Raw genomic sequence first — 144,179 nt, forward strand, 5'->3', positions numbered from 1 at the left:
CTTGGTGCCACATACTTGCCAGATCTGTCACCATTTTCTCTTCTGCAAGATAAGCTTACAGTTTAGAAGACCTCTAGCTGGTGCCACTATACTTCAAAATCTTATCTCTGGAGGTATGTATGAAGAACCACACTGTATTTCATTATTGATAGATCAGTCATTGAAATATGCAAGAAAACGCAATGCTGGGGTTTGTATCAAATAGAAGCTAATACTGAACTTAATACTGAATTTAAGTCTTTAGCAATACATGTTAATAATGAATAAGGATTTTAAAATTTAGTTTAAATTTAGATTGACCAGTTGCTGGTCAATCAATTTCAACAGCCATTTTAAAAAAGGCAATCTTCTTTTGAAGTTCACAATCCCAATCTAATCAATTAAAATAATGTGGGTAGGAAAAAGAAAACAATACTATCATAGAGGAAATCCACTACAAGTTTCTATTGTCATACTATAATACTATTTTTAATGTACACCTTTGGATAAGCAAACATAATGTTGTAGAGATATACTATGACTTAGTTTTTAATTCCTGCACCATTTAAGTCTTATGGATGTGTAGGGCAGATATTTAGCTTTTCAAAACTATTGATTTATCCAAAAGTTAAGCTTAATGGCTATTGTATATAAGCCCTGGTAAAAGGGATTCTCCTCTAAGACAAGATATAAAGCTACTGTTGTTCTGTGGAAATTTTCATTACTTCTCACCATAAGACCCATTGTCTCCTTACTTTCTCCAAGCCCAGCAGCCTGAGGACACTGAACCAACGGCCCCTAATTTATCCAGCTCTTCCCTCTGCAACTTACATCCTAGTTCAGCCTTACAAATAGATTAACAGCTACCCCCTGCAGTGCCGTCAGTGCCAATTCTTGGACTGGGCTGTGCTGGTGCAGACCCCCTGGGCCACATTGTGATGTCAGAACCAGCCAACATTGTGTTCTTGTTCTGGCTAAAAGTGCAGTCAGTTGGGACAATCTGGTACTTTCTTGTCCTGGTCACAGTACAGTAAGTTGTGACAATTAGGCATTCCCTAACCACACCTGAAACTCCTGCTGCCTGGATTGCAGCCTGCCTTGGAAGGTACCAGAATTATCTGACAAGAATTGTGGCCAGAATGGAAATATACCGACCAAAGTCAATCATCTCACAATCCTATAAATAGCAATTCTAAGTGAGACCCTTTGAGGTCTCCGGGATCACAGCAGGCTGTGACCCAGTATCTCCCTGAGGTGGGATGCCTCTCAGGGTAGATTTTGCGAGGATTTCCAAGATTGTCCACTGATAGATGCTGACAAAGAAGAAGGAGTCAAAGACCATCTGCTGACAAATGCTGATGAAGGAGAATAGCGAGTAATTCACTACAATCAGATTTCACGAAGTTGCAAAGATTATTTGGTACCAATAATTTACTACAATCGGCAAAGAGAAAAATCTTGACCATAGGTTAACCTCTGTGCGTGTGTGTGTGCGCGCGCGCACGTGATTCAATTTAGGAAACTTTGTAGTGTTGATTATAGCAAATTTTATTAAATCACTCTGATAATTGGCTAATGATTAAGTACTGTTAAAAATCATATGACCTAATCTTGTGATTTACCATAATAGTACTAATAAATCTTGAATTGCTGCTACCTCAAAGTTGTGTAGGATCCATAATCACTCATTCCCTGACAAATTGGCGTAGTAACTCAACGGGAGGTTTTCCTTACCCTTTATATTAATTCCATTAGACATAAACCATTGACCAAGTCTGGGACTAAGTCTGGATACAGCCACACCTAGACTCCTCTCTGAGGAGTTTAGAAAGCAAGGGGGTCCACTCTGAACCTGGTGACTCAACGGGAGGGTCTCCCTTACCCTTTTGCGTCTCCAGTCTCTGTGTGATCTCAATTTTCCTTTGTATGTTTCTTCCATGCAGTAATTAATAAAGTGAACCTTGCCATCGAACCTTGTTAAGTCGCACTTTTACAACATCATTGTGGGAGAATTTGTGGGAGAAATTGTGGGAGGACGAAGGAAACTGCACAAGGCACAACTGTTGTTGTAAGTTTACTAACTGCACAAAGGCACAATTATTATGAGCTTGCTGAAGAATGCACAAAAAGTAGAACAAGGTCAGGCATACGTGACTGATAACAGGAGGGCGATGTGACTGAAGACAGAGTGCAAGACAGCATGCAGGTGGAGGAAACTATTCGCGTGATTAGAAGACTTTATCCAATTAGACTCTTGTTTAAGCGCATGAACAGCACATGTTAACCAATCAACAAATGGCTTATGCATGAGTAGATACTAGAAACATATATAACCGAGTGTTGCGCAGTTAATAAACAGAGAAATCGTTTGATCCACAGTATCTGTGTTGGTCCGTTTTCTCCCCAGGGCGAGTCCCTGGCGATGTGTCGTTTTCCCTAGATTGTTGCAGCAGAGAAAGTGCGACAATCACATTAAAATCACTTTTGCTAATACCTTCAATGATTATTCTTTAAGTGATCTAAATCACTCATTCGTGACAGGGCTTTTTAGGAGATGTTACAGGATTAGCCTAATCGCCAAGACCTTTCAGGTGACCTCAAAGCCAGGAACGCCTTTACTGGGAGTCACCTATGTCCACTCCTACAGTTCTCATCAGACACAACCCATATCATCATGTCCTTCAAGCCACATCTCAGCAACCCATAACCTATACATCTCTTCAAGAACATCAACCGTACAGGCAAGATATCCAATCCTCTTATTTATTGGACCACTTACACTACCAGAGGAAAATACCATGCACAACAGAGAAATCCCACAAAATACTAGGGAAAGCAATATGGCAAATGTGACAAGTGGAACTAGAGCATGCCTTATTCTTGCCATTAGAAGAGGGCTTATCAAAGTATGTAGCTACTGCACATGCACTCTCTCTCATGTGTACATGTACACACACACACAGTCTCTTTTTTCTTAGGAAAACCTACCTTTGCCTTCTTGCCTCAAAACTGCTGGCTGAACGCTGAATCCAGTATTGCCACACGACATAAATCTGCTTGCATATCACCTATACCTGAGCTCAGAACAAGAAAAAAGCAGCTCCATGTGACGTACGAGCCAGCTTTACATGCATTTATCTGACAATATTTTGTTTCTAGCAGGTACAAAATCCAGCCGTGCTAGTCAGCTGCTTGGGATGTCCCTTCTCCCATCACCCGCAAATCAGCACAGCTCAGCATGGTTGGCAAGTCTATTTTTTGAACAGGCAGAAGTCCTGACCAAAGTCAATCTGTACAAAGACGGTGCTACTCCTTTTTACTGAAGCCACTCCAGTAAGATCAGTGATATCCTTTGTAAGATTAAGGTAAGTGCAGACAGAAGTCTTCCTGGCTTTCTTTAAGACAGCAGAGCACTCAAATATAGAGCATCTTGATTTACCGGCAGATTAGTTTTTGAACTGACAGCGCTGACACTGCCAAAAAAAAAAAAAAAAAATTAAAAAATTATCTTTAACAGGAGCAACGAGAATGTGGCAGAGAATCATCTCTTAAAGAATAAAACAAAGGCCAGACTAAGTGTATGCAATCTCTCATAGAGCTGTCAACTTTTTTCTTTCTGCTTCATGATTTAGAACAGCATAAATTGTGTCAGATTTTTCTGACTCCCCTTATCTTCTCTAGTACTGAAAAGGCCATATATGTCTGTCATACAGCAGCTTTCCCTCCCACAAAATGTCCAGAAACCAGCCTGAATATACAGTTTAAAGCAGGAGAACAGTGGCCAGGCTGTCAGTGCCCAGCTTTGTTAACAATATTCCAGTGAAACACTTCTACCACAGCTCCCACAGTGCAGAGGAAGGGATGGGGACTTTTCTGGACTGTTAAGAGTATGAGAACTTTCTCCTGTATTTGCTTTTCTGTCATTAAGTCTCTGTGGGCAGCCACCTAAACTTATTTCAAGATGGGCCAAGACATAGAGTCTTCATAAAGAGTCTTGGGCAGATATCAAATGACCACAGAGGCCTTGGAATATTGCTTTTTAGGAGCGGTGTATGGAGGAAAATCTCTTCGCTTGTGGATTTTTTGAGAATAGCAAAGATGTCTTACACTCAGTATGCTTTTGACTTCTGGTAGGAATTAAAATGCACTGAATTTGACGACAGGAGTTAGCTACTTGCTATAAACTAAAAAAAAAAAACCAAACACCTTAGCTCCTAAAATCATCTGATGATGGTAGAGGTATCTCCTTCATTTGTTCACAATATATTGTTCATTATTGACTATTACATTTTGCTGGAGGGGTGCAGCTGGCAGAGGTAAAAATGCCCGTTTGCTTTGTGCCAGGTACTACAATTTGGGTCAGATTGATACCTCTGGGGAAAGGTGGAAGGAGCAGGAATCTCCTCTTCTGAGAGTTGGACAGTCTGTTCAACTGCTGAAAGGTTGAAGAGTGCAGGTGAAATAGGAGGGAGTATGAGAAACAGGATACAGATAGACTGCAGCATAAAAAGAAACAGGAAGATATCCAGCCCTCAGATGTGAGAGAAAATCTGACTTTTCTGAGGACCGAGCATGGTCAGTGTCAAAATCACTGCAACCCAAAAAGGCATTGAAAGTTGCTGGATGAAGAACAAGACTGAAGCAAAAGATTTGTCTTTCAGTGACACACTAAGCAAAGCAGAGATTTGTTTTCAAACCATTTATTTTTATCCAATCTCAACCAGGAGACCTCAGTGGTTTTGTGGTTTTATATCAAAAAAACTTACTGTTCTAATTTGTCCCCAAATAACACCAGACTCAGTATACAGTTTGTAAGCTGCTCTGACTTTTCTGTAAGCACATTTTAAAAGAAAGATGCGGCAAGATACACTTCAAAGCTCTGGCTAACACAAGTTTTCCCGTATACTTCCTCAAAGGAAAATGGCAGCCAGTCCCTAGGTGCTGCTCTGGGAAAATGATGAAGGCCCAACTGCTCCACTGGCAGTCTTGTACAGCAAAAGGAGGGAGGGCTTGCCTGTGGGCCAACCCTGAGACACAGATGCCCATCTGCCTTGTGCCAGCTGCCACCTATGTTAGTATACCAAGACCTGCTAGATCAGTGGAGGAGGCTGGGAGCCCCAGGTTAGGTCCAGCTCCAACTAGAGTTGCCATCCATTTTATAAAAAGTGGTCACAGATAATAGCAAGAGACAATAACGGTGTTATTTAAAAAGGATGGCAAGTGCGCTGAAGGCTTGACCAGGACATCTGGCTACCAAACTTTTACAGGATCTGTGTTAGGCTGTGCGTGAGGTTGGGGGTGTTAGTGAGACAGCAGTACTCAAGCACACCTTGGGCTAAAAGGGGCCTTGTTGGCAGTGCTACAAATGTTTGCAAAGATTTGTGGGTTAACTTTTAAAAGTGTCAGAAAGGAGAATGTGAACCTGACAGAGTGACAAGAGAAGCACGATTCAGGTGCTGAATTATGGGTGTCTATTGCCATTTTTAAAAACCCAGTATGCCCTGCCAGACCTCCTGTAAGTCTGTTTTATATCTGCCAGCCCTCTGCAGATGTCTCACATACCCAAGGCCATAAAATAAGGTCATCAGGTGCTTATGTGTAAGCATGTGAGTCCCACTCTCAGTGTTTCACAGCCATTTCTGAGAGAGCAATTGATTATTCTTGGGCTTTGACTAAGAAAAATGTTCATTTAAGATAACTACAGCTAAATACGAAAACAAGTGTAATTCTGCCAGTCTGGATTATCCCACATGGGGGGCAGCAGGGCAGGATGGGATGGAAAAAAAAATTCAGTAATGGCCTTCTGATCTGAGTTTCTACAGCTCTTACATCAAAAGATGGGAAATGAACCACCAAAATGGAGATCTGGCTTTCTAACACTGTAATTCCAGAGACAGACAAGAAGCTTCACGATTGTGAACAAGCTCCAAGTTCTTCTCATTTCCCATTCTGACTCTCTGATAGCTGAGATGAGCATAAAACCAAACGTACAAACCCGTGAGACTGACTCTCAGATACGACAGCTGGTGGTAGACAGCAACTGGGCCAGCGCAGACAGGAAATTGTTACCAGAGAGGCAGACAGGATGGCAGACATTGCAGGCTCCATCCTAAACTTCTTTTTCTTTGGGGCATGTGGCAGATTTGGAGCTGCTCTGTAGTTATTTAGGAATACTGTGCACTAACTTAGTCATTAGAATGTTTTTTCTACAACTATGGTGGTTTAATTCAGTCACAATCTGTCTGGAAAAGCAGGCAGGAAGGAAAAGCATGGCAAAATATGTGCCACTTCTTCAGGAGTTAAAAGCCAGTGCCAAAAGAGGTAGTTTTGGTTTCTTTTCCAACCAACCTATAAAACCAGTTCTGACCTGGACAGGCAAAGCATGCAAATGCTGAAGAACGTAAGAATGAAGATGAACACTAACAAAAAAAAGCCTCATGCTCCAAAACTGTGTTTTATTTACTAACAGGAAAAAGTCATTAGTGAGTAATATTATTTATGCAAAGTCAATGTTATCTAACTCCCTCCTTCCACTGCCGCTGTCTTACTACAAGATACTTCATGTTAAAAGTGCCTTCTTCAAACACAGTACGCCACAAAGCGCAGATTCCCAAAAAGAAGAACTGCAAGTAACTAAAATCAGTCAGAAAGACAAGATAGCAGATCTGACAAACTACAAAAACTGAAATTCCACTTGGAGGTATAAAATAGTCACACCTTCCCACTGAAAATAAGACACATGCAAATGGCTTTCAGCCAGTTCTTATCTGCAATTAAACATAGATATCATGTGACTACAACACTATGCACCTTTCAAATTCCCTAAATGCACACAATGAAACAGATGGTTAGGAATAGTAGAGAGGCTGCAGCTTCTACTGTGGTGACATCAACCTCGGCCCAACACTCAGACAAACCCTACTGAAAAAAACAGACCTTTGCTGCAGATTAACACTGTGGTCCCTCCCCATCACTTTTCCAGAGTCCACCTTTCTCTCCCATGGTGGGAGTGTTTTATGGAGGAGAAAAACTCAGCAGAGCATGAAATAGTAGAGTTATGAATACTAATGCAGGAAGCAGTGTTCTCCAAGACTCTAGACTGGAGCCAGCAGTATTATCAGTATTCACTCTGAGGTAACAATAACCTGATTTTGTCTTTTGAAAATCCAAGGCTGTGTCTCATTTCTTCGTTCACTGCGAAATTTATCCGAATGAATTTGCAAGAGTCATTCAGTTCACAAGATCTAGGTGTAATTTCTTCTTTTAGAGAGGAGGTTACAACAAAAATGAAGTACAGAAAGCAGTCAGTCTACTCTCCCTGTGATAAGCCTTCTCTGAAATGGTAAACAGACTTTTCTTCTCAGTCCTCATGAAGCTGTAATGTTGTATGAAGCCCTACTGAAACTTCTCCTTACTTCCTTAGGTTGATCAAAATGCAGCTCTTGGAAGCCTCTTCCTAAAGCCCCAGATAAGAAATTTACTTCCTCCAGACATGTAATTGAGGGCTACAATATATACTGAACAGATCACACTTTAACCAAACTCTCAAAGATGCTAATGGAAGTCATTCAGTTAGTGCAGAATGATACTAAAGAGCAGGTAAAACTGAACATAAAACATCATTAACAGGCTACAGTAAGACATTATCTTTAGAGTGATGGGAAGCATTGTTAAAAAAGGCGCACCCTGTCTGGCGGCAGTCACACACAGTAATTTATCAAAGGTTAAAGACAAATACAGGTGGCAAAAAATGCAATTATCTGGAACTTCCTGAGCACCAGGGACAAGGTTTTCAGAATAGCATGTATGATGTCATACTCTCACACCCAAAAATAAGAATCCTTTGTTAAAAATTCTGGTCATCCAAAAGATTGTACTAACGGGTAAAGAAACCAACACTGGTGTTTCCTAGTGCTCTTTGAGAAAGATGTCAGTTAACTCATTTATGCTTAAGTTGAGGCAGGCCGTTTAGGAAGTTTTAACAATTACAAGGCAAGATAGGTAATTCACTTGCTGGAATCATGAACACTTTTGTTTTTACCAGCAGTTAATTTAACACAGGTACATTTTTTTGTGACAAGAATATGCATCATACTATACATTAATCTAAGTCTACCATTTCATTCATATTAAATTTATAAATTTATGCTACAGCAGATTTTAATGGATTTTCTGCCATTACACAAAATAATCCCTTAGATTTTTAGCTTAAAATCAACTTCTGCTCTTCCAGGAGTTACTCTGGTATAAGCCTTACTTTCTGATATGCTTTGCAGCACCACAGCTGGAAAGATGTTATCACACATGTTGCTCTTTTTTACTGGTTAAGTGTCTCCAGCAGTTTATACAACACGTGTTCTGAGAGAGCAGTCACAGATCTCCATCATTTAACTACAAATATTCTTTTATTGTATTCACTTATGTCTCGAGACAGGATACAGTGGTTTTTGTAATTGCTGAATTCTTCTACATGTGTTTACCTAGCTCCTCAACAATACAGCCCATAATACCTTCCTCACAGGTGAGATAGAAAGATGTCAAAATATGAAGTCCGTACCACCTGAGTAAACAAAGAACAGTAAGGAGGCCTCTCACATTCATTCTCCTCCAACAAAGAAGCTGCAGCTTTTGAACTTTGCCAATTCCCTTGACTAGCCCAAGAACCTGACCCTTCCCCCAGTCCCAAACTCTTAGCACCACTGGCCATCAGTGAGTAGATGGCTGTGGGTTTTAGGCTGATGGACAGAACAAATGGCTTGGAGTTCATCTGAAACAGGGAAAAAAATGGGGAGCTAATTTTGATAAGAGAATGAGTTTAAAGGTCTTGGGAGCAGGGAAAGAATGTAAGCAAGGAGACAGGAATGAGACAAGGAAACGATTATGAATGTGCTGAAAAAGAAAATACAAAGCTCCTCAGGAAGGGGAAGGTTATACAAGAGTGAGGACAGGGGTAGGAGGAGGAAGCAAGGCAACACACCGGCAAAAACCACTGGAAAAGATATCTGAGGAAGCACAGCAAAGGGAAATTAGGGTAAGTCTACAGCTTTCCTACTTACATGAGCATTTTATTCCCTCTACTATTAATTTTTTGATATCTTCCTCATTGGCTGTAACAGAATTCTCCAAGTTCTTTAAGCCTCCCAATATGACATACAGTAGGTAAGAGAGAGGATCCCTCAACAAGTGACAGGATCAACATCATAGCTACTATCCTAGTAACTTACAATTAGATTTAATCAACAGCCTGAAAAAAGGCCATCAGAACTGTTTTCCAGTCTTCCTCTTGTCTTGTCCTGCCCTAGAAAGGCAGAACCTAGTAACAGCAGCAGCAGACCAGTAATGTGTGGGCTGCTGAGTAAATGACCAGAGATTGAGAAAAAGCAGATAATCTTCAATTTATCAGTTCACTGGTCCCTAGGTGTCAACACTCCTGATATGTTCATTAAGTCAACAAGCAGTCCTGCAATCTATTAGCCACATCTCTTCAAATTTATAGTGCTGAAATGTGTAATTAATTGTGTGTTGTTGTTACATTATTTGTTCTGCAGTCACAAAGGCTAATCCATTTCTGTGTGCTAGCTAGTTAGCTAGCCTGGGAATCTTTGTATATGTTGATCATTTAATGCTAAACAAGTAAGTTATTGACATTTAGAGTCATCACAAAAGACTCTTGTAACTCAAAAAATCTGTTCCTGTAAGTACTTTAAAAACAGCTGACCTTAATGCAAGTGATTGCATGAATCCAAAAGAAAACACAGCAAGAGAAGGCTAGCTGGAAATTTCAACAATCTTTTAATCCTCTCACAATTCTTTATATTACCATAACTCTTCAGGAAATACACCATCAAAATTAGGCAATTGCAAACAGATGTGTGGTATATTTTAAAACCTTGTCAATATCCTGGTTACTGAGCTAGAATCCCAAACAGCACAAAAAACATGAACTCAGGGGGTCATGATGCTCCCTGATTTACTCAGTTCAAGTAATAGGAACCATATACTATCACTTTTATTATCCATGATATCACTTATGCATCAAGATGGCACTCATCCTACTTTTGTAAACAGTTTTTGTCTTCTCTTGGGATAAGAAGAATAACTTATTCTTGACAATGGAATCAGTATGTGATCATCTAACCACTTCAAGAAACCCTTCATACCAATCAGCAATTGATAGTATAAATGCAACACCATAGTATGAATGTAACTTTGAAATCAGTTAAGGCTTGCAATACAGTTTTGAATACAACAGAGATGTCTACACTTCAAGGTTGAATACATACCACTAAGCTGAATATACAACCAATATGAATTGCATCACCAAGGAAACTATGCACTCTTGACGTGTGAAACATGTCCAAACATTTACTTTATCTTATAAGCATACATATGTAGATTTCAAGTACAAGTAAATCTGCATTTTGTATTGCTGCTATTTTTCAGCTGGGGAAAATAAGTAAGTATAAACCAGGACAAATATGAGAATAAAGAGGAAAAAAAATAGGAGATAATATTGGGTTTGGATTATAGAAGTACAAACAATTTCACCGATATTAACACCTTATTAAAACAACAAAGTGAAAGCATAACTGAGAGCCTGAACCTAAAAACAGTCAAAATGGGATTCACCTCATTACCTGGATCCATCAAAACGTTAGGCAAATAAACTCTCCTTTATAGTTAGGCATCTATTCCAAGCCAGCCATTCCAAAGGCAAACTCATTCTGCCTATTGAGGGCACCTACTTCATGATGGCATGGTCACCCATTTCCCCCTGACTTCAGAGGGAGGCAACAAACTTTCAGATGGCTAAAACCACACGACAGAAATCTGAGGTTTTCTGTTACTATGACAGCTTATCACTACCCTAATTTCCCTAGATGGCTGCAAAGATACAGCAAAAACCTACATCCAGTCTGAGGTATCTGAGGTGGCTAGATTCTGAAATCTGACTTTTTGAACACCAGACCCAACCTTTCTTGAAAAATCTCATATTAAAAAAAATATGGAAAACACATTTTTATTAATATTGCTCTTTACAGAGCTCTAGAATATGAAACGCTGACCACTTTTTGTAACAAAAGATGAGTAGCATTTAATTACTTGATTTTTGTATGTTTTATTCTGGCTTAACATTAAAAATATTTTTAATCTTTTTCATCTAATATAAAAATAAAGAACAAAAAGGTATATGAGGGTCTGAAAAAAAAACCTCTGCACATAGTCTAGGATGATAATCAAATTTGTTTGGTTTGTTGTTCAGGCACATAATTTTAGAAAGGGATATTCATGGAAAAAATCAACTGGGAGAAGAACATAACTAAAAATGTTCTGAGAAAAATGTAGTTTGTGAAGAAGATGTTTTATGTCTTCTTTACAAGGCAAATGAACCAAACCACAAGAAAGACAGAATTTTTATATTACATTAAATTTTATATTAAGCTGCATGAGAAATATTTCTGTTAAATGAGGCTTAAAAAAAAAAAAAAAAAAAAGAAAAAGAAAAAAAGAGATCCTCCTCATACTTCATTGCCATTCCATCAAAAGCTGATGCATAATTAGGGGAAAAGGCACAACAAGCCACAAATTTCAAAATTAAGGCAAAAGAAGAAAATAATGCAATGAAAAAAAATCTCTAAATGTACGTGAATGTTAGATCATTCCTTCAGCTAGCTCAAATTGGTATTTACTCAAGTTTGCACAGACTCCTTTTTCTCTGCAAACAAAACAAGTGTTTGAGGCACCTTTCTCTCCTTTTTATTTCCTCTATCACTTGAATTAGATCGTAATAGGTAACTTTTTTAAAAATCTAGATTCTCTTCTAGGTTTCTAATTAAATACATGTTTTGGAAGACAAATTATAATGTTTTAGCAAGAAACGTTTTGAATATAACCAGGTAAACCCAGCAACTATAGGAAAAGCCATTCAATCCAACTTTAGTGATAACCTCTGGGTAAAATTGCAGAGGTCTGCTCAGCAAGAAGCACTGTTCTAAGACTGCCAGATCAAGCAAGTACTGAAAACTACATTTATGGCAGAAATTGTGGTGGCATGCTGCATCTACTCTAAAAAACCCGTAGAGCACTAAGAAGATGGTCTCTCATAGGTATGTAAGGACACGTCACATACCTGCCATCATGGTGAAATCTGGGCATAGCTTGCTTGTGTTCCAGACTGCAATCTGAGTCAGGCACTTGACCAGTCCTAATGCAAGGCCTAAGAAATAGAAGCAAAAAGAAAAAATTCCATCAACATCCACGCTTGCAATGTTTGAACACAAATATGCCTTCCATGTCATGCTATCAATCACCTTGCTCTTGTGTGCCATTTATCATTTAGTTTGTTCCATGACAGAAAGGGCAAAAAACATGCAGACCTCATTTAGGCTAATCCAGTTCAACAGTGAGATCTGAAGAGAAGAATTAAGTCTGCATATGATTGAAACATACTGTCATAAGCATTTTGCCAAACACTATCTATCATCCTGGCACTGTACATTGCCACATATTTTTGTGTACTACTTGATAAAGAATTTCTAGCCAATATACCCATCTGTCATGTAAGTGAAAATAATCCCATACAAATAAAACAAGGAAAATATGCTTGCAAAGCTATAATAAATTTGGTTTCCTTAAACTATGAACATTTGAAGTTTTATGAATGCCTAACCTAAAAATAACTTCTTGTTATGCCTTATCAATTAAGAGTAAATATTTAATGAGCATTGGTTGTAGAAAATCATATCTTAAATCTACTTGAAGACTACAGCAAATTATACAAAGTTTAAGGTATTTTAAAACAAAGATATGTTGAAAGTAGTTATTTAAAAAGAAAAACAGCTCTAAAGCAGCAAACTCAAAACTTGAAACAGTCTGGTATGCATTATAATTCAATCTTGGTCTAGAAGATCAAAAGGCTATTGCCACAAAATTTATCTGTGGCAATAAATCTTCAGAACCGAAGTTAGAGTTGTTCACAGTCAATGGAGCAGAACAAAAGACAACATTTAGGGACTGGCCAATCTGCTCATGACAGTGACAGAACCAATTTGCTATAGACAGCTTCCTTCCTCTGCTACTGAACATATTGGCAACTGTTTATTTTTAACTTGGACCTCATACCTCTGGAAATTTAAAGAGTACTCCACCAATATTTGAAAATAATGGAAGACTACTCAAATTCAGTTTATAGGGTGAACACATAAGATGTCTATGTTCATTCAAAGTTTTGATATTTTACTGAATTCAAGCTCTAAAAAAAAAATGTTTTAGTTACAGAAGACATGCTTGAGTTGTCAAAAAGCACTTAGTTGTAGCCTATGAAAAGTACTGTAAGCCCAAATAAAGTTACTTTTTCGTCCAAGGGACAATGAACTTGTACTCAATTTAGAGGTGAAAAATAACACTGAAGGAGTATTTTTATATTTGGTAAAGCTATGTATCTTGTAAAATTAAATATCTAAATCCAATTCTTAAATATTGATCTTATATAATAAGAGCTTAACAGTTTATACTAAAATGATACTACATCTGAATGAAACCCTCGGTAAACATTTATACTATTATAAGTCATAAAATATACATGCCCTATATTAACTTTGTACAAACTACTGAAATATTTACAGGATAATGGGTTCTTTTCAGTATAAATCACTAAAATCCAGCAGACGTTACTTGATCTCTTTTGGATGCTATACCATACAGAACATGAGTTGTGGAATACATTTTTACCATCCTAAAAATCTCTAAGAATCTCTCATTGTCACTTGTAGTCATTCTCCAGCACAAAGTTAATTAGGAAGTGCTAGCTTACATTTCACTTCTTTTTAATTAAGAACATAAATGTTATTTCCTAGGCAGGTCAACATAAAAGAATTAAAAACCTGAAGTTATTAGCTATTGTAGTTTAACCTGCCAACGAAAATTACTTTGTAATTGCAAAAAAACCCTTCTGATACCCATTTGATACTCCTTGACAAAGACAGACATCTATACATCATGAATAAACCATGGGAATGCTAACGGAACTAGGATCCACATGTCTCCAGGGTATCTGCAGAAATCCATTCTGAGTTGCTACCGCTACACAAACTGTATAAAATTGAATGAAAAACTTTCATGGAGTTGGTAGCTGAATCCTTGCTGTCATCGGATACCTCTTTGAAACTAATCACCTCAATTGGCATCTTCATGAAGAATCTCAGAAGAGGATCTGAACTACATATGTGTGGGAATTAACTGCCAATGCCCTCTATTTCCTACAGGTTACCATCTCGAAGAAGGAAAACTTAAACTAAAAAAAATAATAATGATAAATAAATAATGTATTTTCTGAATGCACTAGGCTCTTCTTTATCTGAACTGCAAGTGTTAGAGACACTTAATCTCCCAAAAGAAAATATTCTCATTTCTCTTATTCATGTTTTTATTAAAAATAAAGTGCCAAGAAATTGTTGAAAAAAAAAAAATTATATTCTCTAGGAGAAATCCTGCTCCATGCAGAGGACTGGTGAAAGATGTTCAATACTAGTTACAATCCTTTTGATAGAATATTCAAAAATGTCCTGAGAGTCAGTAAGAGAAGTACTTACAGCCTTCAACCCATTTGGAAGTAAAAGTCTGGACATTTCTGAAGAAAGAAACTATATGAAGGGCCCTATAGAAAGGCAAGGAAGTCCTCTTCATGCATTTTGAGTTTCACCTTCTACAATTAGACACACTACACTGAAAAAATCATTACAGGTTCAACTTGCTGCTATGGAAACTGTACTGGGTAGCTATTCCCCTTTGGCAATGGAGATGCTCTGATTACAACAGTTGAAGGAAAAGTTAAATTCTATTTGTTTTCACCTGATCTAATGAAAATTCTTACTTTGGCATTCAAAATAATCCATCACTGTCCACTTCAAAAATGAGTTGGAAGAGGCCTCTGTAAAATATGCCACTATTTCTTCACATTATATTTTTGGTGTGAAAAGGACAGAATGAAGTAAGTTACTTCAATTAAAAAATGAAATATAGAAAAGTGAAAAAGCAATAGAGAAAAGAGAATCAACATTAACAAAAACATAGTACTGAAAGATAGTGCCTAAACTTAATAAAAGGCAATTTACACAGCCTGTTTGATTACTGAGATTGAGGCACTGGTAACAGTTTATTATTTTAAATCAATCTGTATATAAAAACGCATGTTCAACAACACAAACTGGATACATAGTTAAAATACAAAAACATAAATCCTGGTTGGTCCTACATTTGCTTTACCATATACAACCATTAATGAGCCCATACTAAAAAAACATTTCCTGAAATACAACCATACTTGCCTAAAAGCAGCCATTAAATACTCACCGTTGCTATTGTTCTAAGAATACTCCCTGGCCATTCTCCAGTAGGACTAGTTACCTGTGTAGCTGTTTATCTTTCCTCAGCACACTGAAGAGTAGTGCACAACACACAACAGAATACTGTTGCTACATGCTAACTTTAAAAAAAAAAAAAAAAAAAAAAGGGAAAGAAAAAAAAGAACTCAATATAAATGGAAACTACTTTTATTTGCAATGGTCACAAAGTTTTACTTTAAAAAGGAAGACTCCTAGTTATGTGCATGTACAAGTCTCTCTGCTTCTAGTATAGTGGGTAAATTGTTCAGACTCCAGTTCCCTATACAGAAATACGACCTCTGTAATTGCTGTCAAGGTCAATCAGAACAGGGTAAGTGCTTAAGTGCTGGACATATAATTTACATCAGCCTGGAGCAATTTTAACATGAATTTTCAACTTTATCAACCTGTTCATTTAATGTTTATTCAAACACTACGGTTTTGAAAAAAACAGTAATTTTGAAAAAATAAAGTTATCACGTAAGTCTATTTGACAACAATTTCTGCTTTCAAATAGGCGCACTGCCTTCTATGCAACCATCTATAGCAAGATTTAGAGGAACTGTGGATTTGAAGAACTAAAAGTCAAATGGCATCACTTTCCCTTTCGAAATATCAACAACCCCAAGATGCTCCAGGTTGAAAAAGACAAAAAAGCAGAACCATAAATGGTAATTTTATTTCCTCACAATTTGAGGATATATTTTTTGTGCAATTAGTTAACTGTTGTTAGCATTTATTCAATTTAACTGAAACATCTCAATTCCAATACACAGTCTGCAAAGTTCAGTCTCTGGGCTACATCTGTTAACAAAATGCTGCTAAGAGAAAGCAGATTTGTTTAGGTTAGACGGGAATGTGTTCCCAACAGATTCCAGTAATAAGGTTGCATTGGTAGTGAAACGATAGATATCTGCAATGATGAATTTTGACCCAAATGTAGGCTTTATTTACCATTCCTATTTAACACCTCCTTAAACCCACTTGGTGCAGTTCTAAGATGAAAGCAACCTGGGATGCTCACAGAGCAAAACTGATGGACAGTTCATTAACCAAACCAGAAAACACTATTCTTCATGATATTAATTAAAAAACAAAACAAAACAAAAGCCAAACAAAAAAACCAAAAACAAAACAAAAAAAACCCAACAAAACAAAAAAACCACCAAGGAAAAACACATAAAAACCAAATTCACCTTCTTTCTTTCTTTTCCTTCACATCTGTAGTTAAGAAAACACAAAACTCTGGGACTATGCTAAGCTTATCATAAATGCAGGAAAACAAAAAGGAAGGTACTGAATGTGCCCTTTTACAGCTTTGACCTAGGAAAACAAATCAGCCCAATATTCTGAGGATATTTATTTTGCCATAGGAAAGTGCGCATATTCTCTGCACACCAAAGATGACACTATCTTCTTTGGAAAAAGATGCCTTGTCAAGCTCTCAAAGAAATCTCTCGAATTCAACTCATATACTTGGCTACCTGCTAGGAACAAGATTTAGTCCTCCTAAGTCACTGAAATAACACAAGATTATGTGCCTGACAAGATCACATTTTATACTACTTTTCTGTAATTCCTAAACTGACAGTTTTGAATCGGTTAGTACCACAGTTAGAAATACTTGGAAAAGCAGTGCAATTACCAAGGCGCATTAGAAGTTGACATAAAAATTCTGACCAAAAGTGCTGCAATTCTAACAGACATGGGTAGAGGAAGGCAAAGGCTATATAAATTGCTAAACAATTATTAAGCAGATGCCATGTCGTACTGTGTATTTGCATGTGCTGTAAGAAAAGTCCAGAACAACTGCCAATTCAAGAGTGAATGTTTTCTTGTTAAGGCATATCACAGAATCTTTGAGTTGGGAGGGACCTCTTGAGTTCACCTAGTCCATCCCATCCTGCTCAAGCAGGGTCATCTAGAGGAGGCTATCCTGGACTGCGTTAAGTCAGGTTTTGACTCTCTTGACAACCTCTCTGGGCAGCGTGTTCTAGTATTTGACCACCTTCACAAGAACAAAATTTTTTTCTTGTGTTCAAATGGAATTTCATGCATTTTATTTTGTGCTCATTGCCTCCTATACTGTCACTGGACACTACCAAGAAGAGTCTGGCTCCCTCATCTTCATCCCGTCCTGTAAGGTATCTATATGCTTTGATAAGATCAGACCCCCCCGCCAGCCCCAAAGCTTCTCCAGGCTAAATAGTCCCAGCTCTCAACCTCTCTTCATAGTAAAGATACTCCAGTGCCTTAGTCATCTTCATGGCTCCTTACTGGACTCACACCAGTATGTCCAAGCCTCTCTTGTACTTGGGAGCCCAGGATGGGACCCAGCACACTAGATGTGGTCTCACCAGGGCTAAGTAGAGAGGAAAGATCCCTCTCAACCTGCTGGCCACGCTCTTCCTAATGCAGCCCAAGTCACTGTTGGCCTTCTTTACTGAGAGGGTGTGTTCCTGGCTCATGGTCAGCTTGGTGTCCACCAGGAGCCCAAGGTCCTTCTCTGCAGAGCTGCTTTCCAGCTGGTCAGCCCCCAGTATATACTGGTGCATGGGAGCATTCCTCCCCAGGTTCAGAATTTTTTATTTCCCCTTGCTGAAAGTCTTGAAGTTCCTCTATGCTCATTTCTCCAGCATGTCCAGGTCCCTCTGAATGGTGGCACAACCATCTGGTGTATCAGCCACTCCTCACAGTTTGTATCATCTGCAAACTTGATGAGGGTGTATTGTCCCACCATCTAAGTCATCAATGAAGATGTTAAATGGTACTGGCCCCAGTATTGATCCCTGAAGTATACCACTAGTGACTTGCCTCTAGCTGGACTTCATGCCACTCATCACAACTCTCTGGGCCCAGCCATTCAGCCAGTTTTCAATCCACCTCACTGTCCCCTTATCTAATCCATACTTCCTCTACTTGTCTATTAGGATATTACGAGAAATAGCATCAAAAGCCTTACTGAAGTCAAGGTAAACAGCATCCATTGCTCTCCTCTCACCCATCAAACTAGTCACCTCATTACAGAAGGCTATCAGGTTGGTTAAGCATGATTTCCCATTCATAAAACCATGATGAATACTTCCAATAACCTTCTTGCCTTTCACATTTCTGGAAATCATTTCCAGAATTAGTTGTTCCAATACCTTCTTACGTCCTGCGGTGAGGCTGACCAGCCCGTAGTTCCTCTTCTTGAAGACAGGGGTTACATTTGCTTTATTAGTCTTCAGAAACCTACCCTGATTACCACAACCTTTCAAAGATAATCAAGAGTTGCCTTGCAATGACATCAGCCAGACCCCACAGCACTCATGGGTGCAATCCATTAGGCCCCATGGACTTAGAGATGTCCAGTTTGTTCAAGTACTCCCTAACCTGATCCTCCTTCACCAAGAGTGAGTCTTTGTTGCTTCATACTTCTCTTTGGGTCTCAGAGACCTGCGATTCCTGAAAACTTGTTTCTGTATTAAGGGTTATCTTAACATATTGACCAGAACCAAAGCATTTCTAGATCAAATCCTACTCCCAACTCTTCCCCACAAAACCCTGCACATGAACAGTAGTATTTTCTTCCAGTCCTCCTCTACGTGTACCTATCTTAAGTTAGGTACTGCTATTGCAGTTCATGACAATAAGACGATATATAGTAAAGAAATACCTCTGAAATCAAAGGAAAGTTTACAGAAGTGCAATTACATTGACTGAACTATTCAAAAATTAAAAAAAAAAAACAACCCCAAAAAACCCCCAAACAATTCCACTGTAAAACACAAGGCAGAGAAACATTAGGTTACAGGAAAACTTATATTGATTTTAGATGAGCCTTAGAGTAGCTAACTATACCAGTTACTTTTAACACTGATGAAAAGAAATACTACCTTCACACATGAGAGTTTTTTTACTATTGTATAGGGTTCTTTCCCAATGTGAGATGAAGGCCACAAACAGATTCAGAGTAATTTAAAGACTAAAAATAGAAACATAAAAAAAAAATACCACTGTGGTGAGTCACATGTGAAGCTCATCAGAAAAAGCACTCTGTCAAATTGGTACAATAAAATCTGTGCCCTTGAGGTCAATCCAGTTCAATCAAGTTCATTAACATAAACGTAAGTCAAGCCTTTACATTGGTTTATTTTCATGCCATCCTCCTACCCTCCAAATCTGCTGAAGTTGCATTAAATTTCATTGTTAAAGTTCTTGCAAAAGGAGCTCTGAAATGGAGGTACATTTCTCAACCATGCGACTGCAAAACTACATGATAGATGACCTGGGTTTAAGATTGCACATGGCAACTTTTGCTATTCACGCAGAGGACAGAAAGAAGAAATACACAGCAACAGAGTGAAGGACTGAGATTCCATCAATACTGCAAATCAATGCTTTTCACAGTGCCATCTGGCAAACATCATTTAATGTAACATTAACGGGAAGTATAAACATGATATACAGACATATGCACTTCCAGATTCTGTGGTTACTAAAATAATTTCTAATGAAGGCTTGGAAAACGCCTTCAGGGATACTGCCAGGTAAGATTCTGACAGTGACTCTGCAAGATCATGATAACATGCCTAATAACCATTGAGAAACAAGAAATTCTGCTGTGCCAGACTTTGATTAAGGACCAACTTTGAAATCGGGAATCTTTGTTGTATATGCAAAAAGGCTGCAGCAAATTACATGCATGCATCATAAGTATCAGAAGTGTTCTTTCACACATGGAAAAATAGTCTGTTGAGGACAAAAGACAGTATGGATCCAAAATCTGGGTGCCAGACATGCCGTAAAACTGCACAAAAATATGGGGGGAGGGAGGGGAAACCCCAAACCAAAAAAACCCAAACCTACACAGTGACCAACTGCAACAAGCCAACAAATACCTCAATGAGAAGCAATGTTTTTCCCCAGCAACAGCTGGAAATACAAAGTCGATCCCAGGACCTACTGTAGACAGAAGTAAAGGAGACCCCAAAAATGTAACAGGTCTATTACGGAAGTGACAAGAAAATAAGCTTTACAAAAATCAGCCCATGGAATAAGATTGTTTCTCAGTATGCAGAGAACCAAACTAATAAGTGCCTTTTTTTTTTTTTTTATTAAAGGTGTTCCAGCCCTCTCTTGCCCTTCCTCCCCCAGATCCCCAAAATCAACACAATTCTTTCTAGCCCTCCAGAACATCAAGCAGTCTAGCACAACTAAATAACTGTCCCAGAAGTACATATGTAGCTATAAGATGTTTACCAACCAAAAGTGTCACTATCATTGTGATGCTGCAGTTAAGGAAATTAAGTTTCTTCAGTGTTCTTTGCTGCAAGTCTCTATATTCAAATTTTGTGACAAGTCTTTACTTCTGTGATGTTAATCTAAAAATTCAGAATTATGTCATTAATCAACATAGTATCTACAGGAAAAAAAAAAAATCTTTCTTCCATCATAAAATAAGTTATCCCGCACGTTTGCTTTCATTTTGTATTAATTGCAAAGACAAAGAATCAGATACCAGCATTTGCTTGTTTCCTTGACTTTTCATTTAATATTTTATGAGTCTTAAAGACTGCTAAGAAATACCCACCATGGTGTAAGTGGATGGTCTAAATAAACAAACCCAAATTACAAAATTAATTACAGCAGCAATTTCTCATGACAATATGAACAGATTTCCACTATTACTCTGGATTTATCTTGTATCAGAAAACACCTGCAACATATGTACATCTGTTTTGTTAGCCCTCTTTGGCAGGGGAACTCTTTAAGTTTACAGACACAGTGGAAGGATCATCTTGGAGAAGGCCAGACAGACATGGGCAGAACATAGTCACCAAGCAGAGGGCGTGCGCACGCACATGCACACGCACACCCCCCCTCAGGTACCGCTGCTTCCCTCAGGCTCGACCCTAGGTTCCCCAAAGCAGAATCTCTAATCAAGGCCTTCAAAATAAAAAACATAACTTATGCTATCTGTGATGCACAAATTTAGACAGCTCGAGCTGGGTGCCTCCAGGGAGGGACCCCAAACACTAAAATCCCTGGCCAATTATACCCTTACAGTCTAAGTTCCCACCCCTCACACCATAGTCTGGTCCAAGAGTAATATTTGGGTCTGGGGTCATCTTCTCTCCCACTGGGTCCTTTTTATTGTCTCTATGCAGGTTCTTTCTCTTTCCTTTTTTTTAGGCTAGTTGTTACTAGTCTCCTTTGCCTGGCTCAAACTGGCTCTGGGGCTTTCAGCATCTTCTTATTCCTCCAGTCAGAGAACAGGTCAACATTAAGCAAAGGATTAAGCAAGCTACGAGTTGTGCTTTATCATTAATGAGAACTTTTTAGCAGCTAAACAAAGTCCTTAAAACCCTCCAGAACATATTAACAGCCTCTATAATTTATATATATTCCTATGCTATTATAGCCTTACAATCTTATCCCATTATTGCCACGTGCTATTTACATCTTGTTCGGGTGTGGTCCGCATGCTCATGTAGCTCATCTTTGCCACCTTCCACAACAAACCTTGGAGAAGAAACAAAGAGAACAGCAAGTCTTGCAGTTCATAAGAAGCAGGAAAGTCAATGGCAGCAAAACAGAGAAAGACCAAGGTAGAAAGGAGCTCAGCTAACCTCCAATTATCTATAAAGATGCTCTTTTGCTATGTATAGTCTATGTGGGTTTAGGAAGAATTGTTAACTCCCTGCAGCATGTTTGGACATGTAATCACTTCGGGATCAAAATAATATTCCTGGCTTTCCTATGCAGTAGTAAAATACAGCATCAATATGCTTTTCAACTACTATTTACGTAATATGACTCATAAGTGCTGTTAAAAGGCCATTCTTCCATGGACATAAAGGGGGAAAAGAGTAACTCCATTCGAAAATGAAAGAGTGACAGCTATTCAAAGGGGAAAGGCCACATACAGACATCAATTCAATGGTGCTGCACCTGCCCACTTTAGACCTGAATTTGACCCAAAATACCAAACTGGAAGAGAACAAATAAGCTCTTTGAAAATACATTTATCGAAAATAGTGAATGTATTAAAGTCAGAGTAAGAATCACTACTCTCCAAATACTAAATAAGCTTCACACTTACAGTGTGTTTTTTAACTGAGGCTTACAAATCATCACAAAATAAATACACCACACATACTCCCCCATATGTACATAAATCCTCAACATCCAGTACATCTTTCACTTCATTTTTAGCCATGCAAAATGTAAAGGTTCAACAAAGTAAAATTACTTGATTATGGTTTAACCTCAAACCTGTGACAAAACCTGGATTACTGAACTCCCCATTATCATTACTTTGTTTTAATGCTGTTGCATTAAGGTAAAATATACTTGCTGCAAAAACTCAGATACAGTTCCCCCAAGCTTTGCTCAGAGATTGTGAGTTAACTGATAGAGGACACTAAGCTCAGAACCATCTAACAAAATGAACTGTAGTACTGTTATGTTCAATAGGTGTAACAATGTATGCCTTATATATTTGGAGCTACAATAGGAAGAATTCAGTATCATCATTTAACACATGCTCAAGGGGGCCCCAAGGCTCCAAGTGACTGACAGCTCCAGCTCCCCCAAGCTCAGACACTCACCCCATCTAGTGCAACCAAGATATACTTTGTGGTTCCTACAGCTTCAGTGACTCCAACGGTCAATTTAAAAGTTCATCTGCAGGCTATACAGGAGTCTCATATTATAAAACACCCTGAATTGGGATGACATCAACTACAAACAGGGAACCTTCTCTGCTCTGCACAGCATGAAGAAGAACAGACCTACTAGTTATGAAAAGGGGAGAAAACTGCACAGTCTGAAGCAGATTTCATATAATTTAATAACATAATAAACCCAAAGAATCTTATTTTTCAGATGCATTAAGGCAGTGAAAGTAATCACTGTTATACATGTAGCTTGACAACAATTAGCTTAAACATGCTTTAAAAAAATGCACAGTTGTTCAATTAAAAAACAAAAGATGGCCAATGAGATGCACACAGTGTACAAATATTAGAGAACTTTGCTTTGAGTGTCCCTGTATATATTTCAGAGAGTGTACCCATCAGTATAATCTGACATCAGCAAACAAAGATTTTTAACTTACCTTATTAAGAATCCTTTCTACCATAGAAGTCTGGCTCACATTTATATGATACTGCTCTAATTTCAAAACAACACTTCACTGCCTGAAGAGAAACGGCAATTTAGAAGCCTACTCCTCTCCTCTTCAGCAGGTTTTCATAGAGACTCATGTTCTCAGTGAGCTAGAAGTTCAACAGGATCTGAGAGCCGTTACAGTTTTTCTAATTTGCCTGCCTATCTGCCTCCATTTACTACCCTTATTGCTTCAGTCATGGTAAATTCAGGATGTAATATGCAATTTACCAACTCTTTCAACGAGTTTTAGTAAGTCTGCTTCTTAAAAAAAAAAAAAAAAAAAAAAAAAAAGCAGCAGGGGAGGGAGAGAAGAGAAGAGTGAATTTTGCTACTACAAGTCCTTTGGGTTCCACACAGATTCAGATAAGAGTGGAGATAAGTCCTACGCTTTACAGCTGCCTTTACCATTTCTTTACTGAAGCAGTAAGTGGTAACAAGCATTTATTTCACCTGTTATTTCTGTAATTTTCAAACAAAATCTGCCTTTGCCTACAAGCACAAAGCCTGCCTGTACCCATAACTCTCTTAAATGAGGATTCTGTTAAAGGAAGTGAGTTTCTCTTTGTACTGGAAGAAGAAAAGAACTTGAAGAAATGCAAAGGGAAAGGTGGCAAAGTGAGTAGATCCCTGGCAAAGAGGTATTATAGTTCTTTACCATTATAGTGGGGGGGGGGGGGGGGGGGGAAGGCTTCATTGACACAGTAGATTACTGAGGAGTACAGAGAATAATTATGCTCTGGAACTGAGAGAAAACAACATACTAGATATAGTTGCTGGGAATCTTCTAAGGAGGAAAGTCAGAGAGCACAAGGAACAAGCAATTAAGCAGCATGGCAAAAAGTAAACAAAGGCACAGAGAGAATGATCATGCAAAGCAAAGAGACACAGGAATCTCACACACAGGGAAAAGAAACAGCAAAGGATGCAGGAAAGGTATTCATGAAATCGCACCGGGTAAGCAGAGGTCCTATGCCAGATTTTGATTTAGGAAGATATATATGCCTTGATGCTGCTTGCTGCCTGATATGCAAGATTTAGAGATTATTTTTAGGAAAACTGAGACAATTCTCACCTGAATTTTTTATTTCAGAGTAACATTAAACAATCAACTGCTTCTGTCAGTCAATGACATGGCGTATCTTTTAAATAAATGCATTTTGAAAGGACGGATTTTCAACATCATTAAAATAATGTCTTGGGGGATGGGGGAAGACAGCACTTACATCGACATGATTGCAACTGAACAAAACGTGAAGCAAATAAACCATTTGGCTGCAACTACAAAAAGCAATTTAGCCAGTGGAATTCCATGCTGATTTTCTGCTTTCTTGGACAAGAGGGGCATGAAAACCTGCTACTGACATATAAAACACAAAAGAGCATCTGTCAAAATACTGCTCTCTGATCTTAAACTGGCAGGGTTGCAGAGAACAATTCTGCTTTTAACTAAAGAATGAAACAAATCACTGGTTTCATCAATTCTTAATGGACTTCAATTTCAAAATTAGCAGCAAATGTTAATACTGCTAACTTAGCAACGCCTGTGTATAAAATGGAACAAAGAAAATCAAATTGATGATCTAACAGTAATGCAACTTCTTTGGGCCAGTATTAGCATTTTTGAGTGGTCATGTGAATACCCTTCCTCTCCATGGCTCAGCTGAAAATGAGACACCTGTCATGCAATTACATTACTAAGCACAGGACATGACCAAAGGATGTAGGGCAATAGTAAGAGAGATAACATTAGTCATTTAATTTGAGTGCAACACAGAAGTGTTTGTGTGGGGCATATTAAACATACATGATCAATATTAATATAAATAATAAGACTGTTATTGAGTACTTTGGCCAATTCTGCAAAAGTAAAAATTAACATTTTAAAATTTTTTACAAAGTTACAAAATATGCAATCATTGCCAGCAGATTTTAGCATGGTTGCTGCATAAAATAAACCCAGTATTTTGTAGACTATAGCTGGTTTTAAACTTGAGTACAGTCCACAGTCCGAGCAAAATGCACACAAGCTGCAAATAAGCTAGGCCCCGAAATACATATTGATGGACTGAGTTTTTCCCATTTTGCATGAATATGGCACACCCGGAGTTAGTACCTATTATTTCTTAGAGAAATAAAATAAAATAAATGACCCCCAAAAGCCATTTCATAATAACTATTGTGTAATTTTTTCCTTAAGAAACCTTACACACTAAGTAGCAAAACATGGACTGAAAGGTTCCAGGATATTGGTAGTATGTAGGCAGAGATGAGAAACTATTCTCCACAACTCCCTTGTCTCAGAAAGGTCAGTTAGACACTTGCTAGTAGGAAATGCATCCCATAAATAGAGTGATGATTTGATTAGAGATTGCAGTTAGGTTTGTACAGAAATGGAAGGCAAAATCCCCAAAGGGTATGTTGGCAATTTTGGTCTATCAATCCAAAATGACTAAAGATCTTGTGTGCTAAAAAGGAGAGGTGACAGCTCTTTTCTCTTGTTTCATCTTGGGTTTCTGGGCTTTCAGGTTTGTTAACTATTGGTCTTGATTATGCTTATATACTGTTTGTGATGATTGGTCACCTCACATAACACCATATTTTCTATTCTCTGGTTTTATGCCAAATTTCAATGAAAAAGTAAAGCAATTTAACACACAAGTAAAGACTTCATAGTGATCCCAAAGTCTTCAGACAAAAACGTTTGTGCAAAACGCAGACCAACTCAAATAATAGTGAAATTATTCCTTCAGTTCATCAATGTTGTCATAATCACAATATTGTTTTTATAGGTATATTTAGAAAACTAATATAAATGGTCATGAACACCAAAGCAAGTTCTCAGTTTTTACTTAAGCAAACGTTGGCCGATTCTTCATGCCATACTCACCAAGTTGTAACTAGAAATACCTGTGGCAAAGGCCACACCAAACCCCCTATGGACTAAATTTTCTCTATAGGGGAATATATATAATAATACATCATGTATAATCTGTGTATATAGTGATACATGTCTGTTTATAACAAGCAATATAAAAAGGATTAAGTAGGATTTGTGATAAGGATTTGTGCATGATTTGTTCCAGTTTAGCACTTTTTAGACATTATGACATCATAGTTAATTCTAAACCTCTTGATGTATTTAACCTGATTTATAAGAGTATCACATTCCCACTTGGGTACAAGAGAAATGGAATACTAAATATCACAGCTGACACCCTTCCCAAAGGCACTATCAAATATTTCATTGAAGATCTTAAGCTGTAATAACCCAAAATCCCAGCCATTGAAAAACCTTCACACATGAACATATCCACTTACTGTTTCAACAAAATGCTTCTAATATTAGAGCTACAGCTCTCCCATACAAATCAATTCCTTGTTTCACTTTGTCATCATCTATGTAATAAGAGATATTAGAATTAAATGTAAGGAAGATTACCCATTATTAATAGATTGCATTAATTACCTTTCTAATGACGTTAATAATTCTGCAAAATAAGGAACACTCGAGACTTCAGAATGGAATCAAACTTTCATTGTGTCAATGGCAGCCAACTCATACATATTGCTACTGGAGTAGGAAACTAAACTTCAATTCCTTCAGAACGATTGGTGCAATTTCCTGTAACTATCGCAAACTGTTGCCTCTTTTATCAGTTCGCTTTACCCTGTATTTACAAGTATTCCTCTACAGAAACTTCTACCATTGACTGTAGCCTCTAAGTAAATAAGTAAAATTTTCTTCCCTCAATTTCTGCCTCAGAAGAACAGCTATTGTGGCAAATCTGCTGTCTAATCACAATAAAAATTCCAGTGAACCACTGAACTATTGTTTCAGTAGGTAGGCAGCAGAAGGGAAACTGTATCAGACAAGTTTTAAGTGAAATCTGAAATGCAAGACATTATAGAAAAAAATCATTTTAGTTTGTTCAGAATCAGCACATCCAGCCTGGAAAGAGTATGAAACACAAGGACTCTACTCACACCTAAAATACAGAAAAAAATACGCTTACTAAATTCACCGCATAAGATCTCCACAAACCAACACTATTTCAATGTTACTACAGTCCCTTTACATCCAAGAGATGAAAACAGAAATAGCTGAGTATTCAGATGTCTGCAGCTGTGAGGACTGGAATTCCAATCACTGTTAGATCTAACCAAAGCCTGATGATCTTATGCAATACTTGCTTCTTGGATTGCATCAAACATTTACTTTGTGAAAGATTTAGATGATTTTAAGTACAGATTTTATCTTTTCAGATCTGAGTCAGAATCAGCAGTACAAATGAACAGGGTGTTTGGCTGTTGCTGGATTGGTTTGGTTAAGTAATACACATCTTTAATTGAAAGCAGGGCATTTGTACTGGTGACACCAATAATGAAATACGATCTTTTTGTTGAAAGGTGTAGGACATAGCTGAAGCTATAAATCATTAGTCTTTCTGAATGCCTAACTCAAAAGCATGCTTTGCTTTCCCTCGGCTTGCCACCAAACATCCATCCTCAGTAAGGCCAAAGCACACAGTTCTTCCAACGGATACTTCTAAAATATCTTTTTCCACAGGATCTGCTGCAGTGATTTAGGGCTGTCCCTGGATCCTGTATCATTTTCTCCTTTTTCCTTAGTTCACTGATTTTATTTTTTTTCTTCTCCCTAGACTCAACACCCAACAGCACTACAATTACACAACCTCTCACTCTGCAAAATAGGATCTAATTACCTCAGTGGACATGTGAGCAGGACAATGTAAAACTTCTTTGGGGGAGGACTGTACTGTCTCTAGGAAGATGGTTGGTTAGGCCCATATAGGATGCACCTTTTGACGTGCCAGACCTACCTCGTTCTTCAAGAGACAATCTACACTCCTTAGAAGGAAGGCTCATTCAAATTCAACTGCATCATCCCTGAACAGTATACGATGCCTTCCATTCCTAGTATCATTTTAACACTTTGGGTTAAAATATGGAATTTGGGGGAGAGATGAGAGAAATGAATAGCAGGGGTTAGAACAGAATCCATTCTGTAACTACAAATAGGGTGAGGGCAAACACTGTCAGCGAGCTGTCATTAAACCCACTTTTTTTGTTGCTATTGATGGCTAGTTCTTCTAATATAAAGAATTATAAAATCAGACAGATGATGTGTGGCAGCATATAAAAAGGAAAATAATTTTAATGTTAAGAGTATCCTATCTTTTCAAGAAAGCAGAATTTGCATATTTTTTTTACTAAATATTACCCAAGGATACCCTTACAAAATCTGTAACTGTCAGGTGGTATGAATTTAAGAAATTCCAGTAAAATTTGTCCCTTTAACAACACAGGTTATGGAACCTGGCCATAGGCATGTGATCTGGAACGGAACTTGGCACAAACATATTTTAGCTAGGAGCATTTTATCTTAGAAAGATACACTCAGAAAATTTAGTTCAGCAATGTGTAGGCTACAGATCTATAAACCCAAAAAAAGCTATATTAGCACCCGAGCTGAAGACACTCCATTTCTACCTGTGTTTGCAGGTAGACATTTTTGACCAATGCATAGTAAGGCTGCAGCATGAACAAAGCCCTTTACAGACACCGAAGAATCTCCAGGAGAGACAGTACATCTACGAGAAAGATTTTTTTTGGTGTCTGATAGGGGCTGAACTCACCCATGATGAGGATAACAATGCAAGTTCTTTCCTTTATTCAGACTTCCTTTTTCCAAACTTCTATTAAAAGCTTGCCTAACTAGAGTGTATGTATAGTCCTCTAACAATTTCAGTTTATCAGTGATCGGCCACGCTTCTCTTCTGCCCCCAATACATTATTGCCCAAATCCTTCCAATAAACCCTATGCTTACCACCACCACCAATTATTTTTGTCTTGCCTGCCCACTGGGCAAGCACTGGCCTATGCTGTAGCTGTAACATTGTGATAATCAGTTGGTAAGGCTGCATATGCAGAGTGGCCGACAGTTGTACCTGTTCTGAATGGGAGACTAAACAGAGCATTTTGCATTTCTGATGCTTCAGGGCTGCACAAGCCCTTAGTTTATTGAGCAGGCCTTGTGAACAATGCAGTATCAAAATGGCCACCCCTCTGTCAAACCTGGTTAAAATTGGTAATCAGCTCAGAGGTTACTAACAGGGACATGCAAGACAGACATGGCACAGTTGAGTAATTCTCATCTCCTTAGGAAATCAGGTTAGAATATAAGTTTGGGGTACTATTTGTTTCAAAGATGTTTTTCTCTGAAATTACAAAATTAAGTTGGAAGTCTAATAAAACAGCACTGCAATTTGTAGTCTTAAAGTTTGAGTTTTAAAATAAGAGAGAGAACTACCACAAAATTTCTGTGGTGCATGGAAGATGGGATGTGTTCAAACTCTAGTTTTATGCATTTATGAAAGCAGTCAAGAATCATTGGCCAAAAATGGCTCTAAAGATTAAAGACAAGTCTCAGACAACAGAACAGCTAAAATGAACATTACAGGTGAGAATGTTGTTATACCAACCCTAATGTGGAAAATTATGCATTTCAAGCAAAATCATAAATATTAACCTGCATGAATGAAATTTAGAACTATTCCCTTTCTTAAAACAAAACAAAACAAAACAAAACAAACCCCAAAACCCCCCATTCTGAGTTACTAGTGCCATTTTCTTTGTTTCCCGTTGTGCTTCTTGGTTGACTCGCAATCCCAGATAGGGTTTGATCCAGTAAATGTTTCCAGATGTAAAGCTCATATTTAATACTCCACCTAGAAGTAAATCTTATTCCCACTAGTTACTGTTTGTATAACCCTTCTGAGTTCAGCCTTTAAAAAAAAACAAACAAAAAAAAACCCAACACAACAAAGTCCATATCCATTAGAAAGTTACTAACTTCCTTATTCCTTGTCACAGATAAAGGAACACAGGCCTAGGCCATCAATCAAGGTATGCAGATCATCCATTTTAGTAAGATAAAGTTCCCACTGACTTCCATGGAACTGGGGATCTCAGCCAGGTTATTGACAATCTGACTCAGGACCAACAGAGAAGGGGAGTGTGGGGTAGACAGTGACAATCTCCTGAATCTTTCCACTGCTTCACAGAAATAGCACAGGCTTACATATTTAGTCTATGCCATTTTGCATTACCTACCATCCTATTGTAAATATAGTAAATAGCCCACAAGACATATTAAAGGGACAGAATAAGGCTTTTACCCCATTGTTCACCCAACAGAAAAAGGACAGCACTTAGATTACCTACAGCATTCTTTCATTGGCCAACAAGTGGGGCTAGCCTTCAGTTGTGTACAATACAGTAGATTGCTTTCCATGCCATCTAGCCATCTTCTGGGCATCAGTAAAGTTATTTCTGTTTTTTCCTATTACTTCTAAATCTTCCTTGAAACTCAGGCCAGAAACTCAGTGAGATAACAGACATGGTAGTGCTAAAAGCTACTTTTAGAAAACTGCTATAATCAGGTCTACAATGCTGACGGGACTTCTGTGTCCCTTTGTGCACCAAGATAAGAAATCAAATGAAGCCTTTAAACAGTGGCAAGAAGCATGATGAGATCTCTAAGACTTAACTCTCTGCAAAGAGAATAATAAATTTCTACTATTATCCAGAAATCCAAAGTGCCTCTCAGATAATTTACCTCTCCCAGACAAGCACAAATATACACACTGAAAACTGCCTATAAAAGGATGTTCAGGGATCTCAGTAGATTCTTCTTTGCTGTCTTTCCTCTATTTCCTTGCAACAGAATAACTGACTTTTTTTGAGCTACATAATTTTGCCTCTTTTGAGGAAAAGAAATCAAGTCGTTTTTCCTAAAAATAATTTTAAAGTTGCTTTATTAATGTAAACTTAAGAAATAAGAAAGCAAAAAAGTAAAATAATAGCACATTCCAGACAGTTTATTAAATAAAATACAAAAGCACCTCTTGGGTGCTGGAAGCATTCATGCTTCAGCCTTGTGCCTTTACAGCGGCCCCGTCATGTGTTAATGATTACATATATTCATTCACTACCAAAAATAGTTTCCTCTAGAATTATGCACAAAGAACATTTGTCCACAGTGAATTTCAAGCTTGGCTAGTCTGCTTGGGTTACAGTTACTCCTAATTTTACAGTGGCAAAAATCCAGAAGTCTACTTTGTGTTAGCAGTTTATCTTTTATGTCAGAATATTTTATTCATTCATTCAAAAGTTAGGAAAGTAGCAGTACCTAAAAGCTGAAATCTTTACTTTACCCATGAACCAGTTATCACAATATACAGATCACTATACCAAAATCCTAGTTAGCTTATCTGGAAAGAGCATATCTCTCTCTCTCCCTCACCCCCCCCCTGCTTCTCCTCTCATTTTGGTCTCCTTAGGAAACCTCAAGTAGGATCTTCTTGATCACTTTCACATGCCTTAAGAAATTAGTATATGCTATCAATATAGAAATATTTGCAAGCTTAGTAAGTAACAGTTAGAAAACCAGTAGAAAGGGAAATATACAACAAAAATCATGTGTATTTTTAATACGTCCACAGTCTTAAAAAATATGAGTGCCTCAGGGGCGGGGCGGGGGGGTGTTGCTGCACATTTTTCCAAGTACAAACATATATTACATAAGGTGTAAAACATTTTACACATATTTTAAAAGTTAGCTGCATGGAAGCCTCTCGAAGATTTCTCCTGTGTTGCTTTGAAGCCCTCTATTTCCCCCCGCCCCTCTCCTTTTTTTGGATGCAGAGAAAAATTGCTCCATTCCTGCTTGGAATCCAAAGGAGAACAGGAAGTAACGTCTGAGCTCCATAGAGATTCATTTTTATTTGCTTACAGGACATGAAGGATTCAAAAACTGGCTTCATTTTTCAGTATCCTTAAAGGACCTAACTTTTTTTTTTTTCTTTTTTGGCAGGGACCATGGTTGGAACTTCCAAGTTCAGCCAAAATAGACAATAAAACAGTAAGAAGGCATAATGCCAAAAATGCAAAGGCATCAGCGTCCAGAGCATAATTCCACCCTTTTTTCTTCCCCCCCCCCCCCCCAATGATTTACACAGGAAAACGTAAAAACCAGAAAACTCTCTTTGTCCTAGAATGAACTCCTCATTTTAAAACAGCCTATGAACATCTCAGACCCACTGGAGGCGAGCTGAAGAATGATATTGCTCATTTAAGCTGACAGATTTTTTTTTAATCCATATGTTTTATTGTTATGTTCTTTTGAATATCATACTTTGTTCTGCTTCTTGGGAGAAAACATTTGTATGAAGTAACAACATGTGGTATCTCTCACACAACACAATATGAAATTTGGTTCAAGAGTAGCCTTTTTTCCTCCTCCCTCATGACACACAGTTTTAAACATTATTCTCACTGGAAGCAAGCCTGTGCTAGCCTCTAAGCCAAAAAAGTTCCAATTAATTTAAAAACCTCATTTGGTTGCAGCGAAACTGATTTTTTTAAATTTTCTTTTTTATTTGGAGAGTCTAACCTGGAAATAATGCTATGAAAATTATGTGAAATGACCAACAGATAAGTAAAGCTTCTCTGTGAAGATATGTGCAAATGTTTCCTCACATTTGCAACAGGAAGCCAGGCAGGATGGGTCTGGGGGAAGGTCTGGAAGCTGTACAGCAAAAGTAGAGGGAAAGACAAAAATAGATTTTAAAGAGGATATTGTCTTCCTTACTGCATTAATCCTTGTTTGGAATTAGAAGCAAACTATTCAGTGTTTCCTTTTCATCGTATAAAATTGAACCTATATAATTTGCAGAAAATATCCAGAAGCCACACAATGCCTTCTATTTATTAACAAAAGTCAAAGAACTACCTCTGCAGACCCATGTGTCCAACTCATAAACCAAAAAATGGCAACATAGAGGCTATCTCCTTTATGTAAGAAGTGCAAAGTGCACCTGAAAAATATTAACTTTTTCTTTCTGAAGAAAGAAAATAAAGAATAACTGTGATGCATTAAAAGCAATTAAAATGCTAACTGAAGAAAAAAGGTAGACTTTTTGTGAGGGTGCAAGTATTTTTGCAAAAGCATTTGTGAGGCCAAACACTAGAAATCTGTGTAACTGTAAGGAAAAACACAGAAAAGACCATCAAATCACTGAGGATTTAAACACATGGTTTTCAGAGGAACTGCAGTATGAACTCACTTTGAAACAGGTGGGGCAAAATGGCACACTAGTCTGAGCTAGTGAAAATACAGATCATCCAGCATGATTAGTAGGAGCCTAGTAGAAACAACAATAGCAGGGTAAAAAGAAAGAAAAAAAAAAAAAAAGAAAAAAAAGAACAAACCTGAGAAAAGTTTCATGGCATTGACATTTCAGGTTGCCAGGTTCAGAAAAGAAAGTGTAACAGGTATGGTAAATTCAAATACACAGCAGATGGCTTCTGCCCGGCCTTGTGCTGATCATGTGAATAAAACAAGGCAAAACAAAACAAAAAGCCAACCAATGAAAACAAAAACTCAAAAACACATCACATACCACGCAGACAATCAGGACAGTAGACCCTGAAAGAATGAAACAATTGGCTGCTACAGATTATTTAACAAATCCCTGTAAATTAAAAAAGATGAATGATAGATTGTCTGTTTGGATACTCAATACACAAGTATTCGCATGAGACGCATCTTGCTGGTGTCATGTCAAAAACCACATGAAGTTACAAGGACAAACATCATATAGCATTTTGGATGGGGATTTCTAAAAGAAAACAAAACAAAACAAAACAAAACAAACAAACAAACAAAAAACAACAACAACAACAAAAAAAAAACCACAATGGAAGCTGACAATGTAGCTGGTAAAAAGATATCCACTAGGATGTCTAGGTTTCCAGAGGAAAAAATTAGGCTTTTGATTATGGGTGCGCTGGACACAAAGCTCTGCTTCATCTGAATGATCATGGTATCTCCTGAAAATTCAAAGTCCCTCATGTATCCATTCTACAAAGGAAGTCCTGCTTCCTGGCTAGACTGTAACTTCCCTTAATGAACTGTAGCGGAGTTCTAGTGGTATGTTATGAAAATGCACCAAGCAGCACAATTACTGACTCTGCTGTGGCCACTGGAGTTGTGAGACGTTGTTAAATGTGTATCAACACAGTCCTTTGCAAGCAAGTGCACACATGCTCTGCCTGCTCTCGATATTGGCTGGGTGCAAGTAAAGCCTGAACACAGCTCAGGCTTGATGCTGTACTGACAAAGATGTACTGTTTTGAGGCAAATCTCAAACATTTTGCGTTCAGTTGTTTCCAGCCATAAGGCTAACCCCATTTACAAAAGACTGCATATAGGAACATTTAAAATTTTCAAGCGCTTTTTTTGTTAAATTGTTACATCCCAAACATTACTCAGAATTGAACTCCAATTTACCCCATGGCTAAATACATTACTCTTCAGCTCTAACCTGGGAATCATACACAAGAAATAACAACGGTCAGTACAATAGAAATAGCTTGACTCTTCAGGATACTATAAACCCAGTACAGTAGTAAGAATGTAGTATATAGACTATTTTAGAGTGGGAGAATATTGCTGCAATATGCCATAATAAGAAATGTCTATACCCCTAGAAATCTGTAAATGTACAGGACAGTCACATCCAAAGACACCAGAGACAGGTGCTCAGAGTGAGGTCTCTATTTGCAGTTTGGGATTGGCATTGGGAGGTGGGTGTGTGGGTGTTAATTCATTTTTGGGTTTGTTTTAAGGGGGTTTTTTTCTTTATTTTGCTGACTTCTAATGTACGTACAAACTACATTTGGAAAGAGACAATATCAGAATACATACACCACTTCTGCAATAATATAAGGTGAAAGGGCTCATCTGAGTTCTAGGAGCACCAAAGTAGAAAGAGAGCTGATGCTAGAGGTGAATAATTTTCACTCTAACAAGACTCAGCATTAGCAGAAACCCTTTGTGTGCTTATTTACTAGTACTATGTTCTTTGTTAAATACCTAAGACAAAAAAAAAAAAAAAAAATCCCATCCCTGCATACTCTTTATCAACCTCATGAACACACTGTTCAAATGACAGCAGAATGGTTAAGTGGCCTAGTGGGCCTACAACCAAGAAAGCAAGCTAAGACCGGAGGAATGGGAATGAAGCCAATTGTCTAGACAGCAAGCAAAAAAACATGCTGGCTAAATTTAATCAGCTGCCTCCTTTATTTTGTAAAGTGAATGGGTAGATTATAGCCAGGGTGACACGTAATTTGTGATTGAAATTGCTTGTTTAATTGTAATTTAAAGAGATGAACTTCATCCCAGTTCCATATCCATCATTTTCATACTTGCACATCAAACCAAGAGTCATCTTCAAAATAAACAGCAGCTGTTGAAAGCCCCCTACTTCAGCAGTGGCTCTGCACTCTCCCTCCCTATCTTTATAGATTCTTTTGCTGATCCCCTCACTCACCCCTGAAAGAGGAAAAGAAGCCCTTTTCCAGGCTACCATAAGCTCTCTGCTCTCCACAGAGGGTCTTTTAAGATTCAGACTGGCAGCTTCTTTCTTGAGAAGGGGGCAAAGTTGGCAACGGACAAATAACGTGATTTATAACATATACTGACTACAATCAGTTGCACAGACTGCAGTACAGAACAGCTGGCAGGATAGTGAAGCATAGTTCTTATTAGAGATCTGCTATTTAAACTCAGTAACTATATCCAAATTTTGATCCAAAGGCCTTAGAAGAACCATGGTGGAATTCTAAAACATTGTGGGAGGTAGGGATAAAATAATCTGCCGTTGGTGGTACAGATGTCTAAAACTCTCAACACTCAGTTTAACCCTTCTCTAAAATTTAAGGTGGAATTTGTGATTACAGACCTCATGCAATACATCACCCAGTGGGAAGGAAAACAGGAAAAAAAAAAAAAATGGGATATTAGTAATAGTTACAGCTAAAGTAGAAAACTCTCAATCCCAAAATGAAGTGTTAATGTAATTTAAGTTGCCTCTCCTACCACCACTGCTTTGTCTTTCAAGTATTAAAATTTGAGAAAAATCAAGATGAGTTGGTAAGATTATCTCCAATCATTTATTTTTCATCTAACACAGCCACTGAAAATCCCAGTGGAAATTTTAATGAACATTTGAATATTGACCAATTCTGTTGTTTAAAGCCAGCTTTTCACATACTTTGATGCTGCTGCTGCTTATGGCAGTAAAAAATATCTCTTAAGCAATTGTATACAGAATTGACAAAGTTTTGCTTAAATCTATTTAAAAAGTATTCAAATGAAACATTTAATCCTGAAATTGTCAGCCCTGTAAAAGTAATAGCACCCTTTTTAATTTTTTTTTTTTTTTTTTTTAAGAAAAGCAGAATTGCCTTTTATTACCTTCTCAGGTTGAAGTAAAATAGTGTATTATGATCCCTTTTTAAAAATAGAGAATGGTATCAACAATAAAATCCTTACCCAATGCGAGGACACAATATAAAGAGTTAACAGCATTACAGTTTTTTTTTAATCTAGAAAAATATCACTAAAATACATCTATAATTAACACACTAGTTTAAAAAAAGTGTACTCACATGTGCTGGACAATGTTTCCTGAGAAATTCTGGTGAGTTATAGCAAGCTTATTTATTCAAACAGCAACAGCTAAGTAAATATTACAGAATATGCACTGAAAACATATTCAAAGTCCACAATCACAAGCACTGGTGTTAAAAATCCTATCTCCTGCACTCAGACTCAGAGAACATATATGTATCATGAAATTCACACCACAATTCAAATAATGTCTATTTCACATAGTATCAGAAGTGACAGACCAAGAGCTATTTATAGGCTTTTGATCAGATGTCTGTAAAAAAACAAACTTAAGAAAATTGCATCTGATTCACAGATAATCTCGATCAAAGATATCATATTGAAGTGAACTGCTACGATCACAGCAGGTTCCCCTAATCACCTCACAGTATAAAATACTGAAAAATAAACACTCTTCTGCTCACCAAAGGAAAGCATGGATATAATTTATTAAATCAATACATTACCTCTTAAAAATGCCTGCTAACACATAACTACAATATGCTAATAACAACAAATAATTATATATGTGTGTGTTATTTGTATATACACACAAACTCCCCTGGTTTAATTGTTTTGATAGGTGCAAACATTGAAAGGAAAAAGAAAAAAAAAAAAAAATCAGCCAATGAACCTATATGGAATCAATAGACTACTACTAAGTTAACCTATAAAATACAATACTGCAGATGATTTTGGGTCAGTTTGCAGGCTTTCTATTATCTCCTGCATCAGGGTGGCATTGGGTTCCATGCACCTGCATAATGCAAGCCAGCACAGATGAGAGCTGCACTATAGGCAAGAAAAGCTTGAGGGGAAAAAAAAAAAAAAAAAAAAAAAAGAAAAAAAAAAAGGAATCACATGTTTGCACTAGGAAAGATGCTGTTCCTCAGTGTTCTGTACAGCTTCCGGGATTGCTTTACCTCTCAGTCTGGAACAGCTACCATAGTAGATAAAACAAACTTCACTACAGGGCATGGGTTGTCAGTGTTTTATTTAATTCCATATTCAATGCATATAGCATCTAAAATACAGTCTTCACATAGAGTGGATTTCATCCTTTGTTTACTAACTTGGAGGTATGGAGGAATAGGCCAGAAGGCACACATTGTGAACACTGAAACAGTGAAAAACAAAATGAAGAGGCAAAGCAAAAGTCTTACGTTCATGAAAGAGCAAACACCTATGCTAGCAACTTTCTAATAACCATAAATTCACGTCAATGGAACAGATGTAAAAAAGGTATCGGGAAGAGAATATAAAGAAATACAAATGACCAAGTATGGCAAACTGATATGTATTTGATTCTGGGATAAAAGTTAAATGAATAGACATGTACTGGCAAAAGGCCAGCTCCTAACAGAACACAAACCTTGTAAGATTTGAGTTCTGTTTTTAATTTTAAACCCATGAACTTTAAGTGGATTTGAAATCAGGCAAAACATGTTCATCTATTCCTATTTATAACAGGGAAGACGGACTGAAGTCTGGTAAAGCAGAGCATGCGTATCCTGCTTTAAAGACACCACAAAGGAGCAGCTCACAGCTGGCAATGCCCATCCTGGAAAACTGCAAAGTGTACAGGCCTCCTGATTGTCAAAAGCTCTCTTTTGTCTGTTTTTTGTTGTTGCTGCTGTTGTTTTCAAGTTTACAAGAAAAGGTTTCTATTCAATGAGGCAAAGGGGACGGAGGGACAGGGCGGGAGGAACCTCCTGTAGAATTTCATGCAGGCAAGCCTAGTTGGAGAGATGCACTGCACACATTGCAGCAATAGCATTACTGAAACCACTATGGTCTAAGAACATAGGATAGACAAATTTGCAGAGATGAGTAACAGCTCTTATTAGGCAAACAGAGATAACTGGGAAAGGGAAACAATGTTTCAGGCACACAAGGACTTGTATTTCAGACCTGAAGAAAAGCTGGTGTGTCTGAAATCTCACTTGCTTTTTCCAGTTTCATTATCAGGTCTACTGCAAGGTATTATTCCTCTCAACAAACTTCTTTGAACAAAAAATTTTTTTGAAATTATATGTAAAATTTCATTTATGTTCAGAAGCCTAGAGCAGGCTTCAAAATGGAATGGTAAGAACACCGTTAGCTCTGGCTCTAATGCTTGTGCCATAATTTGTTGCACGGTCTTTCGCTGAGACATCTTACCCTTTACCTAGTAAAGAGCATATGACACATTCTCTTTGGACAGAATTATTATCACCACACTTGGAATTAACTGAGAAAAGCAGATCAGAAGAAGGTATTGCTGCAGTTGGAACCTGCTACAGCCTGATGTCTCATGTCATCCATACCTGGTCTCTGGAACACTACATTCCTCTCTGGAATAGCCCGTGTTCAGTACGAGTAATGCAATAGTGCACAGTGGTTACTGCCTTAAGCAGAGAATACCAGAACTGTTAATGCAAAGAGGAGCACAAAACTCATTCTTCAGCTTTTTCTTCTTTCCAGTGAGCTCAATCAGAGCAAATTCTTTGGCAAAAAAAGTTAACAAAAAGATCCAAGAAATCAAACATAAATCTGGTAATCTGCCGAGAGGGGAAGAGCAGACGGGGAAGAGAATTGGCAGGCTTTATTATTAAATACACTTTGTGTTATCCAACAGATCCAAGATTAACATACAGAGATTGGATTCTACACAGGAAATCTATTGTACTGACTGCTCTCCAGTTATATATATTGATGATTTCAGAAAGATCGAATGCCTAACTCTGGATGCCTCAGGAATAAACATGAATAAGTTTCTATTTTCTTCTTTGAGATAGAGCTAGTCAAAACTTTTCCATGGAAGCTGTTCCTCAGCAGCGAAACAGGTTTTCAATTTTTTTGCTTTGTTTTTATGAAAAGTATCTGCTTTTGGATATTTTCCTGAGATGTAATCCAGCTAGGAAACCAGGCCCCTAGAGCAAGTAAGCTTATTTTTATAATCAAAACCTGAAGTTTTTCAGTTTTTCATTTTAAAGTTGTAATTCTGTTTGGTGGGAACCCCTTTCTAGTGAGACCTCTTTTTTCGGCATTTCCATGCAGGGAATCCCTTCAGAATTCCATAATATTGGTACATTTTAGCACTTAGATTTAGATTTTGCGTGTGTAAACCATCCTTTTTCCCAGTTTTAGTTTTCCATTAAGTAGAATTTGCAGAAAAATAATGATCACATGAGATCACAGTCTATTCTGACCTTGTTCAGAGCTAAGTATGCTTAGTACTTGTGAACTTGCAGCATGAGTCATTGGCCTTCCTGCTCAAAGGGGGCTCAATGATTGCTCAGGACACCATGGTTTCTGAATACGGGACCACCCTATCTTCCCCTCACAATCAGCTTCGTCTCACTGCATGGTCCTTCTGTGAACCAACAACAACCTGCAGAAAGAGAGCTTTCCTTGATACATTAGTTTAGTATTTTTAACTGTAAAGACAGTTAAACACCGGAATTGATTGCCTGGAAGGCCTTAGACTTTTTACCACTAGATGTTTCAAGACAAACACTTACAAACTTACTACTGAAGCTGATCCTGCTCTGGGTGACACTCAAATGACAGTTTACACAATTCCTCAGCTGTGCTTTCCATAATTCTAGAACAACTTGCTCCAACTGACTGTAACAGAGATTGGACAATGATTTCATATCCTAATGTTTAAGAGAAATGTACTAGCTTTAATTCCTTGCCAATTAAAAATAGATAATATTTAAAATAAGGAATAAATGTTAATCTGGATTAATCTCTCCAATTTTAAAATCAAGAAAATCTTAAATTAAGGTCTTTTAACCTGCAAAGCTTTTCTGTGTAATTTTTAAAAGCCTGCTTTTCACTATTTCAGCCAGAAACAAGTGCTCCTAGACAGAAACCACAGTACCAATCTACAACCAGAGCTACGTGTTTATGAAAAAAGTGATAAATCCCTGAAAAGAATTGTCTGATAACTGAAGTGCTGCCGCAAACTGCTTTGTAGCAAAATGAATAAAATAAGCAAATTGCTTTAGACTTGAGAAAATTCAATGCCTAGAAAATCTGCATCTAATAAATAAATTTCCTTTTAAACCTTTTACATAAATACAGCAAGATTCAATGCTAAATGAGAAGCAGGCCATGTTAAATTTAACAACTGACTTTTTAAAGTAATGATTTCCTATTTTTTCTACATTTTTAATGAAATAAGCAGCCCTTATATGCTAGACATTCCAGATTTAATTAATTTCAGAGATATTTAGATTAATTTTCTCCCTTGGAGAATACTTTCAAGACACTGATCAACAGATTCCTAAGATTAAGTTAAAGAACTACATTCATCATAAGCACATTGTATCTGTTATATACAATTTCTTTTTATATGAAAAATAAATACATGAAGTATAAATATTTTTCTTTTTCTTTCTCACCACCCCAAACTTACAAATCAGCAAGTCTTTCCACAGTAACAACTACAAAACAGCAACTGAAATTGTGAGACATGCCTACTATGAAATGTAGATTAGAGCATTAATTCTGCTAGTTGGTTACAGCAATATGAACTTTTAAGAAGTTTTTCACATTTAGTCAACAGTTTTGTGTGATTTTATACAGTTGCAATGCCTCAACTAGATTTTTTTTTTTAAGATGGTAATCTTGTTCAATGAGACAGCACTGATTAATTTCAAAAGGACTCCTTATATGATCAGATTTACTTGGCTGTGCTATAGAAGTCAGCACCTGGAGTTCCAAGGAGTACTATCTACTCAGTTTAACATGCGTTATATATAATTAAAAATGGATAACCACACTGGTTCCATAGCCATAAAACTTTTAAAACTGCCTTTTATGTCCCATAAAGCAGATCTGTGGGTTCCCAAACTTGCAGTTGAGTACTAAGGAGGATTCACAAGCAACTCACTCTGTTTTGTGACATAATGAGAAAGTGGCTCTCAAAGTAGTTTCAATCATCACAACCCAAAGAGTTTTAGAATAAGTGGTTCCAGCTAATGATATTCCACACTTTCTAAACCATCGTGTAAGGGAATATCTACTCTAGCCCTCTCTACCTAGTAACACCGTTAGTTTGTCTGTTATCTCAGGACTTTCATTCCACCCATATAGCCATCTTTTCTTCTTAAGAAATACACCGCTTCTTCCTATCTACAAACCATCCCCCTCCTTCAAATTCTACACCGTACAAGGTACCCCATATTTTCACCTTGTTTGTAGTCTTCTCCCTCTCTTGCACTCCTTGATGTTTTTCTTTACTGTGCCCTTTTCCTTATTGTGCTTACACACCCTTAAAGTTTGGATAAACTACAAGGAGAAAATTATCAGTGGTATAAATAAAAGTGGTAATACAAAATTTAAAAAGGCATCAGAATAGATCACAATGTAAATAAGTGCTACAGAGAAAGGTGAAAGAGAAACAGGGTTTGCCCAAACTGAAAATAGAAACAGATTGCCAAAAATGTCATAGTAAATCCACAGCTGAAGGGGGAATACAGATTACACCTTATAGCATACAAACCAAGGCTCCACTCCACCTCTCTCAGACAGCACGAGCAATTGCTGCAGGCACAGAGACCTACAGAATTCAGTTCTTCAGTTGCCTCACTCTCAGCTCTCCTTCAACACCGATCTGTACAAGTCTTCCCATGCTTAACTGCTTCAGCCTTTTTTACTAATGCACACCAATGTTTTTGCTTTTCATGGTATTTACTTAGCCATGGGACTTTTATGTTTCTTCCTAGTGGAGGAAAAAGAATGAAGCATCATCTTCACTATATACCTACTAATGGAGTTAAATGCCATCCTGCATACTGGAGGATTCCTTAATACATCACTTCTGGGTCATACAACATATATGCAACTAGAACTGTGCAGTAATTGGAGAATTAGAAGACCAAGTAGCAACTGTAACTAAATAATTTAATGTCATATTTCACGATCTCATGAAACCATCAACTGTTCTAGCAAAAAACACAAAAAGCTATTATCTTCTCTTATGTGAACACCCCAACATTATTCCTTTTTCTGTCTTCTCAACCTCCAACACTTTATGAAAAGCACTGCTCTTAGGCCAACAGCAAGACAAATTTAAATTTAAACAACGCATAGGTCAAATGAAAGAGTGAAACATTTCAGTTTTATAACAGATGATGCCATTCAAATTGGAAAAACAGCCATATTATTTTCCCTTCATTTATTTTAAGAGAAGTACAATACATTGCAAACATCACTCCTGCAGAAGCAAAAAATTAGGACTAATATACAAAGATTTGCTAGGGAAAGGGGTGGATGCAGGGGGATGACCAATACACGTAGCTCAAAAGGCAAAGCCATTAAATCCAGCTTACAAGAATCAGGTGTTTGGAATTAAAGAGAAAGTATAGGATTTCAGCATGTTTTTCACTAAAAAGAAAAAAAACTTCTCTCAACTCTCCTTCACTTTCCCAAACATTGAAAAAACATACCACAGAAGACATTTAGAAAATGTATAGCCCACTGTTAGAATTGCATTCTGTATAGCTTGTGATGAAAGCATGTGCCCTATTTATTAGGTGCCACTCAAAAGATCTCACATTCTACTGTTTTTGTACTTCAAACTTCATTATCATATGAAAGTGTACAAACAAGTTTACCCACAGATATTATACCATACAGCTATAGTACAAGTTTTGATGCAGCTTTTGGTGCCCAGGATGTGCTCCTGAAAGAAGCTATGCCACTCCCCAGGAATTTTTACGTATCTATTTCGCTAATTATTCTAACGACTTGTCGGTAGTTCTAACTTTCCTTACACACCAGCAAAATAAATAACAAAGCTATTTCAGCATCTTAAAAGTTATTTTAACACTTCTGAAAGGTTACAGAATGAGAGCAAAAAATATGGAAGCTGTACTTCTGTATTCACAATGTATTCCTAAGAAGCCAACATAACCCTCAGCTTCTTTAAACCATTTCAACACTTCAACACTTTTGTTGTTGCAAAGCGAAAAAGGAGCCTGTGGATGGAGTATATGTACCCACTTTATCTCTTTTTTTATGCTTCTTCCCAGTATCACTAGTACGGTATAGATAACTCGGTTTCTGTCCAAGTTATCTAAGCAGAGGACAGCCTTCACTCTTGGCGCATTATTCAAATGCAATGTTTTTATAACCTCCATTAGCTGTCACGCTTCTTGAAAGTGAAAAATGTTATATAAATAAGACAACTGAGTGCTGGATTACAGCAGAACTTTGTCAGTATATATTGTTAAGCAATCATTCATTGCTAGGCATGACATTCCTACTGAAAGGATATTTTAGTTTATTTTAACGGTACACAGAGAAAACTAGAGGAGTCAAAACACTGAAATTACCAAAACTGACCTCCACTGAGAAGAATGGGGCAATGACTGGCTAACAGAGCCATGATATACAATGAAAGCAACTATTTTAAGCTCATCAGGGTGAGAATTCTGAAAAGTTTAAAAGAATTTTTCATAACTTAATCCTGGAATGTAAGAACAACTTCTTCTAGTGTACTGTGTGGAAACCAAGCAGTATTTGTTACTTGTTTCTGCACATACAGTGGCTTTGCTAATAATAATGTGGCACCATTTCCACATATAGCCTTTGAATAACCAACATGTGCAGCCAAAGCATGCTTGCTGAACTAGCTCATGAAAAACATCAATACATTTCTATCCATATTTAAAATCAACTTCAAGGACAATTTTGCTGTTGCACAAGCAAAGCAGTGATAAATTAACACATCTTGGTCTCAGAAAAAAATGACAGCATTCAGGCTTAAGAACATGCATTAAAATACCATTCACTATCAAAGTATTGCAAAAGAAGGATGCTGTCTGAGTCTTGATAACAGTAAGACTCAGCAGACTAGCTATAGGTATCTAGTTTTTAAAAAGTCTTACTAAAAACATTTAAGCTAGCCAAGACAATTTTGACTCAACCAGGCTGGAGCAGCTACACCTAGAGTTATGTTAGCAGAACAGAAGGATGATAGCCTTTGGCAAAGTTAAAAACAAAACAAAATAGAACAAAACAAGGCAACTAACTGACAGTGAGTTAAGTTCGTAATCACTTAACTCCAAACAGCTGTAGCCAAGAGCATGCTTGACCATACCTTACATCACTAAGATAAACTCTATTGGGAGATCCTTCCTTTTCTCCACTACTGAAAATGTTTAGTGGAAACTCCTTAGATTTTAAAGGAAGCCCCATGAATGAAGCTTCCCCTTTACATTTGTCCCAATACAGAAACTGATATTTGGCTAGATTCTGAAGGAAGATAGCGACCAATCTGAGCAGAAAAATCAACACTTGCCCATCTGATTTTTTTCCTCATTTGTTAGAAAATACTCAGTTCCATTCTTAATGCAGATACAGATGTTTTCTTTAGGAACTAAACAAAAAGAGGTCTTTCACTAATAAAAAGAGACTAGTAAACCAGTAGCTGGATCTTTAATGCATATTCCATTGTATTATTCTACTCAGAGCCTGTGTTTTTATCACAGGCAGCATGATGGAGAGCTGCCAGCAAATACAGGTGGCATTAACAGCAGTTACATTGCTGTTTTGCTGTGATCATGAATACACGGTAGCTAGGTGAATTCTTTTTATTTACAAGCCAACCAATATTCAGTATTGAATTTTTTTCTCCTAAGCTTCTGTGTACTATGTTAAAATACCAGCAAGTGATATTAAGAAATAAAAGGAGAAACAGCTATGAGAGCAAGCAAAGTTGTTTGCATTTTGAAATTTAATTTAAAAGTTAGAACTTTCATTGTTCCTTCTTCCCTCATCACTTTAAAATATCTTGGATAAAAATTTTAAGGTTTATTTTACTGAAAGTATCAGAAAGTATTAGCAGACATTAAGAATTATTTACAAAAGAAAGCACACATCCTCCAATCTTGTTCAGCTGTACAGATCTTCTCCCTAACAACAGAAATAACTCATGCTAGCAGTCATGCACTCATCAATATACAGTCTTTTACTACTAAGCCACAAAAATGGACTTGTGAATCCATTGTTTTATGCAAGACAAACTATTATTTGGTAGAATAATGTAACAAGCCACAATGGAGGTTCTGGTAATGCTGCCCTCTGACCACAAGTTACTTTTTTTTTTTTTTTTTTTTTTTAACAGAAGTAATGACCTAGACCAGCATTTCTCATACCTGAACTGCAACTCTCAATGAAGTAACAGGAAGATTCAAAGGGTGGGAGTCATAAATAGGTAGGGGAAAACTTAATTAAAAAATTAAGCTATTAAAAAATAACAAGAAAAACAATAAAACCAAATTACCCTGATTTACAGCTGGAAGCAGCTCATTTCCTCCAGGGGAGTCAGAAGCAGCTATAATTATCAGCTGCACATATTTACATTAGCTAGGGAACTACCAGCTCCCTTAAACTGCTGGCAGCAGCTCAGTTCCTCCCAGGCAATATATAGAGTGTTTACACCTGCAGCTGATAATTACAGCTGATTTTCATGCCTTTTCCCCCCCAACACCCTGAGGAACTTAGCTGCTGCCAGCAATTAAAGTAGGACAGTAGTAAATTTTTCCTTGGGGATTGCATAAAAGCAGATGAGCCCAAACAGTGTTCACATTTGCAAGAAGTTTGGGAAACACTCATCTACGCCATCCGCTACTTCATCAGTGAAGAAAATATGTGTTAATTAATACAATAAATATGCCTGAAACTAGGACCATGCTATTTTTCAGGGTTTATAAAAAACCTCTTCTATCTAGATATAACAGAGGCGTACAGTAATTCAGGGCCAGAAATCACATAGCTATTCAAACACTACTTACAGAAGACTTCAATTTCATACTGCTTTACTTCATTCTACCTGAGCATCTGATATAGTAAAAACATTATGTCTCACTCCTCAAGCCATCAGTGTTTCCAAGAAACCATCCAATTCACAAAGGTGGTATAATATAGTCCCACTGTAGGTACATGGGGCATTCCTGGAAGATTTCCCTACAGGCACACGGGTCACAGGATTAGAAAAATCATTAAGCTTCCAAAAATGTGCTCTCCATCCACACTAAAATTTGGCTTAGCTTATTGAAATGGAAAAACGTTGTGTGCTGGCTGCTGCCTGCTTTACCACATAGAGTGGTAAATTTTCAGATGGTGCAGTTATGTAAGGGGTAATCCTTTCCATTTGTAAATGAGAATATCCCTACCTTAATATAATAAAAGTATATGCAGCAGTAAGCCACTTTTGGGTGAGTGGGCAGTTTTACACTGTCTAGCAATACTGTATGTCCTATTTTTATGCTACGAATTTATCAAGGCATCATTCTACATAAATGTAGATTCTTCCTCCTCTCTGCCCACCAGAACACTTATCATGAAGATATGCATCTTCCTCAAGACTGACATTTATTTAAAAAAAAATTAAAATATTTATTTCTGATGCAGAATATGATATTAACTATACCCTCTGATAAGCCTCAGATACACTACACAATATGCAAGATGGAAAACCCCCCTTCACAATAGGTATATATTCATCATAATTAGCTTTAGAACATCAAATCAGAACTTATTTTTTTTCTCCCCAACTGTTCTGCAAGTAATTTTCTCCCAATCCCATCTTTCTCATGCATTCTTTTCACTGAAAGAGAGAGACATTTTCCATGGGATCATGTAGTGGGCAAAGGTGTATACCACTAGCCTATGGTTGTGGACTTGTTTATTTTCTATGAACGGGGAAACACGGCATCAGTCTAACAGTTTCCAGTTCTCTGAATTTTACATTATTTATATACTGTAAAACAGAGCATTTAAAAGAAAGCATCACCCATGTACAGTCTCAGCATGAAAATTCTGAAAATCTAGTCAAAAGAATAATGGCAGGGTGGTTTTATTTTTAAAAACCACTAGTTATTTTCAGGTCATTTGATTTTACAACTTCACCTTTTGCTTTTGGAAAAGCTATAGATTTCAAAACACATACAACATCACATCTTCCAGTTTCTAGGTACTTACAATTATATTCAGCTAGGAATGTGCATCTGTGCCAGAAATAAAACTAAAAAAAAAAAAAAAAAATCTCATAATCTAAGCTTTCTCCTAATTTATTTTTAAATTTAAACTAGTTCATTCCACAATTAAAATATGCTCTTTGTTATTCTTTTTACATTATAACACACTGCATGATTACTGTACTTTCCAGTGGATAATTGCATAAACAGACCTACTGCAGAGCGGACATTGATGTAGCGGAGGCTGTAACCCCACATTCCTCACAAGCAGCCCTGTCCTCCAAGCTGTCATGGGACAGGGAGGCATTCCACGGCTACACCCCCTTAACCATTGCAGGTCTGTGAGCCCCAAGCACAACCCTCTACCTTCACTGACATGTAGTTACATTTCTTAATAGTTATTTTTGTCATTAAAAGCCTACATGGAGGCAAGGTTTCACTAAACTACCTCCCAGCAGGTAGAGAGTAAGCCTTAAAACTGTCTTGTGTCCAGTGCTTCTGAAAGGATGGCTAACATGGACTTTGTTGCAGCAGCTCTAACTTGCAGGTTACATGGGCCAGTCAACTCAAAGGCATTATAGGTCATAACATGTTTACCTGTGATGAAGTCAGAGACAACGTGCAAATTAAAATTCTAGTTAACTAGGAATATTTGATCAGGAGATTTAGAAAACATCTGCAAAGCAGTTTGAGGTTACTTCCGAGTTACATTTAAGGTCATTAAAAATTTAGCACTAAAGCAAAACCATTTTGAAGTGGTACATACATAAGATATAGATCACTACTACTACTGCAATGCACATGAACATAGGTTCACCAGCATTCTACACCACGTAAGGGATCAAATATTGAGAAGTTCATAAAGTTTTACAAACTAGTAAGTTGGCATTACTTTACATCTATTTCTTCATTACATAGGACTAAATAAATAAAGAGTGATCAGAGAGGGATAGAAACCATACAGTGTCCACACACAGGCTAGTTCAGCAACAGGTATTAACAATAGAGCTTGGGAGAGACATCATTACCGAGCCCCACAGAACTGAAGAAGTATTTTTTATTATTGAACCTATTCTGTGAGAAGGAAAAACAGATCAAAACCAGCCTTCAAAATGCACAGTGAAGTCCCATTGGAGAAAGAAAAAAAAAAGGGGAGAAATAGAAAGAATGAATGAATCAAAAAATAATTACTCCTACACTACTGGCAGCTACTTGGGAGTTACAAATATGTTCAGATTTATTAATTCAAAGGGCTGCCTGAAGAGGGAGAGATTAAGAAAAAAGTGAAAGTTAAATGTCATTGACAATTAATTCCTCTCCCTTCTCCCTCTCCACCCTACCTGACCAAGTCAAAGCTCAGAAAGAAAGTCCTACTTCTGATCAATTAGTAAATGACAACCTTAACTTACCTAAAGCAGGTCACCAGGCTATCCAGAAGAGAAAAATGACTACTGGCTGTCAACCTTGCCACTCCCTAATTTCCCTAGCAAAGGATGCCACACACATCTATTTGATCACCTGGCTCAGTCAGCCTACACTCCTACACGTACTCCCTATCACAAACAGCTCCTTCATGCCCCCTCACCACCGCACAGCCCTCTCCTACCATCCTTTCCTCTTCCACCAGCAAAGACCCTTCCTTAAGCCTTCCGCAGTCTTCTTCCCTGTCACTTCATCCCCCTTCCTGGGGAGAGAGGACACCTGAGGACACAGTCTCCCCCTCCCAGCCATGAGGGCTGTGCCACAGTCTGCTTGCTGCTCCCCGACCCCCTGCCAGCTCCCACCTGCCCCTTCCCTCCGACGGGCCTCCCGCACAGCCCGGGCTGAGCTGCAGGCACTGCCTTCAGCCCCTCTCCGGAGAAAGACAAGACACCTTCCTCTTATACCTTTATTTTTTTAGGGGGGTGGTTTGGAGAGGGGGGGGTATTTTTGTTGTTGTTTGGGTCGTTGGGTTTGGGGAGGGCTCTCCAAGATCCTTCTCACCCTGTGCCCCGCTAACAAGCCGCCTCCACAGGCAGCTCCAGCAGGACGGGACCGACCTTCCACACCTCAGCACAGCCCCTTCGGCCCCCGCCGCGCCCCGCCAGCACGGTGGGCGGGTGGGGAGCTGCCTTCGCCCCCCAACCCCTCCGCTGCCGGCAGGGAAGTGCCGCCATCCCCGACACCCGGACCCCTGAGCCACGGCTCGGGGACCCCCCCCGCCGGTCTGTCAGCGACCCGAGCAAGCACTCGCAGCCCCGCTCGTGTGTCGTCGTCCCCCGTCCCCCCCCCCCCCCCCCCCAAAAAAAAAAGGTTTTCCTCACGCTCGTTACTAATTTCTTGCACAGCCAGCCTCACCGCCCTCCTTCCCACACTTAGGAACGACGAACGTTTCGGCGGAGCTCGCCACCGCACAGGCGGACGGACGAACGGATCACGGCGTCCCGGTCACCTCACCTCCACAGCGGGGTCGGGCGGGACCGAGGGCCGGGGGCAACCGCCCTCCCGCCTCCAGTAGCCGAGGTTCTAAGACCCTGCCCGCGCCTCACTCACCTTCGGCTGGGCCGTCAGTCAGGGCAGCCGCCCGGGCGGGGGAGGTCGGACTCTCCCGCCCAGCGGCCCAGCCCCGGTCAGGGAGGCAACGAGAGGAGCGGCGCCGTGCACCTGCTGCCGGCGGGCGGGCGGGAGGCGCGCGAGCGGCCGTTGGGCTGGCGCGGCGGCGGCGTGAGGCGGTGAGGGGGGGGGGGGGGAGGTGAGCGAGAGCCGGCGGGATGAGCGCTCGGGAGACCGAAATTAAACCTGAGGGAGGTTAATTGAGCAGGTTAGCCTAATCCCGAGCGCCGCTGGAAGAAAAGTTCGCATGCCGGCGGCGCGGCTTTCCGCTGGTGGAAGCGCGGGGAGCGGGGTTCCCCTCAGCCGTCCGCGGGGGAAGGGAGGGCGGCGGCAGCGGCGCGGCTTGTGGGGAGGTAACGTACAAAGTCAGGGACCACAAAGGAACGCTCGTTTTTGTGATTCCCCCCCCCAGGGATAGTTTGGGGGGTTTCTTCTGCTGCTGCACAGCGAAGGGGTTGTGAAAGGCTCTTTATTTCCTGTTAAAGAACTAAAACTCGTCTGAAAAACACAATATTCTTACATTCATGCAGCGCCTTTATTCCGAGACCAGTTTACAAGACGTGGCCCTGACTTTGGGCTACTGAGTAATTAGTGCAATTCCCCAACAAGTCTTCAGGTATTTACAGGATCTGGGTTTATATACGACTAAGTATGTCAACTCCACAACGTAGCCGCTTTAGGATAAAGAATGGCAGCCCAACAGGGACGAGCACACCCTGCGGTAGTGGAATGGAAGGTGGTTTAACTTGGAAAGACAGGATTAAAGAGAAGAAAAAAACAAGAAAACACTTGATACCTCAATTCTGAATGCAGCATATTAAAGGATTAATCAAATTACTTTCTTCAAAGCTCCATAAAGGTGTCAAGCAATGGTATTTTCCTGTGCATTTTTTTCCTTTTGCATCCAGTCCCAAGGAGGTGAGGTGATTGCCCTTTCATTTTCAACCCAATGCATCCGTCAATAGTTTCCCACTAAATCTGCAAAAACTTAGGTCAGGGTCTTTGTGCTTGGGATGAAGCCCATATAGAAACAACTAAAAAAAAGTATTTTTCAAAAAAATCAATTTTACAATCTAAGAATAAAAGAAAAAAAGACATAAGACAGTAATAGAGTTTTTAACAGTGATTTTTAATATATGCTAAACTTCTAAGAGAATTTATCTGAAACCAGTTAGTTAAAGTGAACAAAAAAACCCCAACAACTTAAAAAGAACATGGATGTTATAGTTCATAAATTGGGGCACAGTTGTACCTTGCTCATATGGCATCCTTAAAAGACCCTGGAGTCTTCTGAACTATGATGGTCTAGGTGAAATATAGCTCTTGCCCCCTCTAATCAAACGTTTCCTATTTAATTTATTAAATATATAATTTACACAACTTCTCTCTCAATAGCTAATTTGGAGTGATCAAATGCTAGGAGTAAAACCTTTCAGTGTACAGGGAAAAGTTAATTCCCAATTCACAAGGCAAAATCATTCAAGTGGATTTAGGTGTCTACACCTGGAAAGAACTCTATAAACAAAGATTTCACTTCTGACTGGGAAATACTGATACCTATGGTTCAAAATTTTTTCATTGTATAATTCAAATCTTATAAACTTTATAAATAAATTGACAATGTTTTGTGATAAAGATACTAGTATTTACTTTTTGTTGATTAAATGCTTGTGTTCATGTTATGCGTACAGATAAAAGACAAGAATTAGTCACCACTTGTACATCAATCTGAAATCCTAAGATACTCACTGTTATATTCTAGGACTCACTTATCTTAGCACACAAGAAACTTGAAAGCGTTAGAGATGTCCAATCAGTATGTTTTTCACACTGCCTTTTTTTAACCTAGATTTCAACAGTGTTTTGCTCTACCACATGGTGCAGAAAGGCCTAATAATTTAAAAGTCATGTTTATCGTCATTTGTAAAAGTGTCTTCATTCATTTATTCAAACTAAGTTTATCTCCCCCTTTTTTTGCCTGTTGGAAGTAGTATGTACATAAAGACTCTGGAAGTCTTTTCATGATTGCAGAAATGTGACATTAATCATGTTTGAAGAAATTAATATGGTAAACAACAAAATTCTGCTAACAGCATTAAAATACTGAGGTACAATCTACTTTAGCAAGAATTGTGTAGAGCCTTTAATCTTGGTTTAGCTGAATCATTATTTATTTATACAAAGTGTGTAGCTGGAATTTCATAGTAATATATTAAGCTGTTAGCAGTTTACAGCCCTACTTGCTACTTTTTTGATACCTGTTCTGTGTTTATCCATGTATTACAGCAAATAGAAAATTATATTGTTAAAATCAAATTTCAGTTCTGTTTAGCATTTGCTCACTACTTCACTTTCTTTAGGCCTGACCTTTTCTGTATTTATATCCCATATAAAGGATTTCTTTTTAAGTTTGTGATTTTTTTCAAATGTAAGCATAGGTTCAGTATAGCTTTAGTTGAATGATACACATCAATGGCTTGCATTTTTATCTCTCAACATGACATGGTTTTAATCTGTAGTAAGGAAGAAAATGCCACCTCCAGTTTGGAGAGAATTTTTTGAGTAAACCATAACTTCATAACCAGTGCTGGAGTGTTCATGTTTCCACCGATAGTTTATATGATAGCTCAAGCGGATGTGAATTTTCAGTAGCAGTGATTCTCTTCAGTGTTAAGCTGTTTTCATTTATGCAAGTCCTTAAGAGCTGAGCCATCCTTAGGCAGCTCGGAGATTAAGATGTGGAGCTCAAGTCTGAATAGCTGTTAAAGCTGCCCTAGAGAGCCATGCTGCCATTCTGTATCATCAACCTCTCCTCCTGGTCAGAAGTCAGAGCAAACCAGGTAGGAGTTACACCACGCGGACGCAGCAGGCAGTTCTTTCAAAAAGTTCCTTTAGTAACTTCCACCCCATTTTTCCTCACTTGCTGCAGTTCACTTCCAAATCAAACCTCGTCAAGTGACTCTGCATTGTATAGAAATCACATTAATGAATAGAGAAAAACCACTGATTTTATCTAACTGTGGAAACAACCATTTACCTGGTATATCAGGCTAAGCCACCATCTCAGGAAACAGAAGAGCAGCATTTCTTAAAAAATATTTGAAATAGTTCATGACACTAACAGCTCCAAACTTTCCATTCTGAAATCACATGTAAAAAAAAAAAAAAAAATATCTTTAAACAGCATATTGTCCTTTCCCTTCTTTTTAATAAAGTTACATACGTGGCAGATAAACTGGAAAAAAACCCAAAACATGAAGACCAGAACTTAGAAAGCTACTAGAATCTTGACCATGGTGCCTGTTAAACTGGCTGCCTTTAAGCAAATCAATATTGTTTCAGTTATTTCCCAAGGTTGGAAAACCATACCATAGCTATTGTACCAAGCTACATAATCACAAACTATTGGCATCGGCTTCATTGTACTTACAAAATGGGAGCCAAGAGCAAAATTTCTTGGGAGGATCAGCTGGAAATGATGAACATAGGGGAATTTTACAAGGAGAAACATAAGAATTATGCATTGTGTCATGCCAAAACCCCATTGCCATACTTAAAGCTTGCTATTGAAAAGCAATAATTTAGGCAAGGAGAATTACGTAGGTGAATGTATTAGATTATCATTTTTCATTAATTCTTTTTCCTTCAAATTTAAAAAAAATTTGCAAAACCCAACAAGAGATTTAAAGTTAAAATAGATAATGTCAGTGATGTCTGATACCCTGCATCATAAAGAATTAACTTCTCATCACATAGGTATAGTTTTTGTTGATTAAAAGCAGATGTGTGAGAACAGACTTCAGCACCTCATGTTGGAATTAGTAGCTGGCAACCAAAGAATAAGGTATTGCAATTCTGGATTACACGCCTCTCGTTTTTACTTTTTTGACACCTGGCTACACAAGTTTCTGACTGTAGTTGAGCAACTAAGTGCTGTACACAATTCAGACTGACTTGGAATGGGACCAATAATCAGGTTCAGACTGAATAGGAACTAGTTAAACTAGCTAATGTTAGAAATACTAACTGGAAAGGTGCATATACTGAGGACTTAGACACCTTAAAATCTGCAACAGAAAAGTCCCAAACTGTTTCCAAGCACGGGCATCGATGTTTCCTTTAAACAAAAAAAAAAAAAAAAAAAAAAAAAAAATAGAAAAAAAAGTGTGGTAGATCATACCTTTTAAAAAAAAAAAAAAAAAAAAGCCAAGAGAGAAAAGAGAGAAAGAGGCTTTCACCTTTTAACCCAGTCCTGCAGATAGCAGAGTATTTTATCATACATTCATTTAAAAACAGAAGCTGCTCTCTGACTACCAACTAGAACATGGACCTCCCCCTCAGTGCCTTAAACACCATGTTATGAGGTCATTACCAGTCTTTTTTTTTCCATCGCTGGTCCAGGGAGCCCCTAATTCCCTATGTACCTGCCAGTGTTTCCAAGGAAACTAAGCAAGCGAAATACTGCTAATTTCTGAACCAGTAATCAGGGCAAGTTCTATGTTTGTTTTGAACTTGACCTGATGTCACCCAACACTATGCAAAATGGCCCAGAAAACTCTTTTAGTTCCTGCCTTTGTTTTTTTCCTGACTTGCCATATATTTCAGAAGGAGTAAAAGAATCTTCATCTATTCATTTTTGGAAAGGATCAGTTCTTAATCCCCAAAATGATGAAGCAGAACAGAACTGTCTTCTTATATGATTTCCTAACATTCATAAGAGTTTCTGCATATATGTACACATGTGTATACTTTGCTACTCCCTTAGGGCCATTGGCAAGCTGAGCCAAGCAGGTGGATTTCTACACCTCTGAAAAACCAGAAATATGAAGGGGCTTCAGCAGGCTATGGAGGTCTACCCGAGTAGATCTGACTGCACAGTTGGGGTCATAGGTCCAGCCTGACTACCTAGACTTCTCCAGCACTGCTTTCATTCAGCCTCCAAGGGTTGAATCACTTTGAAAGCTACTAATGCAAATAACAGCAAAATCTCCATCTGAGATCTTGGTAGGTTTATAATAAACCCCATGCTCAGCCTTTTTAATCCTCCCTTCGAGTTGGCTGTGTAGATAAGCCGCACAGCAAAATATCCCAATAGAGCTCACAATCTATCAAGATTCTTGGGAGGCAAAATCAGAACTGAAAAACTTTTGTTTAAAAACCACCTGCAATTACAAACAAGTACATAGAAATGTTAAAAAGAAGTTACCAAAAACTAAATTTCCACAAAAATAAGAAGCATTAGTTCTGTGGCTGCTACAGTCATTAACTGTTATGCATTTGGCATGATTCACAACAGTCAGCGCACTGCTAAACTGATTATAACCGGATCCACTTCAACGTATAGTGTGTCACGAGAGGGACTAGAATATTGTGACCTATAGGAAGGTCACCAAGATTAAGAATATGCCAAAAGCATCAGATTTTCTAACTGCTGCATAAGTAAAGATCTGTATGATTTTCATCAGTGCTGACGTGGAATCAAAGGGAGCCAGAAGATTAAAACCGAGCACGAGTATGATTAAAAATGTATGCACAGACATTGCTGGTTTATTTTTAATGCAAGAGGACAATAATATATAGTGACCAGTGGCTAATAATCTACAGCATACACAGATATTGAAGTTTCTGTATTAATTTAGTACCTTACAGGTCCAACTCAAGTACAACTTTCAACTCTTGAGGGTATCAGCAATGAATAGGAAAATGATAAAATCACTACTTAGAGAAGAGAATGTAAAAAACTGCAGCTAGACTAAAAAACAAAACATTGCTTAACTTTTCAGCAAATAACATAGTTATATGTATTAAAATGGCAGTTTATTTTTCCTTCTACACGATGGCTTAAACCAGTCATCATAGGAGTTAAGGCAGCCCAGAATAGAGCGTTGTACAATTGGTGAGATGTGACACAGTAAAAGCTTTCCTCACAAGGCACTCTTTTTTATTTGGTAAACCAAATCTGTATCATGTTGTGGCAAATACTGCACTTTCAGTTTTCTAATTAATCGGGTCCACAAACAGAAACAGCATAAATGCAGGGATATGTATTAGATTATTTAGCATTCTTCCATTTTAACATGCCAGAGCAGTGGTAGTAACACACATGCAAGAAGTTTTAAAAACATGATATTTTTAACCTGGCAGTATTAGTTTAAGGGCTGAACAACAAGGCGGGGGGTGGGGGGGGGGAGGCAGGGAAGGAAAGGACTGACTGTACTGTAATTATATAGCATCAATCAACAATATCCACCAAATTGTAACGTGACTTGGCCTGCTGCACAAGACTGAATCTGCTGCAAACATATTCTAGGCACCTGTGGGAGAGATCTATAATGAGAATGATGGAAACCACAAATTTAACAGGTTTTATTTAGTGCTATCATATTTCACTGCACTAGAAAGCATGAGTGCTTTAAACAGGTGACTTTACCAGGTAAGCACATTGTCAAAACTTGTTTCAATAATATATTTGTTTTTAATAATACACTAGTCTATAATAACCTACAATAGTAACTCAAACTGACATTATCTGTAAAGTGTAAGATCCAATAAAATTCAATTAAATACCAATCTAACAATTTTTATGCAAATTACTTTACTCCATCTTGCACATTCCTTTATCTCTGGGGATCATTCTCAATTTCCTTTTCTGTAGCTTTTCTAGCGCTACGCTGCATTTTGGTAATATCACCACTGAAGCTGAAGACGATATTTCAACTATTAAGCCTACCAGAAAATTATAGTTAGATTTATATCTGTTTTAGTCATACAACTTTGCTTTCCAATGATTTTTCAAAGTACTTTTCCATAAAGACTAGAAAGTTCAGACAGGACACCAACATTGTTTTCAGTCTATTCTGACTTTCAAACTAGTTTTCAAGTATATTAATAGCCTTGGTACAATCATGTTCATTAGAAAGAAGGCTGTTAGCACATCCTAGGTTGCCAGACTCTTCCCATTTTAAGTCCCAGTTGCTTATAACTTTGCCAAACATTAAATGCTTGGGCTGAAATTTTCCATGCAATGTCTGTGCCTCAAGCTAAGATGTGTTGGAAAATTTCAGCTAAAGAAATACAACCGTTTCCAAGAATGAGGGTAGGGGAAAAACATTCTGTTTCACTCATGAAAAAAAAAAAAAAAAAAAAAAAAAAAAAAGAAAAAGAAAGAAAAAAAATCAGAGACATTTTCACTGCAAAGATCACTTGCTCTCATGCACTGCCCTGAAATTGGCAGGAAGAAATAGTTTCATTAGGAATTACACTTTTTTTAGTTTCCCCGTGAAAATCAACCCAGTATGGGCTCCTTATAAGCCTTTGAAAAATTGTGTCCTATGTGAATTCACTACAACATGGGATTGGAAAGAACTGCCTAATGGACTGAATTCAGTCCCATGCAGTCATGACAAATGTACGGTAGATGTCCATGTCCAAGAGCTCCGCAATCTTGGCATGTGCTCCTGCAAGCCCTTGGCCCCAAAACATTCTATTATAATGCTCTATTACAACACACTGAAAACATGAAGCTTGAGATTAAAGCCATTATGCCAGTTTGGTACAGGAAGAAAGTAGCAGAAGCTGGAGAAAGAGGTGGGAAGGAATTGCTAATATAGTCACTGAATAAAATTTCAAGGTGACCCAAGGACCAGACTGCTGGGCAAACAGCAGGCTACAGGGGAGGGCAATGGTCCTTTGCAATTTGATGTGGGGGGAAGATTCCTCCTGACCCCAAGTCTGGACTTCACTTTCAGCAGCAACCATCACTGGCAATGACATCCATGCTGACAAGACTTTCATCTCTGGTCTGGGCATTACTGGAGCGTATTTGTGAACAGAAAACACGGTAGCTGTCTCTCCAGTACTTTTAGTGACCCGCTGCTACTGACAAAGAGGAGGAAGCTGATTAATTCAGAAATCAGAAGAACAAGCCCTAGCCCCACAGCAGCAGCTGCGATGCCTACAAAGGGAGTCAACTGGGAGGAGAAACCTGGATTGGACTGATATTGGTTGAGTCTGTAGGGGCAAGGGAAGACTGCAGTGCTCGACAACCCACATATGGCACACACACAGCATTTTCAACTTTGATATCCAGATGATTTCAAAAGGCTGTTCTGCCACCAGCCTTTCAAATATACAAGCCATCGCTTTTCTGCAACCACAAAATAGCAGTTTGCTAAAACTGTGACATTCCTGGGATATTCAGCTTCATAAGCCATGACAAAAAAGACAGGCAGGAGCCCCAGAATCATGATGGGCACCGAAGTTCTTAGAAGGGTTGTTGTAAAGAACGAACAAGATTCCAGCTTATCTGAACTTCCTTTTTGAATTGTATAACTTACAATTGCTTCCTATTTCGGTATTGTTAGCTGATTTTGCCCCCCGTCTTCCACAAAGCCCTAGCACAGTCATTATGCTTTTTAGTACCTGTTGTGGTTAATAACCTCTGGTTTCTTCACAGGGGCAACGTACAGACACAAGCACTCCAACTGAGTCCAGAGCATTACTCTGTTATTTTACAAAGGCATCTCATGCAAATAAAAAGCTTTTGTTGTCAGAGTGTCACAAACATCTAGCTACCATCAGCCCAACCGTTGACCTGCAAGCAACAAATGAACTAGTTGCGGATCTGGCGAAGACTGTGAGAACCATCTTCTAAGTAGCTATCATGGCTCATTTCTGTACCAGCTCAGGTATTTACAATAAATGCTGTGGTTCAAGAGGTTTGGGGTAAGTTTCTACACGAGTTCATGAAAACTTGTTTTTGTATGTGGAAATTCTGGAACCATTGCTGGTCAAACTGAAAAGTTATATAAACGCATTATGTTTTCTCCTTGTATGCATCCTACAGATATGTCATGTGCATTTAAAGAGAGGTACGATTACAGCATGAATCACATTAGCCTTGTTTACTCCAGATTCAAAGCTTCACAGCACTGCTCCAAGTGACTGCCCATCATGAAGACTTGTGCAAGGACAAAATGCTCCTCTGATAGATTCACAGCTGTTTCATTCTGCCACAAATAAAAGATGAGCATCCTGCTGAGGCATTAAAGACAGACAGTGTACCACATATCAGTGCTTATTCACATTCAACTTTGGATGGCATTAGGACAGCTGGGATATATCCCTGCATGCTTTAGCATCACCCACAAGTATTCAGAAACTGAAGATGTCTGGTATGTTGTGGTAACAGAAAATTGTGAGCAGAGAGGGGTAGTTTGTAGGCCTTGAGTTCAGGGCAGAGCCATAGAGTTTACTTGCTGTGGAGAAGTGCTGTAGAAGTGATGGACATTAGAGGATAAAGAACTACATCTGCTTCTGCTGTAGAGGTCCTATATGGTAGAAATAAAATAATAATAATATTTTCCACAGCTAGACACCTAATCACGTAGTGCTTCTTTTCTGACTAGAGATTCAAGAACATGATCTGAGGAAATGCAGAGCTGTCACAACTGGAGCTAAGATAATTGAGAATTGCAACTTAGGCATATAAAGTGTAATAATAAAGCTACGAACTCTTGAAGCTCAGGAACCTCAACTTCAGCATCTGAAATTTGTGAATGCTTTTAGCCTCAGATAATGCCTATGAAAGACAAGAAAGCTGCTTGGCAGACCAAGCAGTTTAAGAAGGACCGTGGAAGGATGACTATTGTAGAAGAGGGATACCCTTTGTTACCTATGACTGTCATCCCATGTTGTTACTCAGTTGTGTATGGGTATGTGTATTTGTATGAAACTTTTGGACTGTGTGGGTGAAAACACATTTCAAATTATCTTCTCAAAGTAATATCATACATCACAAAAAAGCCTGAAATAGTAAATCAAAGAAAGAAGAAAAGCTATTTTACTACATCATCCACAATATGCTGCTTTAGAAATAATATATTGTTCCTCCCTTCCCACAAAGGCTATCTTGCATAAAAAGAAAAGGGTGCAGGCTTGTTATTTTGCAGCAACTGTAGTAGTGTGTGCATATATTGGAGCATCTTTAGAAAAAATCATCCCAATGTTACTTTGCATTATAGGATAGATAGATCTTTTCATCTGGAAGACCCAAAAGAACTGCCAGTGAATCATACTGGTAACTGCACTTCTGTTACCAGTTTCATCCATTAGGAGTAGAATCAGCATTTTTAATTGAACAAATAGAATTCTTAGTCAAGTCAATTTTGATGCTTTAAAAGAAAAAGTCAAGCATAAGCTAGGCACAGCAGTCTCAACAATATTTTGAAGTGGCTTTCTTCCTTGCTCAGCTAGTTCAAAACGCACAAGCAAACATTTTTATGAAACATCAACCTGAGAAGAAAATCTTTAAAGTTCATAAAAAAGTAGTCACTTCATACATTAAGTTATAGATGGATGAACTGGGAGGTCTGAATGGGCACCAATTCAACATTAAATTGCACCACTGTTACCACAAAGCCACCCCCCTATTAACACGTATAACTAACATTTTCATCATTGATCTACATTATGCTACCATATATCAATATTATCTATATATTTATTGAGTTCTTCATGTGATTTTACTTTAAGACTCAAGGTGTTTCATTTCGGATGGAAAGGGCAAGAGCCTTCATCACAGACTTTGCTGTTCTCCCCTCCAAGTCCACTTTCCTTTGGATCCTGTTTTGCTCCATTCTTACATGTACTGGACACCTAGAAACTCTAAGAGGTCTTCATTCACAAAAACAGTTATAGAATGAGGAAGTTCCTCTAGTTTGTGAACCTGCTACTAGCTGCAACCTGCATTGAAATCAGTGAATATTTGAAGAGAAATCAAATCAGAGAACAGTACAGGAATTACAAATCTTGCTCTCCTAGAGGCAAGTAATGTCTTAATTTTATTCTTTTCTTGTTTCTCTCCTAAGTGCATGGAAGATCTACCCACTTTAAGCATCTCAAAATCAAGTCTTTGATTTTGCAATATGGACAATTTAAAATAAACTTTTATTGTTAACTTAACAAAATGCCCTAAACTAGAGGGGAAAGGACTCAGTGCCATTGAGCAGTCTGTCCTAACGTAGGTCTCTCATCCGAAGTCTTTATAGTTATTGACCTGTCTAAAAGTTAGCATATGCTTAACTCTATAGGATTAACGTGTTCATGAACTAATGAGTATTTTAGTAATTTAGGTACATATATAAATGCAAGAAAAACAAAATAGTGGAATTCGAAGTTAAAAATGAGGGGCTTTATGGTCAGAAATATCAAAAAAATTAAGTCATTCAACACAATGGTGATTTATCAATGCAGAATATTTAGCTCTTATGGGATGCCCTGAAACACTTGATAAAGGTTTCTGTTCCACAAAAAATATTATATGCAGTCATTGTACCTGAGCTAACTTTGAGGCTAACATCACTTCTTGAATTTCTCAAGTAAAAGCTTGATGTCTCAAATTCATATTACACAAGTCTTTGCATTGATTTTCCTTGTTTCGAAATTAAGAAGGAAATCGGGAACAACTACAGTGCATATATGCTTTGTTAAGTATTTAAGGGACCTTGGCATGGTTAAGTCTTTTTAATGAGGGAAGAAATCTTAACTATGCTAAGACACTATAAACGCTTAAGTCTCCTTAGGAGTTTAGAGTAGCCCAGCCATGCTAGGACACTGCAAGAGCTTAAAGAAATTTTAATTGGTTAATAAGCCATAAATTCTTTACCAATCTTAGAGTTAAGTGCCATAATCCCAAATGCTTGATTCTTTTATCCAGTCAAAACAATCAACGAGGTCAAAACTGTAAGCCTCTGAAGTTCAGTATAATTTTCCTTTGTGTCACTGGGCCAAAGTCTGCAACCAAAGTCTACAATCCATGCTCAAGCAAATCTTCAGTAGTCAGTGAGCTTGGCCTGCTCTGAATTAATATCTCTTTGCCATTTGGATGAATTTGAAGAAAGAGCTCAGTCCTAAATACTGGTTACCTGAAATGTTACCTGAATCCTGCCCCAAGCCTTTGGTGGTACTCACTAGATGTATTTACTTAGGATCGAGCAAAAAATCTGCAGTCAAGCACTGAGTTGCCTGCTGGTCTCTTAGTTCCCAAGCCAGTGCCTAACTAGTGGCATGTCCCGTGACCAAGGAAGTCTAGCAGGAAGATTAAAAAGATGTATCAGTTATAAATAAAATTGAATTTCAACCATACAAATAGATTACCTTGTTGGGAAAACAAGAAATTCTAGTACTTCCTAAGAAAATGCAGCAAGCAGTTAGCGATTGCTTTCAAAATGGCTGCTCCAGATATGTTAGTGAGCTGCACATCAAAATGCTAAGATAAAGTTCCTATACCTTATATAGCGGAGAGTTGTAACTACCATGTAAAACCACGCGTTTATAATCAAATTATCTGTGTCCGTCTCCATCCCACCCCCTCGTATGCTATTGGTAAAATACAGTTATTTAAAATTTTTTAGGTGTAGCCCAATACCTAATTTTTTTTTAATGGTTGGCTGAAATTTTTTTTTCTGACAGTACTTGATACTAGTAAAAGTAATTTACTGACCCTTCCAGGTTAAGTACCAGCAGGACAAAAACTCAGCTGAACATCATTTAACAGGGCAGTCACTATAAACAGAAACCTCTGACTGTGAAGTCAGTAAGCCAAAGGGAATGTGAGGATTAAGACAGTGTTCCAGGAAAATTTATAGGATTAAATAAGCCAGATTAATTTAAAATATTATGTCACAGGGATATAGCTGAGAAAATACACATTTATTAGAGAGCAGTGACTTTCTTGCAATTTTAGTAATTATTTCAGGAGGGAGGGAGCTTTTAAAACCACCTAATAAATTTGGGCATACTGATCCTATACACTGCTGCTTTTAAGCCTGACAGATAGCAAAAGACATATCCCCCCCCCTCCCAATATATCAATATTTCATTAGTGGCAATGCTATGTTTATATGTTTCCTGACTTGCAGAAAACTTGTTTATGACCAATAGAGATCCCTATGAATAGGTAGTAAATTTTGGCCACTACTCATGGACTGGAATCCTACTGGCTCCTCAATATAGAAGGGCTCTATATACCAAGGCCCTATATTTGTAGAACGGAACAATCTCTCAGAATAACTATAGCTATATTGCCAGTGAAAGGTTAAACTGCATTTTTGCAGCTTTGAAATGAATCAGAGGACATTACTGAAGAGCAGTTAAGCTTCTTATGAACCACTAAACGAGGTTTGAGGGGGTCTTTTGTTTATTTTTGTTTGCTATGGAATCACCTTAAGCAGCAGCAGCCCATAGCTGGACGTGTAAAGCCTGGTTCAGATGTTTGCTGTGACATAACGCAGGGGAACAAACAAACGATGGGTGAAAAAACAGGACGTACCACACGGTTTCTGTGGTACTGAAAGAAGGTGCAGTAGACAATTTTAAGGACTTACAAGAAAAAAAAAAAAAAGATGAAAGAAAACCTTGTAACATTAGCCCTGTTTAAGACAATTCTCAGCTAGAGAGTTGCAAGAAACACAAACAAGGGAACAGAAGAGTGTCCAGAGAAAGGAATTTGGTTCTGGAGCCACATCGAAGGCTTGCAATGAAGGAGGAAGACGAGGAGGCCGGTAAACAAAGATTTAACATCCTGGTTGAGATGCTGTAGTATGCACGTTTTAGACTTGAAGTGGCTCCACATGGCCTCAGAGTTTTCTGATGTTACCAACTATATGTACTGGAAAGTGCCAGTCAGTCTTCAAAATATGATGACCTAAAAATAGTTAGATTTGTAAAAATAAATATCTTATGTGCTTTTTTTGATTACAATCTGTATGTTCAGGAACAAGTCAAAATTGGGTTCAACTTCTTTCTCTACAACTGTAAAAACTAGAAATCATAATTAAAAATATGTATTGTTTAAAAAAAAATGACATTTCTGTCTTCTATCACGTAAGTTTAAGAGATGGGACAAATACACCACATCCATGCCTGTGAGCTAATCTGCCTTGCTACTTCCTGTAACAGTCAGTTTTACTGGAACAAACTGTAATTATGCCCTTCGTTTGAATATTTGCTGTTGCCTGAGTGTAACTCAGCTTAATAGTGCAATTGCCACATATCTGACAAATCACTACTGCTCCAACAAGACTAGTCCCAGGCCTATCTGAAGCAAGAGAAGAATCATTACTGCTCTTTATTATACTTATAGTTCATAACTAGAATAGTGCTTATGTTCATCTAGCAACTTACAATTCCTAAAAGCTATTGAAACCTAAGAAAGCATTGCAAGTTATAAAACATGTACTTATTACAAGTTTCCTGGATTTTGAAAAAAAAAACCCAAACATTTAGATATTTAAAAATTGCAAAGCAAACGCTATGTTAAACAGAATAAATATATTTGAAAAAAATGTTATTTGCATACAGGCTAATTCTCTCTAAACAGAAAAAATAAGCACCTTTACAAGCTATCTGTAGATACTTTTTAAGGGCCATTTATGCTTTTTAGATATGAGAATAGACTAATTTTTCCACCCTTTATTTTTGCTATAATCAGATTAAATTGTTTCCAAAACTGAAGTTATTGAAGTTACATGTATTATATATGTAAATGTCACATACACACACAGACATATAGCTATAGATTTTTCAAGCTTCTCTTGGCTGGCATGAGGAAAAGGATGGAGGATGGACCAGCAAAATGATTGTAGTGAGAAATTATCTGAGCCATCAGCTACTCGGCCAACTCTCCTAGCAAACCCAGGAAGGTTTCTGCTTAGCCTTATTCCAGCCTATTTGGTTTGAGCATGGCTCACATTCCTTTTAGCTAATTCTTTCTAACCAATTTTGCTGTGTTATGGTTTAGCTGCATGCTTGCTTTTCCAAGGCTGGATTAATCCAGGCCACTCAGGGAACTTTTTTTTGAAATTTTTTTTTTTTTTTTTTTTTTGGTGCTCCTCATAGCATCAATTTTAAGTCACATTTCTGATTATCTTTCTTTCTTTATGCTTATTACCACTACAGAGCTTAGGGCTATTGGTCTTTTGGACAGTTAGCAATTACACCTATTACAGTGTTTGTTCTACGGTTCTGGGGAAAAGATATTGGAGATGAATCTTTGCCTTTCCTTCCACCTTATTGTACCAAAGGAATAGCATCTCCCAGATATACCACATACAGTATTTGCGTACCAAACACTGATGTGTTTGGATATTTGTAGTTGATAAAAGAGGTTGTGGCCTGATATTTACTCAATTGGTGTTGATGCCAAATTAGTTGTTTCACAGTAAGAGCTACTCAACAGGTGCCAAGGTTGAAACTAGTGAGAGTCTGTGAATGCTATTTTGTTAAAATAAATTGGTAACTCTCTGCATTTAACAATTTCCAATTAAAATTCAGAGAGTGGCTGTTACTAGAAATCCACTATGCATTTTTTTTCTGTTTACACTTGGTAGGTCTCATTCAGGTCATTATTGTTGCCTGTGTTCAGTAACAAGGGACAAATAAAGAGCTTCTTTCTTTTCAAAAAGGTCACTGGTTGTGTTTCTACTTCTGATACAAAAAAATTGTACTGTGAATTCTTGATCTGTTTCATTATTTTGACAGCTTTCATACCGCCTGACAGCTATTTATAAAATAAAGGAGGGGGGGAGTTTCATGGCATGGTGACTTTTCCCAGCTATTTGCTAGCTATCTAATGCCACAAGGAAAATAATTAATGAATAGTCTAGAGACCTAATGAATTTGAATGCATACTTACATTCTAATGAAGTCTGTAGGTCTGTCTTGGGCACACAGTTGAGTACTTGGCTGTGTGTCTAAGTAAAAGAAAATCCACAATAAAAAAAGAATGCAAGCTTAAAACTTAAATATATTCACAATACACATTTTCAGAAGTAATCTCTGGAAAGATGTATGTATTTTTCCAGGGATATTGTCTTTACTTAATAGTTGTATTTAATTCTGAACTTGTCTGCTTGTGACATACTAGAGAGCCACCAACACGCCTTCTTCTCTACCTCATTCTATATATGTGCGGAAAAGGAATAATCTGTTGACAGACAAACATATATAATGAGGTTTGCGATACTTTTCTAGCAGCAGGCATGCTTTATAGCTTCTGTAACATCACAACAATGTTAGCCTATTGTATTTTTTTTTAGCAGACTTACATTAAAGAAACAAACTTCCATTTGTGCAATTTGCACCAGCAAAAGGAAAATGGAGCTATTCTAAAATCTTGTGCTGGTGTTAAAATAACAGTATTGCCGCTATTCCAAGAGTGCTACAGCAGATAAATCACAGCAGTACAGTGCAGTACACTGCTGTGTCCACAGGGATGTGCCCCCCTTTGCTTTCTGTCACCAGCCAGCTGCCTTTAGGTGGTCAACATGCAGACAAATATGGTTGAAAAAACCTGAAAAGGAATGATCTTTATTTATATGCAGTGCTGTCTGGACTTTAACCCACTTCTCTGCCTCAACCTGTGGTTGTTCTGCCCCACCTTGCCTTTCTTCTGTGGCTTGCAACTGAGGGGCAAGGTGGAGCATAGCCCTGTATGACCCTTAGAAAGCTGGTTTGCTCCTGCGTCACGTAATCAGATCTGTAACTGCATCAAAACCAGTTCAGAGCACGGGTAACATGGCCCTCGTTTCTCCTCAGCAATGCCTTCCATGTCCATCAAAGGTCAGTGCTCCTACGTGCCTGCCTGGGTCCTGCTTGCCCTCCGTAGAAGGTAAGTTGCCTGAAGCTGTTAGCCTGTGTCTTTTTACGATATCTGTTTGGGCAGATAGCCCTCAGGCTCGGCAGGGGCTGACCTAGAAGGGCTGGAGTTGCCCTTCTTTGGTGAGGATTTCTATTTCTGGGCCACTGTCACGATGAGCTCATGCCCCACCTGCGATACAGTGTGGGCTCTCCAGCAGCACCTGGAAGACCAGCATTGTGGGCATGGGCTCAAGTGTCCGTGTTGCTGGAAGAGAAGGGTAGGATCTCAGAAATATCCTATAAATCATCAAAGTGGCCATTAGGAATCTGTGTTAATTAAAGATCAGCTATGCTGCAAATCCCTGATAGGTGTCTGTTGCACATTATTTATTCATTCTGCTCCATAAGTGCCATGAATAGCACGACCAACCAGTTAATTCATATAACAGTAATTATATAATCTGCTTTGCAAATACAGCCAGGCAGAGACAATATCATTCCTGGAGCTAGAGTATTTCAGGAATGATGTCAGCCAGTTCTATTTATATATTACCCAGCAAAACTATTTTCTCAAAGTACAGCGACAAGCAAAGAGACACACCAACACACACAAGCCTGCGAGATGGACAGATCTGCCCATTAGGTCCCCAACCCTTAAACTGATGAAACAGGTTTAGATTGCCTTGCTTAAGTTGCATCTTTAACTTGTTTTTCAGTATCAAGAACATTTGGAAACTATTACACAAACCATAATCCAGATTATTAGGGAACAGAGTCGCTAATCTTAGTTCCTTGACTAAGACTCGTTTATTTAGTACCAATATTGAAGGAGTTGGGGTAAGGGAAAACTGTCTGGAGAGGAAGAAATTGCACACATGAGGACTTCAAATGCATCACATCACACCAATTTTAACCTAAAGAAGAATTTTATACCAGGAAAATCCAAAACCCAGTAATAAAACCCTAGTGGCATCTCTGTTTAGCTAAATAACCAACATTTTTTGCTTCTAGAAGTCCAGGATCATTCAACTAACTTTACATGGATGTATATGAGTATAGCCTTACATTCTTTTCCATCAGTTTCCAATATGAATGTGGAGCTGGAGACAAATGGGAGTGTCACCTCCAGTCAGGACTGCAATAAACTAAAAAAACCCTTTTTTGTAAGCGAGGTTGGCATCAATGTGGCAAGTCATCAGACCCTTATAGTCTTTTCAACTGTACCAGAAGTGTGGAAAACAATCCATTTAAGACAATATCCCAAACAAAGACTTTGTGGTGATGCGGGGGTTAATTACAAACAACAGAGGTTCATTATACATTCCAGAATGTTGTTCTCTCACACAAAAGGCGCTCTCACTTGTTAAATGTCTAGCCTAGACTATCAGAAATTGCATTACACTTGCTGCCCCTCCCCTTATTCCCGGACTTTCTTACCCTGGCCTTTTTTTTTTTTTTTTTCCTTCCTCCCATCTCTATTGAAAGATAGTAATTAAACACTAAAGCCTCTCAGTTTCTGCAGCACTGCAGGGGAACTCCTCCCTGTAATAAGCTCCAATTACTGGCTGCGACTGCAGCTGATGAAGGATTATCCTCTCACTCAGCTACGGCAAGCTCTAGAGTATAATCTTCAATTAGTTCAATTCATGTAGCACACTGGCAGGCAGGCCACTACGTTTCCCACGACTTACACAAACAGCCTTTCTTTGACACCCCCCAACTCCGCACAGATGGTCCCAGGACTGTCTGTTGCAAAGTTCAGTGCATCTGGCCCCTAAACCCACCTAATGCAGGCAGCAAAACAAAGACTGGGACTCAAGTGCTCTACAGTACCTATTTGTTTCAGTAACAGCAGGCTTTTTTTTTTTTTTTTAAATAAAAGAAAGAGAAATTATTCAAGGAGTCAGAAAACAGGTGGATAAACAAAAAACAACCAACAAATCTTCTGGACCAATGCTATAAATCACTTCTAGTCATTTTTAACTACGTTTAAATTTCTAAGAATCCAATCTTATACTAATATAAATGATATGTCTGCAACAGGCAAAAGCTAAGGAGGAGAAAATTAAAACTACAAGTCCATTTTTAGCTCTTTCCTTTTGTGCTTAGGTATTGCTGATATCTTCAAGAAATAGTTGATTTTTTTTTTTTTTTTTTGCAGCATGTCTGTTCAGTACTTGGAACAAAGGCTGTTGTGAACTCAGATTTACTCTGGGCTCTGACTTCTTCTGCATTCTGACATTTTATATGGTCTATGTATCAACTTTCTTTAATTGCTGACATTAAAAAGAAAGTGTTACATATTTAAAGAAAATATTTAAAAGCAGGTAAAGTTTAACTTGTTGGTCTGCCTTTATGTTTTTGATACTGGAAGGTTTTGCTGTATGACAGCTAAAAATAATAATTAAACAGACTAAAATAGATTAGTTCCACTGACATCATCGTCTCGTACACTGAATAATTCTGTTGCCACTGCCTTCGCTTCAGGGGAGCTGCCAGGACCATAGGGAAGGCTGTACCTAAAGGCACACTGCTCCCAACACCTGCTTTCATGGCCTTGTATTTACATCTGTCAGACGCAATTTCCACTGCTGCCTCCATGTGGCTGCCTAAACAGAAAGAGAAAGGGTTTTTTTCCAAAATGGGGGCTTGTCTTCACCTGGAAAGAGGTTGTGTAACCTTGCAGGATGAATTACAGCAGATAATCAGCCATACTGTGAAAAAAACACCACCACAATGGTAACTGCATTGGTACTGCTTTCCCGTATCGACTGGATGCAGAGGCCTCCGTTTCCAAGCCTATAGGTCAAAGAAGTTTAGCAATATAAAGATAGCCTTACGAAAAATCCACCCTACCATAGTAACAAACGTCAAGTGTGCATTTTTAAAATGATTCCATGTCTCGGGGCCTCTATTTCCAGGATCCTAAGGAGCAGCATCTCCATACTGCATCCCGCTGAGCGGAGGAACGGGATGTCCTTGCGTAGGAACCCAGTTCAATGCATCCGAGTACCTGAACTTCTAGGACAGCCGCAGTACAGTTACAGAGAGTAGAACTGAGCTTATGAACACTTTTTTTTTTTTTTGAACCAGAGCACAGTAACTTCTTTTCCAACATAACAGATTTTATGCTTTTGTGTACTTAAGGTATAGGGGCTCTTATGTCCTCAGACCTGGAAAAGCACTTGTATGTCTGAAAGTGTATCTGTTGAGTTTTTTCCAGCTACATTGATTGGGATTTAATAAAAGAGATTGTTTTAATTTGTAAAGCTTGCCTCAGTCACATCCTTATACTATCATTTATATCATCCCAAGGAAGATACCACTATATACACTTCAATCCTAAAAAAAACCCAAACCAGACAGACAAAAACCCCACATTTGTTTTAGCTGGGCTGTTTGTTTCAGACAGCATGGCAAGAAAGCCAAAAGTAAAGTGTAGGTACCAGTTTGTGAAATGCCAAATATCTCATGAAACTTTCAAGTGGACGCTCTGTAGCCATTCTTCACTCTTCCACTGCTCTAACTCGTCAAGTTATATACTGATGTAGGTGTTTTCATAGAGAATTAAAAAAAAAAAAAAATAAAAAAATCAGCTGTTGCCCTAAGGAACATTTAGTTTATAAAGGTGTTTTTCAGGATAGAAGTTGTATTTGCAGTAGTTCAGACTTTCAGACTTCAAGTACCCTAGGTTAGTACTGTGTAAACACATGCACAACTTCCAGACAGAGGCAGAATACTAATAAAGAGGATCTGAAAGGGAATACCCGTCCCATTTCCTACAGACCCAGGAGTCGAAAGAATCCAAGTTGTAGATTTCTAATATTTTGGGGGCGAGTCCTGCCATTATGAAAACCAGCAAACGTAAAGAAAAATATTCCATAAAGTTAACTTTCCTTTCTGCTGGGAACTCATAGGAAAAAACCACAGCAAACAATGGACTACCCCCGCTTGTCATGCGGACAGTTTCCAAGTGCAAGGCCTTACGTGCATGTTTATAACCCACATCAGGATGTTGAAACGGGCACTTAGCACTTAGTTTTATTAAAATCAGAAGACTGTCTCTTCAGTGCTGCTATAAACACCCAACTATAGGATTTGATCATATTAAAGTGTCATGTTTAAAACCGTATTTATCATGGGCCTCGATTTAAAAGCATAGAAGGTTTCTTTATTTTATAACTCAGTTGACTGACAGTGACCTGAGCCTGAGCTCACACCAAGCTTACAAACCTCATATCTAACCAGGTGAATTCCTGCACTGACTACTCGAGCAGTTTAAGTTTAAAGGTAAAACTGTCTGGTGAAGTAAAGATGCATCTGGGAGAAAAGCTCTTTGCATCTGAGATTTCCTGACTTTGGTCGTCCTCTTTTGCCTTCTCCTTCCATAACTTGTCTCACATTGAACAACATATTTGGCTCACTACCTAGCTAAGTAACACACAACACAAAATGGGCTCATGCTCTCCTTCATCCACTGGGCATTTTAGTCACAGAGAATCACACAGAGACAATTACAAATAGGGAAAAGTTTCCCCCCAAAATGCTGTGACCTCTGAACTTTGAGGAAATAGAAAACTAACTAAAGAAAATCAGCGGGAAGAGTCAAGTGAGCAACTGATCACTGATCCTTGCCAGCTATAGCCAGGGGCAAGCAGCAGGTCATGACCATCATGCAATGCAAGTATTGCTGCTTCTGCATCACGAAAGGGATCACAGGTATTAAACCTCCATTCTCCACTCAGGAAGAAAAAGTAAATAAGGCAGGCAAAAATTACCAAGCCCATAAGGATTTAAAAAAATGTGAAGCACTGAACAGATAAACAGACTCCATATAGTACACACAAAACCCTGAGGGATGTATCATAGAATCTCTCAAGTTGGAAGGGACTTATAAGGATCATCACGTCCAACATCCTGAGAACATAACCTCAGGCCTGAGAAAAAGTTTTCAGAATTGGATACACTGCATTCATAAAAGACAAAAATCAGAGTATATTCATATGAAAAGAACATGACACCAGTACTTGCTGGGGACCCTTGTTTTTTTAATTGACAAATTTCTTTGCTTAACTAGAATATAAGAAGAAAGCAGTGCAAAGGTAAGCAACTGTGGTATTACCTTAACTGAGGTATTGTATCTTGGATTAATTTTGCTAAGTGGTCTCCTACCTTGGAACCCTGCCATTAAGTGGTTATTCTTGAATGACCCTCTAATCTAGTTTAAATTTCTAGTTCAGGCTCTAGGCCCTATCAAGCACCATTTTCAACTAGCAGGAAGAAAGCCGATACAGGAATCTAACAGAAAAATCACTTTGATAAATCAACGCATAGATCTTTTTATATGTATAAACACATATATTTATGTGCGTATATATATCTGCAACCATGCTAAGAGCAAACTCTATTGATAGTCTATGGCTACTGCCCATGCACTGACACACGCGGCACTGGGAAAGAACAGGAGGAACTGGAGCTGTGTGCCATTGCGGGGCTGCAGTCTCACTGGGATCACAAAGACGCAGTGGGGTAGCTCAAATAGCAATAGCTGGGAGCGCGGCAATAGCTGGATACGGGCTCTTTAGGAAGGCCAGGCTGGGAAGCTGGGGAGGGAGAGTCGCTCAGCACGTGAGAAAGCAGCAGGAGCGCGTGGAGATGTGGTGGTGGGTGTTCGCTGTGGTCTGCCTGCTCAAGAAGCAGCCGTTTTCGGACTACTGGAAGAAGGAGCCTCCCATTCACGTGCCCTGGTCCTTACAAGAGGCTTGAACCTCCCCGGTCTCGCTGAAAGGCAGCGCAGCAGGACACAAGCAGCGCGGGAGGTTTCTGGAGCGCATCGCCAACAGCTCCCCGATGCCGGGGACCGAGGACCCAACGCGGAGAAGTGCTCGGCTGGACCTGGTCCCTACGAGCAGGGAGGATCAGGTCAGGAAAGAGGAGGTTTGAGGCAGCGAGCGGCAAAGTGTTTATTTCAAGCACAAACCAGCAAAGAACAGCAAGTTTCAGGGATCCAATCACCTGCTTAAAGTTAGGTGCATGCTTAAAAGCTTTCCTGGATCAGGGCCATTATTGGCCATTAGTATATACACTGGGAAAAAACATGCCAAATAGGTTATAATGCATCTAAAGAGCAAACCACATCTTGAACACTGCACATACACTATTGTGCTCTGACTTGGTGAAGCATACATAATTATAGTGTTCGCTTTAAACAATGTGCTATGTTTCATGTAAATACCATAAACAGGAGGCAAGTTGAACAAAGAATTATGTCATACCTTTTAATTGAGAGCAGGAGGACTTAAGTCTACAAATCTCTTTGGATAACACCAATCATGCCCCTTTATATACTGCCAAGTCCTTAAAGGACAGCTTTCTCTCTAGACCCCTAGGAAATATAAATAAAGCATGATGTGTTATTACTGAAAATATTTGTAAGACATTAACAAAGTTTGCAACCAGCATTATTAACTGCACAATAACAGGGGTTTTATTCATCAGGATGCACATGTAATTTATTCCATGTAAAAATCATGATCACAAATATCAAACATGCTGTGGATAATAAATGACAGGGCAGTAATAAAACAAAAAGAGCTTTGTTTCAGGACACAAAAGCAAGTTGACCCTTTTGATTTATTTGTTTTTCTAAAGGAAGGAAATGCTCATTTAGCAGATTAAAGATGAAATAGGGAAGTTGAATGACAAATCTTGATGAAGATGGTACTTGTTAGAACTGTATGGAAAGATAACAAGTGATTATAACAGAAAATGTGAACAGTCCAATAAAACACAAGTATGATCAAAGCTGTGAAAAAAGCAATTAAGCTGTTTTGACATTTGACTGATGTGTTGAATGTGTGTGTGGATTTGAGGCATTTAAACTATGTTCACGAACAATTCTGTTTAGGGAGCACCTAGTATATAATTTTCTTTCATCTTGCCATATAAAGCAAAATGGAAAATATTTCAAGAAATACAGTGTCACTGGATTAGTCAGATTTATTTTGCTACGCTTTCTTAGAATATGTGCACTTTATATTCCTGTAGGAGCAACACCTTAAAGTTATTGAATAGTTGGAAGATTTATTGTAACACAGGGTGGAAAAGTAGCTCCAGAGCTCACAGTTTCCTTTTGAAGAAACTTCTTTATGTAAATAACTGAGCTATTCGATATGCAAGTATATCAAGATAACTGGAACCTTTTTTTTCTTTCCAGGCTACAGGGGAAAAAAAATGGAAATAGTTTGTTTAGTATCTAAATCCAAAGCAAGAATTGGATCTAGAAGGCTTTTTAAAGTCCAACATAACTCAATAAAATAGTTTAATTCAGGTTAACGTTAGATTCAATTGCATTAGACATTGGGTTGAGATGTAATGTTAAGAACTGTAAGGTGGTAAAGAGGACACAGTTGTTTCTAATTGATACCACATTTTTGATGCAAGTTCCTAACTGCAGAAGTCAAAGGAAGTTTTTGCATTGATCTCAATGAAATCAGGGTTTCATGCCTATCATCTGTACTCTCAAATGCTTGAGTCTTTTTTTCTAAAGTTACTACGTGAGGTGTTTGACAGGAAATCTAAACAAATGGTAGCAAATAAGAACAAGACACAACTTTTTCAGTGTTTCTTTGTAGTGTGCAAATATAAAGCAGGACTTCCATGTAGACATTTCCACGGAAACTTTGGACAAAACGTGCTATTCTCTAACCTTGCAAAGGCAGCTCTAGACCCATTACACTGAACACAGAACAGAAATACCTCTGTCACCCCAACTAACAGGCAAGTAGGGGTTGCATTAAAGAGGTAAGGTTTGAATACAAGATTCCTGAATACACTACCCTGGAGAGCTAGTGCTTTGAAACACAGGAAGATGACAAAAGTTGCCCCCCCCCAAAACCCCACCAAACCATCAGCCAATAAAATCCAATAGCCGCTATTCTTGTTTGCTTGTTGTTTCTGAAGGAGTGAAAAAGTGATGGAAAAAAAAATGTTTCCTTTGCGGAAAGCAAATAGGAAAAGGCTAGGAGAAGGCTGGTATCCTGCCTTTTCATCTACAGCCGTGCTGACTGCCTTCTGCTCTCATTCCTCCTTTGCACCTAGGAGTGGTGGAAAAAGGCAAATGAAAAGAGATAAACATCTCAGGTTCGTTTGTCCTGATGCCATGCCAAAAAGAGACTGAAATGGAGCAGTATGGAAGCAGGTAACCTTGTTTCAAGACACTCTAGTTTTGAGTGAGTGCTTAAGGACAATGAACTGTGAAATGGTAAGATGAACACGTTTAGTACATCCAATTTAGTTACACACATGCTGACAAATCTAAATCAAAAGCTTCATGATTCCAGTTAGAGACAACATTACTACAGCTGAAGTCTCAGATCTTGAGAGTGGTAACTAGACCACACTGAAAACAAAAGAAGAGAGAAAGGTAGGAAAACACTAGCCCCAAGGAACCACAGATGCAAAAGGATTTCTATTCCATGCAGCCTCCTACAGACACCTAAAATACCCCATCATAAGCCTTGGAAATGGAGAGTTGTAGATACAAACGTAGACTTGACAGTTTGGAAGGAAACTGCTGAATTAGCCTTAGAGAAAGCTGTCAGGCTCCCCCAGCTCATGAAGCCCAAAACACTACAGGGCCTGTTCTGCTGTCATTTATGCCACATGCAGCTTGGCTTTGGGTGTCACGTACGGCATGAGTCACCGCGTCACTCCCAGTTTATGCAGAAATTAGCAAATCTCACACTATTTCTTAGCGAGGCAGGGAGGAAGTCGCCTCCCAGAGGGGTCTTTTTTCCAGATGAACTAATTACAGCCATTCTTCCTTTGAAAAAGCTTACATTCCCCCACCCCATGCAAAACTTGTACCACACTTAACTCTGTGTGCAACTGAGAGGGCTGCAAAGAGAGGCTTCACAAGACAAACTCTAAGATAATCATTTCTGTGATACATACCCCTTGACACAGCTGGCTGCCATAACTTGGGTGAATATAAACTCTCTCGCACTTCACCCTTGCAGGGTGGAGACTCGGGCATGGCCATGTCCACTGTCCCCCCTCCTGGCTAGTCTAGGCAGGCGGTTGCCCGGTTTACTTCTCTCACGCTCTCCCCTCAATCATTCACCCCCTGGCAGTTCCCCTTCACATTTTCCTCTCTTCAGTTTCCTACACCTCACATTTTCCTTTTGTGCCTTGTCATGCTCTTCAGCCCGCTTCTTCCTCTTCACATCCTCCAGCACGTATGTGAGCATACATCCCTCCCCTCCAGCAGCCTTTCCAAATTCCTTATGGCATCCCAGCTAACTTCTCAAAACACTACTTCTGCTTACTGTTCCTCCCAGTATCCTAACAACTCCATGTCTACACCACCCTGCCTGCCCCCCCATCATGAGTAGCATGCTACCTCATTTCTCAACAGCAGCTCACCTGCATCCTTTTAGAAACAACACAGTCTTGCCAATCCCAGACATTAAGCAATCCTTAGAGTAGCTTGAGCTACAGAGGTTTTCCAGAAAACAAACAAAAAGCCACTGTAGAATCATTTTATAATTTTTTTCTGGGTTTTTTGAGCCTTTGTCTCGGATTTTTCAAACTTTCTCCAAAACACAAGCATTAGAATGATTTTACTTTTTAATTAAAAATATAATTAATTTTTTTCAGATGGTCATAATTGACACTGCCAATACTAATATGAAAAATAACCAAAAATGTTACAACTCCATAATCTTTCAGGAATAGAAATTGCCTTTTTGTTCCTTTGGGATAGCACCTGAGTTCTGTCAACAGATAGTACAAATGTTGTTAGTACAAATGCTAACAACCACAATGTTGTCACTTGGCTTTGATTTCTTGGACCATGCTTTAAATTCTGGTTAAATTGTGTCTCAAAGTTTAGAGGAACAATCTTGTGACTATGACGTCAGCTATTTTCATTATCATAAAGAGTAGTGAACATTTTGGATTATGCTACTTCAAAAGACCAAAAGTAGCAAGTTAGTCTCAAGAACTAATTAGTGGCAAGAACTGGAGAGAATAGCTTACGTAGGGATGCGCAATATTTTTGGTCATCTTTACTGCTACACTACTGAAATAATTATTCCGGCACAAATCACATGCAACCAAAAGTTATCCCACTGGGATATAGACAAATAATTCCTCCAAAGTGCATTTACACTGCTTCCACATCCATTGCAAAGCAAATGCAAGACCTTAAGCTAAAATGTTTGAAACACAAGCCAGTAAGAATTTAGCTGTGCCTCTATACATTGATTTCTTTACATTTTTTTTATTTTAGGTAATTTGATACTTTGAGACTTGTAGCAGTTGCATTGGAAGATACTCACAACAAGGATCAAATCTATTATGTTTCACTGCCAAATACTGGCAACGTGCTGAGAAATATGTAATTACATTTACTATGTGATAATCCCTTTAGATGCTGTATCTATGGTGATATCCTTTTTAATAAAGTCGTGACAAGGGAAGAAACCTATTATGTGAATGAGAAACCTACAGGAAAATGATGAAATGCACTGCCCCAGCATTTGCCCTCGTGTCCTTATTATGCAGCTTATAAAGGAATAATCGCACCTGGGGCTGAAGGGATTGCTGTGCGGCTCTCGGCCGTGGCTCACTGCTAACCTAGGTCCTGGCGCAGTTCTCTTTAAAGTGGACGACAGTAAAACTCCTCTGCGTGTCATTTAGAGCAGGTCCAGGCCCCTTAAGTTCACAGAAAACAGAAATGAAAGTAAAGAGAGGTTAGATAGCACTGTTTGCTGCTCACGTACGTTGGGCTTGAAAGAAGTGAGAAGGGGCAACAATAAAAGTGAACTGGTCGAGCTTCAAACTGGAAGAGATCTGTGAAAAGTTTTGCTGAAACAACGGGATGGATCTGCTACTGCCAGAAGCAAGCACAGGCAGAAGCATGGAGCTGAGTATATGCAGAAATACCTATTACTGTTGTTACAGAATTAGGTTATATTAAGAATCAGGTCCTTCTAGCCCTTTTCGCAGCAGGTGAAAATAGGAGGAAGACACCAGTACTGGGGCTATTCCACTCAGTTACTCCAGCACGTGAATAACAGATGTATTTGCCAAGAAATCATTGAAACTTCAGAGTTGGCTTTGGTAACTAGTGCAAGTATGATAGAAAGATAATTGCAGAAGGATTAAATTTAATGTTAATGACAGTGACACACAGCTGCACATTTGGGAGGGGAGAAAGCAAGTACACCAAGCTGTGCTTGGTGACATCAGAGAAAGGGGGTGAAATACAGAGTGCTACATCATCTGTAGAGAGTGCAGGGACAAGTATTTTGGATTCAAGCTAGGGGCTTTTAAGGTAGAAATGAGGAGAACAGGGTCATCTGGTTATTTTAATTGACCACAAGTTGACTATGAATTGCTGATAGGATGCAGCTATGGAAAGATACATTGGGATTCGTTAACATTTCCCTGAAAAAGAATTATGAAATTTATTACAAGAGCACTCATGAGACTTCATGCAGAATATCTGTATGCTGTTCCGGTCATATGAAGATGAAAAACATGTTAGCAGAGGAATACAAAGTAGACTGGAAAACAGCTTGACTTGCTTAGCCTAGGATTAAATAAGGCTCAATAGGGAGTCTGAAAGACTACAATTGCTTGAGATCAATAATAGGGAAGGAGAAGGATCATTTAAATGAAAAACAATGTCAGCCCAGTACAAAGTGATGTAAAATAGGAATAAAACTAGGCTCAAAATTAGAAAAAGAAAGACTCTGGATCAGTCAACTTCTTGAGATATGAAGAGCAAAATACCTCTCTACTTTCAAGGTGGCGAGGTGAGCTTACAACAGACTGGCCTTAGGCTTGGAGATCTTTGCTAGTCACATGTTCCTAAAAGGGGTAAATTTAAAAAAAAACAGAGTTAATGAGTAATAAAAAAACTGCATGGAAAACAGAATTTTAAGAACGCTACATGATGGAACAGAGACAATGTAATACACTTGCCCTTGGCTTTGGCATCTCTTAATTTTAAACCCCCTAACCACAAAACTCTGCAGCTCAGTTACAAATTTGGGCATACAGTTGAGTTTATATAGTGTTGATGAAAGACAGGAATAAGCTAACTAAAAGAGTATGAAAATCACATGGGTGATAGTTTATCTGATGGACTGAACGTACAAGGTAAATTCAGACAGCAAAACACATTTTTACTGCAGTTTAATAATGTTGTTTTGAAGTAAGGCTGAAATTCTTTCTAGTTTTAGTTTCATAACACTGCCCAGCTGGAATTTCCATTTCAAGTTATGATAATACAAAGCTTTACAGTGGTATTTTAACTGTTCATTTTGGATGGTTTTCACACAGAGAAGTTTACTTGAATACCAGATATACTGTAAACATACTGAACATCTGGTAATTAAGTATAGTGCACAGTAATCTCCATAAAGCCTGTATCTGTGGTGAAATCTTTTTAATAAATAGTTGATAATGGAATGAAGCTATTAAAGGAATTACAGCACACATGGTGAAGTACAGCAATTATTAATTCCATAGCATGAATAAAAGCTTTTAACTGTCTATTTTACCAAGAATTTTTAAGATGGGTCTGTTCTGAAGTGAGTGTCAGCATAGAAATATCCCATTTGCAATAGAAAAAATAGACTCCATAATTCCACTAGATCATTTTTATAAATATTCAAATACCCAGTGAACTCTGTACAGTTCTCAAACTGCTCATACCCCACTTTGTGACAGCATAACCTCAAAAGTCTTCTTTAATCTGGCCAGGACACCATTCACTTTACAACATGGGAACGGAGGGTCACTTTTACCCCCTTGTAAGAAATACAAGGAGTAGTTCATGTGCTCTATTTGGTGTGTCCATTTTCACCTGCAGCAGCAGCAGAGAAGTTTTCTTCTCTGAGCAGGGTGAGAACATGTCCAAACAAACGTAAGCACCTACCTCTCCTTGTTTAAGATTTCTTCAGGGGACTCTGAATGCAGTGGCATTGTATAGATATGGATTCCTTTATTAACAAACTGGAGATGCCATTCTTTGAGCTCAATTCACAGACACTTCACAATATCCCAAACAAGTCTTTATGCCACCAGCCCTTAAGTTGCATTACCTGATTGCCACCTACACTTTATTTCAAGAAACACCCGTCAGAGCAAACAGTTAACAGAACATTTTGTGCATCTCCTTCTACCAATGTCTGCTTATAAAAATAATAATCCTGACCTTTTTTTTTTTTAATAGCAACTTTTTTCTCCTTGCATTTATCAGTGATTCTTATTCTTAAATCAAGCAATCCAAGGCTAAGTTCATCATCCCCCTTGAGCTACCAGGTTTGAAAGGTTGCATGTCTTCAGATTCATAGGGGCAGCCTGTTTATACTACTGGGTATTTTTCAACCTCAGCTTTTCCAATGACTATTTAAGGCCGGCTGTACTTTTTCCAGGAGTGCTGGCACATTGTTTAAATCACTGGTATGACTCATTAGCTTATTCTGTATTTTAGCCAGTTAAGTTCATCTACCTTACACTCCTTTATATTTCCATTCATTTTTTTCTTCAAGAAATCGGTGTCAAGACAGCTTATGAAGCTGGTTGACAGTTGTCAAGCAAAATGTGAATTCATGCTAGCACCAAACGTCAATACCATACACCCCAAGCTACCCACATCCGCTGTCACAGAACCGCTTCTGTGGCACATCACCTCCCTGCGTACATTCTGCTCTCAGCTGCAAATAGTTCCACTGCCATTTTGTTTCATGTAGCTCCGGACAGGAGAGTGAATGCAACCGGTGACAGCAATATTCTGCTATTGACATTTATCAAGACACCCCCTCACAGCTGTTCACCTCCGATGCATAGGAGATCAAACGGGACACTCTTATCATTCATTTCTGCTGTCAAGTTCTCTACCTACCCTATCTTTGCACTGTGTCCATAATGTAGCTTCCCATTGTAATTCATACTTTATATTCGCTCCTTCTGCCTATTAAGCCTTTGAGTCTCCTTAAGGCCTTCATGGGTGTACCTTTATGCATCTATGATTGCCAGATGTTCCTGGGGGTGGTGGCAGGGTGACAAGCAAAGACTGGATACACACCTCCTGCTCATCTCGCCCATCTCTTCTCTGCCTCACCGGTAGTTTGCAGAGGGGCTATTACAACATCTTGCAGAAGGCAAGGCTGAGATTCGTCTCCGCTCTGCGTTTACCAACACAGTAAAGGACGTGGGAAGAACACACTTGCTACGGCTGCCAGCACTCCACCTGACACGTGGCAAGTTGTCTTTCTAACCCAGCCACAGACCAGGGCAGGGACATTCAGAACCTTGCAGAAGTTCAGCAACGTTGTTCCTTAGGTTAATTCCTAGACCTGTCTTACCTGCCATGTGTGTATATTTTCCCATTTTCAAAAAAAACATTGGTACAGCACCATTTCTGAGGAGCCTTAGAGCTTGTTTCAGTCCTAGAACAATCAAGCAGCTTGAGCCTATATTTTCAATGCTGACACCTCATAGAAAAGAGCTAGAATATAGGCCAAGGTTTTTATAGCAAAACATCAAAATCAAAGCATCGGCATATTTTTCAAATATACTAAATAATGACAGCTTTTGATAAATTCAGCAGGTATTCATCAAATCTGATGTAAAACAACATGGGACCCCAAATTTACATATCTAAGTTCAAAAATATTGGTCTTGATTATCTTTGAACCTCCTTCAGTCCTTCCCCCCCTCCAGAAGAAAACCCCTTTCATGTGGTGATCCAGCCAGCTGTACAAACAAAGCACAAGTTGCCGCAAGCCTTGAGTTGTTTGACAGGCAATTTATGCTGCGGAAAGCGACAGAAAAGGAGGTATTTCATGAGGACTTCGAACTTCACATTGATCTGACTGCTATTGTTATGGAGCCAACGTATGGCTCTCCAGTCAGTTCAGTATATCCTTGCCTATGCTTGAGTACGTGTGTCTGGCAAACCATCATGGAAGCTCACAGAAAGTGGAGCAGGTGTTAAGCTCTTAAAATAAAGAAGAATTTTAGTAGCTGCACAAGAATAGTGCAACACAAAAAGTTATTTCACCACCAGCTCCAGAGCTATAATGGACTTTTTGGCACAAAAGAAGTCACAGAGGTTCTGTTCAGAGTTGGTTTTACTACTTGGCATGCTCTTTCTCCTTTAACTTTTAGTGGCTTTTCTCCAACAGTAAGCAAAAGAGGACAAAGCTTGAAAGAAAAGAAAAACTAAATAAATTTATTAGAATATAAATGTATTCAGGGAATATCCCAAAATATTAAGAATTGTTGGCTCCAACTTCTATCATTGATTTTTAAAGCTCAGTCATTACTACTCCAAGCAGAAGAAATGTTCTTTTTTACTTTTTATTTTGGAATATTCTGATGAGGAAGAGTTATCAAAATCTGTATAGTCTGGAGTTGAAAGGACTCAGATTCAGGTTTCTTACCAGAAAAATGGACACTTATTTTCTGAAAACCTGGAAAAAAACAACCAACCCAAAAAACACTAATGTTTCTGTAGCCACTGACACCAAATTAAGTTTCAAGTGCCTTTTCAAAAACGAAACCAAAAAAACCCCAAACACCCACACCAAAACAAAACAGGATTTGGACTGTTGTAAGAATTGCTGACTATATCTGAAAAATACATGCTTCCAAGTCCTTGAAAATCTGAATTCTTGTCCATAAAAAACCTCCCTGTTCCCTTGAGGACTGCTTATGTGTACAGCACATGCAGTACTGGAAACCTAGTAGGTGGCAAGGGAGATATTATTTTAAATTTTTTTAAATGTTTGTTTTCTATTAAAACACTTTCGAGTGCCAGGATGATTAAGATCTGTCACTTGCACCAAATGATGCTTCTACCATCATACTGGATAGGACGGTGGGGGATTTTGCTTCATTTTGCTGTTTTGGTCTTTGGGCCATAGTCCACATAGTTGATATGGCAATCCAATATATTTATGTTCGGAACTGTGGGAAAAGACTTATACAATAGCACAACACAGGGTGAATTTTGATTTGTAAACTTACTAGTTCATACTTTATTGATTGGAAACCTACCTCCTGAAAACAAACAATGGAAAAAAGATAAGACTGCAATAAGTCTTACAAAAGGATGTCATACAAATTACCATAGCTTGTGGCCAAATGTTGAGAAGTGAATTATTAACTGATATAGTCAGTAAGGATCTTCACTAGCAAAGCTCAAAAGATCATAGAGAAAAAAAAAAAAGAGTAAAAATCCCCTGTGAAGCTACCTTCTTTGAAAAGGAAGGGCAATTTTCCACTTCTGCTCTTGCCAGCAGAATCTACCAGAAAAGACAGATATATGGATTTATGCACAGTTTGGGGAATGCTCAGGTATCTGTACCTACTCCAGTGTAAAGCTCAGCTGTGAGCCGCCAACACTCAAGTATAGTGCAACTTGTGCTTCCTGAAACACAAGTAAATAGCTCAAGAATTAGTTACAATTTTGCCTTTCTACACAAGGAATTTGTGCTTGTATGTGAACACTGGTGACCAGGACAAACCTGGTAAATAAGAATTCACAAGAATTTTCCAGGTGGTAGCTATGCAGTCAAGGCACGGTCCATCCATCTACGCACAGACCTCAGACCAGGATCTGACAGTAAAGCAATTCTGGCTTTGGGACTCCTTTAGTCAGATAAAAAAATGCTACAGCCTACATGACATAACGCACTTGTCTGCTACGCATGCTTTGCCAGTTCAAATTTGTTCCCAAAATGTTGGCATGTCAACTCAGCATTAGTTGCCAGACCAATTACCTGTTCACAATACTCTAACATCACACTGGGTCAGGTATCTTCTGTCCTCCTGCAGCTAGCACTAAGCTGGCTCAAAAGCAAAAAGGAACACAACCTCCATGTTCTACTCCCTGACTAATCTGATATAAATGTGATAAGGTGCTCACATCTGACTCAGATTCACTTTGTTCTGTGGCTCACTGTCAGGCAAAGCTGATGAAACCAGAGTGAACAGAGATACAAGTCATAAGGGACCATTACAATCAGATCAGCCAGTAACTACCCAACATTTTGTGCCCTGAGCTCAAAATCTTTCATCTGAACTAGAGCACATCCAGCAAGCCTTTATTCTGTGATGCTTCGCAGTTTGATGCTGCACTACCAAATGAACTTTTGGATAAAATAACAAAGACTGTCCTTAGCTTTTCTTCCCACACACAGTAAGGCTGCCACCTGACATGCCCAGTTTAGCAGATTTTGCATACTTAGGATATGGAGGTGGAATGTCTTAAGAAAGTAGCTTGCTTTGATCCAAACTAATTAAGTGTGTCTGTGGCTGAGCAGTTTAGATATGTTGGCCATCTAATACTGCTTAAACTTCAAATCCTATGGATTTGCACTAATGCTAAGCCAGTCTAACTGCAGGTGCTGCCCACAGAAACTGAAGAGTTGAGCCTTCCCAGCATTATTCCTTTACTTCAGAGGCAGCATCCTATAGCACCACATTCTAGCTGCTGTACCATTCCTGATGTGAGAAAAAAGTCTGCATACTGAACTGCTAGCCTATATCTGGAAGAAAACCCCACTCATTTACAGTATTCTTTTACCATGGCACTTCCATTCTGGAAGGTTTTTGAAGGCAGTTTCTTGCATAATTACTCATTAAAGCATGTTGGGGAATGGAGACCTATGCTACCAGTTCTGTATTATATTGCATTGGCCTTCAAGTTGGCTTGGGCATCCTAGGTCCTAAAAGAATTTAATTTCTCTATGGATGCAGTCAATAAACGAAATCCGTCACTTAAGTATTAAAACATATCTGAAAAGGACCTGAGGTAGCAGCTGCCTTCCTACAGCACCTACATCTCCCTTTGCATGTCAGAGATTGCAAACTGAAAGAGCTATAACCACAGAGAACTCAAGCAGTTATGCAGGTAACCACATTGCAGGAGGCTTTTCAGGTGAAATACATTCTGCTGTAATAAGGTACTTTACAATTCCTTTACAAAGACAGCTGTCATAATTGTACTTCAGTATGTCACTTTTCATATATTAAATTAAAGCTTTAACAAAGCTCCAGGATGTATGTGGATACAGAATTGCAATAGCTACCTACGAGCCGTGAACCAAGGAGAATAATGAGAGAAAAATCAGACACTAAGCATATAGCCCTAAGTGAAAGGCTACTTCAAATAACTTTCATGAAGAGGGGGGCATGAGTTTTATTGTATAAGAAATACAGTGATGCTACCTCTGAATCAAAAATATTTTCTGATGACATTAAGACAGTGAGCCAGATTTTCATTTACTGTGAACCAGAGTTGTTCGGATGAATTATAATCACCTTTTTAACCAATTCAGGCTCTAACCTGGGAGTGATTTTTCTTTTTAGAGATGGCAAGTATTTATTGTTTGTTCATTTTCTGTAATCGGGAAGAAGCTGCATGGAGAGGAACTGCACAGATAAGCCCGCATTCTTGCCTAAATAACACACTACAGTGTGGGGAAAAAAAGGTTTTATCTAGAAATATTTAGACACGACAATAAAGGTGCAGGGGAGAGGTAGAGTATATGCACTTAGAAATTTGACCCCAATGGAAAGGATTTTCCTCAGTTTAAACTGAAATGCTGCCTTTTCACATAAAGATCTACTGTTACACATTTTTTTCTACTGCAATTTAGCCATGCCTCTGCATAGAAATCTCTGGTTTCGGACTACGGGATTTGAACTAAACAAGTCACATGTCTCAAAGTACTGTAAGCACAATTATCTTGCCTTTACCCCCTTCCTCTCCTGAGGGGCTTAGGTATTTATATTGCAATAAAATAGCAACAATATCCTAAGTTCTGAACTAGGATCCTATTCTGCAATGTCCTGTGCAAAAACAGAACAAAAGGCACTCTCTTTAAAAGGCTTTTTAAAGTGTGCAAGAAGATAACCTGAAAGTTTTTAGTTTCCTCAAAATAAATTCAATCCACAGCAAATATGAAGGCATAGGGGTCAAACATGTAGATGCTGGAGATCCATAAGGAAGAGGTGTCTAATGTTACTGTATGGGCTAAGTGGGAAAGAGTCCGCCTCTGTACGGTACAAGAGACCTTCGTAAGAGGAAAAGTTGTGTAGTCTTACATCCCACAGGAAGGAGCTAAATAGGTTGTAACACGGCAATGGGATATTCCCCTCCTTTGTCAGAGGGGCAAAGTGCACATATGACATTGTTTACTTGGTCGGGCAAGTGAAGTCTCAGACTTATGAATGTGCCTCAAAAGCTTCTTTGTTTAATGAGAATAAAAAAAAGTAGTTGCCTTAGGCAAGTTTGGCATCTCAACTGATAGACAAACCACAATGACAGAGCTGTACGTTATGGGTCTATCCTTATTATAAAAAAAAGTATTAGTAAGGTCTTCCTTAGGCCAGAGCAACAATCTCCTGTCAATTAACTATGATGTTATCGAATTGACAGGGAGTTAAGGAAACCAGCTACATTGCACTGTTACCAAATTCCAGGCTGGTTAATTTTTCATGGGTCACATTGAGCAAGTTGAGAGAATGAAAGTCTGAAAGAAAAATCCTTTCCCTTCTGGAAACAATGCAAAGAATATAGAAAAGAAATAATAATAGATATTGTTTGTTCCCCTTCTAAATACACTAGCTTGCTTTCAAAATGAACACTTCACCAAAAAATACATACAAGTGCATAACTTAAAAATGTCTTAAATACACCGCCACATCATTCAAGTCTTTTGGGTTTTTGATCACATACTTCTTAAAATTAGTGCATACTCTTTCTTGTATCTTACGATTCAAAACATCTAAAACATTAAGAGAAATCTTTCTATACTGGCTTTTTAGTGGTTTGTATGTCAAACCCAATACATCTCCCACCTCCCAATGCAATAGTACCTTAAGTCCTCAAATAAGGATTCCCCCTTAGATGCTAGCATGACACCACTAACTGAAACACTTTAGCAGCTGGGTATTAAGGATCCACTTTTTTAAAGTATTAAACACATACTTCTGCCCCACTCAGCCCCAAATCACAACATACAAGTTTGGTAGTATACAGTAGGCAGCCTAAGGATAAAACAATACAATAAAATATAATTAAAAAAATAATAAAAACTAACAGCTCAGCCTGTTAGCTGCCATTTGCACTCAAAATAGGTATGATGTTGACAAAAACAACAAGAGTACTTGAATAAAGGAGCTACTCCAGTATCCTGCATCTGAGTCTGTATTTTCACATAATTATAGCCAATTAATTGTCACATGATACTGACCAAAACACCTACTGATTCAGGGTCTCAGTTGCCCTAGATAGAAGCATATATGGGAGAAGAGATTTTTTTTTTTTCTTCCACCCCGCCCCCCCTTTACTCCAAGCCCAAAGTTACACCTCTCAGGAGACCCTCTCAAAAATAATGAGGTCCCCTGAAGAAATTCAGCACCAAAGACAAGACGAACTCTCAGTAAACAAAGCTCCAGTTACAGAAGCAAGTATACACTTTTGATTATTATCGTCCAGTATCCCCAACCATTTTATTCTAACGACACCTACCCAGTTTTCCTGATCCTTTTTAGAGGTGGTGCAAGGTGGATTTCTGTAACAGAAAGAGGAATTAATGTGGACTGAGGAAAGTGCAAAAAGAGCAATAACCCCGTCCCAAACCCAAACAACAGCAACGCTCCCCCTCCTTCACATCCATTTGAAGACAAGCCACTGTCTCGTCCTCATTCACGCCTAACGTAGCACACCATCCGTCAACAACCCTACCCGTGGTGCTCTGCACAAAGGGAACCAAGCTAACTTCTTCGTGATCATGCACAGTACATTGGTCTCACCTAAGTTTTAATGAAAGATGATACATATTATTACTGTTTCTGCATTGTGGCCACCCACTTAAAGAATCCATCAAAAGCAACAGGTTAAAAAGGTCTGTAATGACCACAATGAAGAACAGCAAAATACACTTGCTGATTTTTCTCTTCATCAGCAGTGACAAAGTATAAAGCAACTGTTCTCCTGCAGTGAAACCTCTGGTTTATATCACCAAACTAACATTTCACAACTGATTTTATCTTGCTCATCTGTCACCAAATAGTGAAAAATCAGTTATCGCTGCCTTTGTAACATGCCTGTACAGGTGCAGAAATCCCCAATTGCATTAACTCAAGAGGCTGACCACAATAACTGTATTAGTTGCTAAGTATTAATTACAATTTGTTTGCAGTCTCCCTGGCCCAGAACATTATGGAAGTTGTCACTTGCACTTCCTTTATGTCAGGAGCCTCAGGGAATTGCAATAATAGCTGACTGTTTTCCTTTGAGTTAGGTTGGGGTTTGGTACTCTTTGTATCTGGTTTCATAATTCCATTCTTCTGTCATTATTTCACCTGTGAAACAGCCTCTCCATCACATCCCCTTGCACCTCCTGAGCTCCTGCAGCTCAGAATCAATACCATCACATCAATAGAGACAACCTACAAGAACATCTTACAAAAACACGTATCTCCGTGATCCTTTATAGATGCTCTCATTCAGCCACGGCAACCTTTCTGCAGCTCAGCTATCGAGGCAGAGACAGCCCTGATGAGGCAATCGCACACTGCGCTGGGCACTTCTGACAAGAGACTCGTTCAGCCCTTTCCCCCACCATAAGTCCACAGCTGTATTTAAGCGATGTCTGGTCATTCTCTCTCTATCCATTGAGGAGATCAAGGGAGCAATTGCTGGTGATCCTCCTACCTGAACTGTAACTAAGAAAAAAATTGAAGATGATTAAACCCAGTCTTTTCACCTTTTCTTCAAGCGTCTGTGACGCAAGCCACAGGACCGATGGATTTGCAGCTCCAGTTTTACAGAGTTTGGCCAGGGAAAGGCATAATAGCTGCCCTGACCCACACACTCCTTTACTTGGCTGAAGCTAACAATACGCACAGTCCTTCCAAGCTTTAGCCTACTACACTATCACATATATTGCACACGAACTGTTGAGCACACCGATAGCACTGTTACGCCCAATTAATATCTCGCTCTGTACTCCTTGCTTGCGGGATCTTTGTCTCCTGGGTGGCCTTTCTGCTAATAATTCAAAGCGACTTTTGACAAGGCTGCGCTTAAGTAGGACACACGGCTAAGCAATACAAGATGACAGGCGGTGCATTGTTGGGTGATTATCATATGCCTCAGGTAGCAGCAAGAGGCTAAAGTGCAAGTGTCTTCAACCACCCAGCAAGTACGGTAATCTCCCTGCCACGCACAGTTTGGAACTGCATCCTGATGGGAACATCAGGGAAATAAATCAGTCATCTGCATTTAATGGGTATTACGGGAACAAATACAATTGTTAAAAAGATCATTCAGAGACAACCCATAAATCAGAGAAGATGCTGAATTATGCCTTTTGTTGTTGTTGTTGCACCTTTCCACAAACTGTGATTGTCTATTGACACAATTACCAAGAAATGCTCTTCCCTGCAAGAAACAAAAAAGTCCCCATCCCATCCCTCCTAAAACACAGAACACCTCCACACCAGGGCCTGCTCTCCTTACGAATGCAACTCACAAAAAACCACGAGTCCAGCCACAGCAGGACTCCCGGGGGGAACAAGCCGACAGCTAAGGGTGACCCCAGTGCAACACCCTCACCCCTCAGGGTGCGAGGGGGCTGGGACAGGGGCAGTGCCCACATCCACCAGTGGTCCCAGCCCAGGCGAGATGATGAGCTGGCCTGGGCTCCATCCAGACAGCACGGCCAGGAACAGCATGAAACGAGCCTAGAAGCAGAGCTACCTATAACAAATTTTCTAGCCAGGAAAAAGGACCAGAGACAGGGCTAGACACAACGCTACCTGAAACACAGCTTTAGGATCCATCCAGGAAAACCAGTCAGGAAACTGGGAGGAGCAGGAACCAGAGCAGAAGCCCAGTAAAATAGCTCAGGAGAGGACTCAAATCCCCAAGCTGAGCTTAAATAGGGCTCCTGGAGTGGTAGCTGGAGTTTGCCCAGGTGGAGGGCTCAGGTGTGGCTGTTTAGGGCAGTTAAGACCTATTAGTGCCCTTGGGGTCCAGGCACAGCCAAGGAAGGTCCTCTGACATGGCGGTAGGAGGAGGTAAGGTGGAAGCAATAACGTCCTCGTACACCTCAGATCATTCATTCATTCATCATTCATTCATTCATCATTCATTCATTCATCATTCATTCATTCATTCAGGTGACCTAAGTCCCAGCCCTCTGCTTGGCCCACTTAAAGGTGAAAATAACTGTTGATAACAGTTGTGAAAGGGCTCTAAATGGGTTACCTGAAGTAGCTTATAAAGTTGACTTTGCTTCAAAAGAGAGATGAGCACTGGGTGCGTTAGAGCAGTATCACAGGCAGCTTCCCACGCATCTGAAGACAGCACTCTCTCTTCTATGCTTCATAAAGCACACCAGGGTTTTGGTTTGGGTTTTTTTTTCATGGTATGAATGAGTAATTAGAAAGTGTCTGGAAGGTGCCGTAAATGCTGAGGAATCTACTGAAGTCTTTAAATAATAGTAAAAATAGCATATACTTTGAGGGGTTATCATTAAAAGAGTTGATGCCTCTATTTCTAGATGTAGAAGTCTGCGTACGGGAGTCTATCACATTACCTACAGATATATTTGAAACACTGTTAGCTGAGGATGGTTAGGGGATCCCACCTACAAGGCACCGTGTTGCCATGGTATAGGGCACTAGAGGACAACGCGCTAAAACAACCCCTTATATACCACCACAGTTCCTGAAAAGAATCCCCTGCTGCACAGAGGTTTGAAAACAGCTGCAACAATTTCCTTACTGTGAATGAATTTATAACTTTAAACCCTTTTTGATTCCTTTGTGTACTGAGATTTCTTCCATTTAATTCTGACCAGTTGCCCTAGGCTCGGTTTCCTGTTTCTGTAAAGGCCAGCTCAAAGCTAACTTCTCTTATTGTCTGCTGCACGCATAGGTACGGGAACTGAGCACTCAGAAGCCTGATTCATGCATAATCATCTCAAATACAGCCAAGTCCCCCACCCTTCAGACCTGGTAGGAAACAGAGCGCTTAGTATCATCGTGGCTGCTTAGTCAAGCAAACAAGCTTGTTGCAAACAGCTGACGGACGCTGCTGGAAGCTCAATTAATTACCCACTAGGAAGGCTGTCCTGCTGAAGAGATGGTGTTAAAGTTGTTTAAAGTGTGGCCTAAGTGACCCCCCTATTGCAGAAAACCAGTATCCTGGGACAAAAGTCCAGCTAGTCACTGCGTGGGCACCCTGCCATCTGAACAGATGGATGTGAATGTGGGCAGCCAGGAGTCCTCCACGTATGTGTATTCAGTGTAGACACTTGGAGCGACATTAATAATGGGAATTGTCCAAATGTCCCTTCACCCTGAGTTCCTAAATCAAGCTTTGTGTGTGAGTGTGTGTTTAGGGAATCTACGTCAATGAAGTAAGACCAACAAAGAGAGACTACAATGATCACATGTATAAAACCTGACCTCTCTGTCTCTCTCATACCTACAAACACACCTTTAGCAATGAGAGATTTTGTAGCAAAAAAAAACCTTCTCAGGAGGTAGAAATATTTTATTTTCAATTGCTGATCTTGGCTGTGTTTGCAATGAGGCATGTGCTAGTCAATGCCTGTGCTATCCAGTGTTCAGGAAGGAGTGAAGAGTTTCCTATATAATCCAGGCAAACAGAAGTTCAGGGGAATGCAAAGGCTGCGCTTGATGTCCTGAGCCCTCAAATAGCACCGTGTTAAACTCTGGAAAGCGTTTTTATCTTCAGGGAAGGAATGGCTTCACTCACTGCTGTGAGAGGAAAAGGGCTTTCGGTTCAAAGGAATCGCTGAAGTCCTGTAGGACTTTCCCTTCTAGTCCTGCTAATCATCTTTATTAGATTTCTGATCATTCCCCTTCCTGGAAGGGAAGTTAAAGAAATAGCTTTGATACAACTGATGGGCATCCAGGGATGCGTGGAGAAGGCAATAAGGCCTGTTAGCAGATAGGGGGTGGAGGGGGCTGTGTTGCTTTTCTCCACCATGAGATTTCTTGGTGGGATCATGCAGTGGCTGGACCTCAGTGAAGCACAAGGCTGTTCTTCCAGCGTGCTCCTACAAAGATATTCCTAGAGCTTCTTCCTCTCCGGTATTCAGGATCTGCACTTGGGCGAAGCAAACACATACACATACAGAAAATGAGCTTCCACCTGCATTGGGCCCCGTGGAATTTTCCAGGAAACCTGGCCAGAGTTTTGTGTTTCTAACAAAACCAAAACAGTTTTTAAATCCAGCTTCAAGCTTCGTTGCAAATATTTCTCACAGGCCTCTGTAGCAGGAATAATTACTATCCTTATTTATCGGGTAGATTATACAAATCCCCTAGTAAGTAAATTGTAGGATTAAGAGGAAGGTTAATGTGCTAGATTAAACTGACACATTTATTTACTTCCTCCCAGAAGGAAAGGGTAAAGGACAGTGACCTATCATGTGTATTAATTCAACATTTAACCCTGCATCAGGTCCAGTGATTATCTCTGCGAGTGCCAAGTCTCAGTCTAGCAGATTCCACTGCAATACTTCATACGCAGAAGTTCTGCTGTCTCAAATATTTTATCCCTTCAGCTCCCAATTTTTCAGATGGTAATGTGTACTGGTTTTGGCTGGGATAGAGTTAATTTTCTTCATAGTAGCTGGTATGGGGCTACATTTTGGATTTGTGCTGAAAACTGCTGATAATGCCGAGATGTTTTCATTACTGCTGAGCAGTGCTTACCCAGAGCCAAGGGCTTTTCTGCTTCTCACCTCACCCCACCAGCGAGGAGACTGGGGGGCACAAGGAGCTGGGAAGGGACACAGCTGGGACAGCTGACCCCAACTGACCCAAGGGATATTCCAGACCATAGGACGTCGTGCTCAGAATGTGAACCTGGGGGAAGAAGGAGGAAGGGGGGACGTTCGGAGTGACGGCGTTTGTCTTCCCAAGTCACCATTACGCATGACGGAGCCCTGCTCTCCTGGAGATGGCTGAACACCTGCCTGCCCATGGGAAGTGGGGAATGGATTCCTTGTTTTACTTTGCTTGTGTGCGCGGCTTTTGCTTTACTTATTAAACGGTCTTTATCTCAATCCCCGAGTTTTCTCAGTTTTACTCTTCTGATTCTCTCCCCCATCCCACCAGGGGGGCTTAGTTGCCGGCTGGGGTTAAACCACAACATAATGTGCTGTACTTTTGCAGTGCCTTCCCTCCAGAGTTTCAAAGGGTTCACAATGAATTACACCTGCATTCACCCCACAGAAAGCATTACTTATCCTCATTTTACAAGTATTCACTCTAACACAGGCATTAATGCCAATTTTTTCTACAACTTGTCTGGATGAAGTGGACAATTTGTGCATGATTCAGAGTCACTGGGTTCTTTGGGAGTCCCTTAGAGTGATTTTTTCCTATTGTAAAAGCCACAATCCAGGCTATGACAATATCCCAAACTGTACATCCTTCAGAGCAAAGACGCCAGCTGGGTTTCCTGCTACTTTCTGATACCGACACTGGTATTGCGGTCATGTTGCCTGGGGGTTGATGCTGCAGTTGAGGACAGTAATGAAAAGGCAGATAGGGATCTTACCTTCTGTTAGCTCTATAACGTCAGTGCATGTATGTCTCAATAGGGGCTGAGCTGCTTTGCTTTTCAAGCGAGTATTCTTGTCTGCTTTCCTGTATTTCATTCTCTATCAGTAACCAAGTTGCATCCAACAGCACTGCCTGAGCACATGTATCATCACGAGTAGCACATAATGCCCAGACTTGCCCAAGCGGATAATTTTCTGCAAATGAACATTAGAGATTTTATGAGGCTACTGAGGTGGAGACTTCTTGCAGCATGTTGTGTGTGCATCCCTGCACTACCTCACTAGCCAGTGAAAGGAGGAGAGAGAAGCAGATACCAAATGGAGAAGCAACTTTCCAACAATCGCAAGCAAGGGATGTGGCAGGAGCAGGACTATGGTCTCCAGAAAACTAACCTCCCGTGCCTAAAATCCTAGTCTTAGTGTTGTGAGCTCCTCAAGAGTGGGATGTGGTAATGCACTGAAATAGGCAACACCGTCTGACACAGACACGTCTTTCCTCCTCCCAACGTTAGTGTTGTGCCTTCACCACTCTGGTAACCCTTCTAGGGCAGCTTGGAAAAGCCATCTAGGTGCAAATGCCACCTAGGTTTGCACAGCAGGCTGGGAGCAGGGCTGGGATTTACCTCAAACCCAGTGACATGATCATCTGCCTGTTGCCCCCCCTTCAAATAAAAGTTTCTTCCCTACATGCTGGCCCCGACAGGTTTCTATATTTATCCATTCTTATTTTAGGAGGCCTGCAGGAGAAACGTATAGATTACAGATGTGGTGCTCCTTGTTCTAGCTAAGGTTTCCAATAGGGATAGTTGTTTTGGGACAGAATCCCAGCCGACAGTCATTTGCTGTTCGCCTGCCAAAGGGGACTGCAAGCATTGCCAATGCTCTGCTTGACTTAGATTGAACAGTTCACAGCCTCTGAGGAAGGGGAGGAAAATTCCATCGTGAAATAGCTGATTTAAAGTGCTGTATCCCACAGCGACAGTAAAGAGTGTTTGCTAATACTAATGCAGCTTTCAGAAAGAGACTTTAAGTTCAGCTTTCAAAACGTGTTTCTGCTTGGGAGAGGGCCCACATTAAACCCCTCCATCAGTTCAAAACTTCAGTGAGTTTTGGACAGAAAACCGATTCTGATTTCGCAGCTGATGCCAGTTTTGTGAAACGTGACTGGTTACAGAGAGGAGGAGGAGGAGGAGGAGGAGGAAGAGATTCTAGTGACATATCCACCTCCTCTTCTCTACGTATGGAGCAAGGCATAGCTGCGAGCGTACAGGCCTGTCTCCCAGTCATCAGTGGGATTTTGCTTGTGTCAGAAATGGATATACAAGAGGAAGATAGAAAGTGACCCTGCAAAATGTAAAACTTTATTCAGAAATTTACTTGCAAGCAAAATTTGCATTGTTTAATATGTTGATGACTAGCATATGTTCAAAACTCCTCTCTATCGATACACCATTTTTGCAGATAATACAATATGTAGAGATGCTCCAAAAAAAAGCAAAAGCAAAGAACCAGAATGACAGTATCTACCAGAGACCCTGATAAAGATAATTTTCAAGATCATAAACTTCTTTCCATCAAAGGATGCTAAAAAAGGAAATCATTCTATCCAGAGTTTTTGATCTTACAGAACGATCTTAGTTTGCAGGGGTTAAATAGTCACAGCATTTTTATGTGTTTACATCTGATAACTCCCAGTAGAGATAAACATATTTAGTGCTTGAATGTAAGTTAACACTGGACATCTTAAACATATTACAAGAGATTCATCAGAAAGGACATTAAAGGCTATTATTAGCCCCAGCTGCAAATATCCATCATGAAGGAATGGCTCTATGTGAGTTAATTGCCTTCAAAATGGTAGGCCTTATTTAAAACCCTTTTCAGTGGATGTCTTTCCACTGATTTCAGCAGCCTTTGGGTCAAGCTTTCTTTTATTAGAAAGACATTTAATTTAATAGTGAGAGGAAGGACTGAAAACCAGACACCAACATTTCCTTTGCCTTCTCATGACAGGCAAGGTTAGTCAGTGTAATCAGCAATTGAGATTTGGAACATCTTAACCAATGTAACCTGGACATCAGCTGCAGGAAAACGTCTTTGGTAAAAGATCAAACTAAATGGGTCAGAACTTCAGATGGAGAACAGGGGCTTATTCCAGTTTCCACTAAAACCAGCTGAAAAATTTCTACATACTTTAACTAGCACTGGTACTAGCTATTCCTTCTCTGTTAAAAGGAATGGAAATTTTGCTACTGACTTCAATTAGGGGAGAACTAAAGCTGTGTGACTTGGTATAATTATACAGATAGACGTTTCAAAAGGAAACAAGGATCAGATAGCTACATGAGTTACATCTGTTTTTGAAAGGGCAACCCTATGTGAAGTGGAGGAGGATTATGAGTATTACAGGTTTTTTTGATACAGAACTCCCAAGTGTATGCCTAATTTAGCACTCTAACTTCCCTATGATTAAGTTAGACTGATATCAATGAAGAGAAATCAATTTTTTTCCTAGTGATAAGCTAATAGATACAAGAAATATGATGTCTAATGGAAACAATGTGGAAAGGCCACAAAAGCTACATCAAATATTGATACTTCTTTTTTTTTTTTTTTTTTTTTTTTTTTTTACTAACGAGATGTGGCCAGTCAGCTATTACATTAGTCAGCTTACCTCTATATTGCATCCTTCCGTAGTATGACTTAAGTAAGTAAATTTAAATTTCCCAGTATCCCCAAAAAACAGGAAAATCAAATGATAGATTAGGCCCAAGTGGCCTATCAATTTATGCTTGAACACATGGCCGCACCAAAACCAGAGAATCACGGTAGCAAGAGTCATCAGCAGCCTGTCAGAGAAGAATTTTGTAGGAGAGGAGATCTGTGATCAAAGGCTGCAGAATTCATCCCCCCTCCAGGGATGCAGCACAGCTGGGTCAGACCACATCCCTCCAGAAACTGGGGAGTCAGGAGCTGGGAAAAAGAGGCAAGTCTGTCCATATGGAATGGGAAAACCCCCAAAAGAACGGCCTGTACAAAACTGTGTTTAAATAAGTAGGAAAGGAAAGACAGCCAGGTGGCTTATGAGATGGATGATATTTTAACTTTAGGCTCATCTTTCAAATTCAGCTTGGGCTGTTAGTGGTTGAAACTTGTTATGAGGGTTTATCTTTTATATTTAGGCTACTTCTTAACAACTAAGTGGCCACCCCAGAGGATCAGTGCTGCCTTTCATCAGTACGACAGTCTCAAAATGGGAATAGTGGCAAATATTTTTCAGAAGATACCAGCCTGACTGGGATACCCTAATTACACTGAATAGCCCAGAAGCTCCCACTAAGTTCAAAAGTAATGCTTCATGCCAGGTAAGGGGAGGAATTTGGCCCTTGCTCTTCTGGATTAGCAGGCTGAGTAATTCACAGTTTCAGTCTGTCATTCATAACTAGTACAGATGGTTTATCTGGAAGGAAGGATGGAAATGCTGTCTTCCATTGACTGCAAGTAACACAAATGGACACATCTAACTGGCATGTTATCACTCTACAGTGCTTTCTAGGTCTGGCGTATGCACTTTCATATCTTATGACAGTTTGGGGCTGATGTTTCATGTTCTTGTAAAACATCAAGTTACATTAGATCAGTAGTCCCATGTACTACAGTAAAAGACACCGCCACTAAATGAATACGGTATAGAGACATTTTTAGTTGTTCTTTTTTCCCGGAACCACTGCCTGGCTCTTAGCTTTCTAAAAAATAATCTGTGTTGAGACATTGTAAGGTGGAAAGGAGAGTAAGAACAACAGTTATGCAAAAATGTTAAGAAACTTTAATGACTTGTGAAAACATATAATTAGGGATTTGCAGCCCACCCAGGAAATTTTGCATGTTGAATTACCACACTACTCAAAGTATGTATTTTAATTGCTGGGTGAAATGCATATATGTAAGCCAAACTGTTGAAAGAGCAGCTGCAGTAGTGTTACCACAATGATACGCAAGCCACAAATCCTGCTGTTGAAATAGGTTATTCACAAACTGCTTCTATGACATCCTCTGTCTGTGAAGTTAGTTGGGCTTTAGGGAAAAAAAAGAACATCTGATGTTCTGTTTTACCTTCTCAGCATTAACTCACTGACATTAAACAGATATTTATTACACTTGTGGTTTTAACATTTTAAATCTGCACATATTTCCTATCCATTTATAGCCATTGTGTAGGGATGATGCTGTAAAAAAGCCGCCACCTCACTGATAATGTCACGAGCCGAGCATGTAATCACCTTTCAGGGGGAGCCTCAGTGAATCACAGAGGATCTGACCCTTTTTCACAGAATAATTCAGGTTGGAAGGGACATCAGTCCAACCTCTTGCTCAGTGCAGGGACAACTACGAGGTCAGACCGGGTTGCTCAGGGCTTCACCCAGCTGGGTCCTGAAAGCCTCCGAGCACGGAGGCTGCACAGCATCTCTGTCCAGCCTCTTCTACTGCTTGACTTGCCTCCTGGTGAAAAAGCGGGGTTTTTATATCCAGCATAAACATCTCTTGTTTCAACTTAGGTCCTTTGTCTCTCATCCTCCTACCACGCACGACTGCGAACAGCCTGGCTCCATCTTCTTGATAACTTTCTTGTGGGTAGTGGAAGGCCCTCGCTTCCCCCTGAAGCCATCTGTTCTCCAGGCCGAACAAGTCCAGTTCCCTCAGCCTCTCCTCACCAGCCAAGTGCTCTAGCCCCAGGCCATCCTGGTGGTCCTCCACTGAACTCGCTTCCTTTTATTGATGCCTTTCTTGTATCGGGAGGGGTGGGTAAAACAGTATTATAAGTGCAGTCTAACGAATGCTGGGTAAAGGAAGATGGTAACTTCCCTCAACTACTGCCTGTGCTCCCGTTAACAGAGCCAAGGATGCTGTTAGCCATCATCTCTGCCAGGGCACGGGACTGGCTTGTGCTCAGCTTGCTGTCTGCCAAGACCCCCAGGACCGTTCCTGCAGAGCTGCTCCCCAGCCTGTATCACCGCAGGGGGATTCTTCCTGCCCGAGTACAGGACTTCACGTTTATTCCTGTAGAATTTCATAGGGTTCCCGTTGACCCACTCCTCCAGCCTGTCTAGGTCCCTCTGGATGGCAGTCCTACCCTCAGGTGTATCAGTTGCTCCCTCCGATTTGGTGTCATCTGCAAACTTCATAAACGTGCGCTCTACCACCCCCAGGTCACTGCTGTACAGGACTGGTCCCAGGAGAGAGCCCTGTGGTGCTCCCCTTGTCACTCACCTCCTGCTAGAGTACGACCCACTGATCACTACCCTCTGAGCCTGACCATCCAAACTTTTTCTTATGCATCTATTTGTCCACCCGTACAGACCATAAAGCCCTAACTTGGGTGCGACAACATCGTCATTCAACAACCAACGTTGAAAGGCCTTGCTAAAGTGAGATCCAGTGCTCTCCCCTCCTCCGCAAATCCAGTGATTTTATCCTGGAAGTCAAGGAGGTCGGTCAGGTATGATTTACCTGTTTGGTACTGTCTCTTCTCTGCTTTTTTCAAAAAGAAAGGCAATTCAGCATGCTTACTTTCAAGAAAAAATTCATACCTTCTCACAAAGCTGTATTTTTACCATCACAGAATTTAAAATATGCAATGATTTATAAGTAAAATACACCTCAGACCTCTGGAGAGGGCCACCAGCAGTGAAGCAATGACTAATGCCTGTAAGACCATGGCCTTGACATGCTTAAGACCAAGGAACCGTGGAAATCGGTAGCTACATACAGACTAATAAATTCAGTGCCTGAGCTGTTCGTGTGCCCTGGGACAGGACTGACTGTGCTGTTAGCACATTCACTGGTGCTGCTTGGCCTGGGCCAACTAAAACTCTTCCAAATAATTCCTGGCCACAATTTGGCAGCTGAAATGTCCCAGGGACTGCTCCCAATAGGCAATTTGCATGCAAACATCCTGTTTTAGGGACCAGGATTTTACTAACGTAAATGTGGGCCGTTCCAGGCCGACTGGCCCCTAAACCCAGGACATTCCCGGACATGTTTAATCAGCTCTTGTATACTGAGCCACTGCAAGTTTTTTCCCAATTCAACTGGTTCACATGTGACTCTGTCCTGATCAATGCGTGCCTCTTTCACCCATGAAGATTTAAAAACTAAGAATCAGTTGCATATGTCTTTTTTTTTTTTTGAAGACTCATGCTAATACAACCAAACCACTTCTTCTCCTGTATGCATTTATGAAGGTGAAAGCTACTCCACAGATAATTTTCAAAGTAAGCTTGTACAGCAGCTGGTGTGATACTGTTTTGCCACAAGCATGAATATGCACCATCATGTAGCATTTCTTTCCTTATCTGAACAGTATCACTAAACTGATGACACCCAGGTCCTTTCAGAGAGTTAAATTCATGCCTCACGCATGAACATGACGTTCCCACAGTGCTAGAAAGCGTGAAATAATATGGTGAGAGAACTGGCTACTGAGAAAAGTCACTTTCTCCAGTCAGATTGGGACGATTTTTCAGAGGCATGAGACACCCGACTCCCATTAAGGATGAATGACAATTAGCCATCCATCCTCACACAGTGCCCTGCAAGCACTAGAAAGGGGAATTCTGCATCCCTGCTAAGAAAAAACTCCAAATGGATGTGTCTAATGCAGGGCTTAGCAGGTTGCCCACCTCCAGGGGCATTCATTCTTACATATTCACTGGTTCTTGCAGCTGACCGGGACACGGTTGTACACCGTCATCCCAACTATCTTCAGGAGATGCGTGCTCCTCCCCAGGAGGCAGAAGAGCAGGGAACAGCTTGGAGCTGAAACCTACCTTTAGGTATAATTGAAGCATAATACCCAAGCTGGTGAGAGAAAGCCACAATGAGATCAGAGTTTTTGTATTGCATTAGTTTTGTTGATAGCTAAACAGTTCCACAGATGTGCTGAACCATGAAACACATAAACACGCAAGAGAAAAGACATATTTTGTCAGTAAACGTTATGTAAATGTAGCACAAATATGAAAACATCAGTAATGGGGTATGGCTTAAATGAAAAAATGGTCAGTTTTCTGTGGACAAAACAGCTGGTTTGCTGTAATGTGAGACTTTTGGATTAAATGAGTAGTTTTTAATTACCCCAATGAAAGTTCTCTTTTGACAGGACTGGTGAACTCTCTTCTGCATCAAGACATGAGGAAGAGGAGAGAATTGCAAGCTTTCAGTCATAACTTGGTGTCCCACCAGGAGCTGTACAGTGAGACTGTGGGGTGCAGAGGTCCTCACGTCAGCCCTGCCCAGGAGAGGACCATCACGGGCAGCAGCAGAAGCCAGCCGTGCCCACGGAGACACTGCGTCCTGCAGGAACGGGCCAGTTCATTGGGCTTGGTTTTCTTCCCACTATTCACTTTCTCTGCTGGCTCACCCTACCAAAGCAATCAGACTCACAATAAAAAAACGTCATGGCACTTCACTCCAGTGTAGATATGCTGTAGGCCTACAAATTGGACTAGGCTGTTATCAGTCAAACACAGATCTCCCAAGTACATAACACTTACTTCTATCTTCATTCAAGAACTCCTCCAAATCTATCTGTCTGTCTCGTCAGCTTACAATGACGACTCACTGATTATGTTAATGAAACATGAGAGGGCTCCATCAGTTCATGAACAACTAGGAAACAGCAACTGAATACAAAGACATTTTCCATCGGGTTTTTTTGTTTGTTTTTTTTTGGTTTGGGTTTTTTTTTTTTTCAACAGAACAGTCAGGTTTGCATTACGGTGCCTGCTTCCATGACAGAAAGCTCAGACTGGGAAGTGTCTTCCAGGTTTTTAATCAGTCTCCTGATCCCAGATGTGCCAGGACAGCTGTTTTTGCAACCTTCATGATGGACAAAATCACAGGTGTTGAGGGAGGACTGAGACTTCTCCTGAGTTTAGCCTTGTCAGAAAAGCTTTTGGGGTTGAACAAGACGCTGATTTTATACTAAGATAAATGGTTTTGTACAAAGATAGCAGTGGTTCCATCTGTTCTCAGGAAACTAAGACTCTCTGGGGTCTGTGACTCCCAGGTTGCAGCTCTCCTTCCGAGGGAGACTGCAGGATGAAGCACAAGGGGAAAGTTGATCAGCTGGACACAGGACAAAAAAGAATCTCCCTCTGCAGTAATGATGGTACAGCTTTCAGCCCGGTAATGCAAAAGCCCAGAAGAGGAGCAGGATGCTGAACACCTCATTAACGTGGCCAAAATGAAGCTTTAGCTCAGTTATCCGTAGATGTTCCCACACCCTTAACATAACAGCTATTTGTAAACAGAATATCCAGCCGCGTGTACTCAGGAAATATGTCACCTACCCTCAATTTTATTTGTATTTATATCTGCTGTACATATTTTTGCTGAAGTTCTAATAGATTCATACTTCTGGCTGCCCAAAGCACACGGAGTTTACTTTGCATTGGCAAAGCACAGGCAAAAAAATCAAGCCTAGGAAAGAGCATGATACCATCTAAAATAACCATTGTGAGAGTTTAAATTTGGATATGTGTATATACATTTGCTTATTTGCAAATGTGTATGGAAAAATATGAGACAGAAGTGTCTTTGTCCTTCCATCAACTACAAAGGGAGTTTAGATGGTGAGATCATCTGTCAACATCTATCCCATAAATGTTTAAATATGGACAGATGAGAGTGTCATTGATTATCTGGTTCCTTTATGCTGTAGATTGGAGACTAGATGAATAGCGGTTTACCAGGAGAAGCATGAACCCAGGCAGTAAGCTGGCAGTTGCATCCAGTCAATGCAGAGCTGGAAAACTGTCTTTATGCTTAGTCAGCAAGTAGCAGGGAAGTTAGGGGTGGATTTTGTTGGATGCGGTATCCTTCCCTTTCTATCCTGAACTGTTGTATTGTACTGTCCCCTTGTATAGGCTGTGCAAGTTCTTTGTGTGCTTTGAGTTGTCTGAATTTTTAAAACTGTTGTATAAATGGTAATTATTAACAACAAAAAAAAGGAGCACAAAAAAAGAGCGTGCTCTAAAGCTCATAGAAGCCGGTGTGCAGGTATCAGTGACTTCAGAGGGCTCTGCATCAGGCCCTATGCCTTTAATTCTGTTTGAAGTGAGAACATAAATCTGAAATGTTTTACAAAAATAAAACTTCCTATGCCAATGTAACAAAACTTCTAACATATGCCTGCTCAGGAAGTTGAGCTCTTTGTGGGACCAAATTAACAACTTCTATCCCTGAATGAGATAAAACTGAACAGAAACTCCTTGTGGAAGGCTTTCCAACTATTTATTAAAAGCACACAGAGCTGATATAATATTATTCTGTTCCAATTCATTCTTTCTCCAGACTACTGCACTTTTTTGTTGGGCCAACGCGTTTTCCAGGACTGGCCTTTTCCTTGCTCTTTTCCTGTGCTGGCATCTTTTGGAGGTCTGTTTCCTCCATGCTACAGCACTACACAGCTGCCCTCAGGAACATCAGATCTCGCAAATTCCATGTTAAACTCCATTGGTAAATGACACCAGCCTTCATGGAGTTTAAATTATTTGGCGATATCAAGAACGATGTGCTGGACAATTCTATGGAGCAAAATAGAGCTAGATGCCTGGTTCATATCATGCTCATATAAAGTTAGTATTCGCTGGCTTCAGGTGATTTCTCAGTAATAGGACTACAAATGGATTAGCAGTATATCTGTGATGTCTCAGAGTTTTATGGTGGCATCATCCACATATAAACCTACAGACCAAGATGTGCAAGTAAAAGTATTCGGACTGCATCTATGAAGGCAACAATTTAAACCTTCTTGCTCATTCTCTGTTTGCCCATCTGGAATAAAATGTCTGAGGACAAAGGCATTGGAAATTTCATCTGTAGAGTCATTTTAAGTACAGAACCCCTCACTATAAAACAATCCAGTTTTCCCCTTATAAAAATACACTTTCACGTATCCTCCACCTCCTTGAACTCCATCTATATAATAGTTTTTACCACATCAGAAAATAATTTTTAAACACTGATAAAAAAAAGTCGTTCCAACTAATACAGTTGTTCTGGCCACCACAGAAAGAGCAATTTTCCTGCTAGTACTTCCCCTGCATTCCCCCCTCCACCCCCAAAACCCACAGTGGGATCACTGTATGTTTAATTGTGGTGTAGCCTATAAAGCACAGACACAGAACAAGAAAGGGCAAAGAAAAAAGGGAGTAAGGAACTGTTTGAAGAGAGGGAGACCATAAAATCATTGCCTCTGCAGCTTAAAGATGTAGCAACCCGTTTTGCTGTAGCAACCCAAAGCTCCAGGGCAACTTGGAGTACCTGAAGGTATGTGTGGACTGATGGCGACTACTAGTATTTTTTGTGTTCCTGAAAAGGATACAGCACAGGAGCTATGCATTACTACAAAGCTGATGTTGCTGAAGAAAGTGTCATGATTTGGTATAAATATGCTAAATGAGTTCTTTATTAAATACATTTTTGTTTTATTATATTAATTATATTTATTATTGTTATTATTATTAAATATGTATTTAAGTATTTCCAGTCCTAAGTGCTTACAAAAATCACAGGCTTTTCTAGAAGGAAAAATTATATTTGTAACTTTGAGATTATTGGGCGGGGGGGGAGAGGGACACTTGGGATCTTCTTTAAGATGTTAGATTTCATACACCCAACTTTCCTCTATAATCAAGAATGGTTAAGTCATGAAAGCTGCAATTCTGCTTTCAGAACAAAGTTTCTTTCACAGGAGATGCAGAAAACCATTAAGTGTAAGACCATCAGAACCAACACTGAGTATTTTTGGTTGTTTTTTTCAAGTGTTCATCATAGGGTTTTCATTTTTTGTTGTACTTTATTTTAGCCAACCACAATGTCATCTAAAATGTTCCTCAAATGCATGTCATTGTTTTCTGCCTTTCTATATTCTTAATGAGTCAACTGATCTTGCTCTCGTTGGGTTTTACCGAGTAGGGGGAAGTGCCTCTGACTAACGATCCCTCTAGTCTAGAAGACTGACTGCACTAGGTAACTTCTAAATACAGGGGACAGTTGGCTTGTAGAGAGTTACGTGGAAATTGTATAATTACGTACAAGAAACATGAGGGGAAGAAAGCACACAAATCTGCTTCTTTGCAGTCATAATTTTGTTGAAAGTCAACTGAGGGAACAATTCCAAATTGCCATCTATCTTTTTTGCTGCCTCTGCATCAGAAGTAGATCAAGTACTGCCTGCTGGGGAGAATATACAGCAAAAGGTTTAATTCTACTAATACTACTACTAATAATAACTAACTTATGCTACTGTAACACAAACTGAAGGAGGCTAAAACCAGAGCAGCACGTGGCAATCATGCTCCTTGAAGTTTGGCTTGTTCAGGCAATCACGAGGGCTAAAAACCAGAGGAGAAGGCTGAGCTATCATGTGTCAGTGGACCACCCCAGCCACCAAATCTTCTGCGGAGCATCTTCAGGTACCTCTGCTTTTAGCTGTTAACACATTCCCAGCAGGGTGCCATCGGTGAGATAATTTTACCTGCTCAGAATAAACAATCTTTCGGTGTGCATGTGGTTACGCACTCACTGGCAGAAGCTTGCAATAAATCTTGGGTAATGAACTAAATGATAATTTCTATGTATAAAGGATTTTAAAAAATAAAATCCACATTTAGAAAAGTAAATGTAATACTAGGTACTTAAAGTTAAGCATCCTTTAAGAAGGAAATAATCATGGCTTCAGTTTTCCTGCCCATAAAATGGGGGTAATGTTACATAGCCATTTTCTAAATTACTACAGGATGTTTAGATGGGAGCCTCTACATTAGGGCACGATAGTGCTATTTTCAATCTCCCTCCACACAATATTAAGTGCAATGCTTCCAAAAACATGCCCCGTCTACACTGCCGCATAGTCAAGTCTGATTTTAAAAAAATAAAGGAGAGTGAGTGATCAAGCACACATTACAGCTGTGCCACTGGGTCAGTAAGTGAGAAGTTAAAATAAGAAGTTCATTCAATAAAATATTGATTCTGGAAACAGATTACAGGAAATCATACCGTACCACTAACTTAATTTATGAGTATTTATATTGCAGGAATTATACCAATATATCAAACACAATGCCTTCAACCTTAGTTCAAAAGAGAATTTTATCTCTAAGCTTTAACAACAGGGCTGAAAATAATTCAGATTATATGGGCAGCATTTTAGCAGCCCATTTTCATCTTCTTTAAAAGCAACACTCTAATGCATGATGGTTAAGGATCAAGTTGGGATTATGTGGAGAATGTTAAACATATACCAAATAATACATCTGTTTTGAATAAAAGATGTTGCATAGAGTTCCAGTTCATTTTTTTCAACTCTTTGCTGTACGTGTTGTAGCTGCTAAGTGAAACCACGCATCAGATAAATACATCACTTCAGCAACAGATTGCTGATCAATTGTCTGACATGTTCTGAAATATGTGGGTTAAAAATACTTGGGGGCAAAGGCTTTTCTAGTTTGGAAAAAAAACTGTTTCATGTTCTCTTGTGGTTCATTCTTCCATCTCTGAGCTTCTAGGAGTGCTAACATTTCTCTAGGCTGGTGCTAGATCATTTTCTCCATGGTGGGAAAGCAGCAGACCTTATACCATGTTCTCTGCCCATTTACAAAAGCTAGTCTGACTGCAGTCATACTTGATGACCTGTCAGTCTCTGGCCAACAAACAGGTTGCTCCCAGTAAGAGAACCACTAATATACTCTGTTTGATTGCTGTATCTTACGACTTGAATACCGTTTTGAAGCAACTCGCTTTTCAGAAAATTCATTCAGAAATTCTGATACTTGGATTTATTTTTTTTTAATCAATCGAAATAGGAAACTGAAAACTTTCCATAGCAGTTTGTCAAAAGTACTACCTTTGACTCACTAATAATTTCATTTCAATAACGTCAAAACATTACACTATAACATATTGATGTTAAATATCTACGTTATCAAATCCGTATGATAACAGTATCAATAACTAGCATGACCAGTTACTAGCATTCAAACAAAAATAGTTTTGATACTTTAATACTTTCGCTGAAACAGCTGTTCAGCACTTTTCCTGGTCCTTGCAGAGGGCAACCGAAGAAGACCCCGCCTGGCGCCAGGGCTGCTCGCCCCGGGAGACCATTTCTCCCTCTGCCCCGCTTCCCCGCAGGCTCCAGACCTGCTGCCCGCCTCCCTGCGCACACCCGCGAGGCAGCGCGGACCTTCCTCTCAGGGGCAGATGTGAAAACTACAAGTCACAGCCCGATGCGTGCTTCTCTGGCGGGAAGAGCGGCCCCCTCTATAACATCGGAGAAGGATTCCACCGGGCCCCTGGCCAAGACCCTCCTGAGGACGGGCCAAAGGCGACAACTGCCCCAGCAGTGCGGGCTGCTGAGAAAGCTCTGCCACCACTTCCATCCGCCTCGGCAAGTCCCTAATAGCGATGGCCTGTGGGCTGGTGGGACCGTATTTCGTGGGACTGAGTGGATCCCGTGCTGCTCACCCAGCACGCTGCGTGAGCAGCAACTGCACATCCCACAACGTACTCTGGAAGACGAGGGACGCTTTGAATCCCACGATCTTCTGTCTTGGGTAACTCCTGTGCAAGAGTAACCCAGAGCAGACCCTGAAGAGCTCCTCTGCCTCATGAGCCTCCCCGGCCACTTCCCACCCAGCACTACGGTAAGCCCCAGTGATGCCTGGCCAGCGTGCCTCCACACTGTGCCCCCAAAACTGTGGCACAGGCTCATATTCCTCTCGCTCCCTTTTCCGGCAACTAGACCACAAAGTGACTGCCCCTCTCGCCGTCACAAGAGGCTGTCCCTTTTACCATCACACAGCTGGTGAGGAACCCCGGTTGGCCAGCTTGTACTCCAAGCTACAAGCAATTTGGTGCACTGGGGACGTAAGTTGGAAACTTCTTTGTGGAGCAGTAGATGTGGGCACGCTCACAGGGCTGACCCACATCACTTCCCAATACAAGGGAAAATGGGTGCACGTGAACACAGTGTGTGCTAGGCTGCAGCCGCTCTTCTGGTTCCTCCAGAACTTCTTACTGAATTTCTGGCAGCATTCCTCATCTTTTCTCATTCTTGATACCCTCCCCATCTGCAGCCTCACCTCCTTGTCCTTAGAGGAGCTCTCTGTCAGCCTCCTCCAGAGGCAGAGGAGGAAGGCATTTAGATCTGGATTTCCTAATGAGGAAAAACCAGTAGAAACGGCTGCCCTACAAAGGCCTAGAGTCTAAGAACAGTGCAATTATACAAATACTTGCCCTGAATACTCATCCAGCCTCCAACTGACTCCACTCAGGAACCAGAGGTATTTTCTATGTATTGAGTAATTTAAACTCTATTTGATGCCCTCTACTCATACTGGGAAAAAAACAGTGAACAACCAATCCCTCTTCAGCTTCTTCACTCCACTCATTCAGTGACTTCTTTTCCATGCTGAAGTGCATTGGACAATTAATTTTGGTAACCAAACAAGTCCATATACGCTAAAGGGTCCTGGAGCTGCCAGCTCCCAGGAACTCAACCATTCCTACGTCAACAGGTATCAGAGACAGAAAGCTTAGTAAAAATACAATCATCACCTGTCACCCAGACTGATCCTGGGCTGACCTTCGAATACTTCCTCACTGGTGTAATTCTCTGCGGTTTTCTGATAACCTAAGGCAGATGCATGTGATGACAGAAGAAATACTTTGAACCGGATATACTGCTGGGTTATGGTTTTGTGCAGTCCTTTTGCAGTGACTGTGAAGCAGGCAGAGAGAGTTCTTGCTCACTGTAGTATCTGCTAAGCACCAGGGCCATTTACAGTCCCACTGGGATCTGGCCCAAGACCCAGGTCCTTTCTACTACACAGAGCAATCCTCCTAGGGCAGTCTCTTTAGCATAAGAAAGCTGCTAGTGCAAGGGCAAAAATACTGTGTTTCTGAGGCAAAGAAAACCTAGTCACATGGGCAGATGTTCCTGCAGCTAGTGGAAACTGGCACAGACAAGAAATGTAACTTCCAGGGGGGGAAAAAATAATTGATTTATGGAGTGGGAAGTTTTCAAAGGGGCTCTTGCAGTCCAAAGGGACACCTACTACCAGCACTGCCAATGACTCTTGCTGTGTTCTCAGCATCCCGTTCTCAGTATCTTTGTCTCCTCTTTGATCTCGTGCAAGGTACATCTCAACTACTGGCCTAAGTAAGCTTCAGACTAGGATCTGTCTACAGTTACACCGTGAGTGTCACACCAGCACAGCCACGACAGTGAAGCTCTGCAGCATGGGTGCAAGGTTTGCCAACCAAAGGAGATTTTGTGCCATTGTAGTTACACTAGGCTCTGAACCCAACAAGTTAATCTGGCAGCAGCTTTCTCCTGGCAGCACAGCTGTGTCCACACCAGGAACTTTGCTGGCTGAGCTCCACTGAGCAGGTGGGATTTTTTTTTTTTCTTTTTTTTTCCAAACACAGGCTAACATCATTGTGTGAGCAAAACTTTCTAATGTAGGACTGGTCCTAAAAAGAACATCTCCAATATCTCTGATGTAAAAAGCTCTGTTACCTCTGCATGTATCAAGCTGTCTTGTCCCTCAACTCCAACTATAAAAAAAATAAATTTGTGTCCTCCAAAAAAGGAGGTGGGAAGACCGGTGATGCTTATGGATCACAGGAACATCAGAACTGCTTTACTAGTTTTTCTGTGGCAGCAGCATTTGATTGCTGCACTAAAAAGGCAATCGGTGAAGCTTTTTGCTACTGCTGGTACATGAGGGACACAGGATCATGATGCACATTAGAGCAGAATCAGCTTCAGCTTTGGAAAGCAGAGAAAACACACCCACTTTTTTTAGAACCTGTAGGACCACTGCCATGCAAAGTCTTTTTTTAAAAAGGGGTTTAGTTAATTTGTTTGATTACTGGGCTTACAGATGTCCTACTTTCAATTCTAGTAAAGGGATAGGAAAGATACACAAAATTAATATGCATTTAGAAATTAATCAACACATTGAACATTAATGCCAGATTATGTGTTTACGTGTTGATATTTAGTATCTTTTTGCTATAGGACCTCATTAGCCTTGTCAGAAAAAAAAACCTCTTTGTGTAAAGCTCCTCAGAAAAATAACGTAAGCTGGAGATCTTACACAGTTTGATAAACAGCTTTGAGTACGAAACAAAGTGATGTGAAAGGGCTTTTCTTCATGTGCCTTCTGTTAGTAATGACAGTTTGCTCTTCCTTATAGTTATATGTGGGTTACTTCAGTATTTCATTTTGAAAAGCCAAAGTATATCCAGCATACCTCAACTCCAGAGAGTCAGATAAAAAGATTAGTCAACAGAAAAGACAAAAAGAATAAGCAAGTAATGTGTCATCCCTATATACGTGTCAGGCTCAGACCACTTTACCCGTCCCTGTTTTGAACTGCTGTCACCAAGTGCATCCTCCACTATCCTCAAGCACCTTGCAGCCTTTTACAGATATTTTTTCTGATTCACTTGATTTAAAAACAAAGCAATCTTCACTGAGAGAAATTCTGTAACTTGTGTGACAGATACCTTGAACCAAGACCAGTCAGACATTTTAAGTCAGGTGTCAAATAAAGAAAAACAGAGTGCCAATGCAATATTAACACTGGTCATTTTATAAATTAGGAAAACAAAAAAGATCTTGAAAGATAATATGAGACTCTTTGTATTCAGGTGGTATATTACATGTCTTTGATTACTAAATATGTGTATTAACCTAATGATTGTTATTTTAAGTGAATAATCATTAAATATACAGGATATGTAGAGCATAAAGTCACACCCCTGTAAAAAGCCTCTCTTTTGCATTTCCTGACTTAAAAAAACACTTGAAAACTTGATAAACTTCATAAAATCTCCAATATGGTACATTAATAATAACTCAGTGTTACGTAAAGTTAAAATCTGCTGCCAAACTTTAAGGTTGCCAAGTTAACACTGACTTGCAGATAACCATTATCATGGTGAGGAGTTTTTCCTGGATAATAACTTATTCACTAAAAATGCAGTTTTCACAAATCAAAGCAATCTTTAACTCATGTCAAATCTGGCAAACAGATCTGAACATTTTTTTTTCAGTGATGAAAATGTGTTGGCTCTATTAATTCAGTAGATGAAGAGCGTTCAAGAGCATGACCCCACAGGGCAAAGGTTAAGGCATTTGCCTCCAAGTTAGGATATCTAGTTTGCACTTTCTGTTCCAAATTCACTAAAGAGGAGATTTGACCATTTGTCTTTTAGTTCTCCAGGTAACTACTCACTGGGCTGCTAGTAAAAGGAGAGGGGAAAGGAGGAATAATGAAAATTACCGTCTATTTATTCAGATACATCACCCTCTCTCTTTACTTTCATTAAAAGTGGCCAGAAATACTTTGTATAAGACAGTTATGTTAATAGGCCATTATTAAAATGTTTGATCTTGGCTCTACCTGAACCAATGTTTAAAACCTCAGCATGGCTGCTGGAACCAAAACATCATTTATTCACCTCTTTTTTTAAATCAGTACCTTTAGTAATGCATTTTCCAGGTCTCTCTTCCTTCAGAAAAACCTGTCTTGCAGAACTCGGCCATGTACAGAGAAACAGAAAGCGATCAAACGCAGCCAGGATGCAAAAATCTCATTGCTATGCATATGCAGGGACAGGAAGCAGGAACAGTGTTAACAATCAATAACTAAGAGAATTAATACAGAGCCTAGCTTTTACCACAAACCACAGGTTGCAGGCGCTGTAGCCAACATATTCATCACATAGAAAAGCAGATTTTTATCGGTTAGAATGCTTCACTTCCATATGTAATACCAAAAAAAAATACAGTCAGCATCTGAACTGCCTGGACCAGGTAAATGGTGATGGATCGGACTCTGACCACCCGCCTTGGCTGAGATCAGCCTCCCCGAGTGCTCCTTCCTCGGATGCATTTAGAATTAATCCCACATGATCCAGATTAGAGGGAGCGGAAACCCAGATTAGATATCACTCCCATTTAAAATATAAACCCAAGAAAATTATATTAGTATATTTTAGAGGTTTCTAAGATAGTCCAAGTCCATTTAGCTGACCTAAGAATGTTAAAGAAATTGCAGCAAGTAACAAAGAAGGGACCTAGGTGGGAACCTGTTTTTCCAGGGTTTGGGGATACCTTATTCATTTTACTATTTTTTTTTTCTTTTACAAGTTTCCTGGTTTAGACCTTTTAAGAAAAAGCTGTCTTTAAGATGTTTAAAAAAAAAAAAATCTTCTCAAGAATCGGCAATACTCTCTAGGGGTTATTTTAGGCAATTCTAACTCTACAGTTTCCTCTTCACATGGGATAAGGATCTTGGATAGTGTCAGAGATTCGGTATGTGCACAAAATCTTGGCCCTGGAACTTTAAGTTGTCATAGCTACTTTGGATGGTTTCTAAACACGACCAAATCCTCCACAGGATCCTTCCCAAGTTTAAAGGGCTCTTCTGCAAAAGCTGGTTCCGAGTGTTTCAAAGCAAGTCTCACTGTTTCGCCTCTATGTATCTGTACAACTAATACAAAGAAAAGCATTCACTAAATCAATGACAAGGTAAGTTTAAAAATAAATAACTAAATAAAAGGAATCCAGGACTGCTTAAGAGCAGTGTTTCTCAGACTTCAACAGGGCATTTTCATGGTCTGCAGGGGACTTCTCTTTAAAAAACAACAGTTTGCAAGACTGTGTGTGTAACACAGTTTTTCAGGTAGAGAGTTTGTCATTGTTCTTTTGAAAATACACATTTTTAAAAAATTATAAGGAAAAGGGTGAGAGAGAGAGACTACAGACCAACTAAGAGAAAGCTCATCTTCTGAAAACAGAAGAAAATGGTCCAATTCTTAGATGCAGACTATACAATACATTCTGGTTTGCTCACAGCAGTGTAAAACTTGAATAAATTCATCAACAGCAGAGAAGCTGAGCTGGAATTAGAACAGCTGAGAGCAAAGCTAGGCCTTTAGTTTTACATTTTGTTCAGCTCTCCTATAACTTGAGAAGAATCATAAATCAGCAGCTCATTGTCTCTGGAAATATATAGAAAACTAAGTAATTTTCTTCTGGGCCTAAAGATGGAAGAATGGTTTAATTACCTTTAGCATCAAAGCAATAATCTTGATTTGAAGGTACGGTTATACTTTAGAATATGGTATTATAAACCCTCTGACACAGGAGAAAGCAACATTTTCCAAACTGTATTTTACCCTAGATCTTCAGGTTAGTCTCTATTCTTTTCCATTGTCAATGCAAGACACGAGAGCAGAATAAATTGTGAACTTGAACTGTTAAAAGAAGAACAGGGATTGTTGATCCCAAAGGTAACTACAGGGTACGTTCATAGCAGAGAAGATAAAAAGGGAAATCTAGTAAATGGAAATCAGTTTGGAACAAGCTCTTCAGTGAGAACTATTGCCATAAAATGCTGCTATTGAAATACAAACAAACAAAAAAAAAAAAAAACAAACCAAACCAACCCAGCTTAGTAGGTTAGGTCTGCTTTGAGTAGGAGGTTGGACCAGATGATCTCCAAAGTCCCTTCCAACCTAAATCATTCCATGATTCCAAACAAACTGGACTTTTCCTTGTAAACATATTTGTTGAAGAGATGAAAAGAGATTTTAAAAAATGTATTGATTGGATAGGTAGTTACTACTATAGTAAAACTTACAAATAGTCACTTACAAATAGCAAAAATATTACTTCCTCAGGAATACAAAAAATAACAACCTTATGGTTTGATCATTCAAGTAAAGTCTGGTCAGAGAAAAATGTAGTGTATAACTCTTTTAGCATTTTCCCTAAGCTTTCCCACTGATGGAGCACAACTTTTTGGTCATGTATATCGCTGCTTCTCTCTCAATTGCAGTCCTCTTGTTGCATTCCAAAAGACCCAAGGAAACAATATTGTTGAATACAAAATTTTATTAATGTTATACAGTAAAGACCTGTTGGAAAATGTTTCAGTGTATAACTTCTAGGAAATTTAGTTTTAATGTGGGATATGCATCACTCATGAACAGGGCACTTAATTTTTATTGCCTTGTTGGTTAAGTTAATTACGTTATAACTGCTAGCAATTTTTCATCAAAACAGGAGGCTGTTTTACCATATTTTTTACCTTTTGCTCCACTGGAGTGCACTGGAAAATATCACAAATGTAGACAGAGGAGCATTGTTAAATGGTGGTATTTGTGCTTGTAAGTTCAACCTAAAATAAAGTTGCCATAAACCAACAATAAAATGGAATACAAGGCTGACATTAAGGTAAAGGAGTGGAATTTGCCACAGTGAAGTAATGAAAAGAGGAAAACTTTGGCAGCTTTAGCTTCAGATGTATATTAGGTGAAAAACAAGTAATACGTAAAGTTTTTTGTATTGATTCTCCTATTGCACTCGTGTTACTTGACAGTGTTTTGGGGTTCCAGTTGTGCATACAAACATGGTTAGGCAAGGTACTAAAAAAAAGCAACAAAAGAGTCACAGCGACTCTGCTGATGCCAGTGCATGTGTACAGGCCCCGTCTGGCATTGCTTCCCTACCTGAAAATCTCACTGAGGTTTCTACTTCCATCCCACTCAATCTAATATCCACAGAGAGAATCCCTTTTTTCTTTTAAGGAAAAGATTAGAGTCAGAATGGACTGTCACACTAACTTGAACAATAAATACAATATTTCTTCCTAGTGCAGTTAGAATATGCCCAAAGAGCTCTGTTGGTAAAAATCTGGTCATTTTTATGCTTGCATTTATGCTTATTTATTATCTATAATTCTATGAGCTATTTTGGTATTCGTCATGTCCATCTCCATGTTTTCCCACTGTTTTGATGTGAAGCTCAGTTTTTATATCTTCATGCAAGTCTGAATCAGCAGCAGTTCAGGTCCTGAAGGTATGGAAGGCACAACTGGCTGTAACCACTAGCTGCAAATGTTTAAGCTCACTCCTCTCCCAAAGAGAGACTGAACCGCTTTCAGTGATTAAAGGTAGATATCAGTAAACAATTTCAGGACGCAATTATATAGCATTTTCACCCCTCTGACTGGAGGAAGCTAGCTGCTTTTAACTTAAAGGGGTTTGAGCTTCTGCTGATAGTTATCCTCTAACAGTTGGGACCACTTTTGACCCACGTAAGTGGAACTGATCTATACATTACCACTATGGTCCTAAGAGGTATCTGGTTAAGATGTTCTTCAAGATCAGGCCCAAAGCACACGGAAAGGTTACTCAACTGCTATGAAAGGTACACGTACCATTATAGACGTATTTACTGGTTTTTTTGTTTTCATCATGGCTTTGTCGGTAGTATTTCTTTTTTCTCTGAAAAGGCCACAGTTTAAACCCTCTCACAGAAATATATGTTTCCTTCATGTGGTCTTATAGCTTGACATTTTTGGCCTTGATTTCCCTTGCTGTACACCTTCAAACATTTTTAGGCCATACATTTCTACAAGGAGCAGCAGATATTTCCTGAGACAATGAAAGTCTCCTTTCTCACCAAAATGTATACTGCCTTCTCTCACTTTTTTTTGTTTTGGTGGGGGTTTTTTCCCTTTATTAATCATCATCTGCTTGGAAGTATGTATTTAAAAGATCGGTCCATCTTTCTTCAGATGAGGGCAGCTTATCACCAACATTTGTAAACCTGGGCCACCACACAAGATGCTGTAAAGACACCAACTATAAAGACAGTTCCTCTCCCGAAGACCTTACAATTAAGTGTCTGACAACAGACCACAGCTGGACACAACCCACACACACACAAAAAAGAAGAGACTTGTAGTGGTATTTGGCAAAAGATCAGGTAAATTGTCACCGAGACAATACTCCCCTGTTAGAAGATCACTGATAAGACCTGAATGACTACATGAATGCTGTTCAGTTGTGCTTAACCAGCCAAGCTAACTCCAGGGAAAAACAAACAAACAAACAAGTCATGGAAATTGTGTTTCCCTCATGTGTCCCTGGGTTAGAAGACAGGGTGCTGGACAGGACATCACAGCAACTCAGGAGCACAGAGAGATTCAGTTTTGAACCCTGGAGCCCCTGTACATCTAGGGAAGAAAACCTCCCCGACCTTTCCAGAGTACAATATTTTGAGGGCTTTTTCTGCTACTGTTCTCTCACTTAAACCTTTTTAAAGCCACCGCCAAGGAGTGAAGAAGATCCAAAGACGAGAACTTACAGTTCTCTGAGGTCCCACAGGTGGAAAACTTGGGACAGCTGGAGAAGAAGATTGTTTCCTCCTTCCATGTCCCTCCTCCCTCTTCTTACCCCTGCCTTGCCACGTAGTGCCTCTGTACTCTTAGAATATTTTGATTTGAGCTTAACTGTAACCAAATCCTACGCTACACTCCAGTAAGGCTAAGCTAAAAGGCCTGATGAGGAAATGCTGCTGGGAAACATCTGTGCTTTGTTTTATGCAACCGAAAAGTTAAAATTATTTTCATAAATACCATAATGTATAAAAGCTGTGAACACCCAACTGTAGTGTCAGACTTCCAAATTGTATAAATCTATTTGTCTCTCATATTAGTAAATGTTATTTGAACAGAAATAGTACATTGTAACAGCCTAACAAGAAGCAGTCTTTCTGATGACGTTTGAGACTTCTTTGCTCCACTGTATGGAAATATTTAAGACTTAAAAGATTTATATTACAAGACAGCATTTAAAATGGCTCAGTCCTGTTCCCAGTAAAGTCAGAGAGGATTTTTACCATCAACTTCAATGGAAACGGCATAAGGGCCAAGAGGCGTTTTAACATTTTTTTTTCCTGTTTTGTTCTAAGAGTCAAGTAGTTTCTCCAAAGCCCCCCCCCCCCCCCCCCAAAAAAAAAAAAAAAAAAAGACATTCAAGCAAGTTATCAAGCGTCAGTCACTGCCATGGCCAGACATTAACGTCCATTGAGGCCTCTGCGCAGGTAACAATAAGTGGGGTCTGAATATCACAGTTCCACCATGCACAGCACATCGGACACAGAGAAACACAGTGTATTTCTAAGTTTGTTATTGGAAAGCTTCTGTAGCCTTTTAGGATCCTTTCTCACAATATCCAACACACTTATTTGCTCTGAGACAAAAATTCTCACCTTATGCACACACTTCAAAGATAAAACTCAACATAAACTAGTAAGTGATAAAATCTGATCCTTTAAAGGGATTTGAGTTTGAGTAAACTCAGCAGCCTTTGATCCATTTTCTTTTTTTATGATTGACAGATGCCAAATCAAATGAGATAAATGAAGGAACAGTACCATAAATTTTTAAAATCCAGGTTTTAACTTAAATAACACAAGGACAAACACCATTTCTCTTCAACTGCATTTTTCCACTAGCCTCCAGTATTAAAATGGTTTTGTTGGTTGGTTTTTATGTTTTATGCTTGTTTTTTTAAATAATTTTTTAGATCATGCATTTTGCATTTCTATTGAGCCTTAAGTGATATGTGAATAGCAAAAGCACTTTTAGCTTCTTGATAAAAGTTTTCAGGAGACATGGAAATGGCATGTCCTAATATTTAGTTTATTCTTCCTTCTTCTGTTTTTTGGTTTGTTTGTTTTTTTTTTTTCCCCTCTCCTCTTTTAGATATTCCTCTGCTACAGTGCCCTAAATATTAATGTGACAGCAGAAAATTTTCTCTAAAGTATCCTCTATTGCATTTCTTAGTGGTGTATTTTCCAAAAAGCTTGTTTGATATCCCTTAAAATATCAACTGCATCAGGACACCAGTCCTCACAGAGTGAAAAATTATAACCCAGGCAAACTGCATATCTGCCCATCTTTTTAACTGCATCCACTGGATTTATCTGACCACAGACATTTATCTCAGACAGCTGACTTTCAATTGGCACATCTAAAAGCTGAAATGAAGAAAAAAAAAAAACCACAGGAATGAAAAATAATGAAATTTCTCAGTTAGCTGTATAGTTTCATATATTTAAAGAAAATTAAAGGAAAACTAAACTTGCAATGAAGCCACTGAGCTGCAACAAAGGTGATTTTTTTTTTTAGTTGCTGGTTTGATCAAATATTTTTGTAGAAACTTAAGCATTGGCTAGTATGAAATTCATTTTCCCCCAAATCTCAGATCGGAATAATAATAATACTTTCTTTCTCTTCATTTTTGTCCTGACCATTTATTTAGAATTATAAGCTCCATTGGAAACTACCTACTGTGTGTATGTCCAGACCCCACATTGATGGGTTCTTGATATAGTTTGGTATTGCTAAATGTAGCAAAAGTATATTGGTCATGAAGAAAACATGTTTATGTGCTTCCTAAAAGTTATATTAAAAAAAAAAGCCTGAGCATTTTTTAATGTGGTAGTGTGCATCGTGTTAGAACAGGAGTCATCCGATATCAACATTCAGGCCTGCATCTTCTTTTGTCTTTAATATGTAAGCAGCAACTAGTTTCTGAAAAATTTGCACTGTAGTTTTCAGCTGAGCATGTTTCAGCGAGTAAGGGGGAGGTGTATAGGATAAGTAGCTAAATTGCTTTCTAAATATTCAAGCAAGAATGAATACTCAAGGAGTCAACTGCTCATCAGAATCTGGAGTATGATGTTTGGAAACAGACTGCTATAATACATAAATAAAGAAATAATAAAGATTTGCCCACCTGCTCTTTGTTATAATTTCTGGTTAGTACTTTTATATATACATGTATATATACACACACACCCCCCATATATGAATAAAACAAGTTACACTGAAAAAAACCTTCCAGATCGCCTTCCTGTTTTGTCTTTTTTTTTTTTAAGTGAATAATCAACCTACATTGCCATGAAACCTGTGTCTCAGCAGGTGAGCAACAATATTTACATATGCAGATAAACACAAGAAATGCTCTTGATGAAGTTTAGGGTTTATAATCCCCTGTTACTGGTAAAGTCTTCTATAATTTCCTGAAGTGTTTGCTGTTTGGGCTGAGGTTACATATTCTTGTACTACTCTTTGAACTTCCCTCCACCGGTTTAAAAGCATGCAGGTACTCGGTGCCAGACACAGCGCAATCTTGTATGTGTGCAGTTGTGCATATGCCAGCCGATTAGTCTGAAAAGTAAGGCTGAACAACACAGCATCCGACGCAGTCGTTAAGGCACAGAAACACATCAGGCACAAATATGATGTCCCTGTGACAGTTGCCATGGGAAACCTAACTTTGAATTTCCTTAGGTCTCAGTGTAAAAAACTTTGACCATGTAGCATTAATACCAGGGGTTGGCTTTGCACCCTTTAGGAACAAAGCTAAACACTACAGGTGTTAAAGTGAAATCGTTGCGAGCGTTTTACTCGCCGCTTTTCCTCTGGTGCCGTGCTTCAGTGTTGTTCTGTTTGAAGAGCCCTAAGTGACCCTTTAAGCTTAAACACAGCCAGACAAACTTTTATCCCAGACAATTATGAGGGAAAACACGGTAATGTCACGCAAACGTGATCCAGTGACTTAATTAGAACCAAGTTAGCAGAGAGGGAGAGAAGCTGTAAATCTCCTGAGACTCCTCGGGGGGCTGTTGCGGGATGGTGAAGCCCTTGCAGGGCTGGGAAAGGGCAATACAAGGGCGGAAAAAAAAAAAAAAAAAAAAAAAAAAAAAAAAAAACAACAACAAAAAAAACCAAAACACCTGCATTTTACAGAAAAAAAAATGTTAGAATAAGGCTGTATATTTTTAAAAGAAAATGTTAAGAAAGCCTTTAGGGAGAGAGCCCAAGGAGTTAATTTCCAGCAGCACTTGAGAGCAGGCAGCTGCCTGGGCAGGCTCCCGGCGCCCTCTGGTGCGAGGCAGCAGCAGCAGTGGAAATTTCCTCTGGAAACCAGCTTTGTTTCCAAGTTCAGACAGATTAAAATGACTCTTAAACGTGCTGACGGAACGAGGGGTAATTTCCCCCAGCGATGAGGCGGGACTAGGGGAGCCTTGCTTGGGGGACGGCTTAGTTTGGGGGTGATGGGAAAGGAAGGGGGAAGGTTGCTTTATTTTTTATTATTATTATTTTGTCTTGATTATTTTTCCCCTCTTATTTCTGCTCCGGAGTCTCAAGTTGAGCCGGCTGCGATAGGAAGAAAGGAGCCTTGAAAACCGGGCGGTGTATGAAAACGTCGCAGGCTCCTCGAAATGATGGTTGCAGCGTGACAAACATCTTTCCAAAAAAAAAAAAAAAAAACCAAAAAAACCAAACAACCCACCAAAAAAAAACCCCGCACGCCTGTTTCCCTCCGGTCTGGAGTTTCCAAGGGAGGGCTAGCCTAAACGAGCGCGGAGGAGAAATGTCTTCTTCCTACATGACTTTAATACTAAAAGGGAAGAGCCTCAAAAAAAAAAAAAAAAAAAAAAAGGCATTCTTGATTTCAAGCACTTCTCCCTTAAAATTGAAGGATATTGCCTAACTCCAATCGACACCCTTATTTTAATTGCCAGGACAGTGAGGAGGGCTCTCTGTTATCAGGCTGCGAAATCAGATTTTTTTTTTTTTTTTTTTTAGATCTTTACAATAAATAACAACAAGTCATTTGTAGCTACTTTTGAGAAACAAAACGCACAAGCACACACACAAAAGCCTACCTATAAACGAAAAGGGGCCAACAGCTCAGAATAGGAAAGCAAACCACAGGATTATTCCTTTAGGTACCTGCTGGGAAAATACACTCTGGTTTTAACCCCTAAAAAAGGAGGTGTGGGTGACTGGGGGGGGAGGCAGCTTCCCAGCTCATCTTTACCAGCTGTTTCTGCTTCATTCCTAATACCTCACCAAATGGCCCATTTTCCAGCAAATGCATCCTCCAACCCCTTCAGGAGACCTGACAAAAAGCAGGTACAGCTTTTTAGCAGGGGTGGGGGGTGGACCTGCAGCCGGAGCCCCCCCACCGCAGCTTAGCTGCGGTGGGGGGGGCTCCGGCTGCAGGTCCACCCCCCGCGGAGATGGGTGGGCAATGGTCCTCGTCGGTACCTGGTTACAGCGATGATGTTAACGAGGTTTTTTAGCTCAGCTTTGTCCGCATCTCTTCCTCTCGGCATGCTTTCCACGGGGGCAGCAGGAGCTGGGTTTCTCCCTCAGCTAAGGATAAATTTACCTTTAAAAAAAAAAAAAAAAGAGGTGTGGTTTTGGTGGGTTTTGCCTTTTTTTTTTTTTTTTTCCTTAAGGAGGCTTTTTTAAAAAAGGAGGGGGTTTGAGGGGTTTGGGTTTGGTGGGGGTTTTTTTTGTTTGTTTGCTTTTGCCTTTTTTTTTTTTTAAAGGAGGATTTTAAAATAAGTGCTTTCACCTCCCGCCCTGACAATGCTTGAGAAAGTTTGGGGAAATAAACGGCAAGTCCCTGACGGCCGCTCTGCTTTTTGCATTCCAACCCAAACACATTTCCTCGGGGAAAAAAAAATACAAAACTAAACACAATTTATTTAATAAAAGCCAGCAGATTTCTGTTGTCAAGGTGCGGGCAAAGCTCCGCGCCTAACCTGGTTCGTAGACATACACGCATGCGACTCTTCCACCCCAAGCTCCCTATCGACGTGCTTTAAAAGGGAAAAGAGATATTAATTTTTTTTTTAATTAACGGACCCATTTTGCAGCCAGCGATAAGTCAAAGCAAACTGTCGCCAAATATATGTAGGAAGGGTCATTTGCAGGCGGATTTGTCCTATTAATAGGACACAGGAAGAGCCGGGAGAGCAAACCCCTGCCCTGAAGACAACGTGGGATGTTATTTGGGGTAATAGATTAAGGACAGACGCTGGAAGTCAGTACTTTGTGGATGCTCAAACGCGTCGTTATTTCGCGTTAAATAACATTTTAGAAGAAGCTCCCCCGGCTTTTCTGCTGGAAGGATGCGGGATTATTTGGAAGCAGTGGTAAAAGGGGGGGGGGGGGGGGGGGGGGGGGGAATGAGCACAGACCACAGTTTCCTGTTGGGAAGCTAATCAACATTATAGATTATAAACGTTCGACTATCAAGGGCGGCTTTGCCGCAGTTAGTTTTAAATCATAAACATATAAATACAGGAACTAATTATGAGACCACATCGGAGTTTATCTGGAAATGGCTGGAAAGGAACAGACCGTTCCCGAAAACTGTCAGTACCTTCCAGGGAAGCCTGTTGATGCTGAAGTATTGATAGTCGGCGGCAAAAAAATAGGGCGGGGGGAGAAACCAGTGTCCCCCTGCTTAGAAGGTGACACACAACACGTTTCTAAAAATCCCGATCACCTAATTTTTATTTTTGTAGCTAAATACTGGCTGAAACCGTAGATGTTAAAGATCTCTTAGTAACAGGCTATTACAGACGTAGGGAACATTTAAAATGTGATCGTAACAGTTTAAGAAGTAAGCATTTTAGGTAACAAGACTACGATGGTTCTTCATTTTGCCTAATTAGAAATAATTGATTTTTAATTAATTGTTTTTACAACAGCGACTTCACAAAACAAGATTTCAGGTTTTTTGCTTATAGGTTGGGTTTGTTTTTTTTTTTTTTTTTTTAATTCGGGCTTTTACTGGGTTTTGGGTTTTTATTATTGCCCACATTGTGTCCATGTTTATTACCATTAGTAAGAATTTCCAGAAGGGGAAAAAAAAAAAAAAAAAAAAGAAAAGAAAAAGGAGGGCCTGACTCTACTTCTTTAATGAAGTGAAAGACAAACCTTCTATTGACTTACGTGGGAACAGAATGAGGCCCTACGAGAATTACTGCTGGGTGTCCCCTGCGCAGGAGCCAGCTTTATTTTCCTTTCTCCCTTCAGCCTTGCGAGAAGAGACGGACGCCGAATACACAAGAACCTCTTCTCCGACACGGGTGCGGTAGCGGCAGGGCTTGGAGCCGCCTGCACCTTCCCAGGGAAGGGCTCTGGAACCGGGGAGGAGGGCTGCTCCTTTCCCTGCCCCGCAGGCAGGGATCCCCTCCGAAAGCTGCCCCGCATCTCGCCCCGCCAGCATCCCCGCCTCGCGCGGCCGTGGGGAGAGGAAAGGGGACACGCGTGGCAGCTGCCCGCTGTCGGGGGTTTGCCGCTTCGGTTTGCAGGGAGCCGGAGCGGGACCTGCGGACAGCAAGACCGACTGACGGACGGGTTAGCCGGCGGGCTCGCTAGTTCCTCGGTGAGCGAGTGTTCCCACGCAGCAGAAACAAGCCAGGGGCTTTGCAAATGTTCTTTCCGCGGCGGAGTGAAAGGGGCTTAAACTGCATTATCAAGTACCCCGCAATATTCTGCTTTCATTCACGTTTCAAATAAATTATTTTATTAACGACCCATTAACTGTTTTAATGACCCATGTTATTTAATCACCAATGCTCCATGAAAGTTATTATTTATTTGAAACTTCATTGCAATTTCCAGTCACTCTCCGCTTCCCGTGGGTATAATACGCGCTATAAGAAGAAAGCGAGAGGGCTCTCAAATAGAAAAACACCGAGTTAGTCCCACATATTGCAAGACGAACACTTAGGCTCCGAGTTCCATTTTTGCTACAAATAAAAATATTTTCCCACTTGCTAAGCACTCACTATTCCTCTTGATCTCCCTGGAAGTTGTTGGGTACTGAAGCCTTAGGAGAAAACAGGCCATCTTTCAATAAAGGCCTAACTATGGATTTAAATAGCCTAACTTTAGGCACCTACATTAACAAACAAGAAGCCCTACGACTTCATTTCATTTCCCAATTCACTGTACCACGCTCCAAAGATGACATAAACAGACGTGAGGACTGTGGAAACAGTGTGAGAAAGTTAAAGCCAAAAAAAAAAAAAAAAGGGGGGGGGGCTATCATAAACGAAAAATGATTTTAGGGGATGTTAGCACAGTGACAGCCGCACTTCAGAGCGCGGTCTGCAAACTCGTTCATTCCCTCTGGAAACACAGCCAGTCCATTCCCACCGCCATTCCTAATAATACCGGCAGCGTTACACTCGTCTGTAAGTCCCCACAGCACCGGCACCGACCCGCGGAGGGGGTATTTACGGAACAAGGGCCACCAACTAATAACCCTGCAGCAAAACGGCCGGGGGACGAGAACCGGGTGATGCCTCCCGACACCGGCGATTTCTCTTCGTCCGGGTCCGGCCTTTGCAACCGATCAGATTTTTGCTCCGAGGCGGGGACATAAAAACACCCCTCAGCCCCCTAAAACTTAACCGTGCTGTGTCTGAAACCGAGCCCTGCGCCTAGCTCGCAGGCTTCAGACGCAGTGGAACAGATTAAGCCCACGCGGGAAGCGAGGAAACCACGGCACGACCAGGGTGACACGGGCGGCAGCTGGGACTCTCCGCCGGTGGGGCTAGGCAGGGCTGCGGGATCGGGCCCGCACGCTTCGTTCCCCGATCGTTAAATTAGCAACAGAAACAGTTAAAAGAACTACGGCAGACCTAAACTCAGAACATTGTTGCGATTTCAATAAAGCAAAGAAATAAATACCCGAAACAGCAACAAAAAAACCCCAACCCCAAATAAAAGCTTAGGACGGGCGGTCAGAAACACAGCACGACCTGTTCCTAACGACTGAACTGTTGCTCCGGTTTTCCTCCCCGACTCTCCCACCACGGAGGGAATAAACCTTTTTTTTTCCTGCAACGTCTCTTATCTTTTCTGCACGAGGCAGCAATCTCGTCTCTCTGCACTAGGCCTTGTACGACGTCCTAGAACAGTGCAGCATCAAATAAAGGGTATGCTCGAGATTGAGATACCCTGATTGACATTTATTTTATAAAAAACCCTGCATCTTTAAATATATCGGGGAACAAATTAGACCCGAGGTAATGCAAAGTCAGTAAACAGAAGCAGCTTTTCTAGCCAGGCATTGTCTTTATGTCTGGTTTATACAGTGCTTAGTAAAATGGATTAAACAGAACGATCCCTCGGTGAATCTAAGCAGTATGATAAACCACAGTGATAAAATATGACCATACCATTCTCTACATAATACCTCCGGATTATTTTATAATGGTACATTCCCCAGTTATTACCTCTGGTCATGACTAACGACCGCGGGGTTGGCTGCCAGAATTAAAATGCACCATGTAACCCGGGGAAAGTTTTAAATCCCAGGACTGACCTTCCTCTTCACAAACAGTGAAAAATGCAGAGTTCAGGAGGTGTAGCGATAAACTCTCATTAAAAATTGTGACACGGGAGCAGTGCATATATCATTAAATAATCGGCGTGATTATTTCTAAAGAATTATCATCATTTCAGTCTTCAAAATACACTTCGGGGGCCCTGAACATTACGTGTTCAACTACTTGGGAGGTAAAGGGCAGACCGGGACACTCTGGATGTTCGCATTTTGGCAATTTTTTTAGAAATAAGGCAGTACAAAACGGAAGGAGAGACCAGAAGCAGGAACAGACGGTCACTCCACACAAGCAGCACGCAGGCATCCTCGCCATTTTAAACAGTCACCACGAAGGCCCCGGTTCCTGCGCATTAAGGACAGTGGAGGATGGGATTACATCAAATAGTAATAAAAGCATTAATTTGGGGACTGCCAAGAAGCCGAGTAACTGCTCTGCCCGGGGTGGGGGGGCGGTCCTGCCTGCGGGGTTACCGCAAAGGCTCGGCGATGGGAGAAGCGGGGCATGACCGTCCTCCGCATGGCCACACCGCCGTCGGGCTCCCGCACAGGCAGACAGGCACTCACAGCCCCGCGCCCCGCGAAAATAAGCCTGTCACCCAGCCCGGCGGAGAGGCGGGAGGACCGAAAATAAAGATGTCTGCGCGCTGCCGTCGGGTACTCCCCCCGCCTCCTATGGCGGAGGGGGGCAGCGGGGCGGCGAGCCTCCGCCTCGCAAGCCCGGGGTCCCGCTGGCCGGCACCCGGCGGGCCCCGTCGCCCTCCCGGGGCCGTGAGAGCCCGCACGCTCCCTTCGCCGGCCCGGAGGAAAAGGGCGGGCTCGGGGCGGCCGCGTCCTGTCAGTGCCTGCGTGCGGCCGGGCAGAGAGAGAAAATGGAGGAAGGCGGGATCCGGGCCGGCTGCCACCGGGGCCCGGGCAGAGCCGAGGCGGCTGCGCCAGCACCCCGCAGCTGCATGGCGGCGGGCGGGGCGGGCAGCCTCGGAGCGGGGACCCCGGGCGAGAGGAGCGGCGCGGCGTTTCTTTTCCGCCTCCGAAGGCGGACCGGGGGCCGGGCTGGCACCGCAGCGACCCGAGCTTCCTGCCGGGGGCGGCGGGAGGGGGAGCGAAGGAGCCTCCTCCCCCGCCCGTGTGGCGTACGCTTCACCGGGAGACTGCAACAACGCGCAGCCGTGTAGTAACCCCCGCCGCCCCGCCATGTCTGGCCCGCCACGGCCGCTGGAAATCCGCGTCTCGACACGCAGCGGCAGCAGCGCGGCGGGGGGGGGGGGGGCTCCGCCTGGCGCCGCGGCGGCTCTCCGCAAGCCGGTGCTCAGTCCGAACCCGCTTGGGGACGGGGTGAGGCGCCCAAGCCGTGCCGGGGAACGGGGGCAGCCGGTCGGCAGGGCCGCCCGCCGCGGCTCGGCCCCTCACGGCCGGTAACGGGCCGCCGGGCGGAAGACGTAAACAGCCCCTTCCAGAACGTTCTCCGGGCGCTGACTGACAGGCCGGCACAGCCTGCGGCGAGCGGAGGGCGCCCTCTGCTGCCGGCCCGCGAGCACACCGACCCGCCCCGGCCCTTCCCGCCCTGCCCGCCGCCGGGGTCGCCTCACGGGGTGGCCGGGGTCGCCTCACGGGGTGGGAGTCCTGCCCCGTCCTCCGGGCCGGGGCCGTCCCTCAGGGGCACCGGGCAAGCCGAGGGAAAACGGTTACAGTTAAAAATGGAAAATTTAATAATTTTATGTGTGTGTGTGTGGGAAATCGTCTTTCAAAGCTGATTTGGCATCCTGCGATATATATTCCCCCCACTGCCCCGGCGCCCCACCTGCTGTTTGTACAATTTTTGTCAGGATTTTGTCAAATTTCTTTTATTTACAGCCTGAGCGTTCTCAGGGAAAAGCGCTGCGTTGCCAAATAAAATCAGAAATTGAGCTACACTTGGGTGATGAGCGCGACATAGATTCTTTCATTCATTTTAAAAGTATGGGCCTGTTCTATCACCATTTTGTGGTGGTTTATAGCTCCATTAAACGGCTCTGAATATCAGATCGCAAATACGGAAAATGTAAATCCAGCTTGTCTAATCCAGAGTTTAAAATATTCTTGTGATGTCACAAAATGATGGCTTATAAAATATTTTCATTTAATTAGGAAGCACTAAGAGGATTTCTGCAAGAAAAAAAAAAGAAGGCAAGGAAGCTCAGTCTGAATTATTTATGTGCTGTGAACTATCATGATTACCGCTGAAGCTTTTCAAGTACAAAAATGCAGGCTTTGCTCGCTTTTTCATTTTTCAGCCCTAATTCTTTAATTATTCAGGCATGCAAATTCCTGTGAATGGGGATTAATTATGCAGGTAATCAAGGTTTTATTCTAAGTTTACTTTTAAAAAGCAAAGATTAGCTGATACCATGTACAGTGTTGCTGACGCTGTGATCATGCACTGAAGTACTCTTTTAAGGTATGGTGAAGGTTTTGGGATTTCGTGGGAGTAAAAAGGGGTACGGGTGGATTCGTGCCTTGCGTAAGCAGAGGAACGCAATCCGTGGCAGCACCGCTCGCTGGCACAGCTCGCAAGAGAGGAGGATGTCCTCCGGCGGGATCGAGAGCTCCTTGTCCCCTGCCTTTTGCAGTGCTGCGTACAAAAAGATGTACCGCAGCCTGTGCCCTGAAGAAGTGGGGAGGTCAGAGGCTGTTTGGGATTGGGGAGAGTGAGATCGGAGCGAGAGGCAGGAGGAAGACCCTTAAATCCCACCATTTTGTAACGCTGAGCTGGCCTCTGTCGGGGGTCTGTCTCCTCCAGGAAGGTGCAGCATTCATTACACAGCGTCGTGGCACTTTATTTAGCTGCCCCGTTCCCACTTACTTCGCTAGTGCTCAGACGCTGAAATGGCGTTGAATATCTCGGTTTGGGTGCCAAAGCACACAAACCTAGCGGTGGCAGACCGTAACGTGGAGAAGCTCAACTTCTGTACATAAATGCTGCACTGTATCATTTAATAAATGATGCTGTCAGAAGTACCACAAAATAACACCAACAGTGACCACCGTTTACATCTCAAAAAAATTTTGCAGCTGTAATCACACTTAGATACTTCAATTAGCAATCCCTTATTTAAAGGTGACAGTTATACTTGTGTAGTTTCCAGATACACAGGTGTCATTAGTATGACTTATTCCAGTAGAACTGTAATATGTTATGAAAGACCTTCTCCCGACCCTTCAGACTAATATATTTTAACGCGGAGCTGAGCTTAAGGCCCTGAAAACGGCGAGGCTGAGGGCAGGGAGCGGTGGAGCCCTGCCAGGCTGCGGCCATCCTGCCCCGGGCCATCCGCGCCGCCATCTTGTGTGAGGCGGCGGGGAGGTGGCCGGCGCCTGTTTCAAGGGTCGCTTACAAGCTGTCGGTCACTTCGGTGCTTCTGGCTTGTAAGATGCGGTGAGTTAGAAAGTCAAGATTTGTGGATTGGCCTGTTTTGGATGCTGCTTAATCACGAGTCCCTTCGATCAGTTAAAGAAATAAAGCCATACCCTACAAAACGCCTTTCTGGAGTTGGAGAAAGGGAGTTGTTGTATGCCTCTGTCAAAAGACCTGGATCTGAAGAGTTAAGGAGGAATGTTACTTTATTTGTGGTCCAAGGGGAAGAAAATTAGGTTTATTTTAAATGCCAGAGGATTATTTTAAAATGTTAGGACAAGAGTTAGAGGTCTGTGCAACGGGCAGCCTGCGTCCGTTGGAGGCCTCGTGACTCTTTCATCTTCCTACCCCCCCCGGAATTCCCATTCCACTCCAATTGTTCGAGGCACCCTCTGGGCAGCAGGGAGGGGTCCATGCCATTAAAAGAGCTATTTTATTCCAGACTGACAAAAATGCACTACAGCATCTGTCTCATGCACGCTCGGCAACTAACAAAACCTTTTAGCTTCTCCCTACCAAAGTAGCTTCCTCAAGCCTCCCTCAGCAGCTGCTCCTTACAGCAGGAAAAGGAAAACCCAAACCCTAACCACCTTTCCCCCACCAACTAATCTGCTGGCAGATATCCAAAAGGAGAAATGGACCTCTTACCTTCATTGAAGTTTAGTTTTTTAACTCACTGACGAGAGGGGCGATTAAGCAGCATTTACAGTGTGGCGGTTCTGACAATGTTAGAAGGAAAAAACAGCATGGGGGATACCAGTACAGCAGGGAAAAAGTCTGCACATTTCATAACCGGTCACATTCAGTTAGATGAACATCATAATGCAATTAATTATATAGAAAATTATATAGAAAACATTTATAGTAAATATAAATTTACTATTTACAAATAGTAAATAGCCTTCTCAAAGAATAGAAATAGTAATGCTAATCCTAATCAGTATTGGCATTAGTATTAGCATAGTGTTTTTCAGCCAGCTTGAAGGAAGACATCCTGTTATGAACACAACATACAAGTTCAAGCTCATTCTTTGTTCTGAAGATAACTTCTGCAATTTAAGAAAAACTGGTTAGAAAAGGAACATGATTAAAAGAAAATGTGACTAGAGAACCTGCACGCTTGCATCTTCCGGTGGCATTTACTTGAGATAGGAAAGGAGGGGAGAGAAAAAGAGAGAAATTAAGCTCACAAATAAATCTGATTCACCCCCTTATTTTGTCAAAACATGATGAAATGTGAAGAAGGAAAAAAAAACCATCATAAAAATGCAGACAAAGGAGCTAGAGACATGTGCACGCCTGCAGGGCTATGATCTTATTGGCATCACGGAGACGTGGTGGGATGGCTCCTGTGACCGGAGTGTTGGAATGGAAAGGACACAGGCTCTTTAGGAAGGACAGGCAGGGCAGACGAGGAGGGGGTGTCGGCCTCTGTGTCCATGACCAGCTGGAGGGCATGGAGCTCTGCCTGGGGATGGATGAGGAGCCGACCGAGAGCTTATGGGTCAGGATTCAAGGGAGGGCAGGGGCAGGTGACATTATAGTGGGGGTCTGCTACAGGCCACTTGACCAGGAAGACTGAGCGGATCAGGCCCTCCATAGACAGATAGGAGTAGCCTCACGTTCACAAGCCCTGGCTCTCACGGGGGACTTCAACCACCCTGATATGTGTGAGGGACAACACAGCAGGGCATAAGCAATCCAGGAGGTTCCTGGAATGCGTTGATGAGAACTTCCTTCTCCAAGTGATAGAGGAGCCAACGAGGAGAGGTGCTATGCTAGACCTTGTTCTCACCAACAAGAAGGGGTTGGTGGGGAATGTGAAGCTCAAGGGCAGCCTTGGCTGCAGTGACCATGAAAGTTCAAGATCCTTAGGGCAGTGAGGAGGGCGCACAGCAAGCTCGCTACCCTGGACTTCAGGAGAGCAGACTTTGTCCTCTTCAGGGATCTGCTTGGTGGAGTACCATGGGATAAAGCCCTGGAGGCAAGAGGGGCCCAAGAAAGCTGGTTAATATTCAAGGATCACCTCCTCCAAGCTCAGGAGCGATGCATCCCAAAAAAGAGGAAGTCAGGCAAAAACACTAGAAGGCCTGCATGGATGAACAAGGAGCTCCTGGACAAACACAAACACAAAAAGGAAGCCCACAGAGGGTGGAGGCAAGGACAGGTAGCCTGGGAGGAATACAGAGAAATTGTCTGAGGAGCCAGGGATCAGGTTAAGAAACCTTAAAGCCCTGATGGAATTAAACCTGGCCAGGGATGTCGAGGGCAACAAGAAAAGCTTCTGTAGGTATGTCGGTGTTAAAAGGAAGACTAGGGAAAATGTGGGCCCTCTCCAGAAGGAAACGGGAGACCTGGTTACACAGGTTGTGGAGAAGGCTGAGGTACTCAATGACTTTTTTGCCTCAGCCTTCACCGGCAAGTGCTCCAGCCACACTGCCCAAGTCACAGAAGTCAAAGGCATGATTCTATGAAAGCCATTGGCACTTAGTAATGGAATTATGACATTCTGTTTATTTCACTATAACAGTAAGGTATCATATATTGTCCTGCTTTTAGGACAGTTTACAGAATGCCCACATTCAGGACTTGCAAGCGATAGGGTTGCACGCTGTGCTGTAGTTACGTCAACATAGCCATCACGGTGCAAACCCCTTTGTAGATACTGTAGTATTGGTGTGACTTCTGAAGAAACTTCCTGCCTAGGGACAGGGGGGGGGGGGGGGGGGGGGGGACCAGACATCTCCTCTTCTCCCTTATGTTGCATTCAGTTTCTCAAAGCATTGTTTCTCCTGCCCCAGGGGTGGGAGCCACTTCCAGCTTTGGGTGGCTGGAAGAAGAAAGGCCAAGGAGCTCATCTTCAATTGTATGGAGTGAACAGCAACAGATGGAGAAGTACGAGACAAATGAATTGTTCCTTCCCTTTCTGGATCTCTCTCTGGATTTAATTATCCAGTGATTTTGTAGCTGTCAACTGATGGATATGCAGTCTACCAGTGCCTGCTGGCTAATCCACTTTTGGGCTGTATTAGATTGATTGAAAAATGATTGAATTAGAATAATATTCTGCTGTAACATAAAACAATTGTGGGAGAATGAGGAAGTCTATGGCGAAAGTATTATTGGTATCAACAGAAGAAACTGAGTTTCAATTTCTAAGGGGTAAAACTGAGTGTCAGTTACATTAGTGCAGCACCACAGAAAGAGTTGGGCTTGTTCTTATGAGATTGAGAATTACATAAAAGAAAAAATGAGAGACAGAAAAAATTAGCAAAAATATAATAGGATATATGGTCTTGTGGTTTGGTAGGAATCCAAATAGAGGATATTAAATTTGGTTTGTGTGGTCAGTAGCATCTTGTAAACCCAGATGCAGAGCATAGGGAGTGGTAAAACAATAACAACTGGAGGAAGAGAAATGGAAAGTTGTAGACCTATCAAAAGAAGTACAAGTGAGCTCCTTTAAATGAGTACTTGAGGTTTACATAGCTGGAGATTTGTCTTATGCCATGAGAATTCTGTGTGTGTGTGAAGTTTTTATTCAATGAATCATGCTCAAATGAAAAAAAAAAAAAAAAAAAGGCAACAACACCAAAACCCAGAATGATGCACAAACCAGAGTGTGTTTTGACACTGTGTATCCATTCTCATGCTCTTACCTCTGAGTAATGGTTTACTCTTAAAGCAGTGATTTGGAGTTGAGCCCTGAGTAAAACGAGGGATTCTGTGTATACTCTAAGGTCCAAGGAAACTTGTTTAGTATATATGGGGTTTTTTAATATTTTGTGCTTAATGCAACAAAGACACTTGGTCTTTTGGCAGAAGTGTGAAAATAGTTTCTGCATCAATGGTATGCCTTTATCATCCTGAATTGTTTCCTCTTAGATATATCTACATACCAGTATTGCTGTTATCTTGGTTGAATTGAGCTTGACTCAATCTACTCTTCCATTTTCTCTAAGTAAGTGGAAAAAGAAAGTATTTTTTCATACAGACTGTTTGCATACTGAGAAATAGGACAGGGTAGAATAGAATAGAATAGAATAGAATAGAATAGAATAGAATAGAATAGAATAGAATATTTCAGTCAGAAGGGACCTACAACAATCATCTAGTCCAACTGTCTGACCATTTCAGAGCTGTCCAAAATTTAAAGCATGTTATTAAGGGCATTGTCCAAATGCCTCTTAAACACTGGCAGGCTTGGGGCATCGACCACCTCTCTAGGAAGCCCGGTCCAGTGTCTCTGGAAACTTCACTGCTTTTAGGAAGGATAGGTAAATCATTATTTTAGTATCCAGTGTTTATGAGGGGCATAGAAATGGCCACTGAAAGCAGAGGCCTTGTACTTTCACAGAGTTCCCTGAACAAGCCAAGAGTGACTCAGCGAGTATCAATATAGCTCACAAGATACATATGGTATCTTCAACAAGATAAGCCTGATCTCCTTACTTGTTTCTGTCCCTAGGAGGAAATGGTAATTTTCCCCTGTTTCATCCATATCAGTAATCAAAAAGATAAAGAAAGGAAGGCCTCTTAGGTGAGAACACCAACAGCAATATTCCCTATAAGGAGCAACAACTGATGTGGTCACTAGCATCTACAGATGACTTCTGAAGAAGTGCCTTCATTACAAATTGTGCAAGACTGGCCAATACCCTGCCTATTATGTACGAAAGTGTTAACAATCTTGTCAGTAATAACATCAAAACATCCCTGTTGCTCTTTGCAAGCCAAGAATACAAAGGTCTAGCTCACAGTTTTGACATTTCCCATTCAGCAAAACTGGCTCAAACATCCAAAGGCAGTGGTATATTTATATCATTGGGCTTTGTTATTGCTTCTTTTGTATCAGCCAAATCTACTGCCATCCATTTAGGTTTTGCCTCACTAGTAATACCACTGCTGTCTTTCATAGCACTATATATGAGTAGATAGCAAGGCATGTACAGAAGGAACTTGCGTGAATGTCCCCATCTCCTCGCTGAGGCAGGAGGCACAGTGATGGAAGTGAGTCACACAAAGTCATTTACTAGGCCAGTGATTCAGTGAAGACTAGCACTGGGTGTGTCAAATTCAGTATGCTCAAATTTCCTTAATGTCATGACAAACGACATGAACAATGACTAGCTGAAGTAACCTGTGACAAAGAATTAAAAGGGAGAAGGCGCCCGTTTGCCAATTGTTCTATTTCTGTGGGTAAGGGTTGTATTATTTCACTATGTTATCAGCAGGATGCCTTGACAGACAAACAATGCTATACACTTAGAACAACTGGAACTGAGTTGGTCTGTCAGCATCTACAAGGAAGACCATCAGAAAAGCCACACCAGTCTGAAGGAGAGGTAACAGATTCTGCTTTCAAAAAGGGAGCTATAGCCATGGAAATTATTAGCAGAAACAGGATCTTGTGGATTCCAGAATTACTACATTTGCTGTAGGATTACACTCTTAAACCCAGCTTTCATTTTTATTTTCAAAATATAGTTGTTAGGTTACAAACAAATTGTTAGAAATACCGAAGAAATGCTGTATTTCCTGTATATTTTTAATACAATGCTTCATTTTATCAAAGTGCTTCTCTTTCATTTGGTTCCAGAATCTTTCTTTCCTTCACTCCTATTCCAATTAACACATCTCTTCTCTTTTCACTGTCTGCTGACTCTCTTCTGCACACCATTTTTCTCTTATATCACTGTTCTTTCCCAATTTCCCATTTTCTGTTCTCTCACAGTCTTTTTTTGTCAATGTGTGAGTAGGTATAATAGCCACCCTTAAAGCCCTTTGAATACTTATTGTCCTATATCGAATTCTTTCAGAGGTTATGTATGTATGTATACTTATGCTACATATAGAAAACAGATTGCTCTGTATTAGTAAGATTTATTTTTAAAAAGTAAGATTTATTAATAGGGTAATCTCTACAAGAGCTGACACAATGCAGTTCTAAGGAATGTCAGACAATTAAGATTTGGTTTCCATGTTACAAAGGAAAAATACCCATACAACAATAGGAGAGTTGAAAAGAAACTTGTAGAAAATTGCATGGTTGTTGTTTTTTTTTTTAATTGCCAAAAGTAAATGGACACCTACAGCTGTCAGCCAAAAGAGGGATTTTCCCCCTTACCTTTATGCCCCATTGATTGTGAGAGACATTGTCTGTGGACAAAGTGGGACATTGCCTTTAGAATCAAACCTAGTTGTGACTTTCTAAAAGAAGAAAAAAGGGAGAGGAAAAATATAATAAGGAGACATTTAGCCAAGAGACTGTTTGGTAAGAGCAATAAATACATTCTCAGTTTACGGCTCATGGAGACTCAGTAGACAATAGTGTAACAATCAACTGCAGTTTGAAAGATCCCCGTTATACCAATCAAAGAGCAAAAGGCAAAAGACCGTATTAGCTCGGGCATGCACACAAACAAGCCCATAATGATTCTGTGAATAAAGCTTTCTATCAGTTTAGAGGGAATAATTTACTCAGCATAAAACTCCCCTGCATCCAGAGACCCTGCAGACACAATGTGAAGAGGTGAGGAACATCCCACAGAGTGGTCCTAGATTTTGGGGCTCTGCTCTGGATTTGGAAGAATGTTGGGGACTAATCATTTAAGATTGGTAATCAGCAATTCTGTGTTCTGGTGCCAGCTTGGGGAAGAGGATGTCCAATAGGTTAACAGAGGAAACGAGACAATCTAGCAGTCAGGATTCCTAGATACTTGACTGCATTTGTTCTCTAGCTAGAGCAGACAATAGACAACCATTCAAAAAAGGAAAAATTATCATTGGCTTACATGCATTGTCATTTATACAGAGACCATTTCAAAACCTTTCCTGGTGGAAAGTATGTTTTTCTTTATTTAGGACCCTATGAGTGAACATAGCTACTTTACAGCTACACCTTTTATATAAAAAATCTCCATGGACAGATGATATTGTCCCACCATTTCCTACTAGCACAAGGAGCATTCATTATTAATGTTTATATAACAGTATCATGTAAAGGTCACAAAGTTAGTCTCCAATTTGCTAACCCTTGTAGAAACGTGTAGAAAAAAGTCATTGTCTGCACCCAAAGAGGCCTGAAAGAATTTCATTTACGCCCTCGTGTGAAACCTGTCCGTCCTACAGGAACTGTTTATACTTTCTCCAAAGATCCCCCAATTCTTCACTTTTCTGGAGGCACAGGTACAGGTGCACAGGTACAAGCACAGTGGCATGTATACTTATTTCCTCCCTTCTTTTAAAAAAGCAGAAAGATAAATTGATTCTAGAAGCCACAGAGCATCGAAGACTTTGTACTAAGGCAGGCTCATGGAGACTTTGTTTGCTGAAATCATTAAATAACTGATTTCTACTCCGTGCTTTACTTGTTTGGCCATCATGGATGGTATGTATCGCAGGAGCCCAGCACCTGCTAGCCCAGTGTCTTACAGGATTTGTCTTGCATGCTTGCTTAGGCAACCTGTCCTCATGCTTTGCAGCTTTCGGGGAGCACACTGTATCAGGGGAGAGACAGGGGCTATGGCGGCCACACAGTGATTGCAGATAATCACAGAATTGTAGAATGGTTTGGATTGGAAGGGACCTTTAAAGGTCACCTAATTCAACCCCCAGTGCAGGAGTGCAGGTGTCATGCCAGAAAGGCATAATGGGGAAGCTACTGCCCTTTTGGGCCCTTGCTCAGTAAGCCTGTGTTTGGTTTGGAAAGAATTTTTTAACATCTTTTATAATGCATGTAAGGTATGTTAGGGTTGCATCCAAAAAAATGCTTCAAAAATGCTCCAATGAAGGTGATGAAAGAGTAGAGGCAGTCAACACCACTTAAGAATTAGACCCTGGTCTCGACAGAAATCTTGTACTGAGATTAATCAGGCACTGGATTCAAGCAAAGAGTTAAATCTGAAAAGTAAAGTATGCACTTTTAAACATCTCATAAATTGCTTATAACTGCACAAAATACCGCAGGGTGCATGTGAGCACCCCCACATGAAGCTGAATTGCAGCCAGATAAAATATCCTGCAGCTTTTGCTGATAATCCTGATGAAAGAGAGGCTTACTGTAATAGAAAGAAAATGTAGGAAAGATTTCTAGATAAGTGACCATTATAATTCAGTGACCTGGGGGAGGACATGACACAAACAACATTATTTGATGAATCATTGAAAACTGTAAGGGGAAGAGTGGCAAACCTTTCTAGATTATTTCCAAAGTCTGGCCATTTCTGTATAACTAAGTTAATATATCCCATGCCATTATATCATAGAACTGCATAGCTAGGTTAGTCAAAACCTGATACACAGAGGCAAAGATTAAAATAGCAGTCTAAAAGGGACAAAGATATTGCAAAACAGACACAAGAGTGAGCATAGTGAACTCAGCTGGGCACAGCTTTATAAAACTACTCACTAGACCTCATCTTCACCTGAGAACCTCTTTAATGGGGCAGGTTTTTTTTAGATTTAAGACACTAGTAATAGATTGAACTCTTAAAAAGTAAGCTAATGAAAGGACATATATCTCAGGACTCAGGACTGTCATTACTGCAGCTTTAAATGAAATGCAGTCCCTCCTAGGTAAGAGCACTAGATGGTCCTTGATGATGGCTGGATGGAAGAGACAGGAAGCTAAACAAACCAATGTCCTCATGTTTAGGTTGGCAGCATTAGTATCATCAATCCTGTGCTTTCAAAACTAATGCCTGAACTCTCCCTCCCCCACTCCCATTATTAGATTCACTTAAAAAATCAGGATAATTTTAAAAATAGCAATTCTGGGTGTGTTTTCTTTTCTTAGAAGGCCATAGATTCTAGGAGGAGGGGAAAAAAAATCACGTTTAGGAGTTTTTCTTGGCATCTCACATATACGGAAAAAAAAATCCAGAGGTTCTCATCTCATCTCTTATTTAAAAACATCAAGCATTGGAAGGCATGCGATTAGCTTTCGAAATCTGGCAATGACATACTGTCAAGTGTATATAAATATGGATCATCAGAGTCATTTTTAAAAACAACATACACAAAATTGAGAGATGATGCTTTTGGTCCAAACAGGAGGGCACACATTCATACAGATTTATCTCAAAATAGTAAGCAGTATACAATAAAACAAATTAATAATTTCAATATGAATAAAGCCTATAAAGTCCTGTATTATTAATGCAGAGATGGTTATCAAGTCCTTTTATGAGTTATTCTTAGGAAAAAATGAATGTTTAAAAGCTCAATTATAAGATACAGAATAGGACCCAAACATATGGCTGCTGTTATAAAGTTTCTCACTGGTTGCTGAAATCTCTTCAATATTTTCTTGGTATGAGAGGAAGAAAAGATGCTATTACATCATAGAATCATAGAACGGTTTGGGTTGGAAGGGACCTTAAAGATCACCTAGTTCCAACCCCCCTGCCATGGGCAGGGACACCTTCCACTAGACCAGGTTGCTCAAAGCCCCATCCAGCCTGGCCTTGAACACTGCCAGGGATGGGACATCCACAGCTTCTCTGGGCAACCTGTTCCTGTGTCTCACCACCCTCACAGTGAAGAATTTCTTCCTAATATCTAATCTAAATCTACCCTCTTTCAGTTTAAAAGTGTTACACCTCATCCTATCACTACATGCCCTTTTAAAAAGTCCCTCTTCAGCTCTCTTGTAGGCCCCCTTTAGGTACTGGAAGGCTGCTATAAGGTCTCCCCGGAGCCTTCTCTTCTTCAGGCTGAAAAACCACAACTCCTTCAGCCTTTCTTCATAGGAGAGGTGCTCCAGCCCCCTGATCATCTTCATGGCCCTCCTCTGGACCCGCTTGAGCAGGTCCATGTCATTCTTACATTGGGGGCCCCAGAGCTGAACACAGTACTCCACATGGGGTCTCATGGGAGCGGAGTAGAGGCACAGAATCATGTCTCTCAACCTGCTAGCCACGCTTCTTTTGATGCAGCCCAGGATACGGTTGGCTTTCTGGGCTGTGAGTGCACATTGCTGGCTCATATTCAGTTTTTCATCCACCAATACCCCAAGTCCTTCTCCGCAGGGCTGCTCTCAATCCATGCATTGCCCATCCTGTATTTGTGCTTGCGATTGCCCCGACCCATGTGCGGGACCTTGCACTTGGGCTTGTTGAACTTCATGAGGTTTGCACGGGCCCAGCTCTCAATCCTGTCAAGGTCCCTCTGGACGGCATCCCTTCCCTCCAGCGTGTCGACTGCACCTCACAGCTTGGTGTCATTGGCAAACTTGCTGGGGGTGCCCTCAATCCCACTGTCCACGTTGCCGACAAACATGTTAAACAGCACTGGTCCCAATACTGACCCCTGAGGAACGCCACTCATCACTGGTCTCCGCTCAGACATCAAGCCATTGACCACAACTCTTTGAGCATGACCATCCAGCCAATTCCTTATCCACCGAGTGGTCCATCTGTCAAATCCATGTCTCTCCAATTTAGAGACAAGGATGTCATGCGAGACAGTGTCAAATGCTTTGCACAAGTCCAGGTAGTTGATGTCAGTTGCTCTTCCCTTATCCACCAACACTGTAACCCTGTCGTAGAAGGCCACCGACCTTGTAAGGCATGATTTGCCCTTAGTGAAGCCATGTTGGCTGTCACCAGCCATCTCCTTATTTTCCATGTGCCCTAGCATAGTTTCCAGGGGGATCTGCTCCATGATCTTGCTGGGCACAGAGGTGAGACTGACTGGCCTGTAGTTCTCTGGGTCTTCCTATTTTCCCTTTTTAAAAATGGGGGTTACGTTTCCCCTTTTCCAGTCAGTGGGAACTTCACTGGACTGCCACAACTTTTCAAATATGATGGATAGTGGCTTAGCAACTTCATCTGCCAGTTCCCTCAGGACCCATGGATGTATCTCATCAGGTCCTATGGACTTGTGCTCCTTCAGGTTCCTTAGATGGTCTCGAACCTGATCTTCCCCTACAGTGGGTGGCTCTTCATTCTCCCAGTCCCATATATGGTTTTCTGCACTTACTGTTCACCTTTCAGGATGCTTCCTTACTAGGAGACTGCACCAGATAGCTAGAGCTCTTACAGCAAGAGATGGATGTGCACTTTGACTCTAGACCTGAGTTTTCTGGGAAATGTAGTTTAGAAATCAGAAAGAAAAAAAAAAAAAAAGGCAGGCTTTGATATGGTCATTTGCAATTATTGAAATTACAGGATTTTTGTATGCTTATTGCAGCGATGATATACTGGTCTGGTGGCAATCCCACAGAGGCATGTGTTTCTTCTGATGACAGAAACAGTTAACAGTTTATCTGAAAGATTATGAGTAATACCTTTGAAAGCAATAAGATGAACTGCTAAAGAAGATTCACATGATTAAGTTGTTTCACCAGTGATATATTGATAAATGAAAAAAGAGGTAAGCTCATCCATGCTGTGGTCAAGCCAATGGGAAGTGAGTAATCTCCACACTGCTCAAACTAGAAATGAGTAAATTCTCTCTCACTGTGTAGCAATGAGGCAGGGGCATGGATGGGTGGAGATGAGGCAGGGTAAGTGGAAACTTCACTAGATCTTAGAGCTCCAAATGTTGACATCTGACTCGACTGGAGGAGAGAACCACTGTACTATTTTATTTATCACTAATGTTTCCCCCCCTATATTTCTCCCACTTCTTTTTTTAATGAGCATTCCTACTGTATACCTTTGACGATTCTTACCAAGGTGCCTCAGCTTCTTACAATGAAAAGTACCTCTGCAGAGGGTTACCTGAAGAAGGAAGCAAAAGGACCTGCAACTCTAGATTCACAATCTAGCTACACATAGTAGGGATGAAGCTAACATCAAATGAGGGGACAGCTGCAGTGGCAGAAAGGCTATAGTAGGGCCTGGTAGCGTTTTCTGTGTGGTAATTAAAGGTTAAGAATGTTTCTTTCATATTTCTGCAAGGAAGCAATCTCCCCTTAGCATAGGCAGAAGTGCGCCGTGCTCCTATCTACAACCTCATCCCATAATTTGGCACTGCGGCCCCTCTGGCCTTACCTACGCTGGGATGCTGCCCTAGTGACAAACACTCCCTGTGTCTCACTGTATCTGAACCAAGGCAAAGATGCTGTTTGCCCTAGCAAGATTTCAAGGTTTGTTCCTGTGATGCAAACGGTAATTTCTAAGTCATATTTGAAATCTATGATCATGCAATTTTCCTGGGACAAAACATCAGGCCGAATACACAGAATAGGTACAGCTTTAGTCTTCACAGGCTGATTATCAATGTTTATTGGTTTGCAACTCATAGAAGCCAAAAATAATTTTGCATCAAATGGTGTAAGGTTACAATAGAAGATGATCAGTTAGGAAAGAAGACTCTCCTATAGACTGCTTAACAATGTGTAGCTTCCCTTTTAATATTATAAAAATTCCAGCACACAATAGGCAGGCAAATAATTTTAATATATCACATAAAACTATTCAGTCACCTAGCTTTTGAAAAGATGATTTTAAGGGGTAAGTGTAATCTAAACCCACCATAGTATCTTTTGTACTCATCATTTGAAAACACAGATAACTAAAAAGATGGTTGTCCACCTAGACATGTCTGAGAATATGATTAGAAAACAGGAATGAGCATGTAAATCTCAACAAAAATTACGTCTGAGTCCTGATTTTCCTTTGTTGCATCATAGGTAGTTGCTGACCTACAGACTTGCAACGGCTCCTAGAAAAAGGGAAGAGAAGGGATTCATCTTTAACTAACACAAAAACAACAGTAGAAGATTGTGCTGATTACAGATTAAATTACTAGACTAAATTTATCTTGATTCTAGTATAAACCTTGCTAAACTCAATATTTAGTTTGCATTCATTTGGGCTACCTTACTAGGGCTGCCTTAGGCAAACAGCAGACGGGTTCAATGAGGTTGTCTCACTGTATTACTTAACCATGAAATTAAAGTTGTTCACAGAGTTTCAAAACCTAAAGTCTCAAACCTTAAGTCTCTGAATTGCTGAATTAATTAGAAATGGGCAAAGACTCCTTTTATTAGAAATTTTCTTTGAGAGGACCAGTGAGAGCACTTGTTACTGCAAAATTAGGATGAAATGGGTCACTTCATGAAATACACCCTAGAGACAACTGCTTTGGGTGTTCCTGTGAATGCCTGGATACAAACTACATCTCTTCGGTTAAGCTAGATGCTTTCTGAAAGACTTTCAAAGTAAGTTGGGAAGGTTTATTTTATATCTCACCATGCTTTATGAAGGAGAATAGAATTTTCACAGCACGGTGGTTGAAAGAAGAGTCACAGAATCATAAGCATCGTGTCTAAAAGGGACCTTGATGCTTGTAGCCTGTGGTAGGATCCTGTACTACTAAATTTTAGATGTTTACTTAACCTGATCTTAAATCTTGGGAAGATTTTCCCTAATTCTTAAACTAATTTTCTCTAAATGCTGCTCAAATCCATATATCCCCTGTGTCTGTGTACAACAATTCCTTACTTTGCCATCTTTGTGATGTGTTTTTGCACATTTGAAGACTATTATCCTCTCTGCTCAGTCCGTGTTTCTGCAAAATAAACAAACACAGCTGATTCAACTTTTCTTCATGGATCATGTCTTCTACACATATTCCTACTGTTCACCTCTGGGTCACCTCCAGTTGATCTATTTCTTGAAGTATGCTGCCCAGAAGACACAGTTCATCCATCAGTCTAGGCTTCCTACTGCTGCAAAGTGTAAAAGGATTAGTTCACATACAACACATATATACAACATGCCAGTTTATTCAGAGTATTTAACTTTTTTTGCAACTATATGATATTGCTGTCTCACATTCCATTTTAACTGCTAAACCTTCCTCTGCAGAGAATCTTTCATACCAACATAGTCAATGGAGTAAGAAGCCAGTTCATGAAAAGCAGAAGAAATAATCTAAAATTATATTAAGACCAGTGCAACAAAGCCAATAAAGATCCGTTTAGCAAGGGAGGAGTTAGTGAGAAAGTCTGTTAGTTCCACTTCATGCTAGTACCCCAGACACGTGTAATGTATCTAATTATACATTTCTTTGTCTTGAACAATGCCTCATAGCTTTGATAAAACAAAAAGTAAACAAAAATTTCCAAACCAGGATTAACCTGAAAATGTGAAACACATGAAGCAACTGAGCATGGACACCTGTGTTACTTGTTAATCTAATTTGGTGTCTGCTAAACTAATGAAATGTTAGGAGGCTTACGAATTACAGGAAGACAGATACCCTGAGAAGTAGAACATATTCCAGGTAATGAGGTGTAAAAGAGAGGAAAGAAAAAGAGGGAGAGAAACAGGGAATGGAAAACAAGGAAGGAACTGAGACGAAAGCCAGTGGTAATCAAAGGTGTGGACAAATGCTGTTTTGTGTAATACTGAGTGAGAGAACAACTAAGAGTAGCACTGGAAAGTTTAGCTGCTATATAAGACCAGATTCAAACCTTGACCTTAGTGCAAAGGTTTTATTGCCATTAATTGGTGCTGTGCTGGACACCTTGCCAGATGTATGTCCCAAGGGCATAATCACTCATCAGATGAGTTTCCTGTTCTTCTTCTGAATCAAAGCTCAAAGACCAGATGACTGAGAACTGGGCTCGCCATCAGAAGCTCACTGAAGCACATCCCGAGTCGTTAAAAAAAAGCTCTAGAGGCAGACGGTGGGTTTGGTAGTCTCTCAAAAAGAATGGACATCTTAGAGCTAGGAAGAAGTTGGGTAAATGAGTGAGAGTAATTTAAGAGAAGACTTCATGTGCAAAGGCCTGGTAACATACATACAAAATATTAGAGACCAGTAGTAAGTGCATATATTTAACATATACATTTGTTAAGAACATGTGTAAATTGTGTGTGACGTCCTCGTCAGCTATAAGATACCTCTATTCGTATGCTTCTTATTTTCATTTTTCTTCTTTTAGTTCTTTTCCTCTCTTTCTTTTTCAACCACATACTAGTCTCTATATTTTCCCTGAGGAACATTTTTGCACTTTTATTTTCTTAGTGTTAGAGGGGGTGAGTGGGTTTGGGGGGGGGGATGGGGGGGGGTGATGGGGGGGGGGGGGGTGTGCTTCATCTACAATTGCGTGGAGCAACAGTGCCAGACAGTGGCTGGCTGGGATAAATGCAGCTGGATTTTCCCTGTAGTTAAGCCTTTGGGACCTGTAACAAGCATACTAGTTACCTGTGATTGATCTGAGCAGTACAGAAAGAAAAGGCATGTAAAGCAGCCTGTTGCAGAGGAATTATCCCTGTTGTCTGCATTCCCCATAAATTTCACGGGATTTGTTCTGATTTTGAACACTATGCTTGGAAATAAGCTCTAGGGAAGATGATGTGAGCTGTGACCAACAGATTAAAAGTCCGTTCCCCTTCAGCACTGCTCATACTTCCACATACAGCCCGCTGTAAAGCTCTTCACATACTGTGACGATTGCTCGTCCTGCTGGGACACAGTCCCCTGTCTGTTAGCCCAGGTCAAACTAACAGCACTGTGTCCCTTGTGGCACAGTGTGGGTGATGTGCAGTCTGGAATAACATGAGACCCATGCCTCGGCCAGTGAATCTCGCTCCCATCATCTCCTTTTTTTAAGAGACTGACACCCAAGTTACCCTTGAGTTGTGACCTCCTGTTGACTAAGCTGTCAGACAAATTCACAGCCTGACTGCTGACTTCTGAAGGTCACTTGGGTTCTCCTCCCTAGGTGCAGGAAAAGCCTCTCCAGTTGGAGTGGAGGTAAATCCATTTGTGACGGATTGTGAAAGCTGAAGTCCAACAGGCCTTTGAAA

At 40.2% G+C, this 144,179-nt stretch overlaps 2 long non-coding RNA genes across 2 annotated transcripts; both read right to left on the bottom strand.

Annotated features, from left to right (window-relative positions):
* Positions 1 to 51,736: 51,736 nt before the first annotated feature.
* On the bottom strand, positions 51,737 to 54,205 carry LOC115352593. The gene is made up of 2 exons (XR_003927191.2): positions 53,666 to 54,205; positions 51,737 to 53,589 (listed from the first exon to the last, which is right to left on the bottom strand). It is a non-coding gene; the product is annotated as an uncharacterized LOC115352593 (long non-coding RNA).
* Positions 54,206 to 63,247: 9,042 nt separating this feature from the next.
* On the bottom strand, positions 63,248 to 121,030 carry LOC115352833. Its single transcript, XR_003927279.2, has 3 exons — positions 120,911 to 121,030; positions 66,323 to 66,380; positions 63,248 to 64,333 (listed from the first exon to the last, which is right to left on the bottom strand). It is a non-coding gene; the product is annotated as an uncharacterized LOC115352833 (long non-coding RNA).
* Positions 121,031 to 144,179: the final 23,149 nt, after the last annotated feature.

Source organism: Aquila chrysaetos, chromosome 17 (assembly GCF_900496995.4).
Source record: "Aquila chrysaetos chrysaetos chromosome 17, bAquChr1.4, whole genome shotgun sequence".
In the NCBI taxonomy this organism is placed as follows: Eukaryota; Metazoa; Chordata; class Aves; order Accipitriformes; family Accipitridae; genus Aquila; species Aquila chrysaetos.